Source organism: Boleophthalmus pectinirostris, unplaced genomic scaffold, assembly GCF_026225935.1.
Source record: "Boleophthalmus pectinirostris isolate CB_2022bp ecotype Guang Dong unplaced genomic scaffold, ASM2622593v1 HiC_scaffold_7, whole genome shotgun sequence".
Taxonomy (NCBI): Eukaryota; Metazoa; Chordata; class Actinopteri; order Gobiiformes; family Gobiidae; genus Boleophthalmus; species Boleophthalmus pectinirostris.
Window position 1 is genome coordinate 1,377,001 of NW_026571473.1, and position 120,000 is coordinate 1,497,000.

The following is a 120,000-nucleotide window of genomic DNA, read 5'->3' on the forward strand; positions in this document are numbered from 1 at the left end:
TTATTCAAAGAAATGTGCCCTTGTGCATTTACGCTTTCCTTTGAATGCAAAATTCCAAACAGAAGGCAACAGTCAGAGATGGTTCTCACGTTAGCACACCCAGGCTACATCTAGGCTAACTTGTCTGCGCTCAACAAATACAATTGACCTTAAAACGTGACAAATTCACCGGATTGGTTCAGGATTCTGTAAGGGTTAGAGAAATCAATATAAATCAATCAAAATACATAATAATTAATTGCCAGTGAAAAACTGGTTGGTTTAGTCCTGGTTCAGTCCTCGGTTCAGTTCTGGTTTGGACCTGGTTCAGGTCTGGTACAGCTCTAACTTAGTCCTGGTTTAGTCCTGGTTTAGTCCTGGTTTGGACCTGGTTTGGACCTGGTCAGTTTTGGGGATTAACAGATTACATGTACTGGAGTTATGTAATCAGAGTACAAATTATGAGTAACTGTATTCGGTTACAGTTACTGTTTCAGTGAGTGGTAATTGGATTACAGTTACTTTGTTGAAATAAATGGATTACATGGCGGTATTTTACTGTTTTCACATTCTGGGTTATATCCCCACCCCCCTTTTTTTTTCTCTGTAATTTCACTCATTGCCGGAAACCAAACCAGGTCTAAACTAGAGCTAAACCAGATCTAAACCAGGTCTAAAACAGGTCTAAAACCAGGTCTAAACAAGGACTAATACAGGTCTAAACCAGGACTGAACTAGGACTAAAACCAGGTCTAAACTATATCTAAACTAGGACTAAACCAGGACTAAAATCAGGTCTAAACTAGATCTAAACCAGATCTAAACCAGGTCTCAAACAGGTCTAAACCAGGACTAAAACAGGACTGAACGAGGATTGGAGCAGACCTTAACCAGAACTGGACCAGGCTTAGACCAAGATTAAATGTGACTAAACCAGGACTAAACCGGTACCAAACCAGAACTAAACCAGGAATCAACCAGGACTAGTCCAAGACTGAAACAGGACTAGACTAGGCTTAGACCAAGACTAAATGAGACTAAACACAGGAGTAAACCAGGACCAAACCAAGACTTGATGAAATGTGATTAAACCAGGACAAAACCAGGGCTAGACCCAGACTAGATCAGAATTGAACCAGGACTGGACCAGGTCTAAACCAGAACTAGACCGGGCGTAAACCAGGACAAAAATATGATGAAACTAGGACTACACCAGGACTAAACTAGGACTAGACCAATTAAACCAACCAGTTTCTTGTTTTCACCTTGAATAGTGTCCAAACACAAACTGAACTGTACTTTTATACTTGTACTATTAAACTTTTACTATATGTATTTTTTGTTTGTTATTTGTTATTTGTTATTTTGTTTGTACAATCTAATGCAAGCTCCACTAATTCTTTGTTTCGGAATTTGCAGTACTTCTTGTAGTACATCGGCAGTACTTTTTGCAGTACTACAGTTACTTCCTCCTTGCTTGGGTCTTGTCCTCGTCCTGAAGCATGAACGTGAAGGTTGGAGACTTACATCAGCTCCAGCTCCTCGTCCTACGAAGTGCAGCAGATCCTGGGCTTCGGGGGCTTCGGAGTGGTCGCCCTCTGCTACAACACCAACAGCGGCCAGACGGTGGCGCTGAAGGTGCTCAAAGGACGGGACAACAGCGAATTCCACTTCGGACAGAAGGAGGTAAGACACACGTGCAGAAACATGTTTTCACTGAAACTGGTTTGATCAAACAATTTCAATCTGAAAACAATTTAGATTTGGTCTTAAAAGTCGCTTTTATTTTGATTAGACAGGAGAGTTTTTACTGTTTTACATGTTTCATGTTTGGTTTGGTCCTGGTTTAGACCTGGTTTAGTCCTGGGTTAGATCTGGTTTAGACCTGGTTTAGACCTGTTTAGTCCTGGTTTAGTTTTAGATCTGGTTTAGAGCCTAGTTTAGTCCTGGCTTTTAGTTCCTGGTTTAGTCCTGGTTTAGTGAAATGTTTAGATTAAACTAGGACTAAACTCAGATTAGAACAGAACTGACCCAGGACTGGACCAGGCCTAAACCAGAACTAGACCAAGGCAAAAATATGATTAAACCAGAACTAGACCAGGACTAAATCAGGACTAAACCAGGACTAAACCAGGACTAGACCAGGACTAAACCAGGACTAAAATCTTGAGTTAAGTTTTTCCATTGTATTAAACTTGTATGTGATCTTGTGCGCCCCCTACAGGCCCAGATGCTGCGCAGCCTCAAGGAGAAAGGCTCTGAGTCGTATCACATCGTCCAGTGGATTGACTCGTTTAAGTATCGGGGACGTTTCTGCCATGAATTCGAGAGGCTGGACATCAGTCTACAGGAGTACCAGGCCATGGCTCCGTGTCAGAGTCTGCGCCTCAAAAACATCCGTCCGATCGTCACTCAGGTAAAACTCTGGACTCATCAGAATGTGTTTTTATATTTGCATTTTATACCAACATGTGTTTTGATGTGAATCCTGCTCTTAACTCCACGTGTGTTAAAGTGAGCTCATGTCTCTTGCAGACGGTCGGGGCGTTGCTCTTCCTGAAGAGCGTCGGCGTCATCCACAGCGACCTGAAGCCCGATAACGTGATGCTGATCGATCACGTGAGGCAGCCCCTCGCCATCAAACTGATAGACTTTGGTTTGACCTGTGCTGTGAGCGACGCCAAGCCCGGACAAATGATACAGACAGTCTGCTACAGGTATGTGAAGACAGGGACAAGACAGGGACAAGACAGGGACAAGACAGGGACAAGACAGGGACATGACAGGGACAAGACAGGTACAAGACAGGGACATGACAGGGACAAGACAGGGACAAGACAGGGACATGACAGGGACAGACAGGGACAAGACAGACAGGGACAAGACAGGGACAAGACAGGGACATGACAGGGACATGACAGGGACAAGACAGGGACATGACAGGGACATGACAGGGACATGACAGGGACAAGACAGGGACAAGACAGGGAAGACAGGGACATGACAGGGACATGACAGGGACAAGACAGGGACAAGACAGGGACGAGACAGGGACAAGACAGGGACATGACAGGGACAAGACAGGGACATGACAGGGACAAGACAGGGACATGACAGGGACAAGACAGGGACATGACAGGGACAGGGACGACTGATATGTGAGGGAGTATTTAGATTAATTTATTTCTATGACTTGACTTTTGCACAGATAATTGGTAAATGCAGCTCTTGGGGTCAAAATGTGTTTCTGCATCTAATTATAAATCAATTTATTAACAATAATAATAATAAAACATTGTGCATTGTAGATTTTTACCTATTGTGGAAATCTAAAATTGGACGTTAACTACCTAAGTTACTTCAAAATACTTTTAATCAAGTATCAAAGTCCAAAGTTTGTACATGCTGAATTTACATCCACATTTGGGTTTAAAGTGGGACACAATTCAGACCTAAACCTGGAGTAAACAACATTAGAACTAAACCAGGACTAAACCAGGACTAAACAGGACTAAACTCAGGACTAAACAACTTTAGGACTAAACTTGGACTAAACAACTTTAGGACTAAACTTGGACTAAACAACTTTAGGACTAAACTTGGACTAAAACCAGAGCACAGCACAGTGGGACTGACCATGTGTATGTTTGTTGTTGTGTTTGTATTCAGGGCTCCAGAGGTGGCTGTGGGCTCGTCCTTCTCTGAGTCCGTGGACATGTGGTCCGTCGGATGCATCGCCGCCCTAAATGTTCCTCGGTAAAGTTCTGTTCCGGGACTATGACACCGAGGATCTGGTGAGTTTTACTCTGTTCAACTTCTCTGTGCTACTGCTACTGCTACTACTACTACTACTACTACTACTACTACGAGTACTACTACTACTACTACTAGTATAAATAAACGTGTGCTGTGATTTGATAAATGTCAGAATTATTTAAAGCTGCTTTATGTATCAATGGAAATGTTTTGTCTTGTCTGGAATGTTTATATTTTATTTATAGCTCAAAAATACCTTGAAAAACAAGTGACCAGGCTCGCCACTCTACAGATCTGACCTGTAACTTGTCTTGTTGTCATGGATATAGAGAAGTTTAATGCCACACTCTGAAACATTCCAGGCAGAGCAATAACATGTCCATGCAGACTTTGCCTTCACAGACAGTTCTAACCTGTTGTGTTGTGTCCACAGATCCGGATGATCGTCCAGATTCTGGGGCAGCCTCCCAAACACGTCCTGGACTCAGGCCAAAGGACATGGAATTACTTCTGTCTCCCGGACGGAGAGTCAGAGTGGATACACGTGGTACGATTCACTTTCAAAACAACACACTTTTCACCGTTTACCAAACAGGGATCCAGAATCTCAGACACAAAAAAATCAATAACAGTGTTTAGTTTTGCAATGACAGGATAATATGTGATGACAACTTCCGGCACGCTCTGTTCGCGATACTAAGCCTACGTTCAGACTGCAGGGCTTAAAGGCTTAATTCGGATTTTTTTGTGAAATCTGATCGTTCACATTTCCAATTAAACGCGACTTGTATGTGATCTCCAGTGTGAATATTAAACAGTCCAAAAGTGTCTCGCATGTGCACTGGAGACACAACGACGTCAACCGCAGCGAGCGGGCTCTGTGTTTACGGAAGTTGTGTCTTGAACATGGACGCGAGCATTGAGCACCTGGTGATTTTAAAGTTCCTCTTGTACCGGAGCCAGAACATGTACAACTTACTTGTTTTAAGGAGGAGATTGAGATCGCTTCAGTGACACGGAGTTCATTAACAATTTTCACCTATTTCAGATCAGAATAGTGACGTTTGTGGCTTGTTGATAACATGTAGGTGGATGAATGAGCTTTGGCCGTTCAGACTGAAGTCACATGTCAAAAGATCAGATATGTATCGGTTTTAGGAGCACATATCCAAGTGTCCTGGGTCGCATTTGAAAAAATCAGATCTGTGTCATTCAGATTGACATTAAAAGATCAGATACAGGTCACATAGAGGCCAAAAAATTGGATTTGGGTCACTTCAGGCTGCAGTCTGAATGTAACTTAAGTCTGACCAAACCTAGGAACAATTTGAAAATATCTTCATGTCATTGTAGCGTTCTGTTATGTTCGACTAATCAACAATTACAACCATACTTCAGTTTTCATAATTTCCCCACTAACGCACAACTCGGAGCGCACTGGGTACATGCGATTAGTCTTCATTTTACTGCTGATCACATTTACCTCACAGTCAGTCGGCGAGCCCAGTGTCGGGAACTACACCGGAAGTTGTCAGTGCATGTTTCCAAATGTCTTCCTGGTTTGTGACGTAAGCGTGAATAGAGACTATAATACAGCAATTTAATTCCACTCCAACCACAAGCAGTTTTAAACAGAGCTGCAAAACTGGGCCGTGTCTGGAGGACTAAAGGGGAGAGTGAGGGGGAGGAGGAGATAGACTGTATAAAAAGTGGACTACGTGAGTGTGGCGTCTTCACAACGTTCACCTCCACTTACAAGAGCCAATCTGGAACCAGGCTTCATATTTGTAAATCCGACCGCCAGTATCATAGCAACCAAAAGAGCCAGTCATGATTGAGGTGGTTAAATGTGCCGTCCTTCTCACTGGAAAGCGGGAAGGGCTTACTTAGCAACAAAATGCACAAGCTGTCAATCAAACCTGTTGCTAATGCTAGTGGGAGGGACCTCAGGGAATGACGGTGTCTGATTGGTCCCATATTTATGTTTGTGTCTCGATTTAGGGACAAAATAGCGAAATGAGTGTGAATCAGTGTGATTGGTGGAACAAATGTCACACTTAAAACTCCGCCCCTGCAGCCAGATGTTTGTCTCAGAAACACTCGTCTGTAATCGAGACCTGAGTCCTGTGTGATGTCACCAACTACAGGAAATTGTTTTATGCCCAGTCCAAAACATGTGAACTCTAACCTCTGTTATTTTGTGTTTTTAGGTGAAGAAGAGGAAGCGACGGTTTAAATGCACCGTTCCGTCTCTGGGTTCCATTTACTGGGTAAGAGAAAATCCTTTTCATTTAATACCAGACATTTGTGTGAGTTTGCAAACAGTAATAACTTTTTCAAGAGTGTTCACCACTTTCTTGTGTCCATGGAAATGTTATTGCTTTACTAGAATGGAAACAAAAATATGAAATGAAATAAATATAAAATTGCGAGGCCAAAATTGGAAACTTAGAAATGATGTTAAAGTTTTATTTTGTCTCGTTCTCTTGAACTCAATCTCGTCTTGTGGAAATTGTGTCTTGTCCCGTCCCTCGAAATAACTGTTATGAAGCACTTTTAAATCTTAAATGTTTGGATTATGACAGAAAGTTCAGAATTTTGTTCTACAAAATATGGCAATAAATAAAATATTGTATGGAGAGATTTGGATATCGTTATATTCCTACTAAATGTAAAATGTTCTTGTCTCCTCAGAAGGATCCTTCCAGCCTGGTGAGAGAGACCAGTGAAGTGGAGGATTTTGATCGGGCAGTCTTCATAGACATGCTCAAACGCATGTTAGACTTAGACCCTCAAACCAGGATCAGTCCAGATGTGGCCCTGGATCACCCCTTCCTCACCCTGACCCATCTGAGCCAACTGTACCGCGAGTACAGGTAAGTGTCTCACCAATGCCTTCACTTCGAGCTCTACTACAAAAAATCCGAATTAATACAGCAGTGGTTCTCAGGTGGTTGGTTGTGGGCCAAAAGTGGGTCTCAAAAAAACCATTTTCATTGTATCACGAGCCTTTGTTAAACGACAACTTGAAAATGTTGAAGTTTCATGGATTGAGAAACACTGATACAATAAAACTGCTACTACGAGCCGTTTTACTGATGCATATTTTAACTTTAACTCTGTTCTTTAGCTTGGAGAGTAAAAGAATTCAGCTCCAGGCATTAGATCTTTGCCGTAAGGAGCAGCGGTCCACTTCCTCCACTTCCTCTTCATCCCCTGAGACCTCCAAGACCGCACAGGGACAAACCTCTAGCCTGAAGAGGAGGAGAGAGGAGGAAGAATCCCCACGCAAACGGACCAAAAGAGAGGCTTCTGTTTCTGCTGACAGGTTTGTACAGCTTGTTTCCTTGTGTCCTTAGAAATTTTAGATGGTGATTAAACATTGTGAAAACTAATTTGTGCTTCTGCTTCTACCAGGGCAGCTTATGGATAAATGAAATGCAAAAATGTTTAAACTGACATGCTCGGCTTTGGAAGCGTTCTAAATAAATCACTTTTGTCTCTTTTACAGCTCTGTGCAAACATCTGGAGAAGTCCATGAAAAGTCTCCAGAAAAGACTCCAGACAAGATCCTCCTGGAGTCTGTGAATGGGCAGAAGGAGGAAGGGAAGGCGTCTGGTTCGAAATCTGAAAAGACCAGAAAGAGGAAGGCAGAGGAAGGCGTCATCTTGGACTCGTTCAGTCATAAGATGAAGAGAAAAGACTCTGTGACTGTGAGCAGAACAAGTCAGAGTCGAAGGAAAACACAATCGTCCTTCACTCTGCTCACGAAACCATCAACCTGGCCTCTACTACACAAAACAGGAAGAGGAAGCCAGAAGAATCAATCTATTTGGAGCCACTCAGTCCCAAAATGAAGAGGGAACGATTAAGTTGGAGAGCAAAGAACGGGAGGTCACCAACCCAAAGTAGTCCACTGCGAACAGCTCCATCCAGCACAGTACTGGACGAGGACAAGACCCAAGCAAGGAGGAAGTAACGTTTCCAAGTCACCCGGAGGCGAGAGGGCCCTCACCCGGAGAAGAGAGGGCCCTCACACCCAGACGAAAGGGCCCTCAACCACAAAACAGAGGGCCCTCACTCATGGAAGAGAGGACCCTCGCACACAAAATGAGGGCCCTCACCCACAAGAGACGAAAGAGCCCTCAACCACAGACAAGATGGCCCTCACCCGGAGAAGAGAGGGACCTCACCCGGAAACGAGAGGGCCCTCACCCGCAGACGAAACGGCCCTCACCTGGACACGAAACGGCCCTCACCCACAAAAGAGAGGGCCCTCACCCACAAAAGAGAGGACCCTCACTCGGAAACGTTACTTCCTCCTTGCTTGGGTCTTGTCCTCGTCCTGAAGCATGAACGTGAAGGTTGGAGACTACATCAGCTCCAGCTCCTCGTCCTACGAAGTGCAGCAGATCCTGGGCTTCGGGGGCTTCGGAGTGGTCGCCCTCTGCTACAACACCAACAGCGGCCAGACGGTGGCGCTGAAGGTGCTCAAAGGACGGGACAACAGTGAATTCCACTTCGGACAGAAGGAGGTAAGACACACGTGCAGAAACATGTTTTCACTGAAACTGGTTTGATCAAACTATTTCATCTGAAAATAACTTAGATTTGGTCTTAAAAGTCACTTTTAATTTGATTGGACAGGAGAGTTTTTACTGTTTTACATGTTTCATGTTTGGTCCTGGTTTAGACCTGGTTTATTCCTGGTTTAGTCCTGGGTTAGATCTGGTTTAGAGCTAGTTTAGTCCTGGCTTTAGTTCTGGTTGAGTCCTGGTTTAGTGAATTTGTTAAAACTAGCCTAAACTCAGATTAGAACAGAACTGACCCAGGACTGGACCAGGCCTAAACCAGAACTAGACCAAGGCAAAAATATGATTAAACCAGAACTAGACCAGGACTAAATCAGGACTAAACCAGGACTAGACCAGGACTAAACCAGGACTAAAATCTTGAGTTAAGTTTATCCATTGTATTAAACTTGTATGTGATCTTGTGCGCCCCCTACAGGCCCAGATGCTGCGCAGCCTCAAGGAGAAAGGCTCTGAGTCGTATCACATCGTCCAGTGGATTGACTCGTTTAAGTATCGGGGACGTTTCTGCCATGAATTCGAGAGGCTGGACATCAGTCTACAGGAGTACCAGGCCATGGCTCCGTGTCAGAGTCTGCGCCTCAAAAACATCCGTCCGATCGTCACTCAGGTAAAACTCTGGACTCATCAGAATGTGTTTTTATATTTGCATTTTATACCAACATGTGTTTTGATGTGAATCCTGCTCTTAACTCCACGTGTGTTAAAGTGAGCTCATGTCTCTTGCAGACGGTCGGGGCGTTGCTCTTCCTGAAGAGCGTCGGCGTCATCCACAGCGACCTGAAGCCCGATAACGTGATGCTGATCGATCACGTGAGGCAGCCCCTCGCCATCAAACTGATAGACTTTGGTTTGGCCTGTGCTGTGAGCGACACCAAGCCCGGACAAATGATACAGACAGTCTGCTACAGGTATGTGAAGACAGGGACAAGACAGGGACAAGACAGGGACAAGACAGGGACATGACAGGGACATGACAGGGACAAGACAGGGACATGACAGGGACAAGACAGGGACAAGACAGGGACATGACAGGGACAAGACAGGGACAAGACAGGGACATGACAGGGACAAGACAGGGACATGACAGGGACAGGGACGACTGATATGTGAGGGAGTATTTAGATTAATTTAATTCTATGACTTGACTTTTGCACAGATAATTAGTAAATGCAGCTCTTGGGGTCAAAATGTGTTTCTGCATCTAATTATAAATCAATTTATTAAAAAAATAATAATAAAACATTGTGCATTGTAGATTTTTACCTATTGTGGAAATCTAAAATTGGACGTTAACTACCTAAGTTACTTCAAAATACTTTTAATCAAGTATCAAAGTCCAAAGTTTGTACATGCTGAATTTACATCCACATTTGGGTTCAAAGTGGGACACAATTCAGACCTAAACCAGGACTACACCAGGACTAAACAACATTAGAACTAAACTTGGACTAAACAACATTAGAACTAAACTTGGACTTAAACAGGACTAAACAACATTAGGACTAAACCAGGACTAAACAACATTAGGACTAAACTTGGACTAAACAACATTAGGACTAAACTTGGACTAAAAGCAGAGCCCAGCACAGTGGGACTGACCATGTGTATGTTTGTTGTTGTGTTTGTATTCAGGGCTCCAGAGGTGGCTGTGGGCTCGTCCTTCTCTGAGTCCGTGGACATGTGGTCCGTCGGATGCATCGCCGCCTAAATGTTCCTCGGTAAAGTTCTGTTCCGGGACTATGACACCGAGGATTTGGTGAGTTTTAAGCAGTGGTTCTCAGGTGGTTGTTTGTGGGCCAAAAGTGGGTCTCAAAAAAAACATTTTCATTGTATCACGAGCCTTTGTTAAACGACAACTTGAAAATGTTGAAGTTTCATGGATTGAGAAACACTGATACAATAAAACTGCTACTACGAGCCGTTTTACTGATGCATATTTTAACTTTAACTCACCCGGAGACGAGAGGGCCCTCACCCACAGAAGACAGGGCCCTCACCCACAGAAGACAGAAGACAGGGCCCTCACCCACAGAAGACAGGGCCCTCACCCCGGCGACGAGAGAAGAGTACACCAGCTCCAAGTAAACTGCTCCAGCACAATATAACACACACACGCACGACACTAAAGAGCTCCTCTGTTCTGTTTTTTTTTTTTTTTTTTCCTCTCCTTGTGTGCTTCTGAACATGTTTGCAACTAAACAGATTCACTTGTGCATAAAGACACAATATGTAACACTTCTAGTGACGTCACTTGAGCCTCTGGAGATTTCACCAAAAACTTACCACTAACATTTTGGGCATGTAGTTTTAATGTGTGATATTGGTCAATATTCTTCAGAAAGGCACCGAATTAGCAGCGTGCTCCTCTCCGTGCTGAAAGAGAATAAAAACATTCTTTGGAAAATAGAATACAGTAGATCCTTCTCATGAACGTGTGAACGTGTACTGTGACATGTCTATATGCTCGGCTCATGTAGGAGCTCATGTCGACTCTCATTAGACATACCTCATGTAGTTCCTCATGTGGGCCTATGGAGCATGACAAATGATAAGCCCCTCTCTTTCGTTACATGATCTCACTTCACACTGGTGCTAATTATTCTTTTAATATTCCTCTAGCCAATGATTATTTAGTCACCTATGTGAATAGTCAAACTATTCATTTAATTGTAAATTTAGATTTTCAAAACATTTTTAACCAAATGTACATTGAAATATGATGACTGAAGTTGAGTCCTGTACAATCCAAATAATGATTATAAAATAAAATATGATAATGGTTTTTAATGATCACTATTAATATATTAATCGTGACGGCCCAAATGATTCTATCCTATACAGGCCAAATAGTCCAGCATAATAACTGATGCCGTCCGCAACGACGAGGAGCTCAACAAACTGCTGGGAGGCGTCACCATTGCTCAGGGAGGCGTGCTGCCCAACATCCAGGCTGTGCTGCTGCCCAAGAAGACCGAGAAGGCCAAGTAAAGACGCCCCGAGACTCGACTCACAACAACGGCTCTTTTAAGAGCCACGCATTCACAGAAAAGAGCACACTTCATAATCTTGTCGTAATTGATATCCAGTCAGACCTTGGCAGAAAAACCTATGGAAACAGATTCAAAATGATGTTCACTTTCCTACATTAAAGCAACACAAGGGTTTTCTTGTCATGGGAGACGTTAAAATTCTGACACAGAGATTTGCTTATCTGCTCATGTTGTCTTTCAAAACCCAAGGCGAAACCCCTGACACGAAGACAGCGACATCGACATCTCCAGCAGGACGTATGTGCGCGGTACTGGCTCCGTTTTTTAATGGGAGAGAATATCAGACTTCGCTGTAGGTCTTCAGTGAAACTAACCCGCTGCACAGGCTTCTACAGACGGTAGTCTGTACATAAATAGACGGTAAACAGAAGCCTGCTGATCACGGCAAACACCAGGATTCAAAAGTACATTTCAGAGCACTAATTTGTTTTAATTAAACACAGAACAACATTTCAAGGAGCCTCTCCTCTGTCGTAGACTCAGCAGACCTGCTCTGCTCTGACCTGCCCAGTTATGAGAGCCTGCACTTAGTGGTGGATGGGTGGTGTTCCAGTTCTACAGTATCCTGTTGTAAATGACGGTGTGCTTCCACACTTGATGGGGTGGGGGTGTCTCTAAAGACTTCAGATTCTATGGTACTTGTGGGGAGGGGGCAACTTCTTGAAGCTCCTCCATCTGAAGATTTAGAGGCTCCTTTGCATCCTCTTCTACTGCTGTCACGTCTTTATCACTAAACTGACCGAGCAAACTGTGTGCTGTAAAATATATCATAGTGATGTCATTAATGGTGTGTGTGGTACAAAAAGGATTTTTGCATCTTCCCCTCTTTGTTGTAAGTGTGCTAAGAGAAACTCCATTTCTTTTTCCCACTTCCACTCTCTTTGGGATCCAGCACCAGAGCTGCTTGGTGCCTTTTGTCTTTTGAAACGGACATAGCTGGCTCTCAGCCCCTTCCACCTCTTTTTTCAATCTTCCTCTATAGGGAAATGCCACATCAAATCAGAAAGTAATAATAATAATATCAATAGACTAATTATACATGAAGCGCCACCCAACTCCGGTAGGTTGTATTTTGATTATAAGGGCAACTTCTCTGTTGTCCTTTTGGCCCATGCTGATGCAAAGTGTAGATTACAGTACATACAAGTGGGAGACTGCCTAGAGTGGGAGAGCTGTCTGTAACGTGGTTCACATAAGTGGATTGGTGGTGGGTCAGTGATGGTCTAGAGAGGCAGATCCATGAAGGGACACACAGACCTCTACAGTCTGACTGCCATTAGGTATCAGGATCAAATCCTTGAACCCACTGTCAGACCCACAGACTGTATAAAGAAGTGAAGAAGTGAGTGTGATGTCATCCACAGCATTTGGCTCCACTCAGATGGAGCTTTGCGATGCTGGCGTTACAAGGACATTGCCCTGTCCATATTTATGTAGACATCCAGCTTTTTCTTCACATTAAGATATGATACATGTGACTTAAGATCTGACATGTGATGATTTGTCATTTTCCATTAAACCACAGCAAAAATCCACAAATGAATCAAGGAATTCAGTAAAATGATATTTAGATTTGTGGCCTTTTATATGACAGGACCACTGCAGTATGAAATGGAGAGAGTGGGTGGAGACTTACTGAGGGTGAGCCCACAATATGGATGTGGTAGCAACCATATATGTGCAACGCTTTAAACCACAGCACCGCCGGTGCAATTCATGACTTTTATAATCAGTTCTTTGTATAGCTACAGACTATATACATTATTGTCTGCAGAATTCATTTGTTATTAATGTGTCATTACTTACCCCATGTGTTTAATTTGGTGTGTCCATCCTTTACAGCACCATCTGCTTGTTATGGCAACATTATAACTCCAGTGTCATTTAGAGGTATGTTCCTGAGCTCCAGAGATCCAGCAGAGATGAACAGAGTGATTGTGCCTTCATACTCTGGAGCAGTAGTTGTTAGGAACAGTAGAGCAGATGAAAGCTTTAGTGCCAAACACCCTTTGTGTTGGATAAAGAGACGTGGTGAACATCACAGCATCTCCCACAGCTGCATCTACAGAGCCTTGTGATAATACACCAGCTCCTGAACAGAAACCTGCAGAACAACAGTGCACAAAACTAACTTGACTTTACTATAAAAACACCAACAGAGTCAACTTGATGCTATTCATTCACATTTAGAGGAGACTCAATGCAGATTTACTGTTCTTATCTCCAGAAGACACTCCAGTGACAATGTGTCAGGTGCCAGCAAGGCTAGAACTGAAGTGAAAGAACCTGTGAACAGGAAGAACAATGTTGGATTTTACAACAGTTAGGGTCACTGTCCTTATCTAACACTAACACTTTCAATTATTATCTATGTGTTCTGCTCTCAGCTCAATTGAAGCATATCCCGGTGTATCTGTGACACTGTTCTCACATTGATATTTGTAGCCATAGAGCTGTACTTTATTAATGAAGTGTAGCCTGAATGATCCTGAGCAGCTCAGTCATGTGAGCTGCCAAACAGGAATGCCACAGATTCTGCTGATTGTGTTCATATTCTATAAAAAATAACCTCAGTAAGAAAGTCTGGACTACAGAAAAATCTACATTCATCTACTTGTTTTAACGCGTTACATGCACTGTGACTGTATGTGAAGCCTCAGATGTTTTGTTTGTGATTTGATTTGAAGCTGGTGAAGGGAGTATTATATGAATGTAGTCCTGTAACTCTCACTGTTTGAGGGGAGCTGTAGGAGGAAAAATGTCTCTAGTTCCAGTCCTTACGTGTCCTTCTGTTCTTCTGTGTCCTCGTCAGTTGGACAGTGCTGTAAGGTGCAGGGACAGTGGACGTGTGGACAGTAGCTAAACGAGGACACACCACGGTCCAGTGTGTGTTTGATGGATGTGGATCTCCCAAACACTTCTGTAACAACAACAGGTGCCTGAATAAAGAGACATACTGACTGAGACTTCAGGGACCACAAAGCACAGAGAGACGGGTCGCTACAGTGTAGAGGACAAGAGAAAGATCAGGACTTTCACACCTGTGTGTGAAACCATTCTCTATGTGAGCGTTACACACATGCACCTCTCACACTGTGGCTGGTGCCGCTGTTCTCTGGAGACATGGTCACTTTGGCAGGGAACAGAACACAAGGTCAGAGAGTTTGTGATCACCAAAGCTGAGCTCGCAAAAAGACACCGCAACATTTTCAGTCAATCATGTACCAAAACATCCTCCAAAATATGATTTTGTGAACAGAGTCTGGTTCAAGTCTGTTTTCTGTTTGTGATGAGCGACTGGTGCGGTATAAATCATTTGAGTTTAGAGTCTTCCAGTGCATATAAAAGGTTTTCAGGGTTTTCTAATCATAACTTTATTAAGACTATGGCAATTAGTGAAGAAAAGTCAAACACAATTTGACACAAGTTTCAGAAAGTGAATTCTAAAACGAAATCCCTCTTTCTATGTCATCACTACTAAAAAGTCCATTCAAAATGTCGGGACAAAAGACAATATTAATGTTAATTTACGACAATAAAGGAAAGCTGTTGTATTTATTTGTATTTGTGAAATAATAACTATTATGTAAATGAGGCTTTTGTTTGCAGTATGGTGGTAAGGTAACATTCATAAATCACAAAACAAAGGTGGATTTGAGCATTATTGAACATGAATGAGGATATTTTATTGTTGACTGAGTGATCATGTCTCTGAACTATTAGTATGACTCAAATTTTAAACAATGAAAAAAACTGAAGCAGTAATAAAACGATCCAGAAGTTGCCTGTTTGGACATTAAATGTAGAACATTTCTTTTTCTTTTCAACATTCAATAGAACCAGCAATACTGGAACAAAACAGTCATTTCAGGTGGCAGTAGCTCAGTTGGTAGAGCATTCGCCCACTGATCTGAAGGTTGGCAGTTCAATTCCAGCTCTTGACATGAACATCACAGGTTGAGCAGTCAGATCCACTGACCCACAGGTTGGCTGGTTTGATTCCAGCTCCCACAGATGAATGCTGCTGTTGTGTCCTTGGGCAAGACACTTAACCCACCTTGCCCCACAGTGTCTGCCCACACTGGTGTGTGGTTCCTTGTTGTAAAGTGCTTTGAGTGCCTGAAAGGAAAAGCGCTATAGAAAAATGTGACCATTTTGTAGTGTGTTCAGTCCGTGTGCAGCAGCAGATCAGGAGCAGCGTTTCTGTTTTTGTGCTTTGGCTTTTTTGTGAGCACAGAGAATCCCAGTTCACACAAATATGTGATAGTGAAAGGAAAAAGCAGAGAAATACTGACCCTACTGAGGACAGGAGATTCTGACCAAATGTTGATCCAGAATGATGAAAAGGTCACAGATCAAAACTGTATATTACAGACCTACATGCAGATCATGACAAGAAAACAAAAAGACAAAAAGAATCTTTTGCGATCCACCTGAGAGTTGTGACCCAGTCTTTGGGAAACAATGACCTAGGATATACCAGGATGGGAGGGCATCTGACATTTAGGAGGATGGGGGAACAACAGAATATGGCTTTTTTACTTCCCCTGGCAAGTGCAATGCATCAAGTAAACACAAGAGGGCAGCCAACACCAGTAGATAGATTTTAGGTCAATTTCTTACACTGTTGGTTGTATCTGTGCTCGATTGCGCGCGTCTGCGCACAGAGTTCTGGTCCAGAGTTCACAGACAAACATGAAACTTGTTTCTCCTGCGTAACCCAAGAGTCTGGCTGCTCAGACAAACTGTGCGCGGTGTTGTGCTGATGCTCCGGGTGATGCGCACGGTGCTGTAGCGGGCCTGTGGGCTGTGACATGCCGGGAGGAGTGCAGTGGACCCCGGGGTGCACACAGACATGCAGCGGGCCGTGGAGGAGCTGGTCCGGGTGCTGGAGACGTACCGCGGCAGGGACAAAGTGGTGAGTGCGCACGGTTCATCCAGGCGCAGGGCTTATGCTCATATCATCATGTATGTAGGCCTATTCACACTATTATCATCACAGTATTATCATGTATGGAGGCCTATTCACACTATTATCATCACAGTATTATCATGTATGGAGGCTTATTCACACTATTATCACAGTATCATCATGTTTGGAGGCCTATTCACACTATTATCACAGTATCATCATGTATGGAGGCCTATTCACACTATTATCATCACAGTATCATGTATGGAGGCCTATTCACACTATTATCATCACAGTATCATGTATGGAGGCCTATTCACACTATTATCATCACAGTATTATCATGTATGGAGGCCTATTCACACTATTATCATCACAGTATTATCATGTATGGAGGCCTATTCACACTATTATCATCACAGTATCATCATGTATGGAGGCCTATTCACACTATTATCATCACAGTATTATCATGTATGGAGGCCTATTCACACTATTATCATCACAGTATTATCATGTATGGAGGCCTATTCACACTATTATCATCACAGTATCATCATGTATGGAGGCCTATTCACACTATTATCATCACAGTATTATCATGTATGGAGGCCTATTCACACTATTATCATCACAGTATTATCATGTATGGAGGCCTATTCACACTATTATCATCACAGTATCATCATGTATGGAGGCTTATTCACACTATTATCATCACAGTATCATGTATGGAGGCCTATTCACACTATTATCATCACAGTATTATCATGTATGGAGGCTTATTCACACTATTATCATCACAGTATCATCATGTATGGAGGCCTATTCACACTATTATCATCACAGTATCATGTATGGAGGCCTATTCACACTATTATCATCACAGTATCATGTATGGAGGCCTATTCACAGGATTATCGTGGGGGACGGGGCCCTTGCAAGTTCTCCAAACTCCCTGTCTTCAAAAAGGTTCTGAAAACTCACCTGTTCTAAACTGTCTTGAGGTTAGGAGAGCTGTGTATCACAGTTTGTGACATTATCTCTTCGTATAAAAGTGTTAAAATAAAGTTCTGAGTGTATTTTTTAATCAGCAGATCAACCAAAAATGACTAAACCCCAGCACCTGCTCCAGTCCTGAGTCAGTGCTAGTGCAGCCTCTGCAGCTCAGGGAGAGAATTCTGGAGGTGCTGAGCTTCACATGAGACATGAACATAAACTGAGAATGAGACACTTGGACGTGTCTCTGTCTGCAGGTGAAGACTCTGGAGACATAGGCTCAGTTGTGATTGTAGTACTATTGTAGTACTATTGTAGTTTTATTGTAATACCATTCATCATGATGTCATCATGAAGTGTTTATCACTAGATGGGGAGAAAAGACAAAGCATTACTCAGCATAATTCAAGTAGAAGTATTCAAATATTTTTCAAGTAGTAAAACCTTTGTTGTGATACAGTACTCTCTGAAGTACTTCCAATTGAATTCAATACTACCTAATTCTGCATACCTTTATGATTGTTTTATTTACTCCTGTATAATTCTTCTCTTTCTTTAATAATGTGTATAATATAGACATTACTTATAGATAATAACCTGACCCCTCCCCGCTCCTTGTGGCAGATCCGGACGGCGTGTTATGGGGCTCAGCTGGTGGGTGGAGTCTTGTGTCGTGACTCCTCTCCTGATGGATCGTCTCGGCGTTTGGGGCGGAGCCTGCTTCTGTTCTCCACTCAGCTCAGCCACTGCAGAACCGTCCTGAGGCTATTTGATGACCTGTCCATGTTGGCTTACTCCCAGAGCTACGGCCTGGGCGCTACGGTCAGCGTCAGCACCACACCCTCACATCACAAACATCATGATATAGACCTGAACTCAAGTCACCAGATTTCTGAATATGAAATGAGATGAATGAGATTTGACTTTAAAGACAGGGGACACTCCTTATTTCTCTAAAACGTGGTCATCATCGTGTGTAAGATTTGGTGGTGCTCAAGCTCTTCTGTGGTTTGAGTTTTTTTTGTTAAATTAGTTCATACACATTCTGTCCTTCTTTGGGTTTAGGTGAGACATTTCATGACTAACATGACCTGCAGCTCTTTTTCTGTTTACTAAATAAACCTTTTTCACAATGGCCTGAAGTGTCGCGCTGTAGGTTTGTGGGACTTCCGGTTAATGCTTTTCTATGGTAAAATATCTGAGTAAAATAAATATTTTCCAGCAGCTTCATAAATCTGCCCCATCACTAAATCTTCAACCAACAAGGTCCACAAAGAATAAACATTCTTCATCCACAACTATCAAGGGAAGAAAGACAAAACATAAAGGTGAACAACGATGACACATTAGGAAACTACTGAGCAAAACTAATCTTATGGTCAGAAATAAAACATAAGTAATAAGTGATTTGTTAATAAGTAACTTTTAAATTTTAATTCTCGAATCAGTCTAAGTGATTTTTTATTCATGATCATAACGTTTCACCATAACATTTCATTCAGTAGTTCACTAATGCGTCTTCATTGTTCTCCTTTACGTTTTTGTCTTTCTTCTTTTGATAATTGTGGATAAATTGTTCATGATAGAATGTTTATCCTTTGTGGAGCTTGTTGGATGAAGATTTGGTGATGGGGCAGATTTATGAAGCTGCTGGAAAATACGTGAGACATTTCCACAGATATTTTGCCTCAGAAAAGTATTAACATAAGTGACATTTTTGTACATCGCAACACTCCTGCTGCTGTGAAAAAGCTCGACTGACTCTACAACATGGTTCTTCCTAGTGTTTTTTTTTTTTTAGAGTAAGATCCAAAAGAGTTTTTTAAGGACGTGGTGGGCTGACGGTTCAGGAGGAAGACAAGTGTTTGTGTGTGTGTGTTCTGTGTGCAGGAGGACTTGTGTGTGTGTTACTGTGTTTGTGTTACTGTGTGTTACTGTGTTTGTGTTACTGTGTGTTACTGTGTTTGTGTTACTGTGTGTTATTGTGTGTGTTCTGTGTGCAGGAGGACTTGTGTGTGTGTTACTGTGTTTGTGTTACTGTGTGTTACTGTGTTTGTGTTACTGTGTGTTACTGTGTTTGTGTTACTGTGTGTTACTGTGTGTGTTACTGTGTGCAGGAGGACTTGTGTGTGTGTTATTGTGTGTGTTACTGTGTGTGTCATGTGTGTTCAGGAGGAGGACTTGTGTGTGTTGTGTGTGTGCAGGAGGAGGACTTGTGTGTATGTGTGTGTTACTGTGTGTGTTCTGTGTTCAGGAGGAGGACTTGTGTGTATGTGTGTGTTACTGTGTGTGTTCTGTGTTCAGGAGGAGGACTTGTGTGTGTGTGTGTGTGTTACTGTGTGTGTTGTGTGTTCAGGAGGAGGACTTGTGTGCGTGTGTGTGTGTTACTGTGTGTGTTGTGTGTGCAGGAGGAGGACTTGTGTGTGTGTGTGTGTGTTACTGTGTGTGTTGTGTGTGCAGGAGGAGGACTTGTGTGTATGTGTGTGTTACTGTGTGTGTTGTGTGTGCAGGAGGAGGACTTGTGTGTATGTGTGTGTTACTGTGTGTGTTGTGTGTGCAGGAGGAGGACTTGTGTGTGTTACTGTGTGTGTTCTGTGTGCAGGAGGAGGACTTGTGTGTATGTGTGTGTTACTGTGTGTGTTGTGTGTGTAGGAGGAGGACTTGTGTGTGTGTGTGTGTGTGTGTGTTACTGTGTGTGTGTTGTGTGTGCAGGAGGAGGACTTGTGTTACTGTGTGTGTTACTGTGTGTGTTGTGTGTGCAGGAGGAGGACTTGTGTGTGTTACTGTGTGTGTTGTGTGTGCAGGAGGAGGACTTGTGTTACTGTGTGTGTTACTGTGTGTGTTGTGTGTGCAGGAGGAGGACTTGTGTGTGTTACTGTGTGTGTGTTGTGTGTGCAGGAGGAGGACTTGTGTGTATGTGTGTGTTACTGTGTGTGTTGTGTGTGCAGGAGGAGGACTTGTGTGTGTGTGTGTGTGTTACTGTGTGTGTGTTGTGTGTGCAGGAGGAGGACTTGTGTGTATGTGTGTGTTACTGTGTGTGTTGTGTGTGCAGGAGGAGGACTTGTGTGTGTGTGTGTGTACTGTGTGTGTTGTGTGTGCAGGAGGAGGACTTGTGTGTATGTGTGTGTTACTGTGTGTGTTGTGTGTGCAGGAGGAGGACTTGTGTGTGAGTGTGTGTGTGTTACTGTGTGTGTGTTGTGTGTGCAGGAGGAGGACTTGTGTGTGTGTGTGTGTTACTGTGTGTGTGTTGTGTGTGCAGGAGGAGGACTTGTGTGTATGTGTGTGTTACTGTGTGTGTTGTGTGTGCAGGAGGAGGACTTGTGTGTATGTGTGTGTTACTGTGTGTGTGGTGTGTGTGCAGGAGGAGGACTTGTGTGTATGTGTGTGTGTTACTGTGTGTGTTGTGTGTGCAGGAGGAGGACTTGTGTGTATGTGTGTGTTACTGTGTGTGTTGTGTGTGCAGGAGGAGGACTTGTGTGTATGTGTGTGTTACTGTGTGTGTTGTGTGTGCAGGAGGAGGACTTGTGTGTATGTGTGTGTTACTGTGTGTGTTGTGTGTGCAGGAGGAGGACTTGTGTGTATGTGTGTGTTACTGTGTGTGTTGTGTGTGCAGGAGGAGGACTTGTGCGTCCGCGGTCTCTCTGTCCTCACTAACGTGGCAGATCAGTTGTATTACCCGTGTGAGCATGTGGCGTGGGCGGCGGACGCTCGCCTGGTGCCCGTCCGCTCCGAGCGCTGGTGGCTCCTGAGCACGGTGCTGTGGGGGTCCTCTCTGCTGCTCGGGATACTCAGGTAACACACACACACACACACTACACACAATTTACAGCTGATGTCATCAACGTTATTTATGGGAGTGACACTAACTGACTGAACTTCAGACAGAGCAGTGCCTACAGTTAGCATCAGGTTCATTGTCTGAGGGAGTTGTTCTTCTACCACCTAGACAGAAACATGATGACACTGTTCTATAAAACGTTCAGGGAATCAGTTTGATCTTTTATTGGTCTCATGGTTTGGGAGCAACTCTGATAAAACAGTGTAGCCGTGGGGTCTTAAAAGTCTTAAAAAGTCTTAAATTTAAATTTTCTTAAATTAAGGCCTTAAAAAGTCTTTAATTCTGTTGTCCAAGTCTTATTTTTTCACAAAAGTCTTAAATTTCATTAGCCTATTTTTTAAATACTCAACCAGACTGCAGTGTGATGTTAAACGGAGGGGAAAAAAAACAAAACATGAATGAATGTCTAATTTGGAGTTTGCACAAACAATACTTTGGTTTCTGGCACGACAGTGAGTAAGATGAGTTGGATGGATCCTGGAGAAGTGTAGGTTTAATCCACAGTGGCTCTTAGATTCTGGATATTACGGTGGTGTATTGCTATCACTCCCCAAAAAATATTTCGGCTCAGTATCACGTAATTACGTGAAAAGTTTCACGTTATAACGTGATATTTTTCACGTTATAACGTGAAATTATCACGTTATTTCATGATATGAAATTATCACGTTATTTCGTGATGTGGTATTTTCACGTTATAACGTGAAATTATCACGTTATAACGTGATACGAAATTATCACGTTATTACGTGATACGAAATTATCACGTTATTTCGTGATACGCATTTATCACGTTATTACATGATATTTTCACGTTATAACGTGAAAACGTCAATTATGGTTTTACGTGATTTCATTATAAGATCAGCCACAGCCAAACCACGCTTCCCTTGGTCCAGTCAACTCCAGCCTGAGCATGGCCCACGCTGAAAATGTGGATTCTCCACTCTTGAGATTACTTCGGGCTCGTGTTGTCTCCTTCGCATGAAGCAAGATCGTGTAAGTGTATTTTACTGTTTCGTCCCCAAGTTGTGTTGTCGTACGGTAGCAGAATGCTCTGTAAGCAACTGCTGAATATTAGAGCTGGAGCGAGTTGTTCGCTGTGGGTAGAGCTGCTAAAAGTACCTAGTCTGTTTGCAATTCTGTTATAGCTCCTAAGAATTAGTTAAAGACAAAAGCATTCATTTGACACATTTCGGTGTTTCCAGTTATTTATGAATAATGACCATAAAACATTGTTGACTGTTGCACTCAGACATAGCCAGTGTAAGAGAATGCTATTCAGAAAATGTGGTGTAGTTAGCTAAGCTAAGCCCCGCTTCAACTCATCTGAGCCCGGCCTGGGCAGGGGAACAGCGCTCAGAGATCCCTGTGCTCCTCCGGTTCAGGCCGGGCTCAGATGATCTGGAGCGGGGAGTGGTTAGGTGCCTCGGCCTGAGAAGCGCTTTTCTCGAGAAGAACCAAGTGCACGGAGGAGGCTCAGAACAGTAACGAACCAGACCGGATTCGCGCTTCTGTCTGGATGCTTTACTCCACCTCAGAACCAGCCGCAACGCTACACCGGAGCAACCCGCACGGACCTAGAGTTCACTGCGCATTCTCGCTTTCCCCGCACGGAACCAGCGCGCAGAGGACGGCACGGAACCGCTCAGCGATGTCTTTACTGCTGTTGGCTGCTGCTGTTACCCGAACTCAGAGCTTCTGGGCTGATGTGCAGCGAGTTGTGTACAAAGTTGTAGGCTACATGTGCTGTTTTATGAGTTTATGATGATAACTTGGGATGAGGACGGCCGTGGTGTTTTATTGTCTTTATTCATGAAGAACTTGAAACACCGACATGTGTCAAGCGAATGCTTTTGTCATGAACTATGGAGCTATAACAGAATTGCAATTTTAGCAGCTCTTTGCCCACAGCGAACAACTCGCTACAGCACTCGTTCAGCAGTTGCTTACCGAACATTCTGCTATCTTGAGGACGAAACAGTAAAATACTCTTACAAGATCTTGCTCCGTGGGAAGGAGATAGTGTTCTGGTGTGTTCTGGTACACCACGAGCCCAAAGAAATCTCGAGAGTGGAGAATCCACACTTTCAGCCTGGGCCATGCTCACGTTGGAGTTGACCGAAGGGAAGCGTGACTGTCTTATTTTTCCGGATCCGCGGCGGAGGCGCGGCTGATCCGCTGCGTATCTCGCGGACCCGCGTTCAGAACCGGGTTATCTGGCCCGGATCTGCTGCGGTTCTGCCGCGGATCTGTTTATTAAGTCGTTAGGAGCCTAAATGTGTTTGTAATAAATGAATAAAATAAACATCGTTTACATTGTAAAAAATCTGCTGCTTCTTTTGTTAAATAATGAGATTTAATGTTAGGATATCACTGATCCAACTTTGAGTTGTTGAGGTTCATGTTTTTAAATGTAAGCATCTACATCCTAGTTGTGATACTTGCTGTAAAAGGTGTTTTATGTACAGTTTCAATGCCAATGTTGCTGTGTGTATTTAGGTCAGTAGGAAGGGCTCCTAACGAAGGAGAACACTATCTCCTTCCCACGGAGCAAGATCTTGTAAGAGTATTTTACTGTTTCGTCCTCAAGATAGCAGAATGTTCGGTAAGCAACTGCTGAACGAGTGCTGTAGCGAGTCGTTCGCTGTGGGCAAAGAGCTGCTAAAATTGCAATTCTGTTATAGCTCCATAGTTCATGACAAAAGCATTCGTTTGACACATGTCGGTGTTTCAAGTTCTTCATGAATAAAGACAATAAAACACCACGGCCGTCCTCATTCCAAGTTATCATCATAAACTCATAAAACAGCACATGTAGCCTACAACTTTGTACACAACTCGCTGCACATCTGCCCAGAAGCTCTGAGTTCGGGTAACAGCAGCAGCCAACAGCAGTAAAGTCATCGCTGAGCGGTTCCGTGCCGTCCTCTGCGCGCTGGTTCCGTGCGGGGAAAGCGAGAATGCGCAGTGAACTCTAGGTCCGTGCGGGTTGCTCCGGTGTAGCGTTGCGGCTGGTTCTGAGGTGGAGTAAAGCATCCGGACAGAAGCGCGAATCCGGTCTGGTTCGTTACTGTTCTGAGCCTCCGTGCACTTGGTTCTTCTCGAGAAAAGCGCTTCTCAGGCCGAGGCACCTAACCACTCCCCGCTCCAGATCATCTGAGCCCGGCCTGAACCGGAGGAGCACAGGGATCTCTGAGCGCTGTTCCCCTGCCCAGGCCGGGCTCAGATGAGTTGAAGTGGGGCTTAGCTTAGCTAACTACACCACATTTTCTGAATAGCATTCTCTTACACTGGCTATGTCTGAGTGCATACAGTCAACAATGTTTTATGGTCATTATTCATAAATAACTGGAAACACCGAAATGTGTCAAATGAATGCTTTTGTCTTTAACTAATTCTTAGGAGCTATAACAGAATTGCAAACAGACTAGGTACTTTTAGCAGCTCTACCCACAGCGAACAACTCGCTCCAGCTCTAATATTCAGCAGTTGCTTACAGAGCATTCTGCTACCGTACGACAACACAACTTGGGGACGAAACTGTAAAATACACTTACACGATCTTGCTTCATGCGAAGGAGACAACACGAGCCCGAAGTAATCTCAAGAGTGGAGAATCCACATTTTCAGCGTGGGCCATGCTCAGGCTGGAGTTGACTGGACCAAGGGAAGCGTGGTTTGGCTGTGGCTGATCTTATAATGAAATCACGTAAAACCATAATTGACGTTTTCACGTTATAACGTGAAAATATCATGTAATAACGTGATAAATGCGTATCACGAAATAACGTGATAATTTCGTATCACGTAATAACGTGATAATTTCGTATCACGTTATTACGTGATAATTCCGTATCACGTAATAACGTGATAATTTCGTATCACGTAATAACGTGATAATTCCGTATCACGTAATAACGTGATAATTTCGTATCACGTTATAACGTGATAATTTCACGTTATAACGTGAAAATACCACATCACGAAATAACGTGATAATTTCATATCATGAAATAACGTGATAATTTCACGTTATAACGTGAAAAATATCACGTTATAACGTGAAACTTTTCACGTAATTACGTGATAGTGAGCCGAAATATTTTTTGGGGAGTGATAGCAATACACCACCGTAGGATATAGTCCTGTAGTTGTTTGGTCTTTATTAGAATTGGATCTGATGTTTTTCGCCTCATAATGGGTGCGATGTTGGTCTTCATTTTCATTTAAGTGGTCTTAAAAAAGTCTTAAATTTGGGGTAGTCAAACCAGGGGATACCCTGTAAAAAGAAGAACTCCCTGAATCAGTTGGTTAAATGAGTGAGGTGATTGTTCATCCTCAGAGCCGTCTGCACTCCCTGTACTCAAGACACTTACAGAGGATGTCCCAGACGATTTTAAAAGACGTGCAACATCCACTAAACTCAGCTGCTTCTAGATTGAATCATTTTAAAAGAAGCTGCTGTTGCAGCTGCTGTTGTACTTATGAATAAAGTGTAATCTATTTATCAATTCTAGTATGTTTGTCCTGGAAAACTCATGTGTTTTTATATATTTAATATTTATTATGATTTTAGGGAAGCGTCATGGATGAATTTAACTAATTGTTTATGGGACAAACCATTCTGCACTGGAGCTCTGTAACACTTTATTTTGTAATTGTGTTTTTATATGTGTTTATTGTTCATAATGTGGATGAATGAAATGTGAAATGTGGGATCTGCTTCTCAAATCTGCAAAACAAATTTAACTGCAGGGATGAATGCAGTAACCTAATCTAACCTATCACACCTCCAGGGAATGTTGAGCTGCAGAGTTGTAATACTGTACCTGAGCACTGGAGTGTTCAGTCGTCTGTAACTATGAGCAACAGAAGCTAAGAAAGCACTGGCTAAATGAACAAATGAGCCAAATATTATTTCAGTAACTATTATAACTATAACTGATCTTCTGCCTGTTTCCCTCAGTGGAACATGTTTAATTTCCTGCTCTGGTTGATTCAATATTGACAGACTTATTATCTAAACAACAATTTATCATTCATTCATTATTACTGAACACATGTTTGATATTAAAGCTTAGGTGAGGGTTCAGCGTCTGTACTTTTATCACCATATTTACTCCTTGTCATGTTCTCTCTGTGCACCTCTCACATCCACTAATGTTTTCCCTTCATCATTTCTATTAGTGGAGGGCATCTGACACAGGGGAGGGCATCTGACACAGGGGAGGGCATCTGACACAGGGGAGGGCATGTGAAGCACAGGGGTATAGGTTGATGGAAGGGCATCTGACAGACTGGGCCATGATCTTATCCCTCCTCCTTCCTGTGTGTAGGTCTGTGCGTGTGCTGGTGCTGCTGAAGAGGAAGCTGCAGAGATGTGAGAGAGGAGAGGAGGACAGGAGCAGGTGAGAGGACGAATACAGGCTCGAGCGTCTCTCTGGCTTAAAGTTCCAGCTCAAACGTCCCGTTCTCTTGGCAGGAACGTCCCTTTCCTCCCTCCAGGTGCCTCTTGGGCAACACACGGGTACCTGCTGTACCCGGGAGAGGGGGGACGTTCGCTCCGGCCTTTAGTGGGCTGCATCACTGTGATGTATTGAGTTAGAAAATCAACTTCTATATCATATCATCATGAAATGTGAATATACCAGATCAAATGTTGGGCATCATTTTACTGATCTTCCCAAAGCCACACACATTTTTTCAGTTTGTAATATCAATATAATCCTCATTTGCTCACAGAAGTTTACTTTGAAATCATATTTTAAATCATTGTTTCTTGTTGCCCATGTCCTACAGCATCTGTAACTGTTGATTTGGGAAGAAATATGAATTATTTCCTTACTGGCCATAAACATAATTTGTAAGCAGCGCAACACAAGAAACTTAGAAAGCTACAGACATTTGTTCAAAAATCATTCAGAATCACTTTCTGGAAGGTCTTACATATTTCAATGAAACAAACAGTTAAGATAAAATCCAGAAATAGTTGTGGCACTCACTCCTGCTCACCAGAGGTGACTGAGTGAATAATGAACCTGACAGTTTCATTAAACATGAGTGTGTGCCTCACTTGTCCTAAGGGGGAATTTGACACACTGTATTTACTCTGTGTGTGTGTGTGTGTTTGAGACCACATCATATTTGCTTTTTTGTGTGTGTGTCTGTTATATATTGTATTTTGCATGTTCACAATGTACGTATATATAATGAAAATAATGTTTATTTATTTATTTTTTAAATATATATGTATATAGTTTTAATAACTTAACTTTGATAAAGGTACAATTCAGGAGAACTTTCCAGCTGCTTCTCGAGAGAACACACATGTTCCACTGTTGTACATGTGCACTGATGGTAGACCTGTCAATAACATGTGTGGAAAAATAAAGAATAGAAGGAGACAAAATATCTTTTCTAGATGTAATGTATTGTAAAAATATAGCACAATGTAAGTGTTTATAAAGAGTCACAGATGTTCTACTCCACTCCACAAGTCCACGTAGTAATTATCTGAACCACTGTTTTATAAAAACTGCTCTAAACATGTTTTATATTCTGAGGTCCAAGTTGATGCCCAGTATAGTCCTGGTTTAGTCCTGGTTTATATCTGCTTCTGCTCTAGTTGAGTCCACTTTTGAGAATGGCTTTGTGGCAACAGTTATTCAGTGTTCCAAAGCTCCTCTGCCAACTAAAAGTTTGCAGATCAAACCCTGCTTGGATCACTGTGTACTATTGTTGTGGCCTTGGGCAAGACACTTGACACCTGACTTGAACTGTGTGTGTGTGAATCAATAATACACAAAAAGTGACTTTTGAGTGTCTAGTGTTCTATAAGACAGAGGCATTACTGTTACACTACTAGACTTTTGTTCAGTTTTAGTCCTGATTTAGTCCTTGATAAATCCTGGTTTAGTCCGTTGTTCAGTTTTGTTGTTCCAGTCCAGGTTTAGTCCTTTAGACCTGGTTTTAGACTTTATATTGTAATAAGAAGAAAATGATTTTGATGTGTCGTCTGTGTTGCAGGGTGCCAGGGCTGCGCAGACAGGTGCAGGCTGAGCTCCTGTCAGTGGTGAGCAGTGCAGCAGATCTGTGTAACGCGGTGCACTGGATGCCCCCGGGCTTCCTGTGGGCGGGACGATTCCCTGACTGGACCGTCGGGCTCATGGGTACGATCTCCTCTGTGATTGATCTGATCAAGATGTCCAGCAGCCAATCAGAATCCTAATTGTTCTGGCCTTAGTTGCTGATGAGCTCTATGAAAAGCATGTATTTCAAACTGTTGATTCTAAAACAGGTTTGAGTAAATTGCTCATGTTTTAAAGTGTCCAATCCACTTTATTCCTCCATGTTGGCACAGGAATCCCAGGCATTTCAGTGGAGAATATGAGAAAAGTTTGTCCACTAACATCAAGGCCTTTCAAACGGCTGTTTGTAGTTTAGTTCTACATTATTTGCTGAGGTTAGTATTCCTCTGCAGAATCATACACCTGGAATAATAATGACCGTGCCTGTGGCAATAATTCCAGAATAAGGTGGATATCTAATCAATCTCTGTCATTTCGTTCATTCGTTATTCAAAATAAAAACATTTTCTTCATTATTTGTCTCCAAAACCAAAATGATAAACTTGATAACAATTGTTTTTTTCTTTTTTAAATTTTGTGTTTAAATGAATACTGGAAAAAACAGATAACGGCCGTTTCCCGTTTCTGTGACTTAAACTGTGATGCCGGACTAAACCAGAACTGAACCAGGACTGAGTGTTGGGACGGGCGTGGAGTTGCGCCCACGTAAACTGTGGGGTGACCACAGGTGAAAGGACCGACGCAGAGCTCCGTGCCCCACAGGGCTAAACTCAGGCGACACTGCACTTTGTGGACAACCTGCTCCACGGGCTCGGGGTCCCGTCTCTCTCTCAAGTCCAAGGTTAGTCCTAGTTTAGACCTGGTTTAGTTCTGGCTCAGTCCTGGTTCACTTTGTATGTGGTGCAAAAGTTTGGCTGATGCCAAATCAATCACGGAAACTTTTTTTTTTTTTTTTCCATTATTTGTTTAAACACAAAACCCAAAAACTGAAAAAAAAATGTATCGTTATCCATTTTTTCATTTTGGTTTTGGAGACAAATAATGAAGAAAATGTTGTTGTGTTTTCATTTTCTTATTTTTTGGTTTTATTTTGAAAAACAAATAAACAAATGATACACAGATTCTAATCTGCTGCTGCTTTTGAGTCCATATTTCTATATAAGATTTAGATTTAAATTCATTTTCATTTATTAACAGTTGTAATGCCGATTTATTCTTAATTACAAAAACATTGGACATGATGGCCAAGTTGTTTATGTTATAATTTCGTATTTTGATTCTCAAAATGATGATCCAATCAGAAGCAGAATGAGCCTCACCTCCTCCGCTGTCGTCAGACTCAGCATCAGTTCCAGTTAGAATTATTTGGGTCTTTCTGAATCCTGACGGGATGGTTTCAGTGTCACTGAAGTCCAGGCTTTGTCCATCCATCCAGGAAAATTGCATCCCCCCTTTCTGCCAGTCTCTCACAAGTTTCTCACTCACTCCAAACTTTCTTTCTGTTACTCAGTTACTGTTTTTGGCAGAATATTTCATGCAGGACAGAGGCTCTTTCTGCAGGAGATGTGTGCAGTAGAGTGGTACAGGAGGAACAGGAGCAGCAGATACTCACGCAAGACTAGAGCCTCTTGCCTCTGTCAGTGTGAACATTTTAATATATAAGTCGCACCAGAGTATAAGTCATAGGAAACACCCAAACCATGAAAAAAGTGTGACTTATAGTCCGAAAAATAAGGTACTGTAAATCTCCTACTTTAGTACCAGTATTTTACATGATTAATAGTTGCAGGGACACTCCACTTTCCCCCTGACCACACTATGTGATAATATACTCTTCTGACATCATTGTATATTTAGTTCAATGGCAACTCATTCTGAATATACTCTTTTTATGTAATTAAAAGTATTTTGTACACTGAACCAGCTTTTGATTTTAAATTGATAAATATATAATATATGAAAATGTACAATTGTAAAACTATTTTTGTACTGTAAAATCTTATGCTTCTAATAAAAATATCTTAATCGAGTTTGTTAATCGAGTTTCGATTAATTTGGTCTTGTTTTCTGTAGTGACGTTCGTTCGTTCCTATGTTAGGTTTAAGTCACATGGGATGTATCGGAATTTGCACATTACATCTTAATGGTAAGGAAAGGAATTGCAAGTTATTTCGTATTTATTATTTTATATAATGGCATTTTTGGACTTGACATGATTGAGGGTAATCACTTTAATCTTTAGTTCTAGAATAAAACTTAATATATTTCGATAAAATATTTGAAATCAGCTTTAAAACCACGACACGACACATTCCCAAGTGTACGTGAACGCAGCGGGACTCCAGAGTTCAGCGGAGTTGGCACAGCGCAAAACTCCACACAGCAGCTGCTTTTTCGCTCATAAACTGCCTTTAAAAGCGCGTCTTTACTGCACTGATCACTTCTTAGGTGTCCGGAGACGTGCTGATGTCGCTGTTAGCATGACGAACGGCACACAGACACGCTTTAACCTCTGCGTAAATTCAATAACAACATTAACGCACCCGAGCGGTCTGCGCACAAAGAAGAAAGGATCGTAAGAATCAGGTGAGAGAGAGTTTTCATTTTGTGGAGACTAGCCACGTTTTCAAATACTAATACAACTTGTGAGATTCTTTGGGACTTTGAGGAAGTGCAGTCTGAAGAGTTATAAGAGGAATTGTCGTAGATCCAAAATTAGCTGGAAAGGCTAAGTTGGCTAAATGTTGTGAACTATGAAGGCAGTTTCCGTTAAAGGTTTTCACTGAAGCATTGTAGTCTCATGATGGATCTAGTGTAATATTATTTAATGCATTTATAAAGATTTATTTGTTAAAGGTGCACTACGTATTTTTGTGTTAGAGGGTCAGCCACCTGCTTGTCTCCATGGAAATATTATTGGTTTGTCGGAGATGTTCTACTCTGTGACACTGATCGTAGAATTTCTTCAAATACGTGTGGTTTTATTTCTCACAGCTACCTTGTAAAACGCCTCTCCACAGATCTGACTTATAACTTGGCCAAGTGGCATCACCTGCTTGTCTGCTCGTCTCTTTATAGATAGTTGAATGCCATGTTGTGAAGCATTCTAAGCAAATAAAATAAAAGCAAATAAAACACACTAATGGAGACAACAGGAGGTGCACTTAGAAAAATGACATAGTGCAGCTTTAACAGTTTGGAGGAGAGGACAGGAGCAAAGCCACAGAGCATTTGCATCTGTAAAACTGAGGATGAGAGATTTAATTTCCTGTTCAATAAAAATGGAAATGATTGTGTATGTTTGTGGAGGAAAATAAATGTAAAGTAAGTGTTGGTGTGTTTCAGATGACAGCGTTCTATAGACCAGTGTTAGTTATTACCGGACGTGGGGACTTACAAGTTGTGACTTGGGCTCCAGTCAGACTTCAGTCACTATTTTTAGGACTTGAGACTTGATAAAATAGGCAAAGACTTGGGACTTGACTCGGACTTGAGGCCTGTGACTTGAGAAGACTTGACGCTTCTTCGAAAAAATATATACTGTATGTTTTTAGAAAATACTTTTTTCTTTACAGTTGATACATGCGGTGTTAAATTTTACAGGAACAAACTAGAACATGTCCGTCCCACTTTGGATGTAACCCAAGTACTGTGAGATGGTGTCATCAAATGTACTACAGTAATACACAGTACAATACAGTAAAACCGAGGGAACTACATAGAACATGATCCGTCCATTTCAGTGCAGACTACCTGATAAAATATCTGTTGTTAAGAACTTTTAAATCTTAATTCTTTCTATTCTGACCGTAATGATTCACACTCTTGTCAAGACATTTAAAAAGGAAACATTTGCTCATACACCATGAGTTTTTAAGTATAATTTAGTTTAAAAGTCATATAAATAGCAAAAACCTAAGCTGTATTTGGTACTTTTTTGGTTCAAAGACTTGAAATGACTTGAAGCTCAAAGCAAATGACTTGGACTTGACTTGGACTTTAGTGACACGAGACTCGACCTGGACTTGCCTGGATTTGACTAAGACAGGACTTGGCTTGACTTGGAGTCTAGGTCAAAGACTTGAGGCTTACTTGAGACTTGCAAAACAACGACTTGGTCCCACCTCTGGTTATTACAGATGAGAGCTGCTACAATGAGTCTTGTTCCGATGCAGATTTGTGTTGTTGGAGTTCTTGGCTCTAGTCACTAATAGAAATGAACAGGTTCAACATTTATAAATTCACCTGTTGGAGATTTTCACGACAAAGTGCAATGTACAGTGGCTCAGTGGTCAGAGCAGTGAGTCCCGAACCCAAATGTCAGAGGAGTGTTGGTGGTGGGAGGGGCTGATGGTGCAGATTGGCAGTTTCTCTTCCATCAGTCTGTCCCAGGGCAGCTGTGGCTACAATAGTAACTTAAACTTACTACCAGAGATTGTGGAGAGAATGAGTAATGCGATTTATATTATTATTATTGATGTAATCTAATCAATATGGAAAACTGTCTGTTCCATCTCGGAGTACGACGTCACTTTCTAGAGTCGGAAAACCACCAAGAGTCTTTGTTTGACAGTCCTCTTGACTCTGACTCATGTAAAAATGAAGAACAGTGGTGCAAGGTATCACATGCTCAAAAAGTGCACATTACATTTATCACACACACATGCACGCACGCACGCACATACGCACACACACACACACACACACACACACACACTGCACACTTCAGGAAACAATCAGACTTTATTAGACTTACACTTAAACAAACTTTATTGATCCGAAAGGAAAATGATTTGGACACATAGCTCACACAGAATGTAATATAATAACAAAGAGTAAACAATATAAATGTAATAATTTGAAATAAGTAGCAGCAAAGGTAGGAAGAGACAGGTGTCAAAAAAGACATATATAAATGTAAATGTACAAGTCAAAATAAAATAGAAAGATAAGTAATAAAATATAAACTGTCAGCTTTATATGAGAGGTCACAGGGAGACAGTGCAACAATGATCGGATGATTGACAGGACATAGAGTTAGCCTTTACATAAGGGTGAGTTGTTCTACTGTTGTAGGGAGTATTATCTGTCCCTCTATAGTCTGGTGCAGTGGGTGAGCAGGAGTGTCCACGATGGAGAACAGTTTGTCCAGTGTCCTCGTGTCCCTCACTGTGACAAATGTCTCCAGCTCACAGTGGATCTCGTGAGCAGTTTTATGGATCAGTTTGTCGATTTGCCCAATGTCTCTTTTCCTGGAGCTGCTCCTCCAGCAGAACACAGTGATGTTCAGGGCCCTGGCCCCACAGACTGGGAGAAGATCTCCAATAACTTGCTGCACACACTGAAAGACCTGAGCTTTCTCAGGAAATCGAGTCTCCTCATGATCTTCTTGTACACAGCATTACAGTTGTCCCTCTGGTCCAGTTTTAATAGTTTATTATATTTAATCAAACTGTAATATTAAAAATAAGATTGTCCTTAATTACTGGTGAATCATTGACAGAAAAAATCCAATTAATTTTAATCTGGAGTAATTATGTCAAAGATGTTGGTACAGTTTTTTCCCCAATTTTCAAATGAGTTTATTATAAATGATTTCCATCATTATCAATGAGTAAATCTGCAGCTAATGATTATTTTAGTGTTCGAATGTTCTAGTCAGCAGTTCATTTTCATTAAATGAATCAGGCAAACTATTATTTCTATTACACTTAGAGTTTTTTTTTTTTTTTGAACTTTTATTAACAATACCTTGACATTTTTCCACACATAATTGCATACAAGATCGTGCTTGACATTACAAATTGTTTCTTTGTCAGAGAAATGGCATTAGCCATTTGTTCAGTAGGGTTTACAGCAGGGCTGGGCATGTATTATGACCAGAGGGCCAGCAGACATCCATAACAAGATGGAGGACTGAACTGTAAGTGCTGGTTCTGATCCTGATCACAGCCCCGTCATTTTGATGAAACCTTGAAAAATGTGGTATTTGGATTGAATATTTCCATAATTTAGTATGTTTTGTACCAAAAAGACTAGAAAGAGCCACCCTGTGTAAAACTACCAAAATAAAATACCAAAATAAAATAAAAATGACAAAGCTGTGACAAAAAGTGATAAACACTACTTAAAGTGTCTTGGGATTGGTCAATAAATATAAAAAAAATCAAAATTAAACATTTTCCATGGCCTTTCTAAAGGTATTTAGTGGTTTTACTTGGCCCCCAGGCCTCAACATGCCCAGGTCTGCTTAACAGTAACCAAGATGTTTAGACATTTTCAAGATAGGAAGTTACACAAGCCCATTTTCTTATGTAGATTTCTCTTTTCAGGTTCAGTACTGATGTTATATCCTCCATACAGTTCACAGTCCTTAGGCGCTGAGTCCATTGCTCCACCGTCGGTGGGAGTGGCTTTAACCAGTTCGCAGTGATTACTTTGTGTGCAATCAATATGAGCACTTTTAACATGTACATTTTGTCTGTATCCCAAGCATCATTCATTGTACCACACAGAATAATATGTTGCACCTTGAATTGTGTATTAATATTCAATATTTTCTTTATTTCTTTAGTCACATTATCCCAATAGACCTTTATTACCGGACATTCCCAGAAAATGTGAGAGAAGTCACCAATGTGTCCACACTTTCGCCAACAGAGGGCGCTGATGTCCCTGTTATAAGTAGCTGTAATTATTGGGGTTTTGAAAAATCTCATTCTTAGTTTCCAACTATACTCCCTCCAGTTTTGACTACTAAGACATTTTTGCCACTCTTCCCAAGCATTTTCCCATTCCATGTCAGAGACAACCACATTAAGTTCCAGTTCCCATTTATTTTTCACATCTAGCGTGCTTTCATCCTGTGCCAAACGTATATTTTTATACAATGTAGAAATTATTTTCTTCATGCATTTTTTCCCTTCTGCTACATCTATCCAATACTGTTCAAAGGTTGTTTGTTGTTGTCTGATATTGTCATATTCTTTATGTTTCTCTCGATATAATGTCGTATTTGGAAAAATCTAAAAAGATCACTACTAGGGATGTTAAATTCCTGTTGAATTTGAGAAAAAGATTTAATTACCGTGTTCTTAATCAGCTGGTTGATAATTGTTAATCCGTTGTTAGCCCATCTAGTAAAACATCCATCAAGTCTTGCTGGAAGAAAATCTGCTATTTCAATTATTTTAGATGCTCTTGATAAAGATATTGGCAATTTAAATTGTTTCCTAATTTTTCCCCAAACCCCCAAGGTGAACAATACACAATCATTTTGTATTTTGAGTTTTTTCCATTGCTTTTTGTCCATGAATAAGAGGGCTGATAATGGTTTACCCACCACTGACGACTGTTCTAGTGACAGCCACTTTGTTTCCATTTCTGATCTAGACCATGAGACTAGAGCTTTAAGTTGTGCTGCCCAATAATAACTTTTAAGGTGCGGAAGGGCTAGGCCACCCCTGTCCTTGGTCGAGTGGAGGACTTTAAGTCTCACTCTGGGTCTTTTATTTTGCCAAATAAATGCGCTTATTAGTCTGTCCAAAAATTTGAAGGTGGATTGGGGCACTGCCACTGGAAGAGAGTGAAAAAGAAAGAGAAATCGAGGCAGTACATTCATTCTTATAGTTTCAATCCTCCCCATCAGAGATAGAGGAAGAATCTGCCACCTCTCTATATCTATTTTGACCTGTGAGATTAGTTTTTTATAATTAGAACTATACAACGTTGTTGTTTCTGGTGTTAAGATCACTCCCAGATATCTGAAGCCTTCTTTTGACCATCTAAAATTTACCTCCTCATTTAGTTGGTTCGGCCAGCAGCCTGACATCATCATAGCCTCAGATTTTTCTTTATTGACTTTATAGCCAGAGATGTCACCAAATCTTCCCAGACACTGCATTAGATGTGGAATAGAGGCTAGTGGATTTTTAATATACAGGAGTATATCATCAGCAAATAATGATATTTTATGCTCTTCACCTGTTCTATCTATTATACCTTCTATTTGCTTGGTTGTCCTTACCCATTCTGCTAGCGGCTCTATGCTAAGGGCAAACAGAATTGGCCCGGTCGGGCTGCCCTGTCTTACTCCTCTCTTCACTTCAAAAAATTCAGAGCAGTAACCATTGACTCTAATTCTTGACTTTGGATTCTTATTAATGGTGTTGATCCATCTGATAAAGGTCTGGTCAAAGCCGAATTTTTCCATTGTATAATTTAAATATGCCCAGTCCACCCTGTCAAACGCTTTCTCCGCGTCTAAAGCAAGTAGCATTGAAGGGTGGGTGGTTTTCTTAGCTGCAATTTGGATATTTAATGCTCTTCTAATATTGTTTGATGCCTGACGCCCCACAATAAATCCGGTTTGATCTGGTTTAATAAGTTTCCCTATATATGCCTGCATTCTTTTTGTTAAAATTGAGCCCAATATCTTAACATCATTCCCCAAGAGACTAATCGGTCTATATGAGGCACACTCTTTGGGGTTTTTTCCTTCCTTATGTATTACTGATATGATGGCCTCAGACCAGCTTATAGGTGGGTCATTCTTTTTCAAAGCATAATTATATACTCTCCCCAATATTGGAACAAGTTCTTTTATAAATGCTTTATAAAATTCTCCGCTCAGACCATCCGGTCCCGGACTTTTATTATTTTTCAATAATTTAATGTTTTCTTCTATTTCTTTTTCTGTTATAGGCTTGGTAAGATCTTCTGCTTCTTCATGAAGTAATTTGGGTAGAGCCAAATCCTTGAAAAAATCATTCATATTGTTTATTTTAGGTGTTGTGTCAGAGGTATATAGTTTTTCATAAAAATCTCGAAATGCTTCTGCAATTTTTTTCCGGGTGTGTCACATCCTCACTTGTTGAAGGATGTTTTATTTTTGTTACTACACGACTGGCTTGTGTTTTTCTTAATTGAAAAGCCAGTAGACGGCTTGCGCGATTACCCATCTCGTAATATTTTTGGTTTGTAAAACGCATTGCTCCTTCTGCTTTATACGTCATTAGTCTATCAAAGTTATTTCTCTGAATTTTCAATTGTGTCAATATTGTCGGATCTCTAGTAATTTTATGGATCTGTTCTAACCTTTTAATTTCACTTTCTAGTTCAATTTGTTTTGCCAGACGTTGTTTTTTTAATTGAACTGTCACCTCTATACATTTACCTCTCAAGACGGCTTTTGCCCCATCCCACAGGGTAGACAAGGATACTTCTCCATTATCATTTAGTAAAAAATATTCTTTTAGTGTGTCTTTTAATTGTTTTTGGATATCTTTATCACTCAGGATCGAGACATTTAGTCTCCAGTATTTAAAATGTCTTTTACGATGTAGACTTAAAGACATCCTAACAGGCCCGTGATCTGACAGAGTTATAGGTTCGAGTTTTATTTCTGTAACTTTATAAATATCTTGTTTAGTTAAACATATCAGGTCAATTCTGGAGTAAGAACCATGTACGTTAGAGTAGAAAGTAAAATCTTTAACTTGTGGGTTAAACACTCTCCATACATCCACTAGCCCCAACTCCTCCAATAGATAGTTTGCAGCTTTGTTTTTTTTAGTTGGGATGCCGTAATCTGGAGGGAGCCTGTCTTTCTTAGGATCTAACACACAGTTAAAATCCCCTGCACAGAGGATCATACCTTTTGACTCTTTTGCCACTACGGAGGCTACTTTGGTGAAAAAGGAGGACTCGTCCTCATTAGGTGCATAAATATTTATAATTGTTGTCTGAATGCCATCTATAGAACCAATTATCATTATGTATCTTCCCTGTGGATCTTTAATTTCTTTTTGTGTTGCAAAGGAGGTATTTCTATTGAACAAGATTGCTACTCCTCTCTTCCTGCTCTGTGGGCAACTTGCAAAAAATATTTGGTCAGCCCAATCCCTCTTCAATTTCTTATGTTCCAGATCACTCAGGTGAGTTTCCTGTAAGAGTGCTATGGAGCACTTAAATGACTTTAACTGGTTCATGATCTTTTTCCTTTTAATGGGGTGGCCCAGCCCTTTAACATTATAACTACAAATTGTTATCTCCGACATAGGGGATCAGCTTTAGTGGTGGATTATTCACCAGCCACCTCTCTCCCATCTTTATATAAGATTTCAAATGACTAAGTGTATACGCTAAAAAGTGTGGATGATAACATGTCAAGGAATTAGAACAAAACAATAAAAGAACTTGAACATAAAACTGACTCCCAAAAACCCGGTCAATAAGAACTGACCCCCGCTGTTTATCGAGCAGAGTGACGTGGCCTGAACACTCTGGGGGCGCGGCACTAAGTGCTCTCATAATCACAAACCGGAGTAGTTTGTATCTTACCCGGTGAGATCAGACTCCTGTAACAGGTAACAAAACAGAAACCAAAAAGCGGGCGGTTGGCATCCCGTGTTTGTATAGTTAACAAATAACTGTCATTATGAAGGCTATTTTGTTCTTTTAAATTACCCCATTAACAACAACTAGAAAGGAAATAATGTTTGCATACCTCAGTGAGTATTAATTATTGTCTCGTTGATTGTAATGTTTCGTCTTTAGCTTATTTACATAAAGCATCTTAAGTCCGCGTCTGAAAGTGTCGCGTTCCCTCCTCTTCTTGCGTTCTCCCATCTGTTCCAAGATTCCTTAGAAAACTCCCGGTCGATCTTTTCTCTCTCACTGACTTGAACCGAGATTCCCATCTCATGAAGTGTTGGTATCGCCTCCACCAGAGTCGGGAAGACTTTCACTCCGCTTTCCATATGGATCCGAAGTTGCGCGGGGAAGCGGCATCTGGCCTGGACTCCCTTGTCTCTCAGCTGTTTAATAACACCGCGCGCAGGCGGGCACGCTTTCGCTGAACCTCAGGTGAGTAATCTTGGTCAAAATATATTGTCCTCTCTTGGAAGGTCACTTGCTTTTGAGCCCATGCCCTGCGTAGAATCTCTTCTTTGACTGTGTAGTCCAGAAAGCGGACTATGATAGAGCGCGGTGGACTCGTGTCAGGTGGCTTGGATGCGAGGGCTCGGTGCGCTCTTTCAATGCTTATGTTATCAGGTGGATATGAAAGCGCTGTTGCAATGAGACGTTTAATGAAGCCAATCATGTCGCCCTTTTCGCTTCCCTCTGGCACCTGGTAGACTCGTATATTATTGCGGCGAAGGCGATTTTGTAAATCCTCACATTGATTTGCTAAAATGACTTCTCTCCTCAGGAGGTAGCTCAGCGCTCTCTCGTTGCGTTGGCTAGTCTCCTCCGCAGCATTGATACGGTGCTCGGATTCTTCACTGCGTCGTTCTAATTTGTCCATACGATCCTTGACGTCTTTTATTTTTTCTTCAACCCTTGTCAGTGAGGCCTTGGTCTCTGAGAACGCAGCTTGGTTTTCTTGTCTCAGTTCTCTAAGCTCACGAAATATATCTGCCATACTCATCTCGTTGGCTTTAGCAGTGCTCGTGTAGCTCAAGCTAGCTTCAGTGTTAGCTTGTTGACTTTCTTTCCGTTCCTTTGCCTCTCGTAGCGAGAATAGCTTTCCAGTGTTGTTCCTTGTTGTTGTCATTTCGTTTCCTCACTATCTATTGGGGTTTGTTTATGTTTAGTCTGAAAAATAGCCTATTTTATGCCAAGTTCACGGGAGCTCACGTCCACTGCGACTACTTCACATCATGGCGCCACCGGAAGTCTCACACTTAGAGTTTTTAAACATTTTCAATCAAATAAACACACTTCTCTATATGCCTTGAGTGTATTATTGCTGAAATGTTTTTTTCTTTTTGGCCATTTAGATTGAATAATGCACAGGTTTGTTAGAAAAGCTGTGAAAGGTGTTGGCCGTAGTGATGGAGGTACATGTTTGGGTGCAATCTCTGTGATGATAATGACGCCTCTCCTCTCAGATCAGACTTGTCCTCAAGACTTAGTACTTTCATGATGAATCACATTAGTTTATCCTCATTCTAATTAGTCTTTATTTCAGCTTTGTTTCTCTGTCTTCATTAGCGTCCACACTGTCTCTGTGTCTCCTCCAAACATGGGCTGTTCTCTGTACCAGCTGCTGGAAACTTCTCCAGACACTGTGACCCTCAGAGTGATGATTAGACTCCGTGTGGACTTGGACTTGTGTCTGAAGTGCAGCCTTTTCTAGGGGTCTTGTTGGACTTTGGGCCTGGTTTATCTGCCTGGAGCAGGGTGTAGGGCGTAACGTGACCTAAGACTCATAAGGAGTGTGCAGAAACTGTAGTTATTGTTGCATAAAATAGTCCAGTTAAAGCCACAGTGTGTCACCTTATAGCCAAAAATATGTGTTTCATTTTAGTTGTTTACTGCACTGAACAACTTTGACAAACTTGTGTTCTTACCATAAGTGGGTTTGCATCTCCATAGACCTGACTGTGTTCAAATGCTCTTCCTTTGGCTATAATATTCCACAGTATAGAAGAAAATGTGTCTATCACCATGGAGAATGTTCTGAAGTATGGCTTTAACTTCCCCCATGGAATTTGCAAGGGACATGGCACCTCCAGAAAGTTACATACTCGATCTTTAATGCGATGTTTGAAACAACTGTGACAGTTTCTGATTAGATTTATGATGTATGAAGCCTCTAGTGGTGGTATGTGAGAATGCAACAGGAGTCATCAGAGGTGGGGACTTGGAAGTCATGACTTGGACTTGAGTCAGACTTAAGTCACTATTTTTAAGACTTGAGACTTGACTTGATAAAATAGACTAAGACTCGAGACATTGACACTTGACTTGGACTTGGGGTCAAAGACTTGTGACTTACTTGAGACTTGTAAAACCACAACCTGGTCCCTCCTCTGGGAGCCGCTCAGTCTGTCTAATTAAAAATGATCTACTAATAGCCTTTTTTATATCACAGCTGAGCCCTACTGAACAACACGACTGTGACTCCCTCTAGTTTTAAACTAATAATACTTAATAACACTGTCTATTTTTCTCTCACAGATTAAAAGATGGACTCCCCACCGCCTGACCCTGCTCCTGCAGCTACCTCCAGCTCCCCTCTCCCTCCTCTCTCCTCTCCCCCCCCCACAGACGTGGAGGAGCTGGACTCTTTCAACCCCCTGGAGCCCCCCCCTCTGGACTGGAGGTCTGACTCCTCCAGTGAGGAGGGCTCAGCTGACGGTCTGAACCATCTCACAGACAGCTTGGATAAGGACAGCCCAGATCTTCCTTCGACCAGCAACGAAGGACAGCAAGAGAGAGAAACCATCCAAAAAACTCATATAGAGCAGATCTTAGACGGCATCTGTGGGGATAATTCTGATCAGGAACTTGTTAGCGGATTGGACACAGAAGATGACAAGGATAAAACAAGAAATTTAAAAAGTATTAGTGAAATTTCAGAACACACTACAGACTTGGAAGAGCACGGTTGTATAGATTTTTGGGATAATCCGCTCACATCCAACCAAACTGATCAGTTTTCCAGTGTGGTAAATCTGGAGTCTGAATTTCAAGTTTCAAGGGACACGTTTGACAATGAATTTGGGAGTTTGAAGCAGGATTTTAACCCAGACATCCCCCAAACAAAAGTGTATAAGATTCTAGAGTTAGAGTTGGAAGGAAGTGCAGATGTGAAAACACAAACTGAAGCCAATTACAATGTGAGCCGTTCGAATCACGAAAACGAAACAGATTTTGGTGCTACAAATTTAGCTGAAACACAAAATGGCAAATCGGTAAAACCATTTCAGTCTGAATTTGAAGGTATTTACACACCAACAGAGACCAAAACCATGGAAGAACCTATAAATGACAATGATCAAGTTAGCAGTTTAAAGCAGGACAACACAGAGAGGAGAAGCTGTGGAGATATGGAGGATGAAGACCACAGTCGCATCCATAGCCTCCTGAACCAGCTCCAGATCAGGAGAGAGGAGGAGGAGGAGGAGGAGGAGGCTTACCCCACTCAGAGCACTCCTCCACGGGCTGCGCTGTCCCAGCCTCGACCCCCCTCTCCAGACGCCGATGAAAGGACTGGTCTGCTGTTTTCTGAAGATCACCAGAGAGACGTGGTAAGGTTTGACAGGTTTCCATGTTGTTCTAGTTCTGACTTGGTTTGGTGGGATAGTACCTGTGGTCAACAGGAATCATAATTTTACATCAGTTTGTGGTAGTTTGTGAGAAAAAAGTTGAGAAGAAACTGTTTAAGTGTCAGATTGCAATCGTAATAATTCAAAAACTAGAAATTTTCACAACTTTTCACAGTAACCATCATTCAACCCCAGAGATTGTTGTCAACTGAAAAGACTTTAAACCATAAAATTGTTATGACCATTTTGTGGAGTCAATCCCAAAAAAATAATGAGAAAGCTCAACATTTGTAGATTTTTATTTCATTCAGAAACTGTAAACCTTTATAAACAATGAACACGACCTGTTCTAGCAGACAGGAGCTACTATCTTAGCCTGATTCATCAGCTGGTTTCACTTCATAGAAACCGTCTGACCTTGCAGTGTTAGAATTCATTCGCAATTCATTGTTATTTAGATCAGATATGCATGATGTCATCAGGTGAGAATCCAAAAACTCTCCCCTGCGTTTTTAAAGACCACACACTTTTGCCAACATGTGTTGTTGTGACCATGCTTCAGATTGCCTTGATTACACAGCTAATCTATTTCAGTGCAGTTGTCATTATCAAAGTAATAGTCTTTCCAATTCTTTCTAATTTTCTTCTCATTCTTTTGCCCTCCTCTTTTAATTTAGTATATTTCCCAACAGCAATTTCACTAATAATTTATCCATATATCCATTCTTTTCATGGCTGTAGGTGGGTCTGCTGCAGAGCACAGACATCCCTGGCCCTGGTCCTCACACTCACACAGGGGACATGGATGCCGTGGTGTCTGTGTCCTACAGTGAGGAGGATACTCGGAGGTACTGGGGACACTATGACAAAGCTCCAGCCCGGACACTCAGGGAGGACTCGTTCTCCTCTCAGCCTGACGAAGAGGAGCCTGAGCCGGTGTGGATGAAGCTGGGAGAGGAGCCGCCCGACCTCCAGGCTTCTGCTGGGACTGATATGGTATGTGATACTAGGACTGACCCATCTGAAATCCTGTCAAAGCTCTCTGTGGGTGGGTTTCAGATGACCTCACAGCATTCTGTTGGTCAATATTATTTAATACAGATGGAGACAGCTGAAGTGAATATTGCTCAGCTGCAGATTTTTGTTGCAGTATAGATGTGTCTTGGGTCTAGTCAATAATACAAATGTTCAGATTCTGTATTTGGGAATTTACCTTTACTTTCCCATGAAATATCGGAATCAATAGGAAAAACTGGCTCTTACCCCCATGTGAGAGTTTGACATCATCACATTCTAGACCCTGAAAACCACCAATTTGAGTGATCACACATTATGAATACCAAGATATCAGTAATGTCCAGGTGGTCATGTTAAGAATCCGTACAGCTAATCCTGTAGTTTAAGAGTTAAGAGTTGTATGCAACTCTCCAAGGCAACATCTGGCCCACACCTCGGCCATTCTGAGCATCTATCTGTGATGCTTGTGCCAGCCTGACCAGAGGATGCAGCTTCGGCACTTCTGTTTCCTGCACAGAGACTATGCACTTTGACTGTTTTATTTTATTATTATTTATTTATTTTTCCTCTTGAGTAGATGTACTTCACTACATGTATGTCATGCATATACATAGGCGACTGCTTAAAATGTATTATCCCTTCAGCCCAAAGTAATGTGCTGCTGTTATATGTTAAAAATTGCAAAATAAAATAAAAACGTGAATTACAAAAAAATCTAAATCTTACATACAGTTTCTTGCTGTAGACGGGATTAAAACAGGAAATACATTTTAAGAATATTAATGTAAACCTTCAGAGGTTTGTCTAAGTCTAATTCCTCTTTGGCGTTGTCTTACAGGAAGCTGAGCCCTCATACAAAGATGGTAAGTAACATGAGCCAATGTAAGCCTAAAGTCCTAAAAACATACCAAGTCTGTAGCTGTGCCCTTTGACCCTAGTGCCTGGGCCATGTGACCCCGAGGACCTGCTGGATGGGGTCATATTTGGGGCCAAGTACCTGGGCTCCACTCAGATCAAGTCAGACCGGAACCCCTCCACCAACGCCCGCATGAGCCAGGCACAGGAGGCCGTGGACCGCATCAAGGTGAGGAACTGTGGGGACTAATGGGGGCCGCCCACTAACTGGGGCCCCCCACCAACGGGGGCCGCCCACCATAAAAAAAACAAAAACTTTGAAAGTTTGCTCAGGTTTAATCAGCTCTGTGGTAACTAATGACCACAAGAACTATAATTGTAAACCATTAAGTTATTCAAATATAACTTTCTCCGTGGAGAAGGTTTTATGCCATACTGTGGAAGATTATAGTCAAAAAACAGCATTTCCTGGAAAACATGCCTTTATTATTATTTTTTTTAATTTCTTGGCTAAAAACATGCAAAATGTGGATTTAAGTTTTTTGACTGAACACAACCACATTATGGACATTAGTTACCACATGGCAGGTTCGCCTCCACCATGCTTCTAAACTCAAAACATTTGACAAGGAGAAATTCAATTCTTTCTAGACAAAACTAGACTTCTGTCTTTTGTCCAGTTGACAGAATAGAATTTCTTTCTCCTTTTGTTATGGATGGTGATGGTGATGATATTGCGTTTGTGTCAGGCCCCAGAGGGAGAGTCTCAGCCCATGACTGAAGTGGACCTGTTCATCTCCACTAAAAGAATCAAAGTGCTGACTGCAGACACACAGGTAATACTCTGCATAAACATGCTGATCAAGACCTTAAGTGCAAAGCGAGTCCTTCAGAGATTCCCATCTTATTTGTTGTTGTTGTTGTTGTTGTAAACAGGAGGCCATGATGGATCACCCCCTGCAGATGATCTCATACATTGCAGACATCGGGCACATCGTGGTGCTTATGGCCCGAAGGAAACGCAAAGGACCGGAGGCCGAGAGCCAGAAAAAGTGTCTGATGATCTGTCACGTTTTCACCTCAGAGGATGTGAGTGCAGAGTCACACTAAACCTGCTAGAGGACAAATATGAGTCTGATTTTGCTCTCCACGATGTCAGGGAGGCGTGGCCCGGCTAGTCCATCTCTGAAGTGATTATATGAGGTGGCCTCATCACAAACAGACCTGTAGTTGTGCATTGCTTCATTCACATATTTTTAACACAAACCTTGCACATTTAGGCTGAGTTCTTCTCTCAAATAGAAAACCCTCTGTTCAGTTTTGTGTAATGTAGGATCTTTAAACATATCTGTCATACATAGATGATTATGCATTTTTATTACAAGTGTATTTATTGCAAAGAAAATACCTTTAAAATCAGGGGCTGGGCTCACTTCTCCACAAATTAGACCTGTGATTTGGCCCTGTACCCTACTGCAGGACATTTCACACTAAGCAATAACATCTCAATAAGGAGAGAGTAGACTCTCTACTGGAAAAAGTGACATAGTGCAGCTTTAAGCCTGACCAAACACATCTTGAGTCATGTTTTGTTTCATGCGTGCTGTCCTTTTTGGTAACATTGTAACATTATGTTATTTTAAGTTATACAATGTGAAAAAACAAGACTTGTGTGTCCAAAAGCAGTAGTATTTTTGAGTCTAAGTAATGTAAAGTGCATGTTTTCGGTGCTACACGAGTGTGGCACTGGTGGCTCTCGTGAATATTAAAGTGCAGTGGCAGTCGTCCCAGAACTTCACGGGTCTGACTGGATTAGAGGGAAAAGAGGAAGACATGATGGGTAGAGGAAAGAAAGGGAAAAAGAGAGAGATAAAAGAAGAGAAGTGGAGGGAAGATGCAAGAAGGGGAAAGAGAGAGAGGTGAAGTGCAGAGGAGTGAGAGAATAGAAGAGGAGAGGAGAGAGGACAGAGGGAAAAGGAGAGAGTGGTAAGAGAATAGAAGATGAAAGAGAAAGAAAGAAAAGAAAAAAGGGAGTCTACTTTAGAAGGAAATTAGCCATGGCATAAGAGGACCTGAGCTGTGTCTCACTAAAAACAAAGATTGAACTGTGAAAGCTCTATGAAACTTCAAACACTTTGTCACTAGGTCCTGTGTGTGGGTCTGTATGGGCTGAGTTAATACCCCATAAAAGTAAAATACCCCCTCTTTTAAGGTTAGAATCAGTCTCCAGGAAATTAATTTAAGTCCCTAAAAAAGGCACTGAAACCTACGGTGTGTGTGTGGTGTGTGTGTGTGTGTGTGTGTAGGCACAGGTGATCGCTCAGGCCATAGGGCAGGCCTTTGGAGTGGCCTATCAGCAGTTCCTGCAGGTGAACGGGATTCGAGCCAGTGACCTGAAGCCCGGAGAGTACAGCCACTACCTGGAAAGTCAAGAGCTGTACAACGGAGACCTGGCCCACTTCTGCGACGAACAGAACCTTAAAGAAGTACAGTGATACAGACACACACATGTCAGAAGTATTGAAAATCAAATACTACTTGATACTAAAACTAGTACTGACACTAGAAACACATTTTTCACAGGTAACAATACTAAAAAGTCCCATTCACAGGACAGAAATGAATGTTTCCTGAACATCACATAGTAAACCTACCTGCAGCACTGAGGATTACACACATATAAGACACATGGAAAAAGAAAAGAAAGTACTACTATTGATTGTTGAAAATCTCATTCTACTGTCTAAAGAAAGTGTGTTTTTATTATTATTGTGGTATCAGAATCAGTATTGAGTATCAAGTCTATTCCTTAGTATCAAAATTGAGTTGAAAGTTAAATGTTAGTATCGTAACACTGACCTGCATTGTCCACGTTTTCAGAAGATATGAACGAGTGTTGACATCGGAATACAGGAGATGTATGTAGCCTACACTCTTAAAGTTTTAAAAGTTTTTAAACCTGCAGACAGAGACACTTCTAAGTTTCTCATTCTCAGTATATGGACAGGGCATGCTTCAGGTGAAAGCTCAGAACCCTGTCCCTCTTCTGATCATGACTTTGTTAATCCATAAAATCTAATTTTGACTTAAAGCTATAGTGTGTAAAATAAAAATAAAAATAAACACTAAAATTAAATCATGTTTTGCTTTGAAAAACTTGGAAAAACATGTATCCTTACTGTGAGTGGGCTTGCATTTCCACAAAGATGACTCTGGCCTGGACTCTTATTTAGCCTCATCCTATTTGTTCCCATGGAGATGATGTTCCTTTGGCTATAATACTCCCCAGTATGGCTTAAAATGCATCGGTCTCCATGGAGAATGTTCAAAAGAATGGTTTTAACTTTCTATTTCTGATGTGCCACCTCCAGAAAGTACTGTCCCTTTAAACAAACCTCTGTAACATTGGCCTTGTGCATATGTGTGCTCCTGTGTGCTGTAGGTGGTCATCACCAAGCCCCCGGGGGAGATGCTGGGTCTGGCTGTGGTGGAGTCGGGCTGGGGGTCTATCCTGCCCACTGTAGTGGTGGCCAACATGCTCCACGGGGGACCGGCCGAGCGCTGCGGGGAACTCAGCATCGGAGACAGGATCATGAGCGTGAATGGAACCAGCCTGGTGGGACTGCCCATCTCCACCTGCCAGAACATCATCAGGGTGTGTACTCTGGGGAGGGAGGGGGGCTTACACACTTTTAGGAATGAGTGACATGAGGTGGGAGGGGCTTACACACTGTTGTGAATGAGAGGCATGAGGGGAGAGGGGCTTACACTCTCTTCTGAATGAGTGATGTTGTGGAAAAAAATTATCTACCTCTTGATGATAAGTTATTAATCCATTTGAGAAGCCTGATGAATTTTTGGAATACAGACAAAGGTTTAGTCTTGTTGTTACAGTAGATATGGACAAGGACCAACCGCTTGTGAACGAGTGACTTGAGGGGGAAGAGCAGGACATTTTTTTATTCTGTTTTTTTTTTTTTTTTTTTTTTTTTAGATTGAGCATAATTTAGATTTTTTAAATGTTTGATTGAACTTTTATATCGCCTTTAACAAACTGTATGTAACATGACCTGTCCATCCTATCCAAAATTAAATCAAAGGTTTTATTCAGAACAATTGTAATGCTGATTTATTCTTGGTACAAAAACATTGGAAATGATGGACAAGTTGTGTTGTAATTAGGTGTTTTGGTTAACACGATCAGAATGGATCTCTCAGTTGGGCTGACAGTTTCAATGCTGAAATCCAGACTTTCTTATCTGAACGGTCTCTGCCTAAACCCCAGCACCTGCACCAGTCATGAGTCAGGGCTAGTGTAGCCTCTGCAGCTCAGGGAGGGAATTCTGGAGGTTCTGAGCTTCACATTCACACACTTGGATATGTGTCTATCTGCAGTTGGAGGCTCTGGTGACACAGGTTCATAGTAGTAGCTTTTTTAAAACTGTAACATTGCAGGTTATAAACAGTTCCTTAAAGGTCCACTGTGTCATTTTTTGGAAGGGGGTTTTCTACCTTCTTGTCTACATATTATTGCATTGCCTGGAATGTTTCATATCATGTCTTATCTCTTCATTTGTTAAGTTAAATGTGCTTTTATTTTAGTGCTTAGAGTTCTTACTGTGACCTGGGTTGTTACTCCATAGATCTGACTGGTGCCATGGTGATGCCACCAACTAGTCTCCCTGGAGTTTAATGCCATACTCTGTGGAATGTATAATGTATAGTAGAGCCACTGCATGAAGTGTCTCTGCCCCTCTCACTTTGCATAAGAAACACAGGAGCAGAGGCTGCTTTGAATAGTACAGCACATGGGTCACATTTTCATTTTATCGTGTAAACAGCCTGGTTTTGTGAACCACCCTCTCATTTCAGACACACAAGTTCTCATGCTTTTGTTTCATAATGAAATACAGTGGCCTGATAAGAGCATTCTAAAGCAGGTTGTGCATTGACACACTTGTGGTCATATGGAGTCATGATAAAACTGTGTTGTTTTCAGGATTTGAAAAGTCAGAAGTACGTGAAGCTGAGCATAGTGCACTGCCCCCCGGTGACCATGGCCATCATCAGGAGACCAGACCCCAAGTACCAGCTGGGCTTCAGCGTCGAGGATGGCATCGTACGGTCCATTCTTTACACTTGAAATTGTATTTATTTGTTCTGAGCTGGATAACCAAAAATTCAGATTATAAAACATATACTTATAAAACATGATTTGAGTTATGCAGTTCACAATTTTGGCATCTACATTTTTCATTTATTTAATATATGTGCTGTCATTGTAAATCTGCTTTTTAAAGCAGATCACCAATAAGTAAAGAAGATTTACTAAAGTAAAAATATTTTATCTCGTGAGATCTTGTAGCACAAGATCTTGTCCAATCCCAAATGTAGTAAAGTAAAATTAAAAGTGCACACTACAAAATGTATTATATACTGTACTTATACTTTTGTATTTTGTTGCTTTCCATTATACTTTATTCCTTAGTCATGAGGAGTTGTATATTGTCCCTCACTGGTGGATTTAACTCAAGCTGAAAAGAACTCACATGCTTATGCTTTGCTTTGTTGAGCAGAAATTGACTATCTGTACATATGTTACGAGTGTCTGCCCTCACAGATCTGCAGTCTGATGCGCGGGGGCATTGCAGAGAGGGGGGGCATCCGCGTGGGTCACCGCATCATCGAGATTAATGGCCAGAGTGTGGTGGCCACTAGCCACGAAAAGATCATCCAGACCCTCACCAACGCTGTGGGAGAGGTACAGAGTGTACAGGATGGGGTTTGTGGGACAGAGTTGCAGGACAGAGGGTTTATGATCTGTGGGACAGGGTCTATGGGACAGCAAGATTCAGGGAAGTGAGGATCCACTCTAATGATACAATGGATCTAGCTCATTTTAATTGGATGGTAAATTCTTTATTTTGTAACTATTCAACTATTTAGGAAATATTTGCAGATGGTTCATCGGCATGGTTATAATTAACACAACTTTTTAGCCCAGTTTTTTTTTTTCATTTTAGATGTTTTGCATGCAGCTCTATAAACCTGACCCTTAGTTGGCCTGTAGGAGGGCTCCTCCTGCTTGTTTTCATGGAAATGATGTTCCTTTGGCTATAATGTTGCACAGAAGACATAAAACCGATTTATCTCCGTGTAGAATTGTTTTAAATTTGAAGTCATGCAGGTGACTCTGGTCTGCTGACATCCTCTACATCAGTGTTTCTCAAACTTTTTTTCTGGGGACCCATATTTAAACAGTCACAAACCTTCACGACCCAAGTCAATAGACATTATTCATAAATCACAAAATAAAGGTGGATTTGAGCATTATTGAACATTAATAAGGATAATTTATTGTTGACTGAGTGATCGTGTCTCTGAACTATTAATATTACTCAAGTTTTAAATAATGAAAAACAGTCATTGAAGCAGCAGGATCCGTAAGTCGCCTGTTTGGACATTAAAAGTTGCCCATTTCTTTTTCTTTTTAACATTCAATTGAACCAGCAATACTGGAACAATATAGTCAATAAAATAATAATTTAAAAAAAAAGATTAGAAATGATGCAAAACATGTCTTAACATTTCAACATTTAGATAGGTTGGCCTGTGTGTGTTATTGTAGTGTGTTCAGTCCGGGTGCAGGAGGAGACACAGCAGCAGATCAGGAGTAGCATTTCTGTTTCTGTGTTTTGGTTTCATTTTTGTGAGCACAGAAAATCCCAGTTCATATATGTAGTAGTGAAAGGAATAAGCAGAGAAATACTGACCCCACTGAGGCGTTACTGACTCACTAGCTCCCTCATGTGTCAGAACTGTATATTACAGATCTACATGCAGATTGTAACAGGGCGACCCAAAAAAATATCTCTTGCAACCAACCTGAGGGTTGCGACCCAGTCTTTGGGAAACAATGCTCTACACAATCACTGAAGTGCTGCTTGTGCTTTCCCTCAGATCCACCTGAAGACCATGCCCGCCTCCACGTACCGCCTCCTCACAGGACAGGAGCAGCCCGTCTACCTGTGACCTGTGACCTGTGACCTGCTGTGGACGTACCAAAACAAAGCACATATGCAATCTATCATGGACTACACGCTCGGCTCATTCACTGTCATTATATGATGTAAAGATTTTTTTTAAAAATGGGGACATGCAAGTTCCTTTTTAGTATTTATGTTTAATAATGCAACAATAGTTTAAGGTGAAATGACTGTGTCCACAAGAGCAATATGACAGCGCTAACATTGTGTTACTAGACAATGACAAAGCTGTATTTTTATTACATTTTAGTCTTGGGATGCTATGCTTCAGTATCTGTACAGGAAACAACTGAGTCTATTGATACTTTGCCGTGATATTGCACTGAGGGGTATTTCATGTATATTTATGGCAGAATGTTCAGCAGTTACCATGGTGACACAGTGTACACATTTGCAAACATTGCCAAGTAAGTTTTAAGATTTGGATTTAAACAACGTAATACAAGCATCCATGGTGTTTCAGTGCCTCTAGTTGGCTTTACTCGGCAGAATGATGATGACATCAGCTGCAAAGTATCACTAGTCTGTTTTTGGCTGTGTGTTTTCAGAGATACTGTGCCTCTCCTCACCCAAGCTTAACATATGCAAAAGTAACTGCCTTATTTGTAAGAGAAAGATGCCTATATTTTTAAGAATTTGCTCTTTTCAGTCTTTATTAAAAATAATATTATGATATCAGTGTTATTTATTGTGTCTGATTTTCACTGGATTGTACAAACCATTACATATCATTGACCTCACTGGGTACGTTTACATGGCCAGTTTAAAAAAAAAATATATATATATATGTACAGTATTATATCTGGAATATTCAGATAACCCAATAATTAGTTGTGATTTGTGATGTGTGTTTACAGCACAAGAGAAATCTGATCATTAAAAACTCCTGGAGACGTTATGAATCAGTGGTTTTGTATTTGGAAGATGAAGTATAATGAGTTTTAAAATAACTCTTTCCATCCTTAATATTTACTTTGTCATATTTGAGTTTGTGACATTAGTTTGCTGCTGGGGATCCAAAATACACACTTCAACAATACAGAGATACCTTTCTAGATTTGACAAGCAAATTAATTTACCATTTTTTGCATAACTGTCTTCATTAAAACCTGCATAGGTGTGAACAATCACAGAAAAATCAGATTACTCATATCAGATAGTTGTTTACATGATATTTCAGTAATCTGATAACATCAGATCATAATATTTTTATTTATTTGTTTATTTTGATGTGCATGTAAAGGGAGTCTTGCTTTTTGCAATTGTTTCACTAATAAACTTGAACTTAAATTGCATTGCCCCTTTCATACTTCTTATTATACTGCTCAAAAAACTTAACAAACATAATCAAAGTATAGCACATGACAGTGACTTGTGAAATACACATCTGGTCAAGTAAAAGAATATAATAATATCCATCTTGGACTGGCCTGAGGTAACACTTGGACCCTGTAGAAATAGTACAAGCTGTCCAGCTCCTCCAGGATGGCACCTCACCCAGAGAACATTTGGACAGAAGATGTAGACCTTTATCTGCCTACGTGGAGTTTGGTGGATCAGTGCACTGTAAAAAAAAATCCAACACAGAAATGGATATTGGCAGTGGTAGGAAGTAACAAAGTACAAAAGTAAAAGTACAATATTAAGTACAAATGTTAGGTATCTGTACTTTCTATTCCACTACATTTTATATCTGGGCTGGACTGAAAATTAAAAAGTACTTTTTTTTTAGCACACATTTGAGTATCCCTCCCAACTTTAAGCTACACAAAAACGCAAAAAAAAAAAAAAAAAAAAAAAAAAAAATCAGCTAAAAATCTTTTTCAAAATCACTATATTTTACTGCATTTAAAAATCTCAGCAAAATAATTTTACTTACTAACGACAGGCTGTAACGATATCCAAATCTCACGGTACGATATTTATTGCAGTATTTTGAAGAGGCCAATATAACTGTAGATGGGACACTTTTTTGCTTTTAAAATACCTTGAGAAGATTTTGATGTGAATTATTTCCATCATCATCCCAAGAATTGAAGTAAAACATATATCTTCATGTTGTCTGCACTGAAATGAATCAGTGGATATGTAGTTTCATGTTGGTACTGTGAGACTTTTTGACAATACGATATCACAATATTTCAGTTCCTGTTACATCCCTATGACATACAACAGGTACATTTGCTTAAGTAGATTTTTTTCATGTAATACTTTTACTTGAGTAACTTCTTGCCCTCGTATTTTTTCGAACTTACTTTTATTTACTTACTTTTATTACTTTTATTGGGGATACATGGGGTCGTGTACGGTCGCGAACTCACAGCTGACAATGAACCAATCCGCATCAAGCATTTACCAAAACACAGTCGACAGCCAATCAGCTCGCTTACCGGCTCACTCGTACCGCCTCCCAGAAGCGCGTTGGCCAATCCCGAAGCGGAGGGGGCGGGCCGTGTTAGCTAACCTGCTTTAGGGCGCAGAGGAATGGAGCGGACAGATGACCGCGTCCTGCCCCGCAACAAACCCGCAATAAACTGCACTTCTGCGGAGATAAGCAGGCGGTATCTGCTTAAACCACCCAGGTAATCATGCACAGACATAACACTAGCTATCACGGCTCATTATCTTGATTTATTTGATTTTAAAGTGGTTTTAATAGCGCCGGAGCTATCTCCAGTGTAATAGCTTGGTGATACCGGTAGTAAGGTTGTGTAATACAAGAAACGAGTTAACAGCTAACTGATGCTTAATTTGTCTTATGTATAAGCTATAAATATATTCATTTATTGTACTGCGAATTACAAAAGAAATAAATTCATTAATACACAGATAAATAAATGAATAAATAACTTTGAAAAATAAATAAAATAGTATGGGCACAACATTCAGCGATACAGAATTAAGCGTACTACTACTTTAATTTGTATATATTTCATTCTATTTTTATATTTCAAAAATGTAATCGTTTTTGGTGATTTTTGCCAACCATATTAACCAGGAAGTTAACAATTAGCCAGTTCCAGAAGTCAATGACTAAACATTTTGGGTCAAATGAACATAACAGAATTTTAAAATGTCTTCCAGGCTGATCATGTGCCTGAAGGAGCAGGAGTGAAGGAAGAAACGGAGGTAAGCTTTGGATCAGGAGGATTTCAGGATCAAGAAGAGGATTGTCTGTAACAGGTCACAAAGCACAGGTAGGTACCATTCAATAGCCACACAACACAATACAAGAGGGAGAGGCGGAGCGATAAGTGAATACTGGAGGAAATGGGAAAGATATTCTAATGGAAGGAGTTTATTGATTCTGTTCATTGAGATTTTTCAAATACATTTTAACCAAATAAAGGTTGGAATACAGGGGATGGATTTAAGGACCTTTATGTAAGATTTATATTTAAAATTCAATAAACATATCCTATCTGTGCCCTAAACACAGATCATAATGTATTTAAGGAGGGTTTGAATATGGCCCAGGAGAGATCACTAAATTACTTACACATGCATTGATCACATCTTCAGGCATGTTTTTGATGAGGGAAAGTTACATGTTAGAAAGCTCTAAAACTAGATTTTGGTCACATTTTTGTACACCACTTTTCCACCTTGGCTCAAAATGCTTTACACTGAGGAACAACTCACCTATTCACACACACTCATACACCAGTGTACACAGACACTAGGGGTGAGGTGGGTTGCCCAAGGACACAACACCAGCATTCTTCTGTGGGAGCTGGAATCGCAGCACCAACCTGTGGGTCAGTGGGTTTGACCACTCAACCAATGATGTTTATGTTGAGAGTGGGATTTGACTTGCCAACCTTCAGATCAGTGGACAAACTGACCAACCGACCAACTGAGCTACTGCCACTTGCAATACTTTTACTTGAGTAAATATAACAAAACTGTACTTCTTCCACACTGGGTACAGCAAGAACATCTCCAAGGAGGCAAGCATGTGACAAAAAGTTACATACAAGTATATCTTAAAAAATTAGAATATCATGAAAAAGTTCAGTATTTTATTGTCACGTGAAGGCTGAAAGCTTCACTCTATGTGTCAAGAGGTTATATAAAATACGGTTCTGAAGTGCAATGCAATTTTTTCATGATATTGTAACTTTTTGAGATGTACCTGTACTGTACCTTTAATAGAGGCAACAGTCCTTTGAAATCCACAGCACTTTTGCAGTATACATTTTCCATGACAAGCGAACAACTAAGTACTCCTTGATATAATAGTCAATGCAGTCAATACTTCATAGACACAGTGTTGTTTGTCTCCAGTGTGAGGACATGAACAGGTGACCCTCACAGAGATGGACGCCTTTCAGCAGCTCCTCCTGTTACTGTGGAAGAACATCACCTACAGACGCAGGAACAAGGTATGAGCACACCTCTAATGTTCTTCCTCTGTGGGCAGAGCAGTGCTTCTCAAACTGTGCTGCTGGTACTGCTGCTGGTGCATGAGTGTCTTTTGTGTTCTTTTTTTTGTTATTTTAGACTTGGTTCATTATGGCTTATATATTTCTCTTTACTTGTAACCTTATTGCAATAGTCTTATTGTATATGACCATATTTCATATTCTAGAATCAGATAAAAAAATCAATCAGTCAATCAAATCAAAATTCTTCCTAAGTAAAGTCTTGGCTTTATCGCCCAATCTAAATCTGGTCTATGATTCTTTAATATGGGCTAAAACCTTACTAATATAATTCTAAGCAAGAAACAACCCACAGGAGAACAACAGTGTGGATATAATGGACTCTGAGTTAAACACTCAAACTGCTTGAGTAAATACAATGTAGATTACAAAGAGTCCTGATTAAACTCTATATCCAAGTTTTTTTTTTCAGACACCGCATCACTACTTGCCCCAACTGCTATAGTCGGAGTCATTCTGACTGCGTTTAGTATATGCCCCTCCCGCCTTTGTAGAGCACTGAGCTTTAGTAGGCGTGAAAGCCCAGGTAAGATCATGAGAGTGGGACCAAGGGTTTGAAGCAGTGAGTGTAGACACTTGAAATCTTCCTCATGATGGTAGGCTGCCATTGCTGTAATCTGACTGCTGGCTGCTATGGCTGACTGCAGAGTGGAAATACATAGTAAAATCCTCTGGAGACTTTTCATTGTGCCACTTTAGGTCCTGAGCTTCTCTGGCCTCAAACACTGAGTTACAGCTGTGTGCCCCTCTGATAATGACACATGTGAAACAGGCTTGTAATAAGGTGGGGCTTTGATTGACAGCCTGGACTGTGTGCCTGTGTGGGGAAAGGCTGGGCAGTAACAAGGCTATACTCCTCCTCCCAGGAGGGCAGTCTGTAATGCCCCTCTGCTCTTTTTAGGAATATACCCTGGTGAGGAGCCACTCATGATTCTTGCCTATTTTATAATCATTACAGTGAATGTGCAGAGTGATAAAAAGATGTCCATAACATACAGTCAATGATTTAAAGATGCAGAGGCATATGACTTTTGACCCTGTCTAATGTAGTTCCATGTGTTATCGTAGCAAAGGTGAGCCAAATACATGAATTTGACTTTACTGAACTATTCCTGTCATTGGGGAAGACACACATGCTTGAAGACTTCTGTGCACCTTCAGTCAGTAGTTGTTTTTTGGACAGGGCACCTCAGCCTCTTCATATATTGACTTCATATTCTGTTATGTGTTGTGTTCAGATCCAGCTGATCATTGAGCTGCTCTGGCCCCTCTTCCTCTTCGTCATCCTCATTTCAGTACGCCACTCCCACCCTCCGTACAAGCAGGGCCAGTGTAAGTGCTACTTAGACCTGTGCCTCCATCAAGTATTCATTATGATTACAAATAGTGCTCACATCCATTACACATACGCTTTCACTGAAAAAGTGAAAACAAAAGAAATCGAGCTGCGCAGAATATTGCAACAACACTGCAAGATTGGCTGATGCAATAATTAACATCACAAGAAAATAAATATATTACAACAACACAAAGTTCTCAATCGGACAGAAATGTAGTTTTTTTTTTTTTTTTTTTTTTCATTTTTTCATGATTTTCTGCATTGTGTCCTACATTAGATATGGGATGTAGGACCAGTTTGACAATAGTAAACAGTAAATAAAGGCATGTAGTTTTTTAATTACTTGTAAAAATGTTGCACTAAGAGAGTTATTTTAATACAGGGCATGATTGTAGAATATTGTGTCTTGCAGCTTTAATGCTAAAATATAAGAAAGGGCCCCTTTGCTATTTTATCTATGTAATAATGTAGTTTATTCATCACAAACAGACCTGGAGTTGTGTTTTGTTTCATTCACACATGTTTAACACATAAAGTTCTTCTTTCAAACATAAAACACTCTGTTCCACCTTATGATGTCACATGGTAATACAGGAAGTGCTCCAATATTTTTAAACACCATACACCTTCACTAGAATCGTTTGGATGATTTTAGCCTTGGAATTGCCTCTCTCTACTAAAAAAAGTAAAAGGAGCTGCTCGCTTGAAAACTACCACAATGTGGAAAAGAGCATTTTGAGCTTTAGAGGCAGATTGATAATACAGGATTACTCAAACGTGTGTGAATGGAACAAAACACAACTCCACGTATGTTCTTGTGAAGGTAACAACATTATACATACACTACCGGTCAAAAGTTTTAAAACACCCTAATTTTTCCAGTTATTTATTGCAATTCAAGTCGTGCAAGTCCAATGAAGAGCTTGAAGTAGTACAAAGATAAGTACTGAACAGACAGAGATTAAAAAAAGATAAAAGATACAAAACACAAGTCCAAGCTCTGCCAAAACTACCTCAGAAAAAAGAACAAGATGGTAAAGCTTGAAAACCTGGAGTGTCCAGCAGCACAGTGTCCAGATTTAAACCCTGTCATGTTGGTTTGGGAAGAACTGGACAGAAGAGTGAATCAACCTACAAGTGCCACACATTTATGGAACTTCTGCAACAGACTTGGGAAGAACTTTCTGAACAATATTTGATTTCTATTGTAAAAAGAACGAGCGACGAGTGTGTTCAGCTGTTATATCTGCCAAAGGTGGACACACACATCAATCAAAAGTTTAGAATATGTTTTGGTCAACAGTAAACAGTAAAAAAAATGGAAAAAGTGTGGAGTTCTAAAACTTTTGACCGGTAGTGTAGCTTAAAGCTCACAAGTCAATTTAGTGTAAATATAGTAGTTTTAAACTTACTTTTGAATGATATGTGTGCTTGTTTTGTCCTACAGAATATGGAGGAAACTACATTAATAGCTCTATTCTTCAAATCATGTTTTCAGTTATGTCCCTAAAATAGTGAGTGTGACTTCCCTGTGTACAAACCGAGCCAGGGAGGAGTGACACAGGTGAACAAGAGGTCAGCTGCTCCAGAGGATTAGTCCAGTTTAAGAGCACACACTGTCCACCTTTTATGTGTCCAGGAAGACTTCATGTGGACTATACTTAAACAGCAGACACAGCACAAACATTCATATACACATTATTTGAACTTACAAAAAAAATCCTATCAAGTGATTTGTCTTTACTAAGCCTTGGAATAAATTATATGTTTTTGTTAAAGGTCCTATATTATGCAAAATTGACTCCCATGAGCTTTAAGCTATGGTATAATGTTATCTCCTCAAAAACAGACCTGGAGTTATGTTCTGTTTCATTCACACATGTTTGAGTAGTCCTTTATTATTTGTCTGTCAAAGCTCAAATTGTTTTGTTCCACCTCGTGATGTCATGAAGCTGTAGTTTTCAACAGCTCCTTTTACCTTTCGTTCAGTAGAGATTGCCAATTCCAGGTCTGAAATCATCCAAATGATTCTAGTGAATGTGTAGAGTTTAACAACACAGTGGAGCCCTTCTTGTATCACATCAGAGGGTAGAACAGAGCATTTTGAGTTTTTAGCAATTTAGACAGACTAATAATAAAGGACTACTCAAACATGTGTGAATGAAACAAAACACAAGTCCAGGTCTGATTTTGAGGAGAAAACAACATTAGAACATAGATCAGAAAATAGCATATGGGCCGTAAATAGCACTAAAGTCGGAAGCATTCATTTTATGCGTGTAGAATGTACGGTATGTAGTATATAACATAACTTACATAGATATTACATTTTGTTCCGCAATATTGATCCATAACAGGTTAATAACACTTCCTGTTCAAAACTGCAGAACTGATAGGGTCCATATTGGCCAACTGTATTTTCTGTGTATAAAACTGCACTAGAACACATTACTACATTGTGACCAGTCAAAAGTTGTAGTCATACGTGAAACAACAACTACTGGTCCTGATCACACTTTGAATAATCAGCTATATGCATTTTAAGTCTAAATAATACCTTGAAAATCGAAATCAGTGCAAATAGCAAAAAGTTTCATTCTTCCTTTTTTCAGAAGTACTAAGTTTGGATTTCAGCTCACAGGCTCATTGCTCACATTGTTTTATAAACCGTTAAATCTTTGAAATCTTGTTGGCTGATTTTTGTTCTCATTGTTATGTGTTTTTGTAGGTCATTTCCCAAACAAAGCTTTACCTTCAGCAGGAACTCTGCCCTGGATCCAAGGCATTATCTGCAACATCAACAACCCGTGTTTCCACAGCCCCACGGCCGGAGAAACACCCGGACAAGTGAATAACTTCAACAATTCAATGTATGTCATGATATATATACCCATTTACACAAAGCTCTGCTGTTTTTTTACAGCATGGTGTCTGATTTTTACTGTCTTAGTTCATTTTAAACCATTTGCAGTGGTCTAAAGTTCTTCCTCACTTACCTTATACATTCAGAGCATCTAATTTATTCGCCATGATAATTTCATAAGTACTTTTAACAACTCTCAGAGACCAGGGTGGACTTTTGCTACAGTAAAATGCTTTCTAATTGGACTTATTTTGACCTCAAGAGGTGTTTATACTTATATATCTGTAGTGGATATTTTATTTAGTCAGATTCTGTTAATCTCTGAATTGTTTTGATTCTTGCATTAGTACAATTTATTTTATTGATCAGAGTTTTCCATAGCAAATCAGAAGCTTGGTTAGATATACCTACTGTAGCAAATATATGACAGGAGTGCACAAAGTCAGTAAAGTGCCTTGCTTATGGGCACAACAGTTTGCGTTGAACGAGGATTTGAACTTTTGAACTTTCTGGATGGTGGGCTTATATCTCCATTTAACAATATTGTTTTTTGGAAAGTAAGGGGAGAAAAAGGAAAAGAAAAACACTGGATGGATCAAAATGTCTTCACTCTGAACAGTCTGTCCAGTTGACAGAATAGAATTTTTCTTTTGTCTCTTGTACAGTTTACAGTGTCTCTTCTATGCTGTCTTGTGTGCGACAAAGGTCGCAGTATATGAGTAGAGCACAAGTAGAGTATAAGTACATGTGTGTTGTGTGTGCAGATTGTCCCGTGTGTTTGTGGATGCTCAGAGCCTCCTGTCCATCAGTGGGAACCGGAGCGTGTCAGGCCTCCAGGAGCTGAGGCGTACTGTACAGAGGCTGGGGAACGCACCTGGGATCTGGCCAAGTATACAAAACTCATTTACCAATCCAAACATGCTCTTTGTCACATCTGGACACAAGTGTGGCCATAAGTGTTGAGCTGGGGACTAGTCTCAGAAATCATTAGAATTCCCCCTCAAAAAGCCACTGTGACTATGGTGGAAATGAAACCTGTATAAATCTCTCTAATTTAAATGTTTTCTAATACTCAGAGATGTACCATACTTTTCAGACTAAAAGTCGCACTGGAGTAACTCACACCAGCCAAAAAAATGTATAATGAAGAAGAAAAAAACATACACATATTAGTTGCACTTTTTGGGGGAAATTTATTTTATAAAATCAGAGATCAGGAACTGACATTTCATCTTGATAGGCAAGTTATAGTAATAACAATAGAACAGAGAACAACAGGCTGAATAGGCGTCTGGTATGTTAATGTAACGTATTAACAGTTATTCAGAGCATAAACCAACATAGCATAACAACTTTACCAAACTCTCCATCTCACTCCAAATCACTAAATCCATTGAATTCTTCATCCTTGGTGTCACTTATGCACAACTTGGTGACCTCCGCAGGTAAACAGAGCACCGCTTCCTCTTCTGTGTAGCTGTCGTCAGACTCAGCATCAGTTCAAGTTAGAATTATTCCGGCCTTTCTGAATACCGACAGGATGATTTCGGTGTCACTGAAGTCCAGGCTTTGTCCATCCATCCAGTGACTTCTAGGAAAGTTGCATGGTGCACCCTGCTGGTTACCGTGAAGCTGTATTCTCCATCCCTGCTTTCTGCCAGTCCCTCACAAGTTTCTCGCTCACTCTAAACTTTGTTTCGGCTTCTCGATTATCATTTTGAGTTGCAGATTTCACTAATTGCAGCAGGACAGAGGCTCTTTCTGCAGGAGACATGCACAGTAGAGTGAAGTGACAGTGCTACAGGAGTAATAGGAGCAGCAGATACTGATACACAAGAGTATGTGGCTGTCAGTGTGAACATTTTAATATAAGTCGCAAGAAACACCCAAACCATGAAAAAAAGTGCTACTTATATAGTAGTCCGAAAAATACGGTATTAATATCCAAAACATTCACACATTCCTGACTAGATCAAACTTAAAGTCCCACTGTGTAACTTTTAGTCAATTATAGACTAAAGATAATAACATTTTGGATGTTTTTATTGGACTGAAAGCGTAGAAAAACCTGTGTCTTTACTGTGAGTGGGCTTGCACCTCCACAAACCTGACTCTTAATTGGCCTGAAAAGAGGGCCTCCTCCTGCTTGTTTCCATGGCACTGTAGTTCCTTTGGCTATTATACTATTCCACACTATATGGTAAAGTGTATAGAGCTCACAAGAGTCAGTTTTGCTTAATATAGGACCTTTATGATTATACAGTAGAACAGTTTGAGGACTATTGGCTCCTGCGACATCCACAGAGACACACTCCATTGAGCCAGTAATGGTGCTTTTGTCTAGTACCACAGCAGCAGCAGTGATGGAGCTGTAACAGTGTGCTGAATGAAAGCTTGGCTACACTGTGGAGGATCTGTCTTCATTCAGAGCACAGTCACTACAAAGCAGGCTGATCACTTTACACTAAATCTGACACTAGTGGGACAGTGAACCCAGGTAGCTCCTCTGCTCACATGACCCACACAATACAAAATCCAGCCAAAGTTTTAACCAAAGACTGTACACTATACACTAGTAATTAATGAGAAACGACCAATATGCACGTGTTTATCTTCTAGGACTGATTTAAATATAATGCGGCTCTTTTAAGTACTGACTATGTTTATTATTGTTTCTAATGCTGCAAGTGCAAATGACTCCACTAGTGTATATAATACTATAAGACAAATTACATACTCCAAATTCCAAGGAATAGACTTGATACTCTATACTGATTCTGATACCATGATAATAATAAAAACACAATAGAATGTGATTTTCAACATTAAATGGTAGTGCGATACTTCTAATGAGTATCTAGTTTTGATATTAGTTTTACTATCAGCTTAGTCAATTAGTATCAGATTTTCCGTACTTTTGACAACCCTAGCCTTCACTCACTTTGTTGTTAGCTCCTGCGTTCATATGTAAAATACAGAAGTACCACAGACTTTAGTGACATGACTTTACTGCACAGAGCTGTAGACCAGAGACAGCACAAGAGACCTCCTGAATTCGCACTGTAAAGGACTTGTGTGTGTTTCAGACCTGACAGTGGGAGAATACCTCAGAGCCAATGAGAGCTTCTCGTCTTATCTCCGGACCAATAGCAGCCTGCCCCCGGAGTCTGTGGAGCAGTTGCTCAGAGCCAGACTCAACTCTCAGGTCTGTCTATCTCACACTGGACACTATGACAGAGGACACACACAGTTACATTCAGAACTACAAGATCAATCACAATCAAATTGAAATTGCCATTTGAATAGATGCATAGAGCAAATCGCAAAGGCTTCATTTTTTTAAGTATTCCAGTTTTTCCACACAGCTAAATATAATGTCTTACTGTGCATAAAAACTTCTAACCCTGTAGTTTAGATCTGTGCAAACATGTTCTGAAATGTGATTCTTGTAATAGTTTGTCAGTTCAGATTTCAAGTTTTCTTTTTGTTAATTCTTCTGGATGTGTTTAAAATGTGAACTTTGAACAGAATCATATTATTAAAACAAAACAAATAATGCAAATCAGAAAAATCCCAGATATTTTCCCTAAATCTTTCAGCCCTAGCATTAGTATTCTGATCAGTCCACTCCAGATATTCATCAGGTGTAAAATGTCCTCAGCAAATCAGACCAAAATTTGACTTTCACATGGAAGTAATCCACTGAGATGAGTGTGTCTCCTCCTGAACCATTCTAAAATGTCATTCTGATCATTTCTGCACTCAAGTCAAAACATTTTGAACATTCTTTTAACTGCCAGTAGCAGGGAATGAACACTTTACTTGGGACTCTACAAGAAAAAAATCCTGTTTCTTTTTCCTATCATTACATTTCCTATGTAACCATCTTCCTCTATGTGTTGTGTGCTGTGCACGTTGTGTCCAGGTGGTGGTGACTGGAGCTCAGATGCAGCTGAAAGACCTGGTGTGTAACCGGACCATGCTGGGGCAGTTTCTGACAGTGGATGGAGGAGAAGACAAGATGGCCGCCCTGCAGACAGCGCTGTGTGCACTGCCCACTGACGTCCTGCAGCACGCTGAGCGCCTCTTCCTCACGCAACTCGACTTCTCCAAGTTATTCACGGTATTTGAACAAATGAGACGTTGGTGAAGAGGAGGAGATGAAGAGGCTGTGGAGGCTGATAGTTTTGCTGATGTGATGCAACATCTGTATCAGACACAGGCAAACTTTGCATGCAGCCAGATTCATGTTTCCCTCTGCCTGTGTCTAAAACAGTAAATTATCACAGGTGTTACAGACTATTCAGGCCTGGACCCCCAAATTCACCCTGTAACTGACCCTGAACCTCCACTGGGACCTAATTTCACAAAAATATACAGTTTTGATGTTTGATGGATGTTACAGGGATATGCCAGTATCAGGAGTTTCAAAATTCACAAATTAATTTTTTATATTGTTTAGATCAGTACTGCTTTATGATGAATAAAATGAATAAACTAATGATCTTTGTGTGTGACAGGACATTAAATACCAGTAAAAAGCATACTATGCATATTATCGAGTAAGAGTGACTATGTGTGTTACAGAGACAGCGAGTTCTGTCTAATGCTGCAGAGCTCAGGAGGCTCAGTGGAGCTGTGGGCGCCGTGTCTCAGGAGTTGGTTTTGCTCATCAATGACGTAAGCACCTCATCTGTCTTGTCTCTGTTACATCTATATCTATCCCTGTATTCATTTATTGATGTCATTTAGTTGATATCGTGGAGTTTTTTCCAGTCTATTGAAGAGTAAATAAAGTGTGAATAATGACTATAACAATGATTACATTATATATAAGAAACTACCAAAACTTGCTAAATGATCAGATGGAAAAATTACATGAAAATTGCTGTTGAAACTTTTTATGACTTGTGACACAGCATGATTATTGGCACATTTTAGGACAAAAATATCAAAATGTTTATTTCTATCAACGTAGCTTACCCCCACCTTGTCTGTTTCAAGTATCTTGCTCAAGAACACAACAGCAGTATCCTGGTAGAAGGCATTGAACTGCTTTATGTTTGCTTGAGTATTTGTCCTTCATATTCTAATCCATTGTTCTTGTTGTATGTCAGTTCTTGTCTCTGTCCAGTTTTTCGGACATGAGCTCGGCCCTGCGACTACTGTCCTCAGAGAACCGCACAGCTCTGCCCCGGGAGAGCTTTACAGCCTTCTCTAGGATCATGTGTGGGCACCCTGAGGTGGGTGGAGAGCGCATCCCCTCACTCAACTGGTATGAAGACAACGACATCAAGTCTTTCCTGGGCAAGAACGGCACAGAGGACAGCGACCTGGACAAGGACGGCAACATGAGTCAGTCAACCTAATGTTTCATTTGGCTTGATTTGAATTCAAAACATTAGCAATAAGCCCAGTTTTATCTACATACGTACATGCCAATACTGATAAATATTCAATATGCATCTCAACCCTTTTCTTCTTCTTAATATTGTCTACTAGAAAAACGTGGTAGGCATGTATTGTGTAAAACCAACTTTTAAGAGTTTTTAATCATGCTGCACTTGTTTCCCTTCTCATTTACCCTCTGATTGTGTTAGAGTGATTCATGCAATTGTCCTCTGCTGTTCTGTTCTTCCTTCGTCGTGTGTGTGTTTGCAGCTTCGTTCTGTAAGTCTCTGGTGCAGGGCCTGGAGTCAAACTCTCTGTCTCGCATCGTGTGGAGAGGCATCAAGCCTCTGCTCATTGGCAAACTGCTGTACACGCCCAACACCCCTGCAGTCCAGCAGGTCATCAAAGAGGTATGCTTCATGCCTGTGGGTGTAAGCCCCTAAACACACTACAAGTGCACTTTGAAGCAGAACAGCCGTGAAGTGCTCTATGCAGGAAGTCTCCAGGCTGGTTTCACATGGCCTTAGTTCAGCACATCAGAATGTTCATTACACTCTCTCTGCCTGTGTGTAATCACTCTGGTCTCTGTGATGTAGTTCACACAGATTTCACTTGCTCTTGCAGTTTGTTTCAGGAACAAGGAGAAGAACCGGTAGTATTTCAGGAGATCAATCAGTAATACTATATGTCTGCGTAATAGGTTCAGAATGTATATTTGAAAAAACAAACAAATCAATATACCATTAGTCAGAGACACAGCTAAGGCAGGAGAGTTTCCCACGATGACACAGTGTTTTGTCCTCTCATTATGGCCTGTGTAATCAAACACATCTCTTTTTCTGTAGTATTGTTATACAACTGTCTAATCCTGTAGTTTAAACCGCTGAAAAGTATGGTACAGTAACATGTGTAACATGTGTAACATGGGTTGTGCACTGAAAACAGAAGCAGAATTTTCAATTAACTCATAAATCTGATCATTATACTTCACACACACCCAAAAATCATTTTGTTTTTTTAATCTTTCAGCCATGGTTATGAGAACACTGCAGATGATCTTAATCCAGGCACTTGCCTCTAGTGAGAACAAAACTCAAATGTTTAATGTTTCCATTCCTTAAATGTTTCCAGGTGAACAGGACCTTTGAGGAGCTGCAGATCCTCCAGGAGCTGAACAAGGCCTGGCTGGAGGTGGGCCCTCAAATCAGGAACTACATGGAGACCAGTGTGGAGATCAAACTTCTGCAGGTAAGTGCTGCTTTATATTATTATTAGTCCCATTTGAGGCTCTGTATTTGCTGATACTGTGTTTTGGTCTGTCAGGACCTGCTCAGGCGTCCTGAGGTGGCTGTACTGGTGAACCTACGTCTGGAGAACACCTCATGGACAGCCTCTAGAATAGCCCGCTTCCTGTCCACTCCACCCGCAGACAGCCCCAGGACCCCCAGAACCCCCGGAGCTGCTGTCTCCTGGATGGACCTGTATTCCGACCTCAACAGCACCATCAGCACTCTGGCACAGGTCACAGAGGTGGGCATAGGCTTAGGCAGGGCTTTGCACTTACACAAAATACACTATTGATACATACAGAGACATTTGATCCACTCACAAAATCATTTAGTGGTGCAAAAAAATGCATAGCCCCATTTTCTAGAGCCTAGAGCATGACTTCAGTTTATCTCTCATTCATTCATACATCGTTGTCGGTAAATGTGGCATTTTCAAAAGAATACAATGCAACCTGTGATCTATATATGTTAGGGTTAGCAGTTAAGACCCCATAGAAGTAAAATACACCCTTTTTAATGCATTCTTTTTTGCAGTGTTTATCCTCTAATTGACCCTTTATTTCATTTGCTGCAGTGCTTCTCCATGAACAAGCTGGAGGGCCTGGAGAGCGAGGGCCAGCTGGTGCAGCGGGCTCTGGAGCTCCTGGAGGACAGGCAATTTTGGGCTGGGGTGGTCTTCCTCCTGCCCAATGCCTCGTCACCTCAGCTGCCCCCACATGTCAAGTACAAGATCCGCATGGACATCGATGATGTCACGCGCACCAATAAGATCAAGGACAGGTACGGAGCTAGGGGATTCTGCAAAATCCACTTTTCAGAGGCTTTAAGGCTATAGCTGTTTCCACTTCTCACTGACCCTCTGAAGTTGTATTTGGAGTGATTTGGCCATGTTTGAGCAATCTTTAATCACTTATTTTGAAGACACCATATAGCTGACTGTTTTCACTGCCATCAGTACATGCCCACTGCTCTCTACTTCATTCTACAATTTTACTTTTAATTGGTGATACATGTAGGATTCTACAGTGTTGCGTTTTGATACAAATAAAAAAGAAATTCTGCTCTCTAGTGTGCTGTCTGCTAATGTGGGGGCCCATAGCATTCGGCACTTTGTTGTGATGACATTAACGGCCACGTCAGCTCCCACTGGACACCACAGTTTTCGAACGCAGAAGTCAGCACACTTGATTCTTTTATTCTTTTGAGTCCTTTGAGATCAATATTGCAATTTAAAATGTGCAAATTATGACAATGATCCACAGGTCTCATAACATATATGTTCTTTAATGTGGTATAAAAGTCAGCACAGTAATAACCCTGATTAACAAACAAGGGCACATGACAAATGATGCAGCGTGAATGAAGCGAGTCACATATCATATACGAGTGCAGAGGTCTTAAACAGTGCTTTTGTAAACAGTTAAATGAAGCTTGATTTGAACACTTGAACACTGTCGGCTGCAGCAGTGCACAAAGCATTAGTGGCCTAGCTGGCCAAACTGGCGGCCATACTGTTTACAAGCAAAATTGTGTTTCACAGTCAACAGTAGATGTAGTCTATGTAGTAAATTTAAAGGTCCTATATTACACAAATTTGACTCTTATGAGCTTTAAGCCATGTTAGAATGTTGTTTCCTTCTCAAAAAGAAACCTGGACTTGTCTCTTGCTTCATTCACACATGTTTGAGTAATCTTTTATTATTAGTCTGTCTACATCTCCAAAGCTCAAAATGCTCTGTTCCACTTTGTGATGTCATGACAGGATAGTTTCTTGTTTGCAGCAACCTTTTACCTTTAATTCAGTAGAGATAGGTAATTCAAGAGCTGAAACCACCCAAATGATAGTGAAGGTGTATGGAGTTTAAAAACACAGTGGCACATTTCCTGTATGCCTGACATCACAAAGTTCTCTCTTTGAGAGAGAATCTCATGATATGAGTGTAAAAGCTGAGCTCAAAAAGCTAAAAGTTTCAAAACCTCAGTGTGTGAGCCAGGTAGCCACAAGAGCAGCCAACCACTCTGCTGCCATGGGAGCTCTCACTAACTCCCTGCCAGACTGAAGTAAGTAATGTCTAGTGGTGTTATGTGAGAGCACAACAGAGTGGGGTCGGGCAATCCAGTTACTGATGGTAGCTTAAAATACTTTAATCAAACCAAATTCAACTAGAAAATGACGCAATGAAAAAATGTTGTCACATAAAAACATTCTTGTATTTCTGTAGTGGACTCTGATTTACATTTTTCTCTTGTGTAGTCATTCCATATTCTTTTATCTGGACTTGTTATTGTTGATGATGCCTTGAAGCCTGTACTCTTCTGTTTCTTGTAGGTTCTGGGACCCAGGGCCGGCTGCAGACCCCTTCAGTGACTTGCGTTACATCTGGGGAGGCTTTGTGTATGTGCAGGACCTGGTGGAGAAAGCCATAACCAAAGTCCTGACAGGAGCTCCCCAGACCACAGGCATCTATGTACAACAGATGCCCTACCCCTGCTATGTGGATGATGTGTAAGTACACACATCTGTCCCTTTCTACCATTTAAGTGGAGGAAATGTACCAGTACATTTTATGGCTTCTTTTTTTTGGGTACTCCGTTATCCAGTTAGGTTTGTCTTAGTGTCATCTGAATGGCCCAAACATGAGGGTCACATAGACAGATACAATGGAGACTATCGCCTCGGGCGTAACCATCCACGGAAGCGCCAATGGCACCACATCTGTCTCTAACAGACAGGATGACTATATCTCGTGCTCCGCCCCCTCTGCTGATACAATCAGCCTTCTCCTAATGCAGTCATTCTAAAGTAATTTCTCACCGCTTTCCAAGCAGGAAAATAAAGATGAAACACCTCACTCTATTATCAAAGAACCGGGTTACGTTAAGTAACCTTGAGTTCTTTTTCTAACATTGATTGTTATTTCACTATGGGAGTTATGGCACACTCTGGGAGGCCAGGTTGGGGCGCAAATGCACCTTGGCTCAAACTGCAGACATGTGGGGCTAACCGACAAGGCTTGCCGACTTACCGACTTGCAGTTCACTTACACGCGTAAGCAAGAAGCAAGAAGCAAAACTGCCTTCAAAGGCATCCAGCACAATCGAGAGATCCCACAGGGGAACATCAGACACAGAAATGGTCTGGCGTCACACCACTCTTCAAAGACACTCCACTTTTTGTAGTTGTACAAAGAGTGAGTGGAGGCAACCCTAGCACACTGAATAGTGTCAATAATGTGTGCAAGGAGACCGGCGGCGTTCAAATTCCGCCAGCCAGTCCGGGTAGTAATGGTAAATTTCCCCGCCCTCCTGAGATGACCCTGCCTCAGTGGGAGAGACCACGGCTGTCTCCGGAGAAGCTGCATTATCTCCGTCATCCAAGGTTTGGACAGCCGTCGCGGGGCAATCAGGATGAGTGAGAGCCTCTGTTCCCTCACCTCTGCTAGGGTGGGGGATATCAGACTGATTGAGGAAATGCATCGAGCAAGACGTCGAGCCATGGATGGACAAGTGTGTCCACCCCGAGAGAGGTGTGTACTTCTACTAAGGAGAAAGACAGTGCACTTTGCCTTTTCCTGCAAGGCAAAGAGATCTACGGTGGCTTGACCGTATCACTGCCATATCTGCTCCACCATCTGTGTGTGAAGAACTCACGTGACAACAGGTCGGCCCCTCTGTTGAGGACACCTGGAACATGTGTCGCTCTGAGAGATAGGAGCCTTGTGCTGCTCCACATAATTCTCCATTTCCTTTGACTGCTCCTACATCTCTCCCTCCCCTCAGGTGAAGAGTCTTGGTGTCACTCTCTCCTTCACCTCTCATATTAACAATATAACTCGATCTGCCTATTTTCACCTCTGCAACATCCACCACCTCCGCCCTTCCCTCACTCCAAACTCCATTGTCATCCTTGTTCACAGCCTTGTCACCTCCCGTCTGGATTCCTGCAATTCCCTTCTGTTTGGTTTGCCACAAAAAAACTCTGCATAAACTTCAACTGGTCCAAAACTCAGCTGCCAGCATCACCACTCGCACCGCCTCCATCAACCACACCACACCCATCCTACAACAACTCCACTAGCTACCCATTTCACACCGCATTCAATACAAAATCCTGCTTCTCACAATCAAAGCCCTCCATAATCTGGCACCTCTCTCTCTCGGGCCTTCCTGTACAGATTTTGTTTCTCCCCATATCTGGATGGGTTTCCTCCAGGCACTCCAGTTTCCCCCATCAACCCAAACATACATAGGTCTCCAGGAAGAATAGTTGATAGCTAATGGAGGTCATTTAAATACAGTCAATCAATTAAAATACTGTCCTGCTTTTAATTGTATGTTTTAATAGTATTTATTTATTTTGTTATAAGGTGACCTTGAGTGTTCAGAAAGGTGCCTAATAAATAAAATGTATTATTATTATTATAATTATCTTCTGCTCCAATCTGTGCAGCCACCGTGAGCAGGTGCCCCCTTGATGTACGCGACCATGATCACATTGTTTGTTTTCATCAGTACGGGTTGACCATTTAGCAAAATGTAGGAAGGGCAAGAAACAGAGCCCAAAGTTCCAGCACATAGGTGTGCATTTGGGCCAGATGTGGTGCCCAAATACTAATGTCCTACAGGGTCACTCTTGATGGTGACTGAGCTGTAGGGCAATGAGCAGGCCCACACCAGCTCACCGCTGCTCCCGGCGGGTAACGCCAGAGAGATGGAGAGCCCAGTCCCCCTCATGGAGTTCGGTTCCAGAGCCCAAGCTGTGTGTGGAGGTGGGGCTGACTATATCTAGTCAGTAATGCTCTACCTCCCGCACAAGCTTGGGCTTCTTTTCCCCGAACGAGGTAACATTCCATGTGCCCAGAGCTAGTCTTCATGTCCGCAGATCCAGTTGTCGAGTCCCCTGCCTTCGACTGCCGCCCAGCTCTCCCTGCACCAGCCCCATATGGATCCTCCTGCAGGTGGTGGGTTCATGTGAGGACGGCCCCAGGTCACTCCTGCGGGCTGTGCCGGCTGGGCCCTGTGAGGGAAGGCCTGGCCACCAGACGCTTGCCATTAAGCACCCCAGGCCTGGCTCCAGGATGATGCCCCGGTAATGCCAGTCCGGGCGAAGTAACTGGCCTTGCTGTGTTTCTCTTCATAAAGGGCTTCTGAACCTCTCTTAGTCTGACCCATACCCCCGGACCTGTTTGCCTTGGGTGACCCTACCAGGGGCATGAAGCCCCTGACAACATAGCTTCCGGATCATTCGGCACTCAAACCCCTCCACCATCTTAAGGTGGCAGTTCAAGGAGGGATTCTATAAAGAGTCATCAGAGTTAATTATTTAAACCCTCTATAGCTCAAATCTTGTCACAGCCCAGAAAAACTGACAACATCATGCAAATTAAATAACACAGAGGATAAATATTGAGCCTCACATTATATTGTTCCAGTTTTTATTTAGTGTATGAGAAGTTGATAGTGATTACTGTGACAGGCCGTAAGTGTCTTTAATCCTTTGGGTTGGGGACCACTGCTATAGGCACTGAGACACTGTCACTTCAATGATAATAACATATGGTACCAATCTTAAAATCTCAGATTGTTATCTTATTAGTCTCCCAGTCTCCTAAACATGTCTCTATGGCCAGGTTCCTGCGCGTGCTGAACCGCTCCCTGCCCCTCTTCATGACCCTGGCATGGATCTACTCTGTGGCCATGATCATTAAAGGAGTGGTGTATGAGAAGGAGGCACGTCTGAAGGAGACCATGAGGATCATGGGGCTGAATTCTGGGACTTTGTGGCTCAGCTGGTTCATCTCCTCCATCGTGCCTTTCCTTGTTTCTGCTGCTCTGCTCATCGCACTGCTCAAGGTACTGTGGTCTGTCAGATACGATTAGAAGGATGTACAATCCAAAAGGGATTAATAAAGCTCTGAATAAATGTATTCATGTTTCAAGTGATCAGTTTATGACAGTTTCCAAATTAATTATTGTTATATAAATCATAATTTTGAGGAGAGTTACAGCCATCAGAACCTCCTCTGGGAAAAAAAAATTGAGAATGTAAAAAAGTGCTCAGTGTTCCAGCCAGTTGGCCACAAGAGCAACCAACCATGAGGATGGCAGTGTTCACCCAGCAGCTGGAGAGGAGTTTTATGCAGGTCTGAGGGTGTGGCTAGTTGTGAGGCATGGCAGCTCCCACTTAACAGTAGCATTTTTGATGATTGCTATTAGCTAAAGCGTGCTCTGTTGTCTCTCCTTCATCACACCAGTGGGGGGACATCCTGCCCTACAGCGACCCCTCTGTGGTCTTCTTCTTTCTCACGGCCTTTGCGACGGCGACCATCATGCAGTGCTTCCTCATCAGCACCTTCTTCTCCAAAGCCAACCTGTCTGCAGCCTGTGGAGGACTGATCTACTTCAGCCTGTACCTGCCCTATGTGCTGTGTGTGGCCTGGAGGGACCACCTCACCTCCACACACAGGGTCCTGGCGGTGAGTGTGTGCACTAATCATGTCTATACAATAATGATAACAATAATGTTAATAAGTTATAAAGCCCAGCGAGGAACCTAGTGCTGTATGCCATTTGCCTCACAAAACAGTCTTCCTCTTGTCATAAATAAGTGCTCACATTACTCAACTTAAAAACTCCACCCAAATGTGTTTTTAAATGACCTCTACTGAATTTTTTTCTGTGTAACACCCACTTTGGTCTCTAAAAGTTGTGAATAATTAGGGTGTTCAAAAATGCATAAGGTAAATGAGGAATAAATCTGAACCACTTCAAACTAGACAAGATTTTGGCCATTTTTCCATATTTTTTTTGCTTGAAATGCCATTACACTGTGTTGTGTTTGTGTCCTCCCAGAGCTTCCTCTCCCCAGTGGCATTTGGCTTTGGCTGTGAGTACTTCTCTCAGTACGAGGAGCAGGGTCTGGGCATACAGTGGGCCAACCTGCGCTCCAGCCCGGTCACTGGAGACCAGTACAACTTTGCCACGTCCATCTCCATGCTCTATGTTGATGCCCTCATCTACGCTGTGGCTGCGTGGTACATCGAGGCTGTGTTCCCTGGTGAGAGAGGGAGAGTATCTATGTACAGTGAATGGAGTTTGGTTCATGCTCTGAGGCCTCAAAATGCACACCCCCACTATATACTGGTAGTAACTTTGCCGTATGGATATTTTCAACATAAAAAGCAAAAGAGGTGCAATTCCAACTTGAACCAAGTTCTGCTGTTTTGGTCTTAATCAAGACACATTACCAAGTATGAAAGTGGTAAAAAGGGTGAGTATCAGTGGTAGTTAGAGATTGTCTGTCTGAAGTGAAAGCCAAAAATTAAACAAAAAGGAAGGTCATTTGGGTTTAATTATTATGTCATAAATAAACCTAAAATCTAAAAATATGTAATAATGAAAATTATATGTGTCAAACAGAAGTGCTTAATATTATAAGAAACGTGTTTCTGTATCTTCCAGGTGAGTTCGGGATCCCCAAGCCGTGGTACTTTGTGTTTCAGATGAACTTTTGGAGTGGGCTCCCTCTAGAGGTGGGCATGACCATCCCCCCAGCACCCGAGGAGCAGGACCAAGGTACACACCCAGCATACTCTAACATAACACACTCTACTGCGCTTGACAATATTGTCTTTATAATGACAATGAATACAGATAATGAAATAAGTGAGCACAGAAAGTAGCACTCTCATTGACTGTTCTTGAACGGTCCACCTCAGTTTCACTTCACAGTCTGTAAAAAGCTGTTCTAAAGATGTGAACACACCTGAAAATGACTGCACTGGGATATTAAAGGGTATGAGAGAGCAACTTTGAGTTAGACTGATTTAAATACAGACTTCCAGTTTTAAATGGTTCGTGTATTATTTTTCCTCACATGAAAAAGACCACATGCACTTTGTAATCTTTTCTATCCTTTCTTCTTTGTCTTCAGACCATATTGAACCAGAACCTTCTAATCTGGTTCTGGGGGTGAGCATCAGGAACCTGGTGAAGCTCTATAAGAAGGGCGGGAAAGTGGCTGTGAACCACCTGAACCTCAAGTTCTATGAGGGACAGATCACCTCTTTTCTGGGGCACAACGGAGCCGGCAAGACAACCACTATGTGAGGCCAGCTATATATACACAAGATCTTGCAAGAGTATAGACTACATAACAGGCAGGGCTTAAACAGAAAACTAATCAAATCAATACTAGTCAGTAAAGTATAAGAAAAACTCTTTAGATTAACAGTCCAGATATCAGGTGTTCATAACCATAGACTGTATAAAGAAGTGGACTAAGCGAGTGTGATGTTACCCACAGTGTTCAGCATCGCTCAAATGAAGCTCACGATACTCACCTTTACAGGGGCAAAGTTAGAGCCGGGCCCTATATTATAAATAAGACTTTTTTAATGGACAAAAGAGCAAACTAAAAACACCAGGGTCATGTAGAATGGGTCAATACAAACATATTAAAACCAAAATGACAAGGTTTACTGCAGCAGTTACAGAGAGAGGGGCTACAATATTCCAATGTAAGTCAATGGGAGTCAGAGTCAGAAGCTCTGAAGCGCCCACATGCTCACTTCCTATTCACTTTTCCAATAGTGTTAACTACTGTATGTCCATTTATATATACAGTCCATGGTTCATACAAAGATGATGATAAATGACAGCTTTAAGATGCACTGCGTAACATTTCTAGTAGAGGGTCTGCCACCTGCCTGTCTCCATGAAGATGTTATTGCTTTGTCTCAAATATTCCACAGTATAGATTAAACCTGTCTGTTACGAGGGAGACGAGCAGGTTACAGCACTACACTACATAAAAATTCTGATGTGTGGAGAGTTGCCCCTTTTCACAGAAGGAATTATTGTATTTTTTAGCAACAGAAAGAATAAATGTCGGATAGATCTGTTTAATGTCATATAGTGGCACATTCCAGGCAAAGCAATAACATCTCCATGGAGACAAGCAGGTAGCAGACCCTCCACTTGAAAAGTTGTGCAGTGCACCTTTAAAAAAAAGTCACATTTTTAGATGTAAAAACATAAGGTCAGATATGTTTTGAATGGTGCTGTGTTGTGCTTTTCAGCTCTGTCTTGACGGGCCTGTTCCCTCCCTCGTCGGGGACAGTGTACATCAGAGGGATGGACATTCGTCATGACATGGACTATATCAGGAGGACACTGGGGGTGTGTCCTCAGCACAATGTCCTCTTTGACATGTAAGCACCTGTCTGTCTCACTAGGGAAGAGCAAATTCCATTATATCTTAAATCCACGACAGTTAAGTTGGGTAGTGTATAGGTAATTTGAGTTGCCTGGTCTGCCAGTTTTTCTTATTTTGGAACCAAATCTACAGTCCATTAAACAACTGTGAAGGTCTAGCCACCGCCACTAATTGTGTGTCTCAAATAGACTTAGATTTTAAACAAACTTTATTGTTCCATAGGGGAAATTATTTGGACACAGTAGCCCACTCATCACAATATAATATAATAAGAAAGAGAAAAAATATAAAAGGTAATAATACATTTTAAATAAGTAGCAAAAAAGAGCAAGAGACAGATGTCAAATCAGGCATAATTATATAAATGTAAATGTACAAGTCAAAATAAAATAGAAAAATAAGTCAAATTAAAAATCTCAGCTTTATACAAGAGGTCATAGAAAGACGATTTATCCATTACGTAAGTGTGAGTTGTTGTACAGTTGTAGGGAGTATTATCTGTTACATAAGGGTGAGTTGTTGTATAGTTGTAGGGAGTATTATCTATTACATAAAGGCGAGTTGTACAGTTGTAGGAAGTATTATCTGTTACATAAGGGTGAGTTGTTGTATAGTTGTAGGGAGTATTATCTATTACATAAAGGCGAGTTGTACAGTTGTAGGGAGTATTATCTGTCCCTCTATAGTCTGGTGCAGTGGGTGAGCAGGAGTGTCCATGATGGAGAGCAGTTTGTCAAGTGTCCTCGTGTCCCTCACTGTGACAAATGTCTCCAGCTCACAGTGGATCACATGAGCAGCTTTACGGATCAGTTTGTCGATTTGCCCAATGAACCTTTTCCTGGAGCTGCTTCTCCAGCAGAACACAGTGATGTTCAGGGTGCTGGGCCATAGACTGGTAAAAGATCTCCAGTAACTTGCTGCGCATGTTGAAAGATCTGAGCTTTCTCAGGATGTAGTGTCTTGTACACACCATTACAGTTGTCCCTCCAGTCTGTTGTTCACCTGGACGCCAAGGTACTTGTGGCAGTCCACTGTTTCCATGTCATGACCCTGAATGGTGATGGGCTCCACTAGTGTTCCTCCCGGAGTCAATCACCAGTTCCTTGGTGATTGGCTTCATGGTTTGCCTCGAACCACGCCACAAAATTTGCAATCAGTGTCCTCTACTCCAACTCCTGGCCATCTCTGATACACCCCAGCACCTGTCCCAGCACCTGTCTCTGATACAATCTGCCACCGCAGAGTCATCAGAGAACTTCCGCAGGAGGCAGAACCCGGAGCTGTACTGGGGGTGTACAATATGAACAGAAACGGAGACAGGACTATACCCTGGGGTACATTACTGACCACTGGATCAGACAGGGAGGGTCCCCTGTTGCACGTACTGAGGCCTAATTGACAGGTAGTCCATAATCCAGGAGACAGTGGAGGAGCTGATACCCATCCTGAGCAGCTTCTCACTCATCACAAAGGGCTGGATTGTCTTAAAGGCACTGGAGAAATCAGAAAAACAATATCTTCACAAAGCCCTTAACAGCCCGGTGAATGAGATAGATTACAGCATCTTCCACACCTAAATGGCACTGATAGGCAGACTGTAGAGGATCCTGTGATGGTGTCACCAGGGGTCTGAACTGAGCCAAAAAAGTCTCTCAAACACTTTCATGACATGAGACAACAAAGCATCTGGTCTGAAGTCATTAAGTGAAGATGGAATAGGCTTCTTGGGCACTGGCAAAATGCAGGAGGTCTTCCATAGCACTGGTATCCTTTAGGGACAGGCATTCGATTAAATTTTCTTAATCGATCCTCAGGTGAATTAATGATTGATTACTGATTAATCATTAATGATTTTATATTAAAATTATCATCATTATTATTACTATCTGCACTACTAATCTGCATAAATTAATGCAACTTTACGACATATAAACCATAACCACTCTAGAGCCACATCAGCCCGTTTGACATTATAATGTGTTTAATGCAGCTTTGCGCAAATCTCACAGAAACAAAACTTAAAACTGCATGGCTAATTTGCATGAACTAAGTGAAGAAAAAAACAGTTCTTGTGCACTGATGCGGTCAACTTCTGTCAGACTAAAGGACAGGACTCAGTGGAATATTGCACAGTAACCTATATTCGGTTTGTCGATTAAAAATTAACGTAATCGACGAAATTCTTAATGATCAATTATCAATTAATCGACTAATCATGCCCACCCCTAGTATCCTTTCAGGCTTCGGACACAGGGTGAAGAGAAAGTGCAGGATCCCAATGAGCTTTGGAGCACATGTCCCCAGCACTGGGTTGACTTGGTCTGTTCCAGGAGAATTTCTAGATGAATTATGTTATTAGGTTCTTTTTTTCAGACCAAGAGTTTGTTTTCATACCTGACAGTTTCGACTGCTCAGTCACTAGCAGTCTTATTCAGAGTGGTCAATGAACAGCACAGAAGTAAATTCCCTTTGCAAATAATATGGACTCATTCCCAAAGCCAAAAGTTCAATGTCTGGGAAACAGGCACCCTCCTTCACAGTAATATGGCCAGGATTACTCCTCCTCTCGTTCACCAAAACAGTAATCCCGCCGCCCTTCTTCTTACCACTAAGGAGAGTGTCTCCGTCCGCACACACAGTCTTAAAGCCTGGTACAGATGCACTGTTGTCCGGGAAGTTAGTATGAAGCCAGGTCTCCATGAAGCACATGATACTGCTGACAGCATGCCAATAAGAATAACTAGTAGTGGTTTTCAGGAAAAACCTCAGGAGCTACTGTACCCTGCTGCCACTCTCAGGTGCTCAGGGCATGAATGCTGTGGGCCTCGTTTATGTTGGCCACAACCTGTCTTTCTAACCTAAACATTTCTTATTACAATGTAGATGAATATGTTTATGTGGAGTCAGCCCTTGTGATGTGATTTATGTGTAATAATAAGCTGTTTGTGTTTGTGTGGTGTCAGCCTCACGGTGGAAGAGCACGTGTGGTTCTATGGGCGTCTCAAAGGCCTGTGTGAGGAGGAGGTGAAACAGGAGCTGGACACTCTGCTGGAGGACGTGGGTCTGCTGCACAAGAAGCACGAACAGGCCAAGAACCTCTCAGGTAAACACCTGTGCTTTTTAATAAACTATTTACCGCCTTTCTCCCAAGTTTAGCAATTTGTGTGGTTTATAATTTAACTTTCTGATAGGAAATTATTACGCTATTCCATAACTGTTACTTATGAAGTACACTGGAACAAACTTTACAATTAATATTTGGAATTGTGCCTGAATTCCCCCTAGCGTGTTGTCCTTTACTTCCTGTAAATTTCAACTTACTTTTCAACTTTCCTTCACAAGCTTTCCCTTTACTTGTGTAACCCTACTATAAATATGTACCACAGGTATCACCACATGCACTGTAGTGTCTGTGACTAGCTGCTATAGTGAGTGCTTTTCTTTGCACACAGGTGGGATGCAGAGGAAGCTGTCTGTTGCCATAGCATTTGTGGGAGGTTCTAAAGTGGTGGTGCTGGATGAACCCACGGCCGGAGTGGACCCTTACTCCAGGAGAGGGATCTGGGACCTGCTCCTCAAATACCGCAAAGGTGTGGAGCACTCACATGCACATAAAACTGCCTACATCACTTTTGCATTTGAAATGTTCTTCAAGTGTTTTTATATTTCACTTGCTGATGGCAGCTAGAGCCATGTGTGTCCAAAACAAAAATGTGCAAGCTATTGACCAGAATTTGACCGATGTCAAACACTCTGTTGCCACAGACCGCACTATAATCCTGTCCACTCACTACATGGACGAGGCGGAGCTCCTGGGGGACCGCATAGCCATCATCTCCCAGGGACGGCTGTGCTGCTGTGGGACGCCCCTGTTCCTCAAGTCCCACCTGGGCTCAGGGTACTACTTGACTGTGGTCAAACAGGACGGGGACAGTGGCACTGCTAGCCACGCCAGTTTCTGTACCAGCTCCAGCAATGCTAGCAGACAGCCTCCTCTCACCAAGGTCTCACAGACTATACTCACAGTTAATAGTATAGCATGAAATATAACATGCATTATTTTGGATTTCAACCCTTAGCGTTAGTATTCCCTGTAATATACTGTAACTTGTACGAGTAGCTTATGAGGATAGAAAGTACTTATTAGTACTTACTCTATTTTTCATAAACCAGGAGAGGGTTCTAGGTGCACCTATGACACAGTGAAACAGAAGCTGTTTCCACGGAAGCACTGACCAGCCTAGTATTACTACTGACACAGTGCTCCAGTAATGGAAAGGTTTTTAAACTGTGTCGTTGCAGCTTGGTGGATAGAGAAGCTTCTATATTCTCACAAAACACACTGTTATCCAGGCTTTATTCCAAATCTAAAGGCTTTAGAAAAGTGTTAGACAATAGGTACACAACTAATTCACTTGCAACCCACTGTAAATGTGATGTTTTTAAACAAATATAGCAAAATATCAGTATCATCGTAAAATTATCAGTGCATATCTAGTTAGTACCACACTAAAAAAAAGTCATGGCATATTGAGCACAGATATAATCAGAACATGGTTTGATGAAGATGTGTGGTGCTACCTGATGTGCTAGGGTTAGGGTCCCTGACCTGTGATGGTTCTCAGAGAGAGGCCACTTGTGTGTAGTCTAACCTATGTCCTATAGAAACAGTATATGTGTCTGTATTTTGTCACTTTTATGGGTGTGCATGTTTGAGTCTCCCTGTGATTTTGTTTTCTAGCCACAGGACAGTGAATCCTCAATGAGTGAAGACACTGGCTTGGGCAGTGAGGACAACGGGTGTAGTAAGTACCACACTAGTACAATTATGTCAACTAACAAACTATATTTAAGCTCTATATACAGTCCCTGACAAAAGTCTTGTCGCTTATCCATTTTGTAGAAACAAAAGCTTATAACCTGACTTTAAATTAATCGATTGGTTTTAGAAATGTCTCATATGAAGCTAAAACCCTCCCAAATTATGCTCAATATACTAAAATAAATTTGCTTCACTGAAGAAAGATTGATCATTTAATGAACACAGAAAGGTCAGATTTTGGCAAGACAAAAGTCTTGTGGCCTTGTCATATGATGCACCCAATCCTAGATTACAGCCTCACCTGTGATCAGTTACTGATCAATCAGTTAGTGTTTGTGTATAAAAAGAAGCCCAGCACACCAGACCTTCACATCAACTGCAACTTGACCTCTGACAACATGCCTAAGATCCACCCTGAGACCAAAGTGTTAATTATCAAGAGGCTGAAGACCAGATCCACTGCTGAGGTGGTGACACCTTCAATGTGTCTCAGCGTCAAGTACAAACAATAAGAAAAAGATCTGAAATGACTGGAGATGTTTTTGACAAGCCCAGGTCCGGCAGACCCCGCAACACAACTGCTGCTGTTTTAGTGTAACTTTCCCTTTCTGACTGTTTGTAATAACTTACTTGAGTAAATAAATACTCAAATTAAAACATGTAGATGAAGACACTTCCTCTTATTGCCTGCAGACATGGGAGCGCTGCTGTCCCTGGCGCAGCAGTACATCCCGGAGGTGCGTCTGGTGGAGGAGCAGGGCAGAGAGGCCATCCTAAACCTGCCTCAGTCTGCAGCTAAAGACACCAGTCTAGCCCTGTTTCTGACTGAACTGGACCTCAAACTGCACGAGCTGGGCCTCAGCAGCTACGGCCTGTCCGACAGCTCTCTGGAGGAGGTAAGGAGCTGGGCCTCTCTGGAGAAGGTAACCTCTTCAGTGCTTCATACATCTCACATTTTTTGATATCATCGACAAAAACAGATTTGCTCTGAAGTGGAGCCTGAAACATTTTGCAAAATGTCAGTGGTCTCAGGACCAACAGTTATTCATATTTAATAAAATTTTTGAACCAGTTTTCAGTACCAACATATTTTTTAAATGTCCTCTAACATCACAGAGGTATAACTGAATACCATTCACGAGGCAGCTGTTTGTGAAGTTCATTGTGTGCGTTGTGTTTAGATCTTCCTGCGTGTGGCTGAGGAGACAGGAGTGGATGCGGACCCAGGGGCTGAGAGTCCTCCAGCCCAGGGCTCTGCAGCAGGACTGAGGCCTGAGGAGCCTGAGCCTGGTCCTGGTGAGTGCACGTGTTTGCCTGTCTACTCTACTGTATATGTAGTGTATGTATACGGCACGTGTCATGTCTGATTTTTTAAATGTGACTGTTTCCATTTTAACGCACCAGCTCGGAAAAGACTCCGCAAACAAGGTACCACAGCATTTATTGAGGGAAATAAATGCAATATGTCTGCATAACTATAATTATGTTAGGTTACATTAGATTAGATGGTTTGAACTTGTCCAGAGAATGGTAGATCATATCTTGATTTATTTTGACTGTCAGGTCAAGTCTGTTCATGAACAATGAAGTGACACATGTTAAGTTTAAACACACAGGACTGAGACAATAGTTTTATTTCCATCAATGGCTCTTACTAACAAACACTCCCTCACACGTCAGCAGATAGACACTGGAGGAGAGGTGAAGGTGACCAAAGTACAAAACACCAGTTTGCACTGCTGCAGTGGTGGTTGAACCATTAATCCTCTGATTAATGATCGCATGCTCTGTTTCTATAGAGGGATTATCAGACTACATCCCTTCTCGCTCTACTGAGCATTTCTCCTGCAGAAAGAGACACTGTCCTGTCTTGTATCATGTCTGTGTTTTGTACGATTTCAGCAGATTTCAGACTCTCTCGGGGGCGGGGCTAGTTGTATCGATCAGGTATGAGTGGATTTCCGGCTTCTGAAATTTGAGCCATTTTTTTCTCATAATTTTCCACTCACCTGCATTTAACGCATATGGGTTATTAAGATGTATCCCACTCACTAATGTTCATTTAGCATCATAACTTATTTTATCACACAGTGATAAACTGTTTTAGTGCGGACAGCAGGGCTAGCGTTGCAACTTCATGTAAACTGCACAGACAGCGACGCTTTCTGCACCTAGGTTGTGCACGCATCCACTGTGCTGATAAACAAATAATCTGTCTATAGCAACTGGAGATGGAGAGAGGGTCAGATGTTCACTAAAAATGCATAGTTTGGTCTTTGGTCAAACAGTATATTTGTTTAGTAGTATTTTGTTGAGGTAATAGTTTTAGTTCTTGATCAAATTCTTACTGTTACCCCGACAAACGTTGGATTGACAAGTGTGTCCCTGTGTGTTCAGAAGCTGCAGAGACAGACCCCCTGAGTGGAGGGGGGCAGTGTGGGCTCCCCCTGGTGGGCTGGAGGCTGACACTGCAGCAGCTCCGAGCTCTTCATCAAACGCTGGCTGTACGCCCGCAGGAGCCGCAGGGGGTTCATCGCTCAGGTCAGGACTTATACTCAAAGCAGACTTGTTGTGCTAAATCAGTGGCCTGTTTATAGTTTTAAACTAAGTTACTGATGTTCACTTCGCATTGACTCTCTGAAGTTGTATTTGAAGTGATCCGTGCATGTTTGAGTCGTCTTTTATCTCCTGCATTCAAGACATCATTGCTCCGATCTACCCACATTTTCACTGCCACCGGTATACGGCCAATGCTCCGTACTACTGCGATTTAAAATGTCTAAAATATAATATAATAGACAGATTATAACTACAAAAGCACAATATGTCTTCTTCAGTCTTCATAGTTAATGGGCCAGTGATATACATAGTATGACCCTCTGTGTCTGTCCTTCAGATCGTGTTGCCTGCTGTGTTTGTGCTGGTGGCTCTGCTCTTCAGCCTCATTGTGCCTCCGTTTGGGAAGTACCCGGCCCTCCAGCTGCAGCCCTGGATGTATGGGGAGCAGTACACCTTCTTCAGGTCAGACTGACTTCTCCCACGCAACAGCACAGAACGCATGTGTGAAACAGGGCATGCTGTCATAACTCTGACACTTTACATTACTAGTGTATCGTTTGTCTGTATAGTAACGATGCTCCTGGAAACCCCTCCATGGAGAAGCTTCTGGAAGCTCTGCTGGACCAGCCAGGGTTTGGAACCAAGTGCATGAACACATCTGATGGGGAAGACAAATGGTACAGTGTGTCTTTTTATTGAAATGTTGGTCACAACAGACTTGAGAAATGTGTGCACTTACATCTCTTTTAGATCCAAAAAAGCAATACTAGAATGGCAACAAAATATTAAAGAAAAAAAAAAAGAGGACAAAATTGGAATTCAACAATTTAGAAATTATTTTAAAATCTTGTATTGTTCTCATGGACATCTTATTTTCTTTTGTGGAAATGTTGTCTGGTCCCACCCCTAATATTAATTGTGTGTCTTTTCAGTTGCCCCTAAATAAAATAAATATCATTTTATAATAAGCTCACACTCCAGAAAAACTATGTCTAGTGAAAATTACTTGAAATTAGAATTTAGCCTGTAGAGTAAGACGTGCACAAATCAAGATCTATATTCTGAATTAAAGTTCTATTACATTGATATTCACAGTGTATATGTTGAGATGTATATATGATGAGTTGTATACAAATCTCTACTGTTTGTGCCTTTCACTGTCTCCACTGTCCCACAGGAGCCCAGAGTGTGAGACAGACTACGGCTCATTCATGATGCGTCCTCATGTGTCCTACTCCACGTGGCAGATGTTTAAGAAAGGAAACTGGAGCAGAGAGCAGCCCTCTCCTGTGTGTCAGTGTAGCTCTGAGGAGGTGCGACGCATGCTTCCAGACTGTCCCGAGGGGGCGGGGGGGCTGCCTCCTCCTCAGGTAACACATACACTCACTCTGTGCACTGGAAGGTTTCTGGACTCTCATTTAAGAATAATAATAATAATAATAATAATAATTACATTTTATTAATATGACGCTTTTATAAACACTCAAAGATGCTGTACAAAGAATACAATTCATAATTTATAAAACCTAACATCAAATTCTTACCAAAAACACAAACTTGCTCAAACTTGCTCACTTTTTATACTCGATTTCAATACTAAGGAATAGGATTCATTATTTTAAACTATGGAATATAATTTCCAACATTAAAATTAGTACTTTCTTTTCTATTGCAGGTAGGTCCATAGTGGTCCATGGGCGTTTACAGTCTGTGTGCTCTTATACTTGTTCTGATACAGCTCAAGATCACTCTAAAGAAAGGTTCCTTTCTGTCCTGTGAATTAGTGAATTAATGAATTTTTTTTAATATTTATACTTTTTCAAATAAGTGTCATGTTTCAGTACTAGTTTTAGTATCTGATTTTCAGTACTTTGGACAACACTACTCTGAGCAGCATAGAACTCCTGCTGAACTTAATGTGCAGTGTTCAGAGTTTTTGGATCGGACTGCTCATTTCTATGTCTGGCTTAATGTGGAAAGTTACATTTTTGTATATACACACACTGTGTCAATGAGAGCCCATCTCTGGGGTCAAACTATTAGAGATGAAACAGTCTGAGGTGGTCTGGGTCTATCCTTTTACAGTTGTATTGCAGTGCAAATATAAAAAGACCACATTTCTGGGACTTTACTTTGCTACATTTTTGTCATTTGTGGGTAATTAGTAAATAGAGGTTATGGTTCAAACTCCCTTGGACCTGCTTAGAACACGTACAGTTCCATGTTTGTGTTTGTGAGTCCTGTTCCATTTTACAGGTGAAGAGACTGACTGGAGACATCCTTCAAAACCTGACCACCTACAACATCTCCGACTACCTGGTGAAGACCTACTCCCAGATCCTCAAGAAAAGGTAACGCTGACAGGACAAAGCGTTAGAGTAATATTTTTGTGTTTAATTGTAGTTACATTTAAAGGACTGAACTCCTAAACATCTACAACAACCACATTTTAAAAACAAGTGCTAACTTGAGCAGTACCTGGAGTACTAAAGGGGAAAGTGAGGGGAGGAGGGGCAGGGTGTAGACATATGAGTACTTGGTACTTGAAAATGCAAATTGACCTGGTTTATTGAGTATTGCATGTTTATTGCTCATAAAATCATTCTGTTGTTCTCTGTTGGAGCTATTAGTTTGAACTTAGTTTTCCATCTAATGGTAACAAAAAATAAGTCAACTTAAGGATGGTAGCTTTAAAGGCTCACTAACTTTTCTGATGAGGGTCCTCCACTTGCTTGGTGCTACAGTATATATAATACTTCAGCTATAAACTATGAAACACCTGTAAGTGTAATAGCACAAATTGTAAAATTCACTGTTGCCTTTTTCTCTCACTCAACAGTCTGAAAACTAAAAAGTGGGTGAATGAATTCAGGTATGTTGCACTTATCTCTGCTAATGACTGGGATAACAGACTGATGTTTGAAAGTGTGTCATCTCTTTTCTTGCTTTTCTTTCTTGCTTTTGTTTATTGTAGATATGGAGGCTTCTCTCTAGGGGGCAGCACAGCACAGACTTTTCAGGTCCAGAACATTCAAGACTCTGTGGCAGCTATCAGGGGGCGCTACAGAGTCACACAGGTACACATTCTGCTTGTATTATTGGAAATCTGAATCTTTGTTTCTGTCCAAGTCACTGGGATCAGTGCAGGAGCAGTACTCAAGAGTGGTGGAGTAGCACTCAAAAGTGGTGGAGTAGACAAAGACTGTACTTACGTACGAGTACCATTAATTCAAAATAATATTACTCAAGTAGAAGTAAATAGTAATGCACAAAATCTGATATTTTCAAAGTACAGCAGTAGATGTAGTCTCTGTAAAAGGTTGTGTTGAATGAGTGTTGGGATAGTGAGGCGTTTCAGGTACATTTGCTGTAAATGTACGTGTCTGTGGTGTTATTTCAGAACAGCTCTGTGGACGAGCTGCTCAAGCGCCTTCCTGAACTTCTGGGAGGACTGCACAGCCAGGACAACGTCAAGGCAAGTGCCATTCTGGTTCTGTTTAATGGGGGTTAATATTATTAATATTAAAATAAATGATAGGATTTAATGAAATTCAAAACCCTACAGATAATGTATAAAATCAGACATATCCAAATGATGGCAGAGGCACTGGTTTACTGTGGCTTTACTAGTGGCCACATATCCAAACAATGTTTAGCCACAGAAATGGAAGATATAACTTGAAGTGAAAAATGAATGTTAAGAAACATCTCTAACATCAAACATCTCTGTAATGTGTTCATTACATGAAATGGGGTTGATCTTTAATCAAGATGAGCACTTGAAGTGTAGCACCTCATTGAAGCAAATTCAGTGGAGACAGAAGCAAGCAATAATAGCTCAAGTAAGATTAAAAATGTCTGAAAACTATCCAGAGCACTTGAGAACATTTTTGAAGAAATAGTTCTTCTATTTCTTAAAAAATATACTCAAGTAGATGTAACTAAGTACGACCCACCTCTGGTGATCAAAATGTTATTTGTTAACTCTTTGCTCTGCCCTTTGCTATGCATTATTTTGGCCTGACCTGATTCCCTCTTGGTCCCTGTGCTCCTCCTCAGGTGTGGTACAATAATAAAGGCTGGCACTCCATGGTGTCCTTTGTGAATGTGCTGAACAACGGCCTGCTCAGAGCCAGCCTGCCCCCGGGGCCTCAGAGGAGCACCCATGGGATCACTGCGTACAACCACCCACTCAACCTGACCAAGGAGCAGCTCACTGAGATGGCCATGTAAGCCCCAGCCCTACACCAGTCACAGACTCGTACAAGAGAAGGGCTGCAAGTATACTCCACTGATTCTGACTAGCAGTGTTGGGATGATACCCAAATCTGGAACAGACTCAATACTCTAATCCAAAACCTTGATGATAATAAAAACCCTCTTTCTTTAGACGATAGAATGTAATATCAACATTAAATGGTAGAACTTTCTTTTCTATTTCCATGTGTTCTTATATGTGTGTCCACATATGGGTGAGGTCCATGTGTGTATACTAGTCTATGTGCTCTTCTACTTGTTTTGATACAGCTCAACATCATTCTAATGCTATTCTGGAAAGGCTCATTTCAGTTTAGTGTCTGATTTTTATACGTTAGACAGCCCTAGTGACTAGTGGACCTTAAAAACAATTCACATATTTTGATCATCTTAGTCATTATCTGGACTATACAGACTCTAAAACACATACCAATAGACCTTTTTATTTAAAAAAAAAAAAAAAAGAAAAAAAAAGATGAGGGTATTATTAAATCAAAATGTTGTTTCAGATTTTCATCAATAATTTGTAAATATTTTCTTTTAGAATCCTTCAGTCACCATATTTCAACCTTTACTTGGTAAAAAATATATTGAAAAAGTCTCAACGTTCAATAGAAATAATCCTTTGACTTGTCACCTAATCAAAAAACGATTACTAAAATAATGATTAGCTGCAGCCTTATACAAGAGCTTTCTGCAGAAGAGTTACAAAGCAAGGGGAAATGAAAGGTGCAATATGTCACGTTTCTGGTGGAGGATCTCCACGAAACTGTTATTGCTTTGCCTAGAATGTTCCATTGTATGCCTTTTAACGTTCCTGTCTCCATGGAGACAAGCATGTCACACCACCAGATCAAAATATAGGTCAGATCAGTGGAGAGGAGTTTTTCAAGGCATCTTGAACTGTTAAAACACCTTTAATTAAATAAATGCAAGATGACCTCACCAGAAAGTTACAGAAATATTACTATCACATCACTACTATAACCCTGCAAAAAATGTGACATCTATACAGGTCAAAACTGTCGACTGGATTCCAGAAAGTATATACTTGAAATAGCTGGCTTATCTAGGGCTTTGATTTATCAACTTGTCATTTTTATTTTCAGCATCATTTAGCTTGAAATAAAAAAAACACACTTGAAAATAGATACATTTTATGCCATACTGTGGAATATTCTAGCCACAATCCATGGAGGCCCTCCTCCAGGCCGAGTTCAAGTCAGGTTTGTGGAGATGCAAGCCTGCTCAGACAGTAAGGAGGGAGGTTTTCTATACATTTGAGTACAGTAAACAAGAACTTGAACCAAACGGATAAATATGAACTGAAGTGATCTGAGCCCATTCTTATTGTTTCTGTTGTGTCCAGGATGACAACCTCAGTGGATGTGCTGGTGTCCATCTGTGTGATCTTTGCCATGTCCTTCGTCCCGGCCAGTTTCGTCCTTTTCCTCATTGAGGAGAGGGTTAGTAAGGCCAAGCACTTGCAGTTTGTGAGCGGAGTGCAGCCTGTGCTCTACTGGCTCTCCAACTTCACCTGGGACATGGTAAGGATGAGGAGCTCCTGTGGTTTCGTTTACCTTAGTACAACTTCTCCCACATATTAAATATGTTAAAATATTGAAATCTCTTGCTACTATGTTATCATTGTACTATCCTACTAGGAGCAATATGGTGCCTTTGAACAATTTGCACAATTTCATATGTTTACATGAATTTAATACATTTGTTTAAAATGAGTGCTCCTAAGTCTAGATAGTGGATGATAAAGTGAATGATGTGCCTGTTTCCAGATAAATTACACGGTCCCGGCCACTATGGTGGTCTTCATCTTCCTGGCCTTCCAGCAGCAGTCCTATGTGTCAGAGACCAACCTGCCCGCCCTCATCCTGCTGCTGCTGCTCTATGGGTAACACAACGCAAGTACTTAAAAAGCATAACATATCTCCTTTAAAGGATTCAGCCCCATATTCCAGTAATGAAACATCTAAATATGAGCTGAAGTTGTTGCTGTCACAGTACATAGAGACCAAATGATGAGAATGATGGTGTATCTCCCCATGCAGGTGGTCCATCACTCCTCTGATGTACCCAGCCTCCTTCATCTTCAGTGTGCCCAGTACTGCCTACGTCTTCCTCACCTCCATCAACCTCTTCATCGGCATCAACGGCAGCATCGCCACCTTTGTCCTGGAGCTCTTTGTGGACCAGGTATAAAGTTTTGTGTAGCTTTAGCCAAAGTGCCCCATTATTCTTTCCTGGGATCCAGAATACACACTTCAGTGCTTTCTGAAAATGTGAGTCTGGTCACTGGTGAATCTCCCTGAGTCAAGTGGGTGTGACTGACAGGTGGATTAGCCAATCAGGGACATACATGGGCTAAACAAATGTGGCTTCTAATGAGGAAAAAAAATAACACAGGGGACTGAAAAACTACAGAATCTAGAGAATCAATGTGTGAAACACTAAAGTCTGTTAATCTTAGGTGTACTCTTATTTTTCAAAGAACATAGTTCATATATGTTGACATACTTTTTTCATAATAGCTTTGCCTCATCATTCGCTCACTCTGTGTTGTATTTCTCTTGATACATGTGACTGAAGTAATGACCCAATGGAGGATACAAATTATTTCTAAGTTAAACTGTGGAGGACCTATCACCACACGGAGCTCTCTTTCCATAGTTTGAGAAACACTGATCTTGTTTAGTGCATACTAACAAATACCATATATTTCTATTCTTGTTGTGAAATCATGTTATACTGAGTGAGAAATAATACTGCTAAGATTATTAGACAGCCCCTCTGATTGAACTGGTGGTAGTGCACTAAATAGTACTAGTACTAGTACTAGTACTAGTACTAGTACTACGCTGTACACTACCAGGCCAAAGTTTGGACACAATCAATGTTTTTTAAAATTATAATTTTTAACCACTACTGAGCTACTATCGTCCATATATGTATACAAAATATAGATATATTTTGTATACATATATGGACGATAGTAGCTCAGTTGACAAAGCATTAGTCCACTGATCCAAAGGTTGGCAGTGTCTGTGTGCACTGGTGTGTGAATGTGTGTATGAATGTGTGTATGAATGTGTGTGTGAATGTGTGAGTGTGTGTGTGTATAAATGTGTGAGTGAATGTATGTGTGTATGAATGTGTGTGTGAATGTGTGAGTGAATGTGTGAGTGTGTGTGTGTATGTGTGTGTGTGTGTGTGAATGTGTGTATGTGTGAATGTGTGTGTGAATGTGTGTGAATGTGTGTGTGTGTGTGAATGTGTGTGTGAATGTGTGTGTGAATGTGTGTATGAATGTGTGTGTGTGAATGTGTGTATGAATGTGTGTGTGAATGTGTGTGTGAATGTGTGTGTGAATGTGTGTATGAATGTGTGTGAATGTGTGTGTGTGTGTGAATGTGTGTGTGAATGTGTGTGTGAATGTGTGAATGTGTGTGTGTGTGTGTGTGAATGTGTGTGTGAATGTGTGTGTGTGTGTGAATGTGTGTGTGAATGTGTGAATGTGTGTGTGAATGTGTGTATGAATGTGTGAATGTGTGTGTGTGTAATGTGTGTGTGAATGTGTGTGAATGTGTGAGTGAATGTGTGTGTGAATGTGTGTGAATGTGTGTGAATGTGTGTGAATGTGTGAATGTGTGTGTGAATGTGTGAGTGAATGTGTGTGTGAATGTGTGTGTGAATGTGTGTGTGATGTGTGTGTGAATGTGTGTGAATGTGTGTGAATGTGTGTGTGAATGTGTGTGTGAATGTGTGAGTGAATGTGTGTGTGAATGTGTGTGTGAATGTGTGAGTGGTTCCTTGATGTCAAGCACTTGGAGCCTTGAAGATAGAAAAGCTCTATATAAAATGTGACCATTTATCATTTACCACACAGAAGACATCAAATATAGACATATAGAATTATGTAGTAAAGAAAAAAGTTAAATAACACACATTAAATATTTTAACAAAGCAAAGGGTGATTTGAATATAAAATATGAAAATATTTAATCTTTTTCTTTGCAACATGCAGCATCTGAATGAAGTGAACCGTATCCTGAAGAAGGTCTTCCTGGTGTTCCCTCACTTCTGCTTGGGCCGAGGACTCATTGACATGGCCAAGAACCAGGCTATGGCTGACGCTTTCCACAGACTGGGTACGCCTCTGCTGCTTTAAGGCTGTGTGTTCAAATCAGCTTAAACACTACAGAACATATGGTTTCAAGAAGGGCTCAAGAGTAATTGATTGAACAGAACAAATCATAAAGGCAGCCATTTTTGGTCAATATAATGAGAATGTACAACTGTGTCCATGAGGTCTTATTCTGTGTAAAAGTTGATTTGCTTGTGTGTTCCAGGAGCCAAGCCGCACCTGGACCCTTTGGAGTGGGACTTTGTGGGGAAGAACCTCTTTGCCATGGCTGCTCAGGGAGTCCTCTTCTTCACCTTCACCATCCTACTGCAGTACAAGTTCTTCCTCCGCTTCAGGTCAGCTCCAGTGCACTTTAACACTTGAAGGACCCATATTACGCTATTTTCTGTGTCAGGCTTCTACCATCACAAACACAAGGCTTAGTTAAATATCTTGAAAACAGTACCTTCAGTCCTCCAGCAAAAAAAGCCAAAAAGCCGTTTCTCTGACCGAGATGGTGAAAGGGTGTCCAGCAACAGAAAAACAACACAACTTCAAGGCTGTGGCTAATGCCGTGTTGATTGAACCGCACGCCACCAAACACAACTCTTTTTATATGTCTGATGAGGTAACATCAGACCAACATGGCTTAAAGCTCACAAGAGTCCATTTTGTGTAACACAGGACTTTTAAACATACTTAGCCTGTGATTTTCATTTTGAAGTTGAGAAGAAAAGTACATAAATACAGGAAGTAGAGCTGAGTTGTAAAACAGAAACCCTCTACCCAACACAATACACAACACAAGAAAATAGATGGTAACATTATGGTCGCTAGGTTAAAGATATGGAATTACCTCTATGTATCTGCTGCCCATGTGCAACCAAGTAGTAAAGAAATAAACATAGCACTCAAAACTATTGTGTGGTTGTTGTCCTTGTGGTTGTGTTGTGCAGGCCGTGGTGGTGGTGGGCAGAGGTGGAGCTTCCTCCTCTGGGCTCTGAGGATGAAGATGTGTCCAGGGAGAGAGAGAGGGTGAAGTCTGGCAAAGCTCACAGTGACATCCTCACCATGGTGGATCTCAGCAAGGTACTCACTGCACACGCTCAGTGAGGGCCTGCTCGTTTCTCTACTACAACTGTTTCTCATTATTTTACCACGTCTTTTTAAAGGTGTTTATCTCATTGAGCGTCCATCACCTGCTTGTCTACATGGCAGGAAAGTTCCCCTGTATGGCATTACACTTATCTATCTGCCAGGTTAAATTACTAGATTTTTGGGGAAACGAGTCTGTTGACAGAATATGCATGTTTTTCAAGTAAGAGCAATAAAATAAATTATGTATAAAATAAATAAATAAAATGTAGCTGTATACAAAGTAATAACATCTCCATGGAGCCAAGCTGGTGATGGACCTAATCAAGTCAAAAATATTTTAAAATATGTAATTCCTTTGTATAGGTGTTCAAAATAATTTCAAAAGTGTGATATGTCTCAGTTATGGCATGCTTTTTATTTCTAATTTCTAGCTTTCATTTTAAATTGTTCCATTGTTTTAGATTGCATATTTAAATGATTGTCTTTCATAACTGATTTCCTGTTATTGTCAGGTGTATAAAATAGGTAGGAAGCCTGCTGTGGACCGCCTGTGCTTGGGCATCCCTCGTGGTGAGGTAAGACTTGTGTACAGTAGTTACAGTTACTACATACTGTGTGGTCCGTGCTGAGACTGTGCTCCTCAGTGCTTCGGCCTGCTGGGGGTCAATGGAGCGGGAAAGACCTCCACTTTCAGGATGCTGACCGGAGACACGCCCATCACCTTTGGAGAGGCCTTCCTCAGTCAGCACAGGTACTTAGACTTTATTGATCCACAGGGGAAATTATTTGGACACATTACAATTTAATGACAAAGATCAAAATATAAATGGTACCACAATTCTAAATAAGTAACAAAAATAGCAAGAGTCTTCTTTGATGAAGGTTCATTCTGTCTTCAGTTTTTAAGTTTAGAATTAGAGATTCTTTTGTCAGACAGGAGTTTACTTGCTACATGGTTCACCTACTTCCTGGGTCCGGCCTCAGAAGCATCTTGTGATGGTCTTGTAGCCTTAGTCTACTCATCTAATTCTCTGCGGTGTGTTTCAGTGTGCAGAGGGAGATGGAACGTGTGCACCAGCTGATGGGCTACTGTCCCCAGTTTGATGCCATCAGTGACCTGCTGACGGGCCGGGAGCACCTCGAGCTGTATGCTCGCCTCAGGGGGGTACAGGAGGAGCATGTGCCCAAGGTGAGCACACACACTCTTCTACACAGACACACTGCAAGAACAGACTGCTCTATCACACAGTCATGTGGGGTCATTCAGCTGTCAGACCCTCTGACACTAAGATTACTGCTGGTGTCCCTGCTCCTGTCTGTGCTTCTGTATCTGCTCCTGTCCTTCCAGGTGGCAGAGTGGGGCATCAAGAAGCTGGGCCTGCTTCAGTACTCCGAGCGAGAGGCAGGGGGCTATAGCGGAGGTAACAAGAGGAAACTGTCCACGGCCATCGCTCTCATCGGTTCTCCTCCAGTCATATTCCTGGTGAGAAGATAGAGTATAAGATAGAGTATTTGACACTGTCAGCCTGAGGACAGAACTTGCACTTGACCTCTGTGCTCTCAATTTGACAATTTCCAACACTGGACATTTTTTATTTTAGCCTAGACATTAGGGGTGGAGACTAGACCCTGGTGGTTGAGACTAGAATCTGGTGGTGGAGACTAGAATCTGGTGGTGGAGACTAGAATCTGGTGGTGGAGACTAGACCCTGGTGGTTGAGACTAGAATCTGGTGGTGGAGACTAGAATCTGGTGGTGGAGACTAGAACCCTGGTGGTTGAGACTAGAATCTGCTGGTGGAGACTAGAATCTGGTGGTGGAGACTAGACCCTGGTGGTGGAGACTGGACCCTGGTGGTGGAGACTAGAATCTGGTGGTGGAGACTAGAATCCTGGTGGTGGAGACTGGGTGGTGGAGACTAGAATCTGGTGGTGGAGACTAGAATCTGGTGGTGGAGACTGGACCCTGGTGGTTGAGACTAGAATCTGGTGGTGGAGACTAGAATCTGGTGGTGGAGACTAGAATCTGGTGGTGGAGACTAGACCCTGGTGGTGAGACTAGAATCTGGTGGTGGAGACTAGATCCTGGTGGTGAGACTAGAATCTGGTGGAGAGACTAGAGATCTGGTGGTGGAGACTAGAATCTGGTGGTGGAGACTAGACCCTGGTGGTTGAGACTAGAATCTGGTGGTGGAGACTAGATCCTGGTGGTTGAGAGACTAGAATCTGGTGGTGGAGACTAGAATCTGGTGGTGGAGACTAGAATCTGGTGGTGGAGACTAGAATCTGGTGGTGGAGACTAGACCCTGGTGGTTGGAGACTAGAATCTGGTGGTGGAGACTAGAATCTGGTGGTGGAGACTAGAATCTGGTGGTGGAGACTAGAATCTGGTGGTGGAGACTAGAATCTGGTGGTGGAGACTAGAATCTGGTGGTGGACTGGTGGTGGGGAGACTCTGGGTGGAGACTATCTGGTGGTGGAGACTTGGTGGAGACTAGAATCTGGGGGTGGAGACTAGACCCTGGTGGTGGAGACTAGATTAGGAGCTTAGAGACTGATGGAAGTGAGCAATGAGGGGAGATGATGCCACTGAGGAGGAGATGTGGAGGTAGAGTAGAGATGATAGAGGTGTGGACTGATCTGACGAGGCTCAAAGTCTGAACTTTCACTATAATTACAATTTTAGTATCTGACTTCATTTCCCCCTCACCAGGATGAGCCTACCACAGGGATGGACCCCAAGGCCAAGAGGTTTTTGTGGAACTGCATCCTGAGTGTGACCAGAGAGGGGCGAGCTGTGGTGCTGACCTCTCACAGGTAGGGGGCGCTCTTCTCTTCAGTTCCCTTGTGTATACCGCTGTGTTGATATCTGTCCATGTGCTGTGGGTGTTCAGTATGGAGGAGTGTGAGGCCCTGTGCTCCAGGATGGCCATCATGGTCAACGGCCGCTTCCAGTGTCTGGGCTCTGTGCAGCATCTGAAGAACAGGTGAGAGCTCTGCTCTAAAAGTACTGCACTGTAAGTACTCCGTTGAATGTACAGTGTTGAAAGTACTGCGCTCGAAGTACTGCTCTGTGAGTAATGCACCAGGCAGAGAAGTGAAGGTTATTCAGGTAACTGATCAGGCTGCATTTCTTTTTTTCATAATGTAGTCCTGAGCATGGGTGCAAAGTCATACAGATACTCACATTTATGTATTTGATTAGATGTTTGATTTTGTGTCATTCTAGCTTGGAATTAGCTACATTTAAAAGCATAAAAGTAAGAAAGAGTCCCAATCCATGACTCACCTCTGTCTGTCTGTGCTCCTCCCTCCCTCTGCAGAGTACTTTGAAGCAGGCCTAGTCTGATTGATCAGAGCTCAACAAATACACAGATTCTAGTTTAAAACAACTTAATTTGGCTTTAAACTATCCATTAAAACTCACACTTCTTTGTAGAAAATGCTCTAATATTGCCTAAAAAAGTAACTTGTAACTAGTACTAGCCCTTAAGTCCTCCAGTCCCTGCCCCTCCTCCCTTCCTCCCTCTCCCCTTTAGTCCTCCACATCGTGCCCCTCCCTCTCCCCTTTAGTCCTCCAGATTCAGCTTGTGTGTTTGTTGTGTCAGGTTTGGTGATGGCTACACCATCATCCTGCGCCTGGCTGAGTGTAAACCTGCCCAGGAGCAGTGCCCTGTCGACACGTACATGAGGAGCCACTTCCCCCACATCCAGCTGACGGAGCGCCACCAGAATGTGCTGCAGTACCAGATGCCCTCCCACGCCTGCTGCCTGGCTCAGCTTTTCCACACACTGTCTAACAACTACGAGGAGCTGGGCATCCAAGACTTCTCTGTGTCTCAGACCACTCTGGACCAGGTGAGCAGCCCGGGCACGACCAGGAGAGATGGAGAGTCTGTCTGTCAGAGCTTTAACACACAAATAGGTTTTAGCTTTTAATGGTTAAACATACCTAGATTTTCTATTTTTTTCAAACCTATTTTAAAAGGCCTGTATTGCATTTCTGATCTATGTTCTAATGTTTCCTCGTCACAAACATTCCTGGAGTTGTGCTTCATTCCAACCACATGTTTAACACACAAACCCTCCCCAACTTAAGTTTATTCTATAGCATTAGTTCAATTCAGGCTAAAAATAGCTGTTCAACATCATATAATGTAGTTACTTTATCAAAAACAGACCTGGAGTTGTGCTTTGTTTCATTCACACATGTTTGAGTAACTGTACATTATTAGTTTGTCTGCATCTCCAAAGTTCAAAATGCTCTATTCCACCTTGTGATGTCATGAAGCAGTAATTTTCAAGTTCACATCTTTTATTACCTTTAGTTCAGTAGAGATTATCAAGTCCAGGACTGAAATTATCCACATGATTTTAGAAAAGATGCATGGAGTTTAAAAGCACAGTGGACCATTTTCTGTCTGAGAAAAGAACTTGTGTTTCAAACATGTGTGAATGAAATTGAACAACTCCAGGTCTGTTTGTGTTGAGGATACATCATCACACTAATGACTGGAATAATAAGATTGGAAAATAACATAATATGGACTCTTTAACGTTAAAGCTACCACTTCATGGAGGCTTCTGAGCTTTGGAGAAACAGGCAGCCTGATAATCCAGGGTTACTCAGACATGTGTGAATGAAACAAAACTCCCCCCCAGGTCTGTTTTTGAGGAGGTAACAACATTATATCATGGCTTAAAGGTCACAGGAGTCACATTTTACATAATATAGGACTTTTAATAATCTAACTGAAACCAAGATGAGCATCTGTGTGTTTTTAAAGTCCATACATGTATTTATGATCAACTATTTATAATCATTTCCATTCCAAATAAATGCTATTTTCAGTCTGTGCACCTCCTGCTCCCTAACCCTTGTTTTAATTCACAATCATGAGGGATAAGGACTTCATTAGTTTACTTTCTACGTAACATTTATAAAGTACAGTTTCCAAATGAAGCCATTATTTGAAAGTAGAAAATATGAAATACCTATCCAAAGGTGACCAGAAGTATGTTTAAAAGGGAACTGAAGACACAAGAATACATAATGTCTTCTTTAAAACTGTAAAAATAGGTACAATGCCTTTAACTTAAAACAAAACACAAATCTGTTTTTTAATCACAGGTTTTTGTCAACTTCGCCAAAGATCAGACAGACGAGGACTGTCTCACCACAGTCGTGACCAATGGGACTCCTCGTATAGCTCCTGAGGCCCTGCCCACTGTGACCTCCTCCCAAGCCCCTTCCGCTCGCATGAGTCTGCCCATTATAAACCCACAGCCCCTGGTCACGCCCCCTCCTCGCATCAAGACCCCCCAGAAACCCACCAAGTCCCCCGGCAAGGCCAAGAACAAGAGCCCAGACAGAGGGGAGCGGAGTGGGGGGACAGCCCTGGTCCCTCTGTCCCACCAGGAGTCCAGCAGTGAGGGGGACTCCAGTGACCAGCAGGGGGCGCAGGAAGGCACCAGTCAGACCCGAAGGAAACACAGGACAAAACAGTCCCCCAAAGACCCCACTGCACTGTTCAATGTGGGCCCCAAGTCTAAGGACACGTCACTATAGACAACACAGACCAAAGGCTGTGCTACTTTTCTACTGTAATCTACACAGAAGAAGTCTGTCTGGTATCGCTCTGTGGAGCTCTCATTTATTGAGTATTAAAATATCAAACTTCATTTGGATGCTTTGGAAAAGGCCCATGCTAATTTAAATACTGCAATAATAATTTAAAGATATATATATATTTTTTTAAAGACAAAAGAATAAAACATGTTTTTCATTTTGAATGACAAAACGTGTCCTTACTGTGAGTGGGCTTGCTGTAGGATGATCTCCTCCTGCTCCTTTCCATGGAAATGTTGTTGCTTTGGCATAACTATAACTGTCTCATTCTCTTATCTGGAGAATGTTACATAGTGGCCCTTTAAACAGACAAACCAGTGTGGTGCAGTATAGTACAATACTGTGGAACTTTCTCCATGGAGGTAGAGGAGTTTTCTGCCCTACTGTGGAGTATTACAGCCAAAGTAAAAACATTTTGATGTTGCTCACAAATATTCTAAAAGTGTTCAGCAAAGGTCCAGTTTAATCTTCTCTACATGATTATGTTCAAAGAGTTCCATGTATCAGTTAGTATCTGGTATTATGTATTTAGTACAGCTGTCCAACTGAAAGGACTTTTAAGACACGAAGAGTAGCTGAGCTGAGATTAATATGAGGTTTGTGGAACTGATCCCAAAGAAAGAATGAGGAGAAACATTTGTGGATCACTGGACACTGGACCCTGTGAATCTGTTAAAGTTCTATAGGCATCTGGCCTCCATCTGAAACATGACATCATGTATTTGTTGGTGGTAGTACATTAGTCCTGCCTCCACATGACATAACCCTGCAGTACCAGACTGACTTCATGTGTAGAATACACGGGGACGTCAGGTTTGTGTCTTCCTAAACTGGCTCATGTGCCTTTATGGTCAAAAGTGACTCTGCTGTGTCGTCATGACGCTCACATTAGCTCTGCTGTCTTTCTAAAAGATGTATTTATTTATGTCCCATTGTTTATTGTAGTTGGTGTAAACTTTACATACAGGGGCCTCCATTCACACTGGTGTCCTTGACCTTTAACATGAGTGAAAATGTTACAATGGTTTAGTCCTGGTGTAGTCTTGGATTAGTCCTGGTTTAGTTCTGGTTTAGTCCTAGTTTAGTTCTGGTTTAGTTCTGGTGTAGTCCTGGTTTAGTTCTGGTTTAGTCCTAGTTTAGTTCTGGTTTAGTTCTGGTTTAGTCCTGGTTTAGTCCTGGTTTAATCCTGGTTTAGTTCTGGTTTAGTTCTGGTGTAGTCCTGGTTTAGTTCTGGTTTAGTCCTGGTTTAGTTCTGGTTTAGTTCTGGTGTAGTCCTGGTTTAGTCTTGGTTTAGTCTGGTTTAGTCCTGGTTTAGTCCTGGTTTAGTTCTGGTTTAGTCTGGTTTAGTCTGGTTAGTCTGGTTTAGTCCTGGTTTAATCCTGGTTTAGTCCTTGTTTAGTTCTGGTTTAGTTCTGGTGTAGTCCTGGTTTAGTCTTGGTTTGGTCCTGGTTTAGTCCTGGTTTAGTCCTGGTTTAGTTCTGGTTTAGTTCTGGTGTAGTCCTGGTTTAGTCTTGGTTTAGTCCTGGTTTAGTCCTGGTTTAATCCTGGTTTAGTTCTGGTTTAGTTCTGGTTTCCTGGTTTAGTTCTGGTTTAGTTCTGGTTTAGTTCTGGTTTAGTCTGGTTCCTGGTTTAGTCTTGGTTTAGTCCTGGTTTAGTCCTGGTTTAGTCCTGGTTTAGTCCTGGTTTAGTTCTGGTGTAGTCCTGGTTTAGTTCTGGTTTAGTTCTGGTTTAGTTCTGGTTTAGTTCTGGTGTAGTCCTGGTTTAGTCTTGGTTTAGTCCTGGTTTAGTCCTGGTTTAGTCCTGGTTTAGTTCTGGTTTAGTTCTGGTTTAGTTCTGGTTTAGTCCTGGTTTAGTCCTGTTTAGTTCTGGTTTAGTCTGGTTAGTCCTGGTTTAGTCCTGGTTTAGTCTGGTTTTAGTCTGGTTAGTCTGGTTTAGTCCTGGTTTAGTCCTGGTTTAGTTCTGGTGTAGTCCTGGTTTAGTTCTGGTTTAGTTCTGGTTTAGTTCTGGTTTAGTCCTGGTTTAGTCCTGGTTTAGTCCTGGTTTAGTCCTGGTTTAGTCCTGGTTTAGTCCTGGTGTGCACTAACAATCAATCAGCGCTGCAGAACTTTGGAGAAACATTAGTCAGGTCGCTGGTGGAGGGCTCTGTATGTAGGTCTATGGTATCTGTTGTCTTTGTTTCCCTCAGGAGTCTTGTCATAGGGCAGTTCTGTGTAGGACTCCAGGTCATGAGCACTTTAATCACAGCTGTACGTCTGTTACACAGCAAATGATGCTGAAAGTGACTGTCATTTAAATTAGTTTAAATAATTTTGATGTAGACATTTTTACTTTTTGTCAGTACAAAATGATTCTCTCTAATTTATTCTTATGCTGAAACCTTATTTTTATTATCTGATCTATTTATTTTAAAAGAATTGTATTGGTGTATGGAATATAATGCTATTTATATTTTTTATGATATTTTTTGTATCTGTACAAACTGGACTGTGCTGAATGTGTCTCTAGATGTTTTCAGGCTGGACAGAATGGTGCTGATATTCTGTCTCTCAAAATGGGCTGCCCTGTCGAAATGAGCTACCTTATGTTTTTCCTAGTGCTGTCATGCGATTAAAAAAATTGAGAGATTAATTAAATATGATCTGTAATTAATTAATCTAATTAATCTCATTTTATTCTCACCTAAAAATTGCTGAGAAAAGCTTCAATTTGAGGTATTTTCATTTAAATTCATTATTACATTATTGTGGCAGATCAAAAGACTGATATAGAACAAAAAAAGTGACTTTATAAAGTCATTTATTGTTTAACAAGTCTCTCCAAATTGGCTGTTGAGCCCAAGTCTCCATGAATTAGAAACTGTTTGCTGTAAAGTAAAGACGAGGAAATCTGAACATAATAACTTTTGTCTACTTAAAGACAATAAAAAGTCCAGTTTTTCCTTAACCATATTAAAAATATTATTGATAGAGAAATGCTTTATATATGAAATCACTGGTTTTAGTCCTTGATTTAGTCCTGGTTTAGTCCTGGTGTTAGTTCTGGTTTAGTCCTGGTTTAGACCTGCTTTAGACCTGCTTTAGTCCTACTTTAGTCCTGGAATGGATTAATCCTGGTTTTAGTCCTGGTTTTAGTTCTGGTTTAGTCCTGGTTTAGTCCTGGTTTAGACCTGGTTTAGACCTGGTTTTAGTTCTGGTTTTAGTTCTGGTTTTAGTTCTGGTTTAGTCCTGGTTTTAGTCTTGGTGTTAGTTCTGGTTTAGAGACGCACAGGAGGAAGCGCGGTTTACGCAGCGTACGCGAGAAAACACGATCGACATGCGGCTCACGGGAGCACGTCGGTGTCCACGCAGTGTCTACGGAAGGAAACGTGGTCCGCGCCTCAGGTTAATGACAATGATGAAGGTGTGTGTTTGTGTTTGTGTTTGTGTGTGTGTGTATAGGACAGTAGTGCAGACATCATGAGTCTATGCAGGTTGTTTTCACCAGTGACATTTAAGTTGTAGGCGATATTATATTTGTTATTTTCTTTTATATTTCACGTCGGGAGAAGAATTTCCAAGACACGAATGTGTTTTTACCTGTGCACTACTGCTCTGTTCTACTGGCTGTTCGACCTCGTCCATTGTGTGACTGACGCCGTAAACGTTAACATGACGTTTACATCGCTCTTACTGCGCGCGTTTTGTGTGGGTTTCCGGCAATGAGTGGAATTACCGAAATAAATAAAAAATTATAAATGTGTTTTGTGTGTGTGTGTGTTGTTGTCCCAACAACACATAAAAACAGGTTTTATAATAAAGCAACTCGCATACAGAAACAGTAAAGTTAGAGATTAAAAATGAGATTAACGCGATTAAAAAACATAACGCGCTAAATATGACTGTAATTAATTAATCGCAATTAACGCGATAATTTGACACCCCTAGTCTTTCCGTTTACAGTTTTATAGATCTAATAAAGCTGACCTCCCTAGTTTTACTACATATTTCTTTGGATTAGAGACAGTGAGTTTGACGCTGTTTGCACACAGTGATCACACAAATTTCAACTCATTTATACACATATACATAAGTAGTTCATTTGGACAGTTGTATTATGCTCAAATAGGTTCCGACTAAAGGCAGCACATTTCGACAGGCCACTTTAGCCATCAAATAATGTTCCCACTGTAGAATCGCCATTATTTTACTTGTTTATATCAATTTGGGTAGGGGTAGATCATTTTCACAGGCCTTTCTCTTCTATCAAATAATGCATCCACTAGAGGGCGCACACAGTGGACATTGAAGATGGGACAGTTCCATGCAGTTCAATTTTAGCCGCGTTTAGCCGCTTGTATCAGGTCCACAGTGAAACTAACAGCTGAACACACTTGTATTTACCTTCGTACAGACTCACCACGGCAAACACGAGGCTTTCAAAAGTACATTTTAAAGCACTTATTAACAGTTTTTCTGGACCTGGACTCTTTCATACGACACAGATCTGCCCCAGGAGCATGTTGGTACGATGGCACGGTGGTAAACGAACAAATACAACAATAGATTCATGCTCTCTATGGATTTTGATGGTGACACGCGCCTACGCTCGCGTAGAGCGTCTACGCGCCTATGACGCGCTGCTCCATAGGGCCTGGCTCCACTGCACGCGTGCCGCCCTCATTCACTGTTCATGCATTCTAAAACTTACGCGTCCAAACGTTGCAGCGCGTCGGTCAAAATACGACCTACGCAAGCGTAAATACGCGTGCAGTGGAACCAGGCCCCAAACGCTGCAGTTTTTACGGCCTGGCTCCACTGGCACTATTTGCCCACGATGTAAAAGAACGAGAACTTCGCACAACAGTTACTAGAGACGTGTGCGTTGGAGGAGAGGGAGCAGCCCAAGAACATAGAGGAAAATCCCGCACACCGTCTTTGTTTGCCTGATGAAGGCCTAGTGGCGAAACATTGTACAGTTTATCTTCATAAATCTCACAATTTGCAAGTAAGACGGTGTGCGGGATATAAATTTGCCCGCAAAATATGCCGTTTGTCAGATTCACCAAAATGCTGCGCGTTTTACGCCGCAATGATGTTCTAGAACAACGCGCGTATTTTACATGAGTTTTGCACATCAAGACGCGCGTCAGTGCCAACACAACGCGCATATTTTACCCGCGTTCTACTAATGTAATAATGTTCATCCCTCTTTTCTGGCCACCAATACATTTGAAGTGTTTGTGCCCAGTCGCTGCCCCCTCAGGGCACACACAGTCGTGTTTATTGTTCTGTCATTTGGCCAAAAACACATTTTCAGATTTTTCTTGGCCTTCAGGCCATCTACATTTTTATGTCAATATCAAATATACGACTAAAGGTCTGGCCCTCACTCACTGTACTGAGGCCCTTGATCGTCCCTCCTCTCATCTGTTTTCATCTGCAGGACTCTTGGATGAGAAAGGTTTGGAGGCCCCTGTGTTAAACCAATACAAACACATGATCCACATTTTAGAATAACTTTGTTTTTAAACAGTGAATTGTGTGGGTTTTTTTTAATAGTAACTAACTAATAACTTCATGTAACTTCAGTGTTCTTTTTGTTCCTATGTTTTTATGGTGAACTTCATGTAACTTCAGTGTTCTTTTTGTTCCTATGTTTTTATGGTGAACTTAATGTTACTTCAGTGTTCTTTGGGCCCTGCTTGAATCTGAGCTTTTATTATGAACAGATTTAATGTATGAGAAAGAGTGATCTCACCTACAGACAACACCCTACATTGTTCTTGATGGTGAAGTGACACTAATCATGACTGTCAGCTTCTTGTTTGTACCTTTAGAGTATTTAAGTGTTAGAACTTCTTTCTCCTACTGTTGAGTACCTAAAAGTGTTATATAACACAATATAAAAATAAGACATGCACTAGTATATCATCTTTTTTTTGTTTTGAAATGGTTGTTGTTCATTAGCACGTAGATCAGTGACAGACAGTAAAACACACCAGCACATACACACGTGCTCTTAAAAAGCTTTAATGGCTGCAGAGGTCCATCATTATAAATAAGCCACACCAGTCTTATATACACAACATGCTGTGAGGATGCATCCATGTTTGGAGTAAAGCTCGGACTGCACAGGCCAGCGGACATTGGCACTGGTCAGAGATGATTCAACTAAATACAACCGTGCGGACCTGAGAGATGACATAACACAATCCTTTGGTACAAATAAAGAACATATGAATCTACAAACGCAAAGAGGAGAAAAGTCCACAGATAGAGACACAAGCAGAAGAGCGCAGATAAGGCAAGTGCTCTGTTCCAGTCAAATATGTACAGCGGCCCTTTAAGAGCCTCTTACTCAAAGTCTATGTGAGGACAGATTGTGCTTAAATCGTTTTACTACACAGATGTTTAAAGGAGCAGTGTGGATCTTTATTCAACTGTTCTGCAGGTGTATTGCCAAAAGGGGGTGGGGGTTTGAAGCAGTTAGCATAATACATTTCTTCTTATTCTAAAGAGTGATTGTTTGACTTCTGTGGGTAAAAACATCACATTTTTAGGTCACCATGTCCCCTTTACTGTTTTGAAAATGCTATAATCGCCCAAAACTTAGGTGGTGTTTTTATTTGTTTTGGCCTTTCATCCACATGTTTCGGGTGAGCCAAAACTGTATTTTTTTAAAACAGCCTTTGAGCCTTTCTTGCACGAAATCTTAGAGCTAACTGCAAGGAGGGTTTGAATAGGACTCAGGAGAGATTGCTAAATTACTTAAACATGGTTAGGTTACATCATTTTACATAATACTCTCTCTTTCAGAATAAATCAATAAAAATTATCTGATTTGGCGTTTACCTGATATCTGGGGACAGACAAATTATTTTTTATGGAATATAAAAATATTCAATCTTACAAATGGTTACTTAATTTCAGACCCAGTGGTTTTCTACACTGCTCCTTTAAAATCAGACCATTTCAAACACAAGTACCAACCGTCAGATTATGGCTTTGTATTTAACACAGTACACAGATAAAGTTGGCAGTAAATGTCGGACTGTACATGAAATTAAACCAGAGGCCCTTCCACAGGCCTTTGAATACAATCGCTCGGCGTGTGTCCCTTTTCCTATCAGAGTAGTTCCATGACTCTTTCGTCACTGTAGTTCCTGTGACTCCTGTGAGGCAGTGATACAGTTTGTCACCAATAGCACCTTCAAAATCATCTCATGATCGTAAAAATCGTGTAAGTTCACATTCGATATTAGAATTCAAGTGCTTTCATTGGTATAAAGCAGTACAAGTATAAAACGCAGTCATATTTACAATTGGCTTTTATGGACAGGTCGGTTATCGAGGGGCTCTCCTTGTTACTAACACTCACCTATGTGGATGTGCTCTTGCCTACTACTACAACTACTACTACTACTACTTTAAAAATGCAGTACTGCTTTATCATTTCTACAACTGTTGATATGAAACAATTTAAGTTTTACTGATTTTGAAGTGAGTTTAAATATGAACTTTTTCCTCCTTAATCTTTGAAGTACAAGTATTAAAAGGGGTGACAGACTCAGACTAAGTAAAAGTACAAATGCAAATACAAAGTTAATACTAAAATGCATTAAAAATCTACATGAAATACAACAGATTATTGTAAGTCTGTCCACAGCTGTGTTGCCTGGTCTGCTTTCTCCGTCAGTCTGGTAGTGCGCGGTTTGAATGCTATTTGAAGGTGGGACAGAGAAACTAAGAGTAAATCAAATGAAGCGAGTACAGTAATAAAAATAATGTGGAGCGGTTGCCATGCCCACCGTTTCATACAGCGTTATCGTGTCAGTGTCAGGCGGTTCTGTAGCGGAGACATTCGTTTTCAAAATCGAAATATTTTTTAATCAACACAATTCTTCGTTTCCTCTATGGCAGATAACATTTATATGACTGAATACAACTTTCAAAACCTTGAGGTGGGCAGGCTAAAACAAGAGAGAATGTCAAGTAAGTCAAAGGTTCTTTTCAGGCTTTTCATGTCAGTTCCATTAAAGAATCTCCAATCTTTTTTCTGTTATTATTCTGAATCACAAATAAAGCTCTCTACACAAGATAACCTCGTGGAATGATTAAAGTGGCAGTAAACACCCACAAGCTCCTTTCAAATAGAGCTGCTAAACCTGCAGGACTAAAGGGAGGAGGGGTGTGGCCTGGAGGACTAAAGGGAGGAGGGGCAGGGTCTGGAGGACTAAAGGGAGGAGGGGTGTGGCCTAGAGGACTAAAGGGAGGAGGGGCGGGGCCTGGAGGACTAAAGGGGAGAGTGAGGGGGGAGGAAGGGCAGGGTCTGTTACTATCAAACACCATTTACACAGTTTATAACAAAAACTGTGGACTTAGTGTTTAGTTCCACTTTAACCTCTACGGAGCAATACAAGACTGACTTTGTACAATGACAAAGCGGTGAGACTGATCAGGCCAGCACACGTGTGGGACAGCTCACCTGAAAAACCATTCTAAATAAATATATTTTAGTATAGTTTTCACTATGACATAAAGTATTTACCTTTGTAGAGATCTGAAGGCAGAATCTGAAGCGCCTGACTCACTGTACATGTCATACAATGTAACGTTGAACTCTTTATACAGTCGCTCGCTGTAATATGAACGTGTCATATTGTGTTTTAGCATCTTTAAAAGGACTCCGATAGACATTTCTTATATAATCTGACCTTGTTTATGGCTGTGAGCTGTGCTTGTAAACAGACTGTGGATGAGTTAAAGCAACACTGCGGAACACTGCTGCTTTAAACTCCACTCCTCCTCCCTGACTCACTCATCTAATGTGCACGTCCATTTACTCACACACTGCAGGTGCTGATCATGACAGAACCCCAGCGCAGAGCAGCAGGGCTGAGCAACACTGCTGATACAAGAATCTACCACATGAATCCCACGCATTCACACAGGAGATTTGTTCAATCACTTAAATTTGGATTTCAATTCAAATCAGATAGTGTTTTTTGTGTTTTCTATTGCAATTGCATTTGAAATGTATGTTTGCAGATTCAAATTTACAAATTTACAGTGCACATTTTCAGAAGATCCAGGAGCCTAAAGGTACATTATGTAACCTTTCAGGTGTGTGTGTGTGTGTGTACATGTGTGTGGATGGGGATGAGGGGGTCCTCCACCTGCTCGTCTCAATAGAGATAAAATATGCATTTTGGTCCACCTCTAGATAGATATAATAATGCCATACTGTGGAACCTTACAACATAACATCTCTATGAAGCATCCCCCATTAAAAAAGTCACATACTATACCTTTAACATTTGAGAGAAATCTATGTGACGGTCAACTACAGCCCATGACAGAATAATTTTTTTAAATGTGCTGTAATTCTGTGCCCTAGATCCAGACTGCAGTAGGGAGGGGAGGGAGGGGAGGGTCACAGGGGGGTCAGGGGCTGGTCTCTGCTCATCCTCTCCAGGTAGGCCGACAGCAGCAGTGACGGGGGGAGGAACTGGCTCTGTTTGTTCACCACTTCAGTCTGACGTGAGCCGTTGGAGTCTGTGCCTGAAAAGGTTAAACACACATCACATGTTACAAGTGACTGTGCTGTAATGAGGTTGTTTGTTGAAAAAAGTGCTACATTATCTGTTTGTCAGCATTTCTGAATCTCTTAAACTTCTACTACAGGATTACAGGTTATGTAAGTTTGCCCTCTGTTGGTGGGCTGACAAAAAGCTAACACAATAAACGATGAGATTGTGAAGGTGACTGAAATGAGTCTGGTGAACACATGACTTTAAAACATGGAGGAGCTGTAATACCACTGACCACAAGCGGGAGATGGGCTAAATATGCAGGACTACTCTAAAATGTGAGACTTATGAATGATAAAAAAGACAACAACATTTGTGTAAAGATGGATGACAGAGGCTCACACCAAGTTCTGTCATTGTGACATTTCACTTTCCTTGCCTAGTATGAATGTTGTGTGTGCGTGAGTGTTGCTTTGCTTCAGTCGGCTTGCCCCAGGGCCACTGTGGCTACAATAGTCTCTCAGTATAACAATAGTACAACAGCCTGTAAAGACCATTACAAGTGAAAGGATTTTCACTGATTTGCCATAGGGGATTTAAGTTTGATGACAATATTCTGAAATATTATTTTTTTACTTTATTTTAAAGAAAAGTTGTTTTAATCAGTTACTTTATAACATCACACATTTGCAAAAAGAGAAGAGATGAAAAAAAAAACATGTCTGATGTGTTCCATTGCTGGTGTGTGTGTGTGTGTGTGTGTGCGCATGTGTGGAGGGACTTACTGAGAGAGACCAGGTCCATGTACTGGCACACAGCGTGGAGCAGCAGACGCTCAAAACTACACACAGAGATAAAATACACTTTAGAACATTGGCTCTTATTCAGCACACACACGCGCACACACACACATACACACACATACATACACACACACGCACATATGCACACGCACACATTAGAACATTGGTTCTTATTCAGCACTTCCACTCCCCTGATGCATCAACTGGTTTCACTTGGTGGAAACCGTGTGACCTCGCAGCATTAGGATTCATTCACTCGATGGTAGGTGGGTGCTTTTTTTATTTAACCAATCGCTGCTATTTGGTCATGACGTATGTAATGCACCAAATCCCGTAGGAAGAATTCCCCTTCTTCCTACAGGATTTCCTTCCTGAATTTTATCACGGTCTTTCTGATCTGGTGAATCGTCGCCAACACAGAATGTCTGTCTTTGTCTACATCCATCTCGACACTTTGTTTACTGTTGTGCTGTTCCACAAAAGGAACACAGATAAGTGTCATGAGTTTGACGTCATGACTTCACAGCTCAGAGCTGATTGGCCGGTGCTCGGTCTACAACTTCTGGGGTTCTTGTAAACAGTCTACTGAATTCTGATTCCTGACCTAGTCACTGGAGAGAAATGAAACTAAGCAGAGGCACTAGGATGGCGCCAGCCTTGCTACACTTCCACTACATTACTGTGCACTTTCCCACTAACATTAACATAATCTAATCTGAAATAAAGTTTTTATTTGAGCACTCATGTGCCAGTCTAATATGACTGTGGTGTATCATTATTTGGAGAAGTAAAAACGATTCAGGAAGGAACACTACAGCTGGCTGTGTGCACAACGGCTCCCGGCTCACTCACAGAATATGGTCACATGCACAGTCACAAATATTATCCCATTTGGACCAATGGGATCAGAGGGACCATGATCAGACAAAAATGGGGATTGTTTTGTGGTTTACATGCCATTTTAACAGTCTTAAAGCTTAAAAGAATCTGATGATAATGAGATTTAGAGTGTGTAAGTAACCACAGCAACTGTTAGGCTCTCTATTTCCTGTTGTGTCTCTGGGGCTTTTCTAGTTGTATGAAAATTAATAAATACTTCAAAATAAGCAGTGGACAGTGAGAGGATGTCACTGACAACATAAAACTTTACAAGGTCTACCTGCTGCTGGTGTAATCAGTATATGGAGGGTGGGGTGTACCTGCTGGAGAGGCTGGTGGTATAGATTGAGGTTGGCTGAGCGTTGAAGAAGTTCAGCAAACTATCCTCCAGCACCTCCACTGTTCCCTGAAACACACACAAGGCAAAAGTGTCACAATGATGATGTGAAAGTAAAATCATATGGCACCTTATTTTGAATTACATGACATTTAACACTCTTTAGTCTCAAGAACTGTGTGTATCCTGAGTTCTGACACTTTTAAAAATGTTACTACAATCACAACTGATCCTGTGTCTCTAGAGGCTTCACCTGTAGAAAGAGACATGTCCAGGTTTTCCTCATTCTCAGTTTTTGGACAGACCATGGTTCATGTGAAGCTCAGAACCTCCAGAATTCCCTCCCTGAGCTGCAGAGGCTGCACTAGCACTGACTCATGACTGGTGCAGGTGCTGGAGTTTAGGGAGAGACTGTTCATATCAGAGAGGCATTTTAGGGTTAAACCAACTGGATTTTAGTGTTGAAACTGGCAACATAAATGAGAGACTCTTCTGATTTCTGATTGGATAATCACCTTGACAACCCAAACAACAATGTCCATTTTTTGCAATGAACAATCCATTTGTTTAACAGTTGTTATATTTGACCATGACTACCTTACATCTGGGGACACAGATTGGTCAAGTTTGTGGTTTGGTCAAGGTTTTTTATAATTCCATTTTAAAAAGTCCAGTCTGGTAATAATACTCAGTGTGATACTTAATCACATTCAGGTCAGAGCCTTGTTTAACCCATTTACGCCGGATGCAGCGCAGCGCAGCACTGAGTCTCCTGCCAGTGTTCCAGATTGTCTGGCGATAAGCTTAAAGTCATAGGTGAGTGTGTAAACCTTTTGGTGTTTTAGATCATAATTAACATGTAAAAGCAGCAGCTGAGCTAACGGCTAACACACTCAGTGAGACGTGGTTCTTCTGGTAAACATCTAGTGAACAACCAGTTTCGAGGTGTGACGTGGACACAGAAGTGAGACTTACAATAGGGACCTGCCTCTTCCTGAGTGTGATTCGGAGCCTGCGGTCAATCCTCTGAAAGCAGTCATGAGGGTTCACTGTGGGGTCAGAAACACCATCAGATCTCACTTACACCAAAGAGGGGGCAGCAGAGCTCACTCACAGCACAGAGGGGACAGAAGTGCTCACTCACAGCAGAGGGCACAGCAAAGCTCACCGTTCCTGTGGTCCCGGAGCAGTCTTCCTCCTCTCCTCTGGGCCTGCTCTTGCTCCAGAAGCTCCAGCAACTGCTCCTGCTCCTCTCCAGAACACTTCATGAAGTCGCTCCAGCGCTGCACACAGAGGAACAGAAGACCCACCTCAGGAGACAGCCTCACAACCTCACTCACTCTGACTCTATGCAGGCATGTATGTAGGTATTTTATATTAATTATAGGTATTTAGTAAAGAAAAAAGTGAAATAACTGTACTAAATATTTTTAGAGATGGTCTGTATTTATTGTGGGAATTTATTCTTTCTTCTAGTGATGAATGAAAAAAGCTGCCGAAGGTTGAATTATGACTCATTATAGATATAATTCAGTAGCAAAACACATCTCCAGGTATTATATGTTTTTGATGAAGTAACAAGGCTAAAAGTCCACAAGAACCCTGTTTGTGTAATACAGGATTATCATTATTTAAATCAACATTTTAAACTGATAGAACTTTTGAACACATTTGTCATTTTCTATAGCCTGACATAAATAAATAAATAAATAAATATTTGAATTAAACATATAAAGGTCACACTGTCCAGATTAGTACAAGCAAATAACACCAGCTGAATGTGCAAGGACCTGCTGGCTCAATTAAAGAGTGATGCAGTTTAAACTGGGTGAAAAACAGAGTAGCTGAAGGTGGAGACTTGGTGCTAGTGAGCCAGCACACTTTAGGTCATAGTAGCAAAGTGGCAATAAAGTGCACTAATGTGTAATGTTAAAGTGCATCTCATCTTTAGTGACTTTAGAGAGCTAAAACCTGCTGGTGCTTTTCAGATTCTAGAATGTGATGACATCATACTCATTTTCATTATAATGTACTTATGTATTTGCCATGAAAAGTCTAACAGTTTATAAGTGACTAAACCCAAGAACCCTCTGTATAACAAATCAGCATTTCAACAACATTAGCTGCCCTCATCTGTATTAAATATTATTGGTCTGTTGATACTTTGCAGTGACATCATACCGGGGGTTTACTGCACAAGGTTAATCAGTTACCATGATACGACAATGCACACGACCAAACCATTTTAAGTCTTTAAATTCAAGAAAAAATACAAAATGGATTTAAACAGCACATCTGTAGGAGCCTGTGATCAAAACAAGCGTGCATGGTCCTGTAGCCCGTGACTGTAATGTTATTTGAGAGGGACTTTTTTTAACACATGGATTTTATTATAGTTCTATGGTTTAACAGCACAAAATCAGATCATATCATACGTTATTGTTCCATCTAAATCAGTTCAGATTAAAGTCTAGAGTCTAGAGACAGAGCAGTGCTTACAGTTACCATCACAGAATGCTGATGACATCAGCTGCAAAGCATCAGTAGAGTAAGTGGTAACATTAGTATCTACAGTGGATAGAAGCTTTAGTATTGATCTGCATAAAACCAAACACAAAAACCTAATTACTGCAAAGTGCACTGTCACAGCCCCAGTAATCACACACACACAGCAGTGACCCCAGCTCGTGTGCGCCCCCGCTGCCTGACCTCCGCATAGTTCCCATTGATGCAGGCCTTGGTGAAGATGGTGGGGATGGCTGGATGACTGCCCAGCTCCAGATCATCCAAACAGCACTCCTCTTTCTCCAGGAGGTTAGCCAGGAAGCGTGCTGAAACAAGCAGCACAAGAACCACAAGAACCAGGTTAGACTTGAACCACTGCACCAGGCCCGACCCTGCCCAACCCCCGCCCAGCTCACTGTTCTCCTGCCGCCGCTGGCTCTTCTTGCCCTTGGCGCGTTGGATGAGGTCTGAGTTGCGGGTGGCTTGGCTGATGTAGAACTGTTTCTTTTTGGGAGACACACGTTTGGCTGGAGAGCAGGGCAGGGAGACGCACTTACGCTCCTCAGGCACCAGGCTGAAACAACACAATACATAATGCACAATACAGTGAATGCAGCAAGTGTGTTCATACTGGATTTTTCAGTACTGTGGAAAAGACTTGATAAACAATCCTGATTCTGATACCATGACGATAATAAAAAACACCCTTTATTTAGACAATAGAATGTGGTTTTCAATATTAAACCATAGTACTTTCTTCCGTATCTGCTCGTGACCTTATATCTATAGTGGTTATATCCCTCAGTGTTCCAGTAGGTTCCATATAGGTCCATGGGCATATACTAGTCTATGTGCTCTTCTACTTGATCTGATGCAGCTCAAGATAAATGGGACATATGTTAGTATTAATTAGTATCTGATTCTGTGTCTGGGACAATGGCATTCAATATCATTTTTTATCGTGAATATAACATACTTTACAGTGTGTTATAGTGAAAGACCTACAGCTGCCCTTTAGAACACACACTGAGAGACACACACACACAGAACAGGTTTACAGTGAAACATGGCTGCAGGGATCTTAAAATCATCGCAATAGTACGACGTTACTACTGTAGCTTTTTGCTTGCTATTGTAATTAAATGTAGTGCAGCGCTCTGTAGTAATCAAGGTTAGAAATGCACATCAGCACTAGCCATAAAAATAAAACTCATAATAGTCAATCTCTACCACTGATCGCACATCTGCCATGCTTCATTGTCCCTTATGAAATTTTCATAAAGCTCCTTCCATTTTCTATGAAACGTGACTGCAGCCTCAGAGCCACACAACAGCAACAGCAGATACAAAAGTAGGTCAGTGGGATACGCTCCTCTTATGTGTGTGTATATCAGCTGGTGTCATTTTTAGCCCAAGCCTGAGCGCTGTCCTACTAGGGTTGCAGAATATATCGCACTCCAAATGGCAGTTTTCAAGTTCTAAAATGTGATGATATCATACTCTGAGATGGGGGGAAATAGGTGGGTTTTCCTATTGATTACATTGTACATTACCATGAAATATCCCAAAGGTAAATCCACAAATGTTGAACATGTTTGTGTCTATTACTGACTGTACCCCACAACTCACTGTATTACAACAAAACTCAGTGCTTCCAAACCTCTATATCCCTTTTAGGCCTTAGAGAAGAGTAATTTATCTAATTTCTTACATATATTCCTGGGCATATTCAGGGCTAGAGAAATCGACCTTGAGATTCCCTCACCCTCTGCCAAAAGAATTCTGCCATATCGACAAATCTCACACCAGCCACATATTGAACCTTGTTTTAACTTGATTAATTATAGGGATGAAGTAGACATTGCAGCAGTTTGTTTGATTATGACTGACGGTAACCTCAAGGTAAGTCAAGGTTCTTTTTACAGGGACACCACAGATTTCAGAACTATCACAGTTTTTAAGTGGCAACAAGACAGATTTACCTCAATTTACACATAACCCGGGAACTTCTGAGAAATCTCTGATACAGCTGTATCGTCTGTCGACTGTGAGATTTTAAATTCTCTGTCAAAGGTCGAGATCCCCCAAAATTCAGACCTTTTGATATGAGTAGCCATCATAAGTAAATAAGTAAAAACAGATAAGGACTGACAGGAAAGCCTTGCTTTATTCCTGGTTCAATATCGGTCCTGGGGGATGTTCCATATAACAGTTGGACAGAGCTATTACAGTCTTTGTATAGTGTTTGAACTGCAGCAATAAAACACTTTCCAAAGCCAAATGTTTCCAGAGTTTTTTTCATAAATTGGTGATTGACCGTGTGAAATGCCTTACAGAAATCTACAATAAAACAAAACTGTCCCCTCCTGTATATTCATTATAGTCCAGCTGGTCTAATATGAGTCTAACATTATTTATTATTAAGTCTGGGTTTTAACAACATTAATTTAACTTGCCCCCCATCTGTAATGAATAATATTGGCCTATAGAATAATGTGATGTCATCTGATATCTGCAATAGAAAACGCTATGTCAATGTTCGCATTTAGCAAATCCCAAAGATAGTCATTATTTAAGTCTTTTACAAACAAAATATCCAATGTAAAACATCAGCTGATACTGTGAGGGATTCTTGTATTTAGTTTAGCAGTTCACTTCAGACTAATCAAATATTAAAGCTCATGGCAGGATGCACTTTCCATGCAGATTCCAACTTAAAACAAAACTATAAATCACAAATTAAGTCGGAATGGTCAAATGGTCCAGCCCTGTGTCCTCCAGTCATCTGCAGCCTGGTCCTTATCCTTATCCTTATGAGTCCTGTCAAGTCTTTACTGGGACCACTTCTCCAAAACACTGTTCCAATTTACAACTCAGTAAACGGACACACCCTGTAGCGTTAAAACAATGATTTGTGGTGAATTCTTGCTGACGATCGTTGCATTCATGTCGCTTTAAGTCGCTTTAAACCAGAGCTAGCTCCCTGCGGCTAACTGAAATGCTAATATTTTGGATCCGTAAACATTGACTCACATATAGTCCTCATCTTCATGGTTATCCGTCAGAACGACCATCTTCGTCGGGGAGAGGACACGGGCTGGTCCGCGGGGCTGGATCTTTGGATAAAAACGGGGAGAGGGGGTTTGAAAGCGTCTGGAGAGGAGTTTGGGGCAGGTTTGTTTAGCTGTAGTCGCTAGCTCCTGACAGGAGAAGAGGGCGGGGCCAAAACAGGAGTAGAGGGCGGGGCTAAAACAGCAGCAGCAACAAAGATGGGAGAGGAGGAGTTTCTGTGGAGGAGCAGGTCCAAATATTATTATTATTTATTTAACTGCAGCATTTTGTTGGAAAACTAAATCATTGTAATTCCACTTGCTTCCACTGTAAACATAGCGATAATTATTTCACTTTAAGGTTCAAAGAACGACCCATAAATGTTCTCTTCACATTAATGTTGTTCCCTCCTCACAAACAGACCTGGAGTTGTGTTTTGTTTCATTCACACATGTTTAAATAACTCTTTATTATTAATCTGTTTACATCTCCAAAGCTCCAAATGCTGTGATTCTAGTAAAGATGTATGGAGTTTAAAAACACAGTGGATCACTTGTATTTTGCGTTAGAGAGATGACCACAGCCTGTTTGTGTGTTAAACATGTGAATGAAACAAAACACAGTCCAGATCTGTTTGTGATGAGGAAACTACATTATAACATAGATCATAAAATAAAGTATGAGCCTTTTAAAGTTCATATTTATCTCCACATTTAAATGTAACAAGCTTTTCTCTTCTCTTACTGATGTCAGAATGCACACCAGAGGGCGCCAGAGTCAAACGAGTCTGCAATCAAAGGCACTTTGGTTTATTTGGATGTATTTATGAATATGCATTTTTATCTTAATATTTAAACAATGTAAAGAAGTTTATACACTCTTATACACAAGAGAGAGAGAAAAAAACAAGACAAGACCAAAAGTAATATAAAATGTAGGGGAGAGTGAAGTATTTGTTTTAAGTATTTGTTTTTATTGTTTGGAAATATTATTGTATTTCTTTATTATAATGGTGAGCATTTGGTTTATTTTGAGTCTGTTTTGTTTTGTGTATATGATATTTGGCAGCATGATCAGAGTCTGAAAGAGGAAAGAGAGATCTGTAGGAATGGAGGGAATTGAAAAAGAACAGGACGTCACTTTCTTGGAGGCTGATCATGTCTGGTTTTGGTCTGGTTTTGGTCTGGTTTTGGTCTGGATGAGCTGCTGTGGGTCCAGATGTTTCTGCTGTTTGTACAGTGGTAGAACAGGTAAATGATTGTTTCAGTTTTGCTTTGACAGAAGTCGCAGTTATAATCAATCTCTAATTTGAATCTTTCTAAGGTTTTTTTTTTTTGGCCAACCACCCACGCCCTGCTCCTCTCATCTCCCCTGTGTGTGCTGAGCTCCAGTGTGACGGGCTGTGGGTCTGTTTGGAGGTTGAATAATATTTCTGATCTATTTGTTTGAACATGTTTTGATATTAATATTGACCTCTCCTAAGGACACATTGTTATTTATTTGATGATTAAATTGAGACCCCACACATGTTCAAAGTGATTTGTTCATGTTCATAGTTTACTATTTTAATTTTGAGCTAGTGAAAAGGTGAGTGAAAGGCTGAACTTATTTTTCAAACTGACTTCCAGTTTACAACAACTTTACAACATATAAACCATAAGCCCTATAGAGCCACATCAGCCCGTTTGATATTATAATGTGCTTAATGCAGCTTTGACACATTTGTTTATGTTTTACAGACACTAAACTTAAAACCACATGGCTCATTTGCTCATTTCAACTGTATACTGAAAGCAAAAAAAAAACAAAAACAACTTTCCTCTTTCCTCCAGGATGTGGTGGACAGATGGCTCCCTCTGCTGGACAATAACAGGCATTACTGTTAACTTTCCCTCAAGGAACATTTACTGTATTATTCTTTTGGATTAAAAAAGCTTGAGTATTTCAAAGTTTAGAGGAAATGTTGTTTATAGAACTGTACACGGTCTATGGAAAAGTTCCCTCAGGTTGTTGTTCAGTCTTTTCTTCTTCAGCCTGAAAAATACAAATAAGCAATACAGTTTTGAACGATATAACTACAGAAACTTTAAGACACTATTATAAAGGCACAATAACAAGAATAATAATGAACATAAGCACGGGTGTCTAAATATTTTTTATTATATTTTTATCCCTCTCACGGACGCAGACATCCTGGAAGAACCGCAGAGACTTTTAAGACTTTTACACCGAGGAAAGAAGTGCTCAGACATCACATTGTAATATAATGAACAAAGAGCAAAAACATGAATGGAAAAAATATATTCAAAATAAGTAGCAAAAATGAAAAATAGCAAGAGACTGATGTCAAATTATACAATTATATGTACAAGTAAATATATACAGCAATATATAATAAACACAAAATAACAGCCATAATGTAAACAAGGGTCCAGACTTGTGTACAATAAAAACTACTGTGTAAGATAGACAACAGTTCAATTGTCCCTGCATTTGTTGTTATTTTTTTCATATTTATGACATGGAGGAATCTTTTCAACTTTTGTCACTGAACTGATGTAAAACTGTGATAAATGCTGACCACAGGTACTATCCCGTTAAACCAAGTACTGTATTTTTTGAACTATAAGTCACACTTTTTTTTCATGGTTTGGGTGTTTCCTGTGACTTATACTTCGGTGCGACTTATATAATCAAATGTTCACACTGACAAGTGGTTCTAGTCTTGTGTGTGAGTATCTGCTGCTCCTGTTCCTCCTGTACCACTGTCACTTCACTCTACTGCACATGTCTCCTGCAGAAAGAGCCTCTGTTTTGGTGCAAGTCGTGAAATCTGCAGCCAAAAATGTAGAGCAGCAGAAAGAAAGTTTGGAGTAAGAGAGAGAAACTTGTGACACCGGGAGGATGCATCATGCAACTTTCCTAAAGTCAGTGGATGGATGGACAAAGCCTGGACTTCAGTGACACTGAAACCATCCTGTCGGGATTCAGAAAGACCAAATAATTCTAACTGGAACTGATGCTGAGTCTGACGACAGCGACACAGAAGAGGAAGCGGTGCTCTGTTTACCTCCAGAGGTCGAGGCCAAGTTGTTCAGTGACACCGAGTATGAAGAATTGAATGGATTTAGTGATTTGGAGTGAGATGGAGAGTTTGGTAAACTTGTTCTGTTCTGTTGTTTATAGAACTGTTCATATGTGATGTTAACATAAAAAGACACATTCAGGGCTCTCAAAGTTATCCCACCCTTCCCCACTGTCCCAAGAATAAAGATTAGAAACAGTTGCAAACATTCTTAAGGTGTTTCTGAGGAACGGGAAAGAAGTCAGAGAGTGAAGAGAAATTTGGAGATGGTTCCAGTCAGATGGAGCTTTGTGTTGAAATGCAAGTTTACTTACTTTCTTTTTAATTTTGGTCTACATTTAGAGCAGATCAGCACAAAAGAGACCACAGAGTCACAGAATGTTTAGAATCCATGTTTCGACCCAAATATTAAACCATCAGGAATCCTCAGCATGTTCAGACTTTGTTTGTGGATGACACAAGGTTCTCATAGAAATGTCCCAAATATCTCTGGGTTTAAGTCTGCATGGAGAGACCAGTAAAACCAAATAGATTTCTCCTCATTTGAATCAGTGTCAGCCATATCTGAAACTTTGAATATAACTTTGATGATTTGAGGATTCCACACTGTACATCACTGTGCATCATTTTGTTTTCACATGAATAAACTCTTCAAATTCTCATTCCATCTGAAACCTTTGATGACCTATTTGCACTTGTGATTCCTGGTTTAAACATGTTTAGTTCAGACATTTTTTGTGCAGTTTCAGTTTCAGTTTCCAACATTAATGAGCAGAGGAAGTGGCAGAGCTTTTGTCCTGTGGTAATCCTCTTATTTCATTCATGTTTGGAAAGTTTTCATTTACAGATTTACCACTCCATTCATTTCTCGTTTCTATGACTCACTGTGTCTCATTTCATTGACCCATGTACAGCTGCATTAGAAAATTATTTTTTCCAGGTTTGATGCTTTTGTTTCATGAGCAGATTCATTTCTGGGTTTCATTACCTTAATTTTACTGACAAAACCATTTGTTTTCAACTTTATTTAAAAAGGCATTTATGGGAGTTTACAAAACAATTTCAGTACATTCAAGTTTTTTATTTATTTTTTTCAGTGATCCATGACATTTAAAACACACCAAATAACACTGCAATCAGTTAAAATAAATAAACAAATAAATAAAATCAAAATTGTCAAGCATTGTCAGTTGAAATTCCTTCACAGCATCACATTGTTCAATCCACATAAAGCATAAACATCATTACATCAATCAGGGCGCAGAGCAACTTTACACACAGATTTCCACCCAGCATTTATCCAACAGGTCCAGATGAATACACATTAATAGGATAGTAATGATTCTGCATGCACAGTGCACCTGTGTCAGCAGGTAAGACTCACCTGGACTCCTCCATGTGTTTGATGCTGATGTGGGGGGGGTGAATTCTGCACACTGATTCTCCCTTCATTTGTTGACCATCTAGCAGTCTATAAACTAGCAGTTTATAGAGCTAAACCAAATGTCTCCGATTTTCATGCCTCACTCTAAACACTAAAAAATGTGTTACAATGAACTTTAACAAGAAACAAATCTGTCCTCCACAACTT

General features: G+C 41.2%; 5 protein-coding genes across 6 annotated transcripts; 4 read left to right on the forward strand and 1 right to left on the reverse strand.

Annotated features, from left to right (window-relative positions):
- Positions 1-78: 78 nt before the first annotated feature.
- LOC129412030 (homeodomain-interacting protein kinase 1-like) lies at positions 79-8,084 on the forward strand. The gene is made up of 11 exons (XM_055164731.1): positions 79-89; positions 1,494-1,665; positions 2,204-2,395; positions 2,515-2,696; positions 3,649-3,727; positions 4,169-4,282; positions 5,946-6,005; positions 6,430-6,611; positions 6,866-7,063; positions 7,247-7,448; positions 7,662-8,084. The coding sequence occupies exons 1-11, from the start codon at positions 79-81 to the stop codon at positions 8,082-8,084; spliced, it is 1,815 nt and encodes a 604-aa protein (XP_055020706.1).
- Positions 8,085-16,035: 7,951 nt separating this feature from the next.
- pex11g (peroxisomal biogenesis factor 11 gamma) lies at positions 16,036-30,153 on the forward strand. The gene is made up of 5 exons (XM_020927758.2): positions 16,036-16,298; positions 17,916-18,113; positions 20,905-21,083; positions 26,469-26,540; positions 28,159-30,153. Exons 1-5 carry the CDS (start codon positions 16,236-16,238, stop codon positions 28,358-28,360), a joined length of 714 nt encoding a protein of 237 aa, XP_020783417.1. The 5' UTR covers positions 16,036-16,235; the 3' UTR covers positions 28,361-30,153.
- A 370-nt stretch (positions 30,154-30,523) lies between these two features.
- On the forward strand, positions 30,524-51,870 carry si:ch73-40i7.5 (amyloid-beta A4 precursor protein-binding family A member 3). Its single transcript, XM_020927742.2, has 12 exons — positions 30,524-30,806; positions 41,187-42,259; positions 43,019-43,273; positions 44,133-44,157; positions 44,233-44,378; positions 44,899-44,985; positions 45,086-45,238; positions 46,456-46,635; positions 47,592-47,804; positions 49,149-49,268; positions 49,770-49,910; positions 51,110-51,870. Exons 2-12 carry the CDS (start codon positions 41,195-41,197, stop codon positions 51,179-51,181), a joined length of 2,457 nt encoding a protein of 818 aa, XP_020783401.2. The 5' UTR covers positions 30,524-30,806; positions 41,187-41,194; the 3' UTR covers positions 51,182-51,870.
- A 1,788-nt stretch (positions 51,871-53,658) lies between these two features.
- Positions 53,659-99,531, forward strand: abca7 (ATP-binding cassette, sub-family A (ABC1), member 7). The gene is given in 51 exon segments (XM_055165024.1): positions 53,659-53,777; positions 54,280-54,392; positions 55,483-55,580; positions 56,879-56,972; positions 59,708-59,849; positions 60,607-60,731; positions 62,929-63,047; positions 63,768-63,965; positions 64,430-64,522; positions 64,960-65,197; positions 65,504-65,643; positions 66,365-66,481; positions 66,557-66,763; positions 67,097-67,302; positions 68,852-69,028; positions 72,153-72,375; positions 72,777-72,998; positions 73,375-73,579; positions 73,984-74,097; positions 74,456-74,627; positions 75,603-75,734; positions 78,703-78,842; positions 79,192-79,329; positions 79,505-79,743; positions 80,481-80,544; positions 81,255-81,457; positions 81,743-81,857; positions 82,959-83,043; positions 83,045-83,102; positions 83,458-83,582; positions 83,690-83,797; positions 84,298-84,490; positions 85,377-85,471; positions 85,960-85,992; positions 86,095-86,197; positions 86,521-86,595; positions 87,180-87,349; positions 88,747-88,924; positions 89,171-89,286; positions 89,444-89,588; positions 91,417-91,540; positions 91,742-91,871; positions 92,472-92,604; positions 93,126-93,188; positions 93,258-93,364; positions 93,661-93,802; positions 93,962-94,096; positions 95,326-95,429; positions 95,507-95,599; positions 96,221-96,470; positions 97,744-99,531. Coding segments are annotated over 49 exon segments (7,092 nt in total). The 5' UTR covers positions 53,659-53,777; positions 54,280-54,392; positions 55,483-55,514; the 3' UTR covers positions 98,182-99,531.
- r3hdm4 (R3H domain containing 4) lies at positions 95,452-115,482 on the reverse strand. Of its 2 annotated transcripts, XR_008633564.1 has the most exons (9): positions 115,307-115,482; positions 112,690-112,847; positions 112,478-112,599; positions 110,937-111,051; positions 110,744-110,817; positions 109,752-109,837; positions 108,535-108,590; positions 107,528-107,780; positions 95,452-95,588 (listed from the first exon to the last, which is right to left on the reverse strand). XR_008633564.1 is itself a non-coding variant. In XM_020927759.2 (8 exons), the coding sequence occupies exons 1-8, from the start codon at positions 115,345-115,347 to the stop codon at positions 107,653-107,655; spliced, it is 780 nt and encodes a 259-aa protein (XP_020783418.1). In that variant the 5' UTR covers positions 115,348-115,482; the 3' UTR covers positions 104,234-107,652. The 2 variants fall into 2 exon arrangements, 1 of the variants encoding a protein (XP_020783418.1); XM_020927759.2 differs by lacking the exon at positions 95,452-95,588 and having other exon boundaries at positions 104,234-107,780.
- Positions 115,483-120,000: the final 4,518 nt, after the last annotated feature.

Excerpts from the sequence above, each read along its gene's own strand:
- LOC129412030 (XM_055164731.1), top strand. Across the intron at positions 2,396-2,514 it reads TCCGTCCGATCGTCACTCAG|ACGGTCGGGGCGTTGCTCTT; the intron begins GTAAAACTCTGG and ends TGTCTCTTGCAG. Across the intron at positions 7,449-7,661 it reads AGAGAAAAGACTCTGTGACT|CTCCATCCAGCACAGTACTG; the intron begins GTGAGCAGAACA and ends CACTGCGAACAG.
- pex11g (XM_020927758.2), top strand. The coding sequence starts at position 16,236 with ATGCAGCGGGCCGTGGAGGAGCTGGTCCGGGTGCTGGAGACGTACCGC. Across the intron at positions 18,114-20,904 it reads GCTACGGCCTGGGCGCTACG|GAGGAGGACTTGTGCGTCCG; the intron begins GTCAGCGTCAGC and ends TTGTGTGTGCAG. Across the intron at positions 21,084-26,468 it reads CTGCTGCTCGGGATACTCAG|GTCTGTGCGTGTGCTGGTGC; the intron begins GTAACACACACA and ends TCCTGTGTGTAG.
- si:ch73-40i7.5 (XM_020927742.2), top strand. The coding sequence starts at position 41,195 with ATGGACTCCCCACCGCCTGACCCTGCTCCTGCAGCTACCTCCAGCTCC. Across the intron at positions 42,260-43,018 it reads AAGATCACCAGAGAGACGTG|GTGGGTCTGCTGCAGAGCAC; the intron begins GTAAGGTTTGAC and ends TCATGGCTGTAG. Across the intron at positions 44,379-44,898 it reads AGGCCGTGGACCGCATCAAG|GCCCCAGAGGGAGAGTCTCA; the intron begins GTGAGGAACTGT and ends CGTTTGTGTCAG.
- r3hdm4 (XM_020927759.2), bottom strand. The coding sequence starts at position 115,347 with ATGGTCGTTCTGACGGATAACCATGAAGATGAGGACTATAT. Across the intron at positions 112,600-112,689 it reads CCAGCGGCGGCAGGAGAACA|CACGCTTCCTGGCTAACCTC; the intron begins GTGAGCTGGGCG and ends TGCTTGTTTCAG. Across the intron at positions 111,052-112,477 it reads TCAATGGGAACTATGCGGAG|CGCTGGAGCGACTTCATGAA; the intron begins GTCAGGCAGCGG and ends CTCTGTGTGCAG.